This window comes from Chroicocephalus ridibundus, chromosome 20 (assembly GCF_963924245.1).
Source record: "Chroicocephalus ridibundus chromosome 20, bChrRid1.1, whole genome shotgun sequence".
Lineage (NCBI taxonomy): Eukaryota > Metazoa > Chordata > Aves > Charadriiformes > Laridae > Chroicocephalus > Chroicocephalus ridibundus.
The window spans coordinates 1,496,977-1,622,628 of record NC_086303.1 but is presented as its reverse complement, the minus strand read 5'-3'; the positions used below and the strand labels follow the sequence as shown (position 1 = coordinate 1,622,628).

Sequence of the window (125,652 nt, the reverse complement as noted above, 5' to 3'; positions counted from 1 at the left end):
CCTCATGTTTTAAGGCATAGTCATTACCTTCAGCTCCTAAATGGGCTGGTCTTCAGCCACTTAAAACATCTCTACCTTGGAGTGCTTCGTGTCACCTGAGCTGCATTGAGAGCCCTGGAAAGAGCCTAGTAGAGCAGAAGACAGGACCACCAGCAGCCATCGAATGTCTTTTGCTGTTCAGCGTCACCTCTAACATTGTGGTGCAGATGACGACTTTGGACATGAGTGTGCAGGCAGCCAGGGTGGCATCCACCCTAGGAGGAGAGACTTCCAACCGCATTGGTGGCCCTGGTCAGCCATCAAAGGAGCCAGGAGGATCAAGGCCTCTTTAGGAGGCCTTTTGTTGCAAAGCAGCCGCAAGGTCTGGTCTTTGGTTGGAAGGGGTAGGGTTGGGGGCTGCTGAGGGGCTGAAGCAGGAGTAGGAGCGCTGCTTGAGCACGAAACGGCAAGGGCAAGTGAGCTCTTGTAGAGCTTCTGGCTGACAAAGTAGCAACGGAGAAGTTCCTGTGAAGCAGAAGGACCAAGGTCTAGTTTGTACCCTCATGGCAAAAAGACCTGTTCAGTAAAAATGCGCCAACAATCTGCCCTTGTGGCCAAGAAGGCCAATGGCATGCTGGGGTCCATCAAGAAGAGCATGGTCAGCATATGGAGGGAGGTTCATCCTCCCCCTCTGCTCTGCTCTGCCCTGGGGAGGCCACAGCTGGAGCACTGGGGCCAGTTCTGGGCTCCCTGGTTCCAGAAGGCCAGGGAACTGCTGGAGAGGGGACAGCAAAGGGCCACCAAGATGCTGAGGGGACTGGAACATCTCATCTCTGATGAAGAAAGGCTGAGGGATTTGGGTCTCTTCAGTCTGGAAAAAAGGCAACTGAGGGGGGATCTTATCAACGCTGATAAATACTGAAAGGGGGGGTGTCAGGAGGATGGGGCCAGGCTCTTCTCAGTGGTGCCCAGGGACAGGACAGGGGGTAACGGGCACAAACTTGACCATGGGAAGTTCCATCTCAACATGAGGAGGGACTTCTCTCCTGTGAGGGTGGCAGAGCCCTGGCACAGGCTGCCCAGAGAGGTGGGGGAGTCCCCGTCTCTGGAGACATCCCAAACCCCCCTGGACGCGTTCCTGTGCCACCTGCTCTGGGTGACCCTGCTCTGGCAGGGGGTGGGACTGGGTGATCCCCAGAGGTCCCTTCCCACCCTACCGTTCTTTGGTTCTGTGAAAATGAATTACCGAAAAAGAATATTCCTCTCCATCTTTTCCTCTGCTGTGGGAAACCGGACCGTGGAAGCAGCAGTATTTCCCTGTGGAACTGGTCAGATTTTGAGCCACCAACATGCACCTGGATTTCTGCTGATACAGATCCCTGAGTCCTGGGGCACGGAGACGAGCGATGGCGTCTTTGTTGTGCACTCCTGGTGTGGGGCAGAGCCCCCCTAGCTGGGCAGTGCTAACAGCTGAGTCCGGCTCACGTTAACTGCATTTACCACAGGAGAGAGAGGGGCCTGATGCTGACTGATCTTGCCTGATATCTTTTTTTTTTTTCACCGCTCCTGCCCCTCCCTCGGCTCCCTCGCTCCTCTCCAACGTGCAAAAAGCCGCTCTGTGTGTCCAGGTGATATTTTTTCCTCATTCTTCCTTCTTTAGGAGGCTCATCTTTTTCAGTTTACATTATGGGGGCTGTGAGTTAACGCTTTGGGCGTCTTTTCTGATCTCATTTCCTTTGGTTTGTGGCACAGTCGATGCTGCGGTGAATCGTGCCAGAGGTAGGTGGCCAAATTAGGTCATCTGGTTGCCTGCGGTGACTTCTGCTTTGGTGGGGACCTTTCCCAACCAGATGCAGTGTTTTCAGAGCCGCTTTAGCCTTTTGACACCAGGGGGTTTGGTGACGCGGCTTCCTGCCTTGCTGTTGAAGAAACCTTCGTTGCCGATATCGTTCACTGGTTCAACCAACTTCACGGGCTGGTTCGAAGGGCTGCAGTCACTATCTGGGACCAGGAGCTGCTCTATAACCTCATCCTGGAGGAATTCTCCCTGGGAGGTGATGGGTGGGTCTCTGCCAGGAGTGACAGCTGAGGGCAGTTCCACCCCTCACCTCAATAAGGTCATCTCCAGGTGTTACGGTTTGAGAAACACACAACAATTTATTGTCGCTTAGACAATTGTTCTGTCACCCGATGGCCCCTCCCCAGCTGGGAAGGGGAATCAGGAAAAAACAAGGAAAGCTAAGGATAGAAATATAAACTGATTTAATAGGATAAGACTAGATAATTAACATTAATAGCACTAAAGAACCAATATTGATCCCCAAACTAATATGAAATATACCAGGATTATACTCAGCCTGTTCTCTCCGAGGAAGCCGTGCGCTCCCCACAGGGACGGCCGATACGGGACCCTGCGAGCGCTGCGGCTTTGGGAGGAAGGGAAGGACTCAAGGCTCCGGCACTGGGGCAAGAAGTACTCAGGATGGCAGCCATCAAGGCGGGGAGAGAGAGAGAGAGAGAGAGAGAACTCCTCAGCAAACTTTCTAATTTCCATTGAATGTGCCGTTCATGGTATGAAATAACCCCGTTGGCAGCTTGGGTCGAGTGCCCGGGTCTCGCTCCTCCTCGTCCCCACACCCGGTGAGCTCAAAAACACCGAGACCTGGAATCGCACATAGCCTAGCTGGCTATAGAGTAAATATTTTCATGAATTCAGACACTAGAGTCTTCTAAAAGTGCAGTTTTCCCAAGCGTTAAAAGACAAATTAGTCCTGTGTCACTCAAACCAAGTGACACCAAGGCATGGCGTCTGCTAGAGCAAACCCTGCCCGGGAAGTGCAGCTGCGACTGACTTTATTTGTCTTGCATTTTCAGTGCTGAAGCATTTGTGTTCCAACATCTTCACTTCAGCAAAGCAGTACGTGCAAACTGTTGTGGTTTTGGCCAAATCGGCCAACGGCCGGCGACAGATGCTCCCCCCCAGCCTCTCGTGCACGGAGAGGAGGAGGAGAGGTAAAGCGATTTAAGAGTTTAGAAGAAACTAAACTACTTTAATGAAATATTAATAATGAAAAAGGAAAATAATGAAATAGATACAATATATACAAAACCATATCAAGCTCCCAGGATGACGTCACCGGCAGGCACTGGGGGAGTCCCAGACTGGACTCAGTGGCGGGTGGGAACTGGGTTCCAGAGCTGGAGTCAGGAACACACGGATGGGGATCAAAGGCAGATGAACAGATGGGGTCCTCCTCGGACATCGTCCATTGAAGGAAGAGACCGACCCTTTAATCCCTCAGCTTTTACACCGAGCGTGGGGCAGATGGGATGGAACACCCCTGTTGGTCAGTTTGGGGTCACCTCTCCTGTCCGCTCCTCCCAAAGGTGGGACCCCTCTAGGCTTTTCCGCTTCCAACCCTCTAACGGGGCAAATAACGAAATTAGCTGACCTCGGTTGTTACAGCAATAAGTGTAAGCAAGAGCCTCTCTGCGTACCATCCCTTGGCACAAACCGTAGACATTGGTCGTATCACTCTGAACCAACCACTTTAGGCACGACACGCTGTTAATTTCAGAGAGTTAGAAGAGGCCTAGCTAAGAAATAAAAATACTGAACAGAAAGTTGGTTCCGTTTTACCTCAAACCAGGACACTGTCCTAGCTGGCTGAGGACTATGCAGCGAAGAACCATCAGGGAGATGTTTGATGCAAGCCTGGAGCTGACCCTGAACTTGGAGTCACCCGTCCCTGCTTCTTATGGATGATGCTTTTCGGAAGAAAGTTACTCACTCCAAGCCCAAAGCACTGCAGTTTCACAGCTTCAGCTGAGCCCGGCTGCACGTTAAGGGCCGGGTTCCTCGGTGTGCTGTGACCGTTTGAACCTTCGCGGGCTGGGGAGGGTGAAGAGCAACTGCCTGTTCCCCAGACAACACCGTTAAAGGAGAAGCCGCTGCCCGAGCACTCCCAGAGCGTTCATGGTGTTCCACACACACACTCACTCCTGGGCTCTTCCTCCTTCTTCAGGCTTGACCCTCCATTTTCCACAGCAGAGTCTCAGGTGTTGGTTTTCATAAAATAATTAATTTAATTGGAAGGTGCTGCAGCAAGAACAGCCCGGGCTGGGTCCCTCCAAAGACAGGGACCCTGAACAAAGAAATGCCTGGGCAACGACACCCTTGTGATCCACACACCTGCCCCTCACGTGCCCTCCACCCGCTGTCCACACGTCTTTTAGTCCAATTCTGATTTTTGGTCCGGCATCTTCTAACATCTAATTGGGTTCATTCTCTCTGTCCAGGCAGGCTCTTATCCTGTTGATTTGCAGTTTACGTCAAGGGTATCTCCTTGATACCTCCGTATCTTCTGGTTTTATGTGCACCCGCCTTTGTCAGCAGAACATGGGGAACCAAAAAGTCCTGGACTTGAGAGAAGGACTACCAAAACATCGGTGTGCGATCCAGCACTTTCCCACCCGAAAAGACCCAAGAACACTGTACCAGCTGCTAGGAGAAGTACGGAGAAGAGGAGCTTTCTCATGGCTTAAAGGTTTCAGCAAATCTCACGCTCTAACTAGAGCGAAGCAAGCAGCACAAATCACACCAAATTATAATCCAAAGTAATTTATTCTACTCAAAACTGACTTATTTATGCTAAACAATTAATATCCCTCACCAACACTGCCTTGTTTTGGATGGCTGTTTAGGGGAGGAATAGCTGGTTTCTAGACCGGTTGGGTTTTCTTGGAGAAATAAGCGATGGGTTCTCCAGCGTCTGCTGACGGGAGAAGTTCTGAGTATTAAACTTAGATATAGAAACTTCTGAGTTTTTATGCCTAAAAATTGTGGTGTCTGAGTTAAATCTAAATCCTTTCCCAGATCCAGACTCCAAGAATGTAGAAATCTGTATCCTAATGTCTTTAGTTAGATGACACTGACCAGCGATATATCACTTTCATAAATGAGACTTAGAATTCTTAGTAGTTTTTTTCTTGGATGTTTTACTGTGTTAATTAGGAGAAACAATAATTAACCTCCAATGTGTGGTAAACATTGGTGGGAGGCAGAGGCATCTGTGCTCTAAGGTAGAAAACACAGTTTTTATGCAAGATTTACTCCCCTTGTGATCTGAACTGTGCCATCAAAATTATAGCTTATCCCTCTCTTCTTTCTTACCCAACTGTTTTTCTTTAATCGTGAAACTTTCTCAACTCGGTCTCATTAGAAAATATTACTGTTTAAATTAATTGAGTTTTTAATGAGCTCTTCATCTGTTTTAAAACAACAAAACAACCGCTGGTTATAAACACGACGGTAATGAATCCTTAAACAGCCCATTGATGTTTCAAAATCTGGACGAGTTTTGCATTTTAATTCTTCGTGGTTGGGTTGTAATTGTGCAAAGAAAATGCCTTTAACAAAATAAGCAATATTAGCTAAGATTTGGTGCACCTCTAATAGACTGTCAAACATCATTAATTTGTTTCATGTCTAGAAACCAGAAGAGTGAAACGCAAAATTCTTGCGAACCCCCATGAAGCCCTATTTTAATTAAAATAAGGTTTTACTACGTCTAACACCAACTTTTCCTTTTTCCAGCTCTATAACTGGCAGCGGATTTAGACAGACTGATGGCTTTATATTGCAAATGTGCTTTACGTGGTTGAAAATACTGATTCTGTATGCATCACCATAGAGGTGGAAGCCAGCCTTTGAAGGACACGCGCACCCGCTAAAAATTGCATTGAGAACTATAAAACAGTTTATAATTCATGTAGCCTGGATTGAATAGGGAGCAGATGGTAAACTCTAATTCGGCATCATTTAGTGCTCTCACAAGTGTTACGAGACTCCACAAGTATTAGGGCATCGGTTATGTTAGTCAGCTAAATTTGCCATCTTGTGATATCTCAGCGGCACCACGTTTGACAAGAGCAAGTGTTGACAATGTCCGCATTGACCGGCAGAGGATGCATCTCTCTGGCTGCTTCTCCAACTGGAGCGTCAGACCAACAAGTCAAATAATCTTCCTGAAGAGAAGACTGGACTCGCATTTGATAAATAAACAGCTCGTCAGTTCTGCACACAAATATCTGCTTTCGTTAGGCACGGGTGAACTCCAAGTCAAACCCAAATGACGCTGTAGGAACAGGCAGGAAAAGGAGGCACCAGTTGAACTGGTGTCCCCCAAAGTCTGCATCAAAAGTGATGTTCGTGTGAAGTATATGGGTCTGGTTTGCAGTTTAGAGGAAGCTGAGTTATACCTCCCTCAACATGTATGAAATGAACATGAGGAAAAAGTTATGACTATGAAAAAACCTTAGAGAGATTTCAGTCTAGCTTCTTATAAATGAAAAAGTCAAAGATCTACCTCACCGTTAGCAGAGGCTGGGACACTTTGCCACTTCAAATGGAGCTTGAAAGGCTTGACAAGAATTGCCCTGATGCAGCCTGAATTTCCCAGAAGCCCAGCTGGCATCCTCGCATGATAAAAACTGTACAGAAAATACTGCTTGGAAATGGTGACCCTGCTGTGGCAAGAACTGCACCACAGAGAAATCAAGTGGCTCAGATCAGGTCCCACCTAATCGAACAGGGCGCAGGGAACCAAGGCTACTGGACTGATCGGTAAATTTTAAATCACTTGTCAGGGATGAGCTTCCTTTGCTTTTAAGAAATAAAAAATGGAGTTAGTCCTAATGATGCGTGTCACAGAATCACAGAACGGTAGAGTTGGAAGGGACCTCTGGAGATCATCTAGTCCAACCCCCTGCCAGAGCAGGGTCACCCAGAGCAGGTGGCACAGGAACGCGTCCAGGCGGGTTTGGGATGTCTCCAGAGACGGAGACTCCCCCATCTCTCTGGGCAGCCTGTGCCAGGGCTCTGCCACCCTCAGGGTAAAGAAGTTCCTCCTCATGTTGAGATGGAACTTCCCATGGGCAAGTTTGTGCCCGTTACCCCTTGTCCTGTCCCCGGGCACCACTGAGAAGAGCCTGGCCCCATCCTCCTGACACCCCCCCTTTCAGTATTTATCAGCGTTGATAAGTTCCCCCCTCGGTTGTCTTTTTTCCAGACTGAAGAGACCCAAATCCCTCAGCCTTTCTTCATCAGAGAGACGTTCCAGTCCCCTAATCATGTCTTGATATATTCTACATTAGAAGTCAACTTCTGTCTAAACGTGTGGTTTCAATGTACTGGTCAGAACATCACCAGTCTGGTGGGAAATAGTAAAAACTTATCCACAGAGCTTTTACCTGGCTGCCCTGGAACAGATAACGTCCAGAACAGGTCAGATGCACAATTCAGACATCACACCTTTTGGATATTCAGGCAGGGAGAAAGGGAAAGGAGGAGAAAAAGCTTTTGACCAGGTAGAGCGGTGACTTCTGGTGAACCCATTGGTGATGAGATGTTTGCCCAACTCTTGTTTGGGGACATGCTGGCATGTAGACATCGCTGCAAGTAGCTTCAGGTAAAGTCCTGCTGTTCGTATGGCATGGCAGGACAGGAAAAGCCATGAGCTTTGCCCCTTCTTTGGGTTAGAATACATCCATCCCAAGAAATATATTCAGATGTGGGAGTATTCCCATTTCAGCTTGAATGGATGAGAGAGGTTTGGGATCTATCTGGATTATTTTCATTAGGGTAGAAAATCAACGTTATGGGTTAGGTAAATTCCCAGGATAGCACCTGTATTAATTATATTCAGAGGGCTGGAGCCCCTCTGCTGTGGGGACAGGCTGAGAGAGCTGGGGGGGTTCAGCCTGGAGAGGTGGAGGCTCCGGGGAGACCTTCCAGCCCCTTCCAGTCCCTAAAGGGGCTCCAGGAAAGCTGGGGAGGGACTCTGGAGCAGGGAGGGGAGCCATGGGACGAGGGGGAATGGCTTCAAATGGAAAAAGGGGAGATTTAGATGAGATATTAGGAAGAAATTCTTTGCTGTGAGGGCGGTGAGCCCCTGGCCCAGGTTGCCCAGAGAAGCTGTGGCTGCCCCATCCCTGGAGGGGTTCAAGGCCAGGTTGGACGGGGCTTGGAGCAACCTGGGCTGGTGGGAGGTGTCCCTGCCCAGGGCAGGGGGTGGCACTGGGTGGCCTTTAAGGTCCCTTCCCACCGGAACCATTCTGTGATTCTACGATTCCAATTATAACTTAATACAGAATTGTGCACTGATGCCTGTTTCTCTAAACGCACCAACTTCCTCTTCAAATTTTACAAGCTGCCCCCCGGAAAGCTCTGTGTCCAAGACAACTGTTTTCATTTCACCCTTGGTTGCTTTTTTATCTGGCTTCCAGCCTCCAATGAATAGCATTGCTGATGAATTTGGAACTAGAAAATTTATTCTGTATAGATCGTCTCTTTGGTCTCCTGAAGTGATAGTTATTTCACTGTCCCCAAGCAGTGAATTAAATGTGTAATCAATATTTTAAAAAGCAAGTCCCCCATCCCCCCATCATAAAAGTTATTTCTTACTTTTTTTTCAGTTATACAATACCTTATACAATTTTAACAATCATAGTTTATGTCCTCAGGTCATCCCCAGAAAACAGGAAGACTCAAAATTAACTTTTGAAGTGAAAAATCAGCTGTAATGATATGGCTTCTGGAGCTTTAAAGAAAATGAGCTCAGTAAAGATTATAGGTCTCGTAGAAAAATTGAAAGAGATTCACAAGCACCAGCCGTGGTACAAGCAAATCCCGTTCGTGAGTTGCTGGTCAAGAAGTGCACGTAAGAGATGATACAGATCCCTTCTGGGCAGAAACGATGAGGTCTTTCTCCAGACAACCTCCTGGAGCAGTTCAGGGGTTAGATCGGCGCAGGTCCTTCTCAGAGAGGGGATACGGAGAGACCGTGACCGGTCGGGGTGCCTCTGCCTGGCTTCACCTGCCAGAGCTATTCCAGAAAGTGTCCCCATGCCACACCTCTCCACGTAAGCACGCCATTGGCTTCATGTATACAATCACAGCAGGTTCCAAAGTCAGTCTTATGTTATAAAGAAATAATAGTTTTTAAAGATTATAATTTCTCGGGTCTATCGGGAACCATACATTTCAGAAGGTGGTCTAAACCTCTGTGGCAATGTGCCTTGAGCTGTCCCAGACAAGAGGGAGGGAAGAGTGTTTATTTGTAATTTTAAAGAAAATATTACCACAGTTTATTTCACATTTTAGTGGGGGTCTGCTACAGGCCACCCAACCAGGGCGGATCAGGCCCTCTATAGACAGGAGCAGCCTCACGTTCACAAGCCCTGGTCCTCATGGGGGACTTCAACCACCCCAGTATCTGTTGGAGGGACAACACCGCAGGGTATTAGCAATCCAGGAGGTTCCTGGAATGTGTCGATGATAACTTCCTTCTCCAAGTGATGGAGGAGCCAATGAGAAGTGCTACGCTGGACCTTGTCCTTACCGACAAGGAGGGGCTGGTGGGGAATGTGAAGCTCAAGGGCAGCCTTGGCTGCAGTGAGATGGTGGAGTTCAAGATCCTTAGGGCAGTGAGGATGGTGCACAGTAAGCTCGCTACCCTGGACTTCAAGAGAGCAGATCCCTCTTCAGGGATCTGCTTGGCAGAGTACCATGGGATAAAGCCCTGGAGGGAAGAGGGGCCCAAGAAAGCTGGTTAATATTCAAGGACCACCTCCTTCAAGCTCAGGAGCGATGCATCGCAACGAAGAGGAAGTCAGGCAAAAACGCCAGGAGGCCTACATGGATGAACAAGGAGCTCCTGGAGAAACTAAAACTCAAAAAGGAAGCCTACAGAGGGTGGAAGCAAGGACAGATAGCTTAGGAGGAATACAGAGAAATTGTCTGAGCAGCCAGGGATCAGGTTAGGAAAGCTAAAGCCCTGATAGAATTGAATCTGGCCAGGGACATCAAAGGCAACACAAAAAACTGCTCTAGATACATCAGTGATAAAAGGGAAAATGTGGGCCCTCTCCAGAAGGAAACGGGAGACCTGGTTACCTGGGATATGGCCAAGGGTGAGGTACTCAATGACTTTTTTGCCTCAGTCTTCACCAGCAAGTTCTCTAGTCACAGTGCCCAAGTTGCAGAAGGCAAAGGCAGTGTCATGGTTTAACGCCAGCCAGCCACTAGGACCACGCAGCCGCTCGCTCACTCCCCCCCCGGTGGGACGGGGGAGAGAATCAGAGGAGTAAAAGTGAGAAAACTCACCGGTTGAGAAAAAGACAGTTTAATAAGTAAAGCAAAAGCCGCGCACGAAAGCAAAGCAAAACAAGGAATTCGTTCACCGCTTCCCATGGGCAGGCAGGTGTTCAGCCACGCCCGGGACAGCAGGGCTCCATCATGCATAATGGTTACTTGGGAAGACAAGTGCCATCACTCCGAACGTCCCCCCTTTCTTTCTTCTTCCCCCGGCTTTATACACTGAGCACGATGCTCCAGCGTGGGTCCACCACGGGCTGTGGTTTCTTCAGGAGACATCCACTTGCTCCCGCGTCAGGTCCTCCACCCCTACAGCCCTCCCACTACCACAATCTGGACGTGTACAGTAGTGCCAGGGGAAATTTTGCCTTCTGATTCACAAATCCGGACAGTTTTGACTCATTATATTGCTTGAGGAGGAGGGAATGAATGGGAGATTATGGCCATGGAGCAAAAGAGAGAATACAAGAAGGTCTTTCAGTCTGTTTCCAAAGAAGAACTTCAAAATCAGTAACAAGAATTTCTCAAGTAGTTTTTTTTAAATCTTCACTGATAATATGGTATCAAGTACCATGTTTGGCAACACTAATGATTATTAGCTTTTTGGCTGGGAGCAGGTGAAGCAGCTGAAGCATTGGGAAGATGGGATTTGGGTTGACGCGAAGCAGGTTGTATTCCATGCCACTGAGAGCTTCAGTCCATACCCAAAAGTTTTCTTAAAAGCTGACTAAATGCAAAAGCCTGGCTCTGAGGTCCTAAATTAGAGGTCAGCTTCTGTCTCACCCGAGGCTTCTGCTGACCGGTAACTCTAATGACCATTAACGTTAACACTGACTCAGTTAATCTTAAAGTGGGCGTCTAAAATAGATCAGCAAACTTGAAAACAGTCCATTTTTCTAGGCTGGCTAGACAGGACAATTAGCAGATATGGACATCTACACTGCAGGGATCTGGAGAGCGAGTGGATGAGTCGCTTCTGCTGTTTTTCATACCAGCCACACAAGCTGAGTCCCCGTCAAAGAGAGAGAACGAGCCTGTCAACACAGATGGAAGAAAATAACTTTAGCAAGCTGTCCCTCCATAAAACGGAGAGGAGTCCAACGTGTGCTCGAAGTTTAATGTAGCTTTGATAATCTACTGTTGGTAAAAGCAAAATTTTAACGATTATTTTTAAAGATTATTTTGAAAGTTTTCCCTTCCGCGAAATACACACACTGCAAACCTTGGAGTTGTATGAATTGATTTACATTGCCTTATAAAGTAATTTATAACCCTAGGGAGGTGAAGGGGAGACAGATGAGAGAGAAAAAAGCATCAGAGAGAGAGAAAAGTAAGTGCCGTGGGTAAGGTGAGGCGGAAAGGAGTGAAGGGATCTGTGTGTGGATGAAGGACTGAGCTAGTCCACTGTGCAATTGTATTTGGATGAGCTAAGTAGATAACCTGGTGCCTTGAGTTGGAGAAAATGAAGCAGGGGTGAAAAGGCAGATGACATTAGGAAGGTTGTGAGTGTCGGGGATGGATGTCAGTGGAAGGGTGAAGACTCACTAGAAGAAGGAGGCTCGAAAATTGGAGCAAGCAGAGGTCAGAGACGTGGCGGGCTGAAGAAGTCAGCTGAAGGGGATGCAGAGAAAGTACAGGTAGAGAAAAGCAACTGATGCCTTGTGGTCTTCGACGGGGATGGTAAACAGGGAAGAACTGGGGCGAGAAGGGAAGACTCTGGGTGTGATGTGGCGATTTGATGGGGAAAGAGAGAAGAGGGGACCACTGAGATCCAATGAAAATCAGAAAGTCACATTTGCCATGAGCGTGTATAATTCCTCCTTTGTGATGCTCTCACAGATTTTGATGATTTTCAGGCCAGGGATTTCCTGCGGATGTTGGAGTTTGTTTGCTCAGAGATGCCTAAGAGAGTCCAAGCGTTTGCCTAGTCTCCCCTCAAACCACTCCTGGAGGGAGGGACAGGTGGAGCTTATGACAAGGTCATGGGGAACAGGAGAGGTGCCTGAGGACTGGAGGAAGGCTGACATCACTCCAATCTTCAAAAAAGGCAAGAAGGAGGACCCAGGGAACTACAGGCCGGTTAGTCTCACCTCTGTCCCTGGGAAGGTAATGGAGCGACTCATTCTGGATGTCGTCTCCAAACACATAGAGGAACAGGAAGTTATTGGAAGTGGTCAGCATGGATTTACCAAGGGCAAATCATGCCTGACCAATCTGATAGCTTTCTATGATGTTATAACGGGTTGGCTGGATGAGGGGAGAGCCGTAGATGTCATCTACCTTGACCTTAGCAAGGCTTTTGACACTGTCTCCCATAACATCCTCTTTAGGAAGCTGAGGAAGTATGGGCTAGACAAGGTGACGGTGAGGTGGATCGAGAGCTGGCTGAGTGACAGGACTCAGAGGGTTGTGATCAGCGGCACAGAGTCCAGTTGGAGGCCTGTAACGAGTGGTGTCCCTCAGGGGTCAATACTTGGACCAATTTTGTTCAATATATTCATTAATGACCTAGATGAGGGGACAGAGTGTATCCTCAGCAAGTTTGCTGATGATACCAAGCTGGGAGGGGTGGCCGACACTCCAGAGGGCCGTGCTGCCATCCAGCGTGACCTGGACAGGCTGGAGAGCTGGGCAGAGAAGAACCTAATGAGGTTCAACAAAAGCAAGTGTAGGGTCCTGCACCTGGGAAGGAAGAATGCCAAACACCAGTATAGGTTAGGGGCGGACATGCTGGGAAGCCGCTCTGAGGAGAAGGACCCGGGGGTCCTGGTAGACAGCAAATTATCCATGAGCCAGCAGTGTGCCCTTGTCGCCAAGAAGGCCAATGGCATCCTGGGCTGCATAGGGAAGACTGTGGCCAGTAGGTCGAGGGAGGTCATTCTCCCCCTCTACTCTGCACTGGTGAGGCCACAACTGGAGTACTGTGTCCAGTTTTGGGCTCCCCAGTTCAAGAGGGACAGGGAACTACTGGAGCGAGTCCAGCGTAGGGCAACCAAGATGATTATGGGACTGGAGCACCTCCCTTACGAGGAAAGGCTGAAAGAGCTGGGACTCTTTAGCCTGGAGAAGAGAAGGTTGAGGGGGGACCTGATTAATGTTTACAAGTATCTAAAGGGTGGGTTGAAGGAGGACGGAGCCAGGCTCTTTTCAATGGTTCCCAGCGACAGGACAAGGGGCAATGGGCACAAGCTAGAACATAGGAAGTTCCGTTCAAATACACGGAAAAACGTCTTTACAGTGAGGGTGACAGAGCACTGGAACAGGCTGCCCAGGGAGGTTGTGGAGTCCCTTCTCTGGAGATTTTCAAGACCCGCCTGGATGCAGCCCTGAGGGATGTGCTTTAGGCAATCCTGCTCTAGCAGGGGAGTGGGACTAGATGATCTCTAGAGGTCCCTTCCAACTCTGAAGATTCCGTGATTCCGTGATTCCGTGATTCAATGGTAGAGGCAGAGCCGATTTAAGTGGGCAGTAACTGAGGACGCCTGTTAATGAGATGGCTTGGAAGAAGTAGGTTCAGTCGAATTAGAAGACATTAGTTCAAGGCAATTAAGGAACATCAGAGCTAGCAAGGAGATGTAAACACTGAGGAACAGGCAGAGTTGCTTCCAGAGCAGTAACTGGTACGAGATCCATACATGGCAAAGAGATTCCCGGCGAGGAAAGAGCGTGGGCAGTCAGTTGGGTGGAGATGACAGATGGAGCATGCGAAAAGGCAGAGGGAAGCCGGGCCATCAGAGCCACAGTGTCCTGTGCACAGTGCCACCCATGGCAGGATGCATAAGTGCCACCGAGTTGGTACCACTGCGAAAGCTTTGCTGCCACCTTTGTGTCCGCCGTGGCAAGATGAGCTGCGCGAGAAAGGCTGGAGAAAGCCAACCTGGATGCTGTCCCCGGGGGTGGCGATTTTGATGATCTTCCTTTAGCAAAGGAATCAAGGGGGAAAATACACTAAATCCTGGGCAACTCCGTTCTGCTTTCATGTGACTGTTCACTCATTCCTGCTCAGATTTTGGCTGACCCAGCTCATGCTAAGGCCTGATGTGTGCTGGGAGCACCCTTCGGTCAAAGCAAGAGAGCCACGTAGGCAGGCCAGGTGGCCAGAAAGAGCTAAAGGGCCACAATGCAGCCACGATCACCTGCAGACTGCCGTCTCCTGCAGCAGGCATCTTTTTTCTGGCAGCTTCATCGGAATCTGCTAACTTATGGAAGTGGAAATGGAAAAAAAAAATACCCCCGAGCCGGAAGGTATAAAACAGCAGCTTACCCAAAAAGCTTTTGAAGCAGCTCCAACACTGGCTGGACTGCTGAGGCATTCAGGCTTCCCCGTGTGATACAGGGGATGCCCACAGCATGATGGAGGAGGAAGGACGAGGACTCTCACCATTGGCTCGGTAACTAATTTATTTTTGGTTTTTGCTTCTAAGTGCATGACTTAAGAGTTACGGATTATAAATTATGAAACTTTATGACCCAAGTGGTGAATAAGTGAGTTCAGGTGATAGTCTGGGCAAAGGGGATTGAGCCGTATGTCGTGTGTTTGTTGTATTTCTCAATGAGCTCATGAAATAAAGTTTAAATCACAGTGTACATTGTCCTGTAAGTGTGAGAGATCCAAACGGGCCGTGACACTTCAGAAAACATGCCGAAGCCCAGCTCAATGCGGATGGTGAGACAGCAACAGCATTTGTGCCTACAGCATGAGAGTTAACGTTCAGCTCTGCTCAGCATTGTCCTGGTTTGAGCAACGCTGGACTAATTTGTCTTTTAATGCTTGGGAAAACTGCACTTTTAGAAGGCTCTAGTGTCTGACAATATTTACTTTACAGACAGCTTTAGGGTGCGGGTTTCAAGGTCTCAGTGTTTTTGAGCTCGCCAGGTGTGGGGACGAGGAGGAGCGAGACCCGGGCGCTTGACCCAAGCTGCCAACAGGATTATTTCATACCATGAACATCACATTCAGTATAAATTAAAAAGTGTGCTGAGGAGTTCTCTCTCTCTCTCTCTCTCTCTCCCCTGATGGCTGCCATCCTGAGCACTCCTCGCCCCGGTGTCGGAGCCCGGAGCCCTTCCCTTCTTCCCGAAGCCACAGCGCTCACAGGGTCCCGCATCGGCTGTCCCTGCGGGGAGCACACGGCTCCTGCTGATGGAATGGGCTGAGTACAGTCCTCGTGTATTTTATATTGGTATCAGGATCAATACTGGTTCTTTAGTGTTATTAATATTCATTATCTAGCCTGATTCTATTAAATCTGTTTATATTTCAACATTCGTGTTTCCTTTTTTTCCCCCAATTCCCCTTCCAGGGTGGGGAGGGGCCATCGGGTGATAGAATAATTGTTTAAATGACCATAAATTGCTGTGGGTTTCTCAATCCATATCAAGCATCTTCATTAACGATCTGGATGATGGGGCAGGGTGCACCTCAGCAAGTTTGCAGATGACAGAAAACTCCGAGGAGCCCGTGATACAGCAGAGGGTCAAGCTGCCATCCCGAGGGACCTCCACAGGCTGGAGAAATGAGCTGAGAGGAACCTCGTGAAGTTCAACAAGGAGAAGTGCAAAATCCCGAACCAGGGTAAAAAAAAATCTCCCCGCACCAGTAGTCGCTGGGGACCACCTGGCTGGAAAGCAGCCTGGCAAAAAAGGACCTGGGAAGCCTGGGGGACACCAGGTTGAACGTGAAGCCAGCAATGTGCCCTTGCTGCACAGACGGCGAGTGGTGTCCTGGGCTGCATTCGGTGAAGCGTTGCCAGCAGGTGGAGGGAGGTGATCCTGCCCCTCAGCTCAGCACTGGTGAGGCCACCCCTGGAGCGCTGGGTCCAGTTCTGGGCTGCCCAGTATAAGAGAGACACACTGGAGACAGCCCAACAAAAAGCCATGAAGATGATGAAGGGACTGGACTGGAGAATCTCTCACACGAGGAATGACTGAGAGAGCTGGGATTGCTTCGCCTGGAGAAGAGAAAGCCCAGGGGAATCTTATTAATTTATGTAAATACCTGGAGGAAGGGTGCAAAGGGGACAGAGACAGACTCTCGTCAGTGGTGCCCAGCGGCAACGGGCACAGGCTGAAACAAAGGAGGTTCCCTCTGAACGTTAAGAAACGGTTTTTCACTGTGAGGATGACAGAGCGCTGGCACAAGTTGCCCAGGGAGGTTGTGACGTCTCCGTTTTTCCAGATATTTAAAAAAACAACTGGTCAAAGGCTCTAGGCGGCCGTGGCTGAGCAGGGGGTTGGAGCAGATGACCTCCAGAGGTCCCTTCCCCCCTCAGCCATTCTGGTGTCATGGTGTGACCCGACAGCAGAGAGCGGCAGTGGTCTCACTGCTGGTTTTGGTGAGCAGAGCCAGGACAGCGATCCGGACGGTGAACATCTGCAGCGCAGGACGCCCAGGAAGGTGACACGGGTTGAGGACGAGTCCCATGGGGTGAAATCCAGCGCTGGCTGCCGGGGCTGAGGAGCGCCTCGGCCAAAGGAGTGAGGAGTGGTGGCTGGGGTCTGTGTGGGGACGGGGTCTCTGTGGGGACGAGGACGGGGTCTCTGAGGGAAGCGCCTGGCACAGCGTCGCCTCCTGCCAGGGCCGGGCCCCGGGGCTGCCCCGGGGCCTGTCGGCTCAGCCCCGCCCATGCCCAGGGTGACGGTGGGGGGAGGGCGGGCCCGGGGCTGCCGCCTTCTCCCCTCGGTGCCACCGCTGGTGACCAAACCGACCATTTCCAGCCCAAAAATCCCCCGAGCAGGAAGTACTCCCTCACCGCCCCAACTACTTCCGGCGCCGGCCGGAAGCGCCGCCGCTCCTCGTTTCGCCGTTCGCGGCCGCCCGGCGGCGCCCCGCTCCACTTCCTCCCTCCGCCGGAAGTAGGCGGGGCGGAAGTGGCCGCCGATTGGCTGGGCGGCAGGGCGGAGAGGTGGGGCGGCCGGAAGTGACGAGCACCGCGCCCCGCCGCGCCCCGCCCCGCCCCGCCCGCAGCGGCCGTTCTCTGCCGCCGGTGCGGGGCAGCCCGGCCTCTCCCACCGCCGCCGGCGCCGCGCCATGTCCATCCGCCCGCTGGGGGCCCCGCAGAGCCGAGAGGAGCGGCCGGGCAGCGCCACGCAGTTGTGAGTACCGGGCGGCGGGCGGCGCGGTGCGGAGCGGCGAGGGCCGGCCCGGCGCTCGCCCCCTCCCGGCCTCGGGCCGAGGTAGGCGAGCAGCGCCCTCCGCAGCCCCGGCACTGCTGTTCTCCGGGGCAGCTCGGCAGCCCAGCCAGGAGAGACCCGCCAGGTACGGTCCCGCCGCCCGCCCGGCGGGGTGCGAGGCGGCGGCCGCCATCCGGGGCGGGGGTGGCGCCGGTGTTGGGGGCGTTGGGTGGGGGGGAGCGGGCGGAGGGCGGGCCGCGGTTCCTCCGCCTCCCGCCCTTCACACCTCCGCCCCGGCACGCCATGCGCTCGCCAGGCTCGACGGCGCTCGTTCCTTCACCGTCTGGGGGTTGTGGTTTCGTCACGGCGCCGTTCGGGTGGCGCCAGGAAATGGGGAGAAGGAAGAAAGATGTGGGGCTGGATTGTTTGGACTCCGTGATCTTAAAGGTCCCTTCCAACTTAGACCGTTCCATCGTTCTAAAATACAGGGACCCAACTTTTTACAGCGGTAGAATGGCTTTACACCGACCTGTTAATCCAAACACAACAGCAAACCCGGTGTGAGCCAGGCGGTGCCAGCTCTGATCCCACCAAGGCAAATTTCTAGACTGCCCAAGGCTCCGTGTTTACATTCCTGCGTTAAACTGGCCAGAGCCCAGCAGGGGCCAACTGCTGCAGTTGTGGTTCGGCTCCGGATGCATTTTGCTCGTCTCTCGGGAGTTCGCTGATGGCTGCGGGATGTAGCTTTGGTGCTGTTGAGCTTCTCTGCAATTCTGCCAACGGTTTTGTGACTGAATGAGGTCATTGATTGCTAGACCTGTGGTTTTTAATAAAGCCCGGGGACCATTTCCCAGCAGCTAGCGTATCCTAGAATAATTATCTGTACTCCAAAGAATATTCTGTAATGGAATATTGAAAGTGTTTTCCATAGAAAATTATTGTCAAACAGAAATTGTTTTTTCTGCCATTGTTGAAAGCTTTTGGGATTATGATAAAACCCGAAGCCATTAGGAATGGCTTGGACCTAAGTTCTGGACAGGATTCCTAGCTTTGTATGCAAACTGCACATAAATTTCTAGATTTCCTTCAAGTAATAACAACGAAGAATATTCTGTTGCAATATTTAGCTAATGCATGGATGGGATACGGCTACATAAAATAAACATAGACTACAGTCAATTAATTTTGCTTTGTCCTTAGGTGCATGCTTCCAATTTATAATAAATGTTATTTTGCCGCTTTCTGGATTCAACTTAATCCATTAAAATAAATGAAGTCGGTTCTCTGAAGTTTGTAGTGGCTTGTAGTCCCTGTTTGATTTATTCATATTCATAGAAGATGAAAGTCATCTCTAAAGTAATAGCTGGGAGTAAAGACAGACTAAAACGCAATATAGCTTGCGTCTGCCGAAAAAGAATGTTTCTCCTGACATCTTTGAAGTATAATTGAAGTTTGAGCAAGTCTTTCTGCCTTTTTTATCTCCGCTGATACATTTTTTAGATGGCACGATCACGATTTCTGTTGCAATAATGTGTTGGGATGCCCTGATGGTTGCCATGGGTTTGGCGAATGGTTTTATTTACTGAAAGTATTCTGTGGATAAGTTTGTTAATGCAAAAATTAGGGACAAAAGATGAATTTTTAAATACTCGGTATCTTGTTATTTGGCGTTGCTGCTTAGTAAGAGTAATAACCAATAGGGGATGAGAACCTTAGACAATAACATTGCCGTGCCTGATTATATAAGTGAAGAGAACAGGAATTCGGCTTCAGCTGAGGGAAACGTAGGGTATTCTTTTTATTTCTCCAGCTTGATAGATATAAATAAATAAATAAACAAACAAATATTTTTCCTGTTTCTGTTAGATCTGCTTTCATAGCTTGCTTAATGCCGTTTCCACTGTTGACTGTGAAGCTTTCAATATTGCCATGCAGACTAATTACCTGCAGAAATAATGACCTTTTTTGGTGAAGAAAAATGTCATCTAGTTGACAGTTCCCTCTGTGAATGTCACAGAATTTTATTGTTTTTTAAAGAAAGCTGACTGCCTGAATTTGGTAGTTTCTATGCTGACATTAGACAAGATTTCTACCAATCCACCACTTTTTTTACTTTTTTTTTTTTTCCCCATGAGCTTATTGTCCTCAAGTTGTGTTCACGGGTCTCCCTTATAGTCAGGCCTTGGGCCACGCTAAAGTATCATAACAGAAGAATTATTTCTAAGTGTTAATATATGAGATTTGAGGAGGTTTATATTTGTGGGGTAGGGAAGTGAAGGAGGATGAAGAAGAGAAAGAAAACTCTACTGCAGTAATTATGGGAAAAATCCCCAAGTACAACTTGGCATGATTTACAGAATTCCTATTACTATTTCTTTTAGGAAAAGAAATTAATCTGTTCTTAAACTAAATTAATCTGACCCTTTTAAAGGGGGATACGGATGGTATCACTCGGCGTAAGGAATTCTTAAAACATATTCTTTAAAGAAATAATGGGCTGCAGAGTGAATTAAAATAGCTTCTAGCTCTCCTCTTCATCACTCAATAATGTATGAAAAAGGGGAAATTGCTTAGTTTTATTTTGGTAACATGAAATGTCAGTCCTGGTTATTTCTTTATATCACCTGGAAGAATCTTTAGTGATGTGAGATATATATGGTGAAGCATTTTCAACTTATATCTGAAATAGGAAAAACATCTAAAAACTTTGACAATGACATCTTTCCTTCCTCTTTCATCGACGTTTGGGTAAATATCTATGAATACAACTTCTCAATATCTTGTCTGGACATTTCCTTTCCTTCTTTCTTGTCTATCTTTTAGCTTTTTGTAATTCTGCAATCCTGTAAGTACCTGCTACTTGTATCAAGTAAAAGAATGTTATTTTCCAGAAAACTGTAATTTTGGAGTTTCTTGCTCTTTTTGCATGGAGCGTGAAGATAAAAAGCTGTGGTTGTCTTCTGCAATCATGAGAAGCAGAACGACCTGGAGTTCAGACAAAATGGATTTTTTTTTAAAGGAGGATTCTTCCTCAGCCTACTTAAACGATCCTGTTTGTAGCACAGTGTCAAAACCATTTTTTTTTAAGCCCATCGTAAGGGTGGTGAACAGTGACTCAAAGTGGAAACGAGAAGAGTGGAGGTGAGCACCGGAAACCACTGTTGCTGCTGAAGAAAATATTCATGCAAATGCATCTTCTCTCTGATCTCTCTCTTTCCCTCGGTTTTTCTTGCTTCCTCTCTCTCTGATCTGCTCCCCCTCCTCTTGCCCAAAAGTTAGCAGTATCCCCTTGCTTTGACAGGTGGAGGAGCGTTGCCTCTTTGGAGGTTTCTTCTGCCCTTTGATGCCTATTTGCAGTGCTAGTTAGTTTGAGCAGAGGTAAGTGCCCGTTTGCTCTGTAAAAGCTGTAGTGGTTCAGCAGTTCCGTGTCTGTGGAACTTGCTGAAAACTTCCTTCTGAATTTGCCTTCAGAATATTAGTTATTATCAATAGAAGAGAATAAAAGTTGAGACTGTATAGAATAGAAGTGGAGACCGTAGATCACGGGATGATTAAAGACGCATTGGGAGATTCAAAGCCCAGCACAGATTCAGGGGCTGTCCAGGAGTTCTGTGCTGCTCTTCCTCATTCTGCGTTATCAGTAGCGTTGGGAGGTTCAAAGGGGCTCCAAAAGCGAGTCTTTTCTGCTTTAATTAAGTTCAAACATACAAATATTTCTAGTTGCTCTTTGTTTAAGCAAAAATATTTCCGTAAGATCATTACCCTTCAGTGCTAGTCCTTCTCAAGTATAATTTCTGATTCCAAAACATCCAGCTCCATTTTACTACTAAAACCTCTGATGGCAGCTTCCACTAGGAACCACATGGTATATTGCTCATGTTTTAATTTTCAGTACGTTATTTTTAAAACAAAAGTGTTGCAGAATTTCCTGCCCACTGCACTGATAAATCCTGTAAATGTCTGCTTTTTCGCATGGTATGCCTAGAAATGAGGCATTGTACCAAAATATGGGATGTGGGAGTTAATTCTAAGATTACAGTGAGGGAAGTTCTGTGTGTCTAAAGCCCTTACGTTTTAGACAGCCGACATGGTCATTTATGTTGACCACCAAGGGGAACGTGACCCCTCAGACTCAGGAACTGTCCAACTCTGGGAGTGAAGAGCATCCTTGTGACTTCTCACTTGATGGGAAAAGGCAATGTCTTGACTGACTTCTTGAGCAGATACAACGGTGGAACGCATGAATGATATCTCCTAGCCACTCTGTTCCAAGCCTGAGTTGGAAGCCCAAACTGTAACTCACTGAGCCAGAAAAAAATGCCAGTGTTTCAAAACTACTTGACAATAAACAGAACACAGTACTGATGTCATCTGGACTGGGAAATACTCTCACGTCCGTGTTCTCAATGCATTTATTGATGTAGAAAGCCAATGGGACAAAGCTAGAATGCTCTTGGTGACTGAAAGTGCAGTTGGCAGCTTTGCCTTTTAATCACTCTGGATCTGATGTCGTGACCATGAAACCTACTTTCCGTTCACGTGGTCTCTTCTTTACTAGTGAGGGAAACTCTGTTTGGATCATATGTGTCTCGACATGCCATGTTGCTTCTGCGGTGCTTGGGGCATTAGATTGTTCTTCTGAGAGTCCAAGAGTTCTTTGGGGAAGATGCCTCCATTTGGGCAAACTCTTGAAGAGGGAAAGATTCTCTGTCTTGCAATGGACTTGAAAAATCTTGGCATTTGAAGCAGTCGCAACTAACTTTTGGTCTGACCAGGTTCTGTCTGTTTGTTTGCTGCTTTGAGTTCCTGTCTTCATCTGCAAAAAATCTGTATTTACTCTTCAGATTTCACTGGTGCTGTTTCCATGTATTCCTCCTCGTTTTTGAAGTCTTCTCCTTACTAGACTTAGACTTCTGTTCTCATAAATGTACGTACCTTTATAGCATTTGAGGTTGTTCTTTTTTTCCATCTCTTTGAAGATGGCCACCTTTGTAGTCTATATCTACCTAAAGAGTGAGCGGGCATGTGAGATGTAGGCATGAGAGGTGGTCACCCTGCATCCTCTTCCACAAAGTAAATGTATTCTGCATCTTAATTTCTTTTTTGTGCGCATGTGTCTGAAGTAATTTCTGCTTCCATCTTGCCACGCAACTAATCTACCTGCACTTCCCTGAAGCTTTCTTGAGATTCTTACTTTGTAGCACTAAGTAGGGTTATTAACAGTAACAGGGAGATGGGAAAGCAAAAAACATGCTTCTCCGTGAAACCTGGAGGTGATGCTTTTCTTTTTCAGAATGAAAGGGCCTGCGAGTAGAAGAGGAGGATAATGTAAGGTGTTTTCTAGGGTCTTTTAGCTTATTTTTATCTGAAAAGGATGCCATTTCTTGCTACTCTGTGGTGTAAAAGTTGGGCATTATTTTCAGATAGTCTGTGGTATTCTGAAACGCAAACCCACAACGTGCACTAAGTAGATCAGTGTGATTTTTGCCAGGGAAGTTCCTGAAGATTAGATCTGGCATTTTTCAGTAGTTAATCTGCTTCTAAGGTGTAGCAGTGCTGGGTATACAATTCACTGATGCACATTAATTAAAATATCTATGCTGTGTTCACTTATGCTATCTTTCGTTTTTCTTTTTCTTTTCTCTTTTCTTTGTTTTGTTAAGCATTGCAGGCTGTGTGTACCGCGTAGTTCAGACGACGGGACCAGATGGAAAAAACCTTCTGAAATTACTTCCAATTTCTAAATCTTCTGGAAGCTTTGTGCCAGTAGTTCAGTCTTCAGCCATGCCAAATAATTCTAAGGCGAATATTCCTAGTCCAGTCCATCTTACTTTTAAGACACAGCTTGCCAATACTACTGCACCTTCATCTGTTAAGATACCTGTTTTTCAGTCTCCTAATTCTGGAAAGATTATTCTTACAAGGACATTAGACAAACAGGAAAGCGTTAGGGCAGGGTCTGAAAAAGAAGGCTCGATTCCCAAATCAGCTGCTAACGTCCAGGGCAGTTGTGTTTCAGTTGATAGACTGTCTTTGCAGAACGTTGCTGTAACGAGTTCATCTAACCAGAGTAACACTGCATACATGTTGGTAAACACAACAAGTCTTCCAGTCGCTATGAAGTCTCCTATGCTGCCCTCTGACCACCACCTCCAGATACCAGCTGATGCGGAAGTGAAATCTGTCCCAGCTTCTTTTTTACCACCTGCAATACAGCAAAAAATACTTACGACTGCAGCAACAAATGTGTCCGCAGGAGCTGACAGTACGAAAATGCCAACTGTTATTTACGTGTCACCAGTGAACACAGTGAAAACAGTACTTCCCAAGTGTTTGCAACCCATTTGCCCAAAGCCTGCCACAGAAGTTTCAAAAACATTAATAATGACAGCTACACAAAAGGGAAATAGTTCTTCTCCTGAGACACCAACATCTGACGGTCAGCAGCACCAGCGAAGTCCAATGAAATGGATTGTGCAAGAAAGTCCACAGTCATCAGCACCTTGCATTATTCCTGTCAAGTCATCAAATAACGTGGCCTCCAAGATCTTGAAAACTTTCTCAGACATGAAGAATGTAGAAGTTAACTCCGCAAATATTTTACCGCTCTGTTCTAGTGGTCCTGGTGGAAGCCAAACAAAAATCACACCTTTTAAAGATAATGCTCTGGTCATGTACAATGGGAAAGTCTATTTGTTGACGAAAAGAGGCTCTGATGTTCTGACAGCCCAAGCTGACAAACAAGCATCTTCTTCTTCTGACGCTTCACTTAAAAAGGAGACATCCAAGCTAATTGATTCTACCGCGGTCAATAAAATAACCAATAAAGTAGTGAATCTGGTACTGTCAAAAAGCAAAGGAATGGTGCTGTCTCAGAAAGATCCAAAAACATGTACAAACGCAAAAACTTCTTCACCAACTGGCTTAAGAAATGACTTAAAATCTGCACCTGCAGCTCCGGTGACACCAAATGCTAATCAGCAGAATTCCACTGTAAACCAGAGAAAGAGTTTGCCCGTCACCGAGAGCATTTCAAGCGGAGTGACCCCTGTTACAGCAGTAGGGGCACAGGAAAATGTGTGCCAAAATGGCAAAGAAAAGATTCATTCCCCCAAAGCAGCAAGTGCTGTTTTACCTCAGTCTAAGCAAGAGTGTGCTTTCAGTGAAGACTGTCAAAAGGTAACTCTCTCCAATAAACATCCCTATCTCAGTCTCTGCTAAATTGTTATATGGTCCTGGTTCTATTCGAATAAAATGGCTGTTAATAAGTTCACAGATTTTTGTAACCGGGCATCCTGTCACTGGAAATGCTGGTCTAAAGGGCGGTTCTGTTCAATAAATGATTTTTTTTTTTTTCCCCCCAATAAGATCGCACTACGCAAGTCAGAAAACGCATAAAGAAAAGAAAAGGGCAGGGAAAAGATGTCTTTTTAGTTCCTCAGAAGATAAATTGTAGGTAACAACTGAAACGATAGGTAGGTTGTTCGTTGTTTGAGCTCTGGGAGCTGTCTGCTCTCTAGTGTCGATGCCATGTTCTCATGGCACAGCCCTTGACTGTGTTGTAGGTGTGGTGTGAGGTGGAGAAGTTTGTAGCTACCCAAGAGGAAGACAAGGTGGAAGAGCAGGGTTTGGCATCCGGAGACGAACCCTGGTGTTGCCCTGAGTCAGCTCCAGTCTCCGCTAGCTCAGCCAGGCAAAGGCAGGAGCTGTGTTTCTGACCTTGCATGCTGTGATGGGGAGGGATCCACCTCCTTTGACTCATGGTTTCATGTCAGGCAGAAGAAAATCCTGAGATCTTTAATGGCTTTCCCCGTTCATGCTGGACCTGCAGGTTCTTTTAAGGTTGTAGTGTTGAAAATACATAAAAAGTCCTTGACCTCAAATCCCACAAACTCTTTATCTGTGAAGGATTGTAGGTCAAGTTTTCAGTTGCTCAACAGGCCAGAATGAATTTGCCTCCAGATAAAAAAAATCATTCTGAAGCTAGTTTATACTTGCTTGTGTTGACAGAAAAGAAATGCCAGCTAAACATATTTGTGCAAATTTTAGACGTTTAATCATTGCAGCAGACTGTAGGGCCTGTTTTTTCATTATTCCTCACCTGAAAAATGGTTAAAATAGACCTTTTTTTTTTTTTTTTTTCCTTCAGTGCTGTGTGATGCCAGGTGTTAGCGTTCTCATTTGCTTTAACCTCTGTGAAAAATAGCATATCAAATGTTTGCCGCTTTTAGTCCATACATTTGCAAGGCCATGGTTTGCCAGATGTAGTGATGTGACATTGGACTTGAAGATCAGAAACAGCTCAGGTTACAGTGACGTTAGAGACGAGAGGTGGCTGATAGTGCTTTGTTACTGTTATCAACCACAATGCAAATACGAAATGCATTCAACAGTCCGAAAGTGACACTGTCAAGACACTGTCTGATCTTCAGTCATATTCCTTTGTTACTGTGAAGCTTTAGAGCGGGTGATTCCCTTGTTGCTTCTTTTTCTTCTGTGGTTTAGTAGTCGGACTGTGCATTTTCTGGATGTTCCACGACGTACTTGGGGTATTAAATAACTAACGAGAGTGTTAGACCTATGATAATATGTATATAATTTCTCAAAATTGGCTTACCAGTTAAGGTCTTAAATGTAACTCTTGCAGAATGGCAGACAAAACGAATGTTCAACTGTCTTTCTAGTAACTAATTTTTAGTTTATATGTGTGGGGAGGGACAGAGTGAGCGTGATTCATGGCTCTCTCACTGTTTCTATATTTCAGATCCAATATGAAAAGATGGATTCACCGGGAAAGGTTATTCAAATCAAACACCAAGAGAAGCCACATTGGAAAGAGTACTTGAAAATAAGGAAAAAATTTGGTCTCACTAAGGAGGAGAGAGTATACCTTAAGAAAATACCATTAAGGAGCTCCTATGAGAAACCAGAAGAAAGGGTTCGTTCCAGTAACAGGTTGACAAGGGCAAATTATTCTTGGAGTTCATCATCGTTAGATGTGAAAATAACGGATCAACATCAGGAATGTGTTGAAGAGGAAAAGGTATCTTGACATTTTTCAGTGCTAAAAAGTGTACTACAGCACATTCAGAAGCAGCGTGTGTATGGCCAATACAGAGCTGCATGTTTGTTTGGACCCTCCCACCTCTGGATTCATCAGGGCAAGTCAGTAATTGTTATGGTGCCCATGAGAATTGTTCCTAGAACTTGTTTGTGTGCCACAACAGAGTCGTGTGATTTCCGTACGACTTGAGTACCATCTAAGAATTTTTATCCTCGTTTTGGGTTCCACTGGAGGAAATTTGAAGAACAAATGCTTTGAAAAAGACCAGACCCTCTGGTGGTGGCTGAACAGTCAAAGGGATAGTCTTTATTGGAACAGAAACCACACCTCTGTATCCTGAGTTATATTTAGCCTTCTGCAAACAATTATGTTTATCCAGTAGTGAATGGATATAATCAGAATAATAGAAGAAGAATTTCTTGTGAGGCTTTACCCTTGAGTTTGAAATCAGTCAAGTGCCAGTCAAGGCGCTTCAGACACGTACATGACTAGGTGTGGCTGACTTCCAAAGAAAGGTATCCACTTAGTCATGTGTGGTTTTGTTAAAAGAAATTTACCTGTGTACGTGTCTAATCTCTAGACTTACAAATGTCTTTATAAGCTTAGTCGTTTGTCATTGGCTAGGAACTTGCTTGGGGGCTTCTGGAAAGGTTCCCTCAAGGTAAGGACTTCCATCTTCATGCGTTAAAATGATTTTGTCCATCCAAAGTAGTTCTCTTCAGCCATAATGTTCTAAATCTTTTGTGTGATTCTACCCAGTCAAAGGCTTTCTCAGGCTTTGTAAATTCTGTGTTAAGAGCCCGGCTTTGAGCAGATCTACTGGTGGCTCTTCGTAGAGTATATTAACATTTAAATAAGAAAGCAGCTGGGAGGAATGCAGTCTCATAGTGGACATCATTCCTAATGTTGGAGCGTTTTGGAAATGTAAGCATGAAGAATTCTTCCCTTTCGAATTTTCCCATCAAGTTAGAAAGTTTTTGTCTTACGCTCCAGTTAAAGAACTTAAGCAGCAACAGGTATGCACAGGAAAGGCAGAAGTGCACTTTTGACTAAGGAAGCAATTCCGCGTTCTGGAATTGTTAACTGGGAATCTTTGCTAGAAAAATATTGAACACGGAAGCATGTTTGCTCAAATTGCTAAAAGAATCATCTTCCATAGAGTAATTCTAAGAAGCTTGCAACAAATCGCTTGTAATTTGCGCTCAGTGAACTGTGATGTTACGATGTAGAACGATGCCCAGTTTAACCAAAGTATATTTTGTATGTGTCTTGACTGTACAGATAATTGTGGATCTGGAAGAGGATTTGACTAAGAAAAGAAAAATAAAATCTTCACCACTGTCAGATGGTGGAAAGAGAAGGAAAACGTCAGTCAGATCAACCACAAGTCCAAGTTCAGAAAATACCAGCTCAAGTTCCAGCGCGCCTAACAGAAGTGTTTCACCTCCACCAGTCTTACTGCAGCAAAGTCTTTCCACAGACTGCGTTACATCGTCTGTGCAGAGGGACTCCGAGCAAGACGCAGACTCTCAATATACTAACATTACAGACTCAAATATTCCAGTTTTAGTATCTTGTGAAGACGGTACTTCAGTTCTTGAAGGTTCTTTCAGAGATGATGTTTTCCCTTGGACTCCCCCAGACCTGGATGAAACAATACGGGATGAAAAAATAAAACGACTTAAACAGCTCTTAAGAGAACGAGAAGCAGCGCTTGAAGAGATGCGTAGAAAAATGCAGCAAAGCTGAAATACTGAAGCTGGTGATCGGGACCATGTTCCTCTTCCTTTCAGGGACTTCCAAGAAGAAATTCCTTGTTTAAATGAACGTGAATCTTTCTGGTAGATGAAGATCTTAATGAGATTTACAGTTTGTGTGTCTTTAGAAGAGAATAGGTTTCTTGTTAAATACGAGAAATAAAAGACTTGGACCATCACATTCTGCTTCTGGACATTGTATGTATCAAAGAACGCAGAAGATGGGCATCTTTATTAGTGTATTCTCTATATTTTGAATTGAGGGGTTTCTGTATTAGTCCTAGCAACTAAACTTTCCCGCTTTGGAATTCCGTGGCCTGTCTCTTAGAAACAGAATGTAAATTGCAAACCCCAATTGTAGGTATTTTTTTTGTTTTCCTAATGTTTTATAGTGCATGACAACTTTTGTGAATTCCTGAGAACTTTTTTTGTGTGTGAATTCCTGAGAATTGTCATAAAAGGTCAATGGTCAGTGTTTAATAAATGCTACTTAAGTGATCTGGGAGTTAGACGTTAGGCAGTAATAGTGCAGATATTTGTACAAAACCTCTTACGGATGTGAAGACGGAAGCAGTGGAAACCCCTGCTGACAGTTCTCTAGATACGTGTCTCTTACTGTTGTTGTGGTGAGCCTTTATAAGGCCTTTGCCAGCTGTGGAATGTTGAAGTTTGGTTGTGGGATTATTTTTGGAGAGGGGAGGTGTGGTGTTTTTTTTTAAACAGAAATATGTTGAATATTAACTTGTTGAAGCAAAAAAAAAAAGCCTATTTCTTTATCCAGGGGTGATATTGTTCATACTTCTTGATGAGTATCTTTTCCATTGATTTGTTCAGTCATTATTTGAATATGCCTCTTGCTACTTCCATTTGATGCTACCTTCGTTTTGCGTTGTAGGAGAGAATATGCGCTCAGACTGTCTTTGCCATTGCAATTTTTATAGCTCTTTGTAGTGTATTTTCGCAGCATATTCTGTCATGTGTTGTATGGACGCCTCTCACTACCCTCTGTTGTCCGTGTCATCGAATCCTGTAAGGCTCTTCTGGAGTTCTTCAGTCATTATTGTTACAGCCATGAATAACTGTTTTGCCAGCATAATTTGTCATTGTTTTTTTTCTTGTCCGCTTACGGTTATATTCAACATCTCTGATCCCTCTAGAACTCCATCGCTGATTCCTGTTCACGGGAGACTATTTGATACTATTCTTATTTTCTGTATTTTAATCAAATTTTCATCCGCAAGGTTTTTCTCTGTTATCATATGGATGCCTGGTTTATCTATAGGGTTTTGGGAATGGATGTTGTTTTGGAGAGCCTGGTAGACTGTATCAGTCCTGTGTTCCTTATTGATATGCATCTTGACAGCGTGAATAACTCAAGTGGATTAGAGAGGCAGGACAGCCTTATAAAAGCGAAGAAGAAGATGGTCACTTCTCTGAAGAGCTTGAGGTAGACCAGGTGTAGGAGAAGGTGATACAGCACACACGCAGTGGTGGGTGAAGAAGGAAGGTGTATAATGGAACTAAACTCTTTAATGATTGAGATTACCGTGTAAGAGGCAAGTGCCTGTGATGGCGCAAGCAAGCAAGGGTGATGTTACCATGGGCATCCGTGGGTTCACTGTGTATGGAGAGTGTTTTGGGGCAGAAATCCCATAGTTTAGCATAGGGAAACAGACATAACGAAGGGCTGATGCACAGCGGAGAGAAAGATGTGAATGAATTGGGCCTCGTGACCTATGTGAATGAATTGGGCCTCGTGACCTATGTTATCATGCAGCCCAAGCATCCCAGAGCGAGGAGCACATGCAAGACAGCCAAGCACCTCAGGAAAGGACGGTGCTGCTTGGACCAGTGGCCTGCATCCTGGAGCCTGACAGCGAGGCCGAGTTGCTCATGGAGCAGCTGTGCACAGATGTTGCGTGTGCTTCATTGTTAAATGTGAAAATCAAAGAGGATAATTTGTGGGAGATGGCTTTTTTGAGCCGCCAATGTACCGGTGTGGAAAATGTCCGTTTGCATCTCATCGGTGCTTGTCCCAGAAAGCGCGGAAGAAGCGTAAGTTTGGCCAAGCCTGCCTGTCAAATATAAGCAGTAGTGACGAGGCAATTGTTTTGTGTGGAAAGCGGGAATGTTCCCTGTACCACGTATGTGGGTGTGATGGGTTGACCCGGGCCAACTGCCAAGCGCCCACCCAGCTGCTCGCTCGCTCCCCTCTCCTGCAGGATGGGGAGCAAATGGAAGGCAGGTAAGATCTGTGAACTGAGATGAAGACAGTTTAACAGGTTAAGCAAAAGCGGCGTGCAGGCCAAGCGAAACAAGGAATTTAATTACTGCGTCCCATCAGCAGGCAGATGTTTAGCCATTTCCTGGGTCTCAGCGTGCATAATGTTTACTTGGGAAGACAAATACTGTAACCGTAAACGTCCTTCCACCCTCCTCCTTTCATTACGCTTTTATTTGCTGAGCATGACGTCATATGGTGTGGAATAGCCCTTAGATCAGTTTGGGGCCACTGTGCTGGCTACGTCTGTTCCCAACTTCTTGTCCCTGCCCAGTCTGCTTGCTGGGAGGGGTACGGAGTGAGAAAAAGAGAAAGCCTTGATGTCGTGCACGCGTTGTTCAGCAACAGCCAAAACACTGGTGTGCTGCCAGTGCTGTCCCCCTCACAAATCCAAACCACGGCACTGCGTGGGCTGCCGTGAAGAAGATTAACTCCATCCCAGACAGACCCAATATGATGGGACAGCAGTCAGGAGATAGAAGCAGCCTTGTGTCTTGTATCTGTTGCTGCAGTCATTTGTTGCGATACTCTTCCAACAGCCGCCACTTGCCAATCCTAACTGTCTTCTAACAAAAGTCTTTATTTTCCAACGATCTCCAAAGAAATGAACAAAGCTGAGTTCACTTACCCTCTCCTTCCGCTGGGAGGATTCCGGGTTTGACGTTCTACGACACACCACCTCCTTCCAGAACCTTTTACCCTAGCAAAGTGGTCCGTTAGCCTGAGTTTTCTCTAGAGACAACGATAAGATACTGAAAATTCAGAAGAGAATCCTCACTGCAAGGTTCTGAAGAAATGTGACCAGTAGGATTTGGTGGAAACAAGTGAATGGACAATTTCCTCGCAAGCTAGTAATGGAAAACACTTGGTGCAACTCAGAAAGACAAAGCCAAGCCATCTGTGGAAGAGCGTTATCTGTCTCCCTTGGAACAACACCAATGCAAAGTTGAAAGGATCACCGAGAGCCAGGAGGAGCCACTTGGTGCGCTGACGTAGGAAAGTTGTGCCAACAGCAGGAGCAAAGGGACTCCCAACGGCCGAGGACCTCGCAGGCTGCTGGAACTGCTCCTCATCCAGACACACTATCTGTAGCACAGATTCTGGGTTTCTGCACTGTTCATCCTTGAGCTCCTCCGATCTGTTAAGAATTCCTTTGTGACAGAAGAACAGTTACATGCCATGCTTGCTCTGTTAAGCACCTAGCAATGTGAAAACCGTGGATTTAGGCAATGAATTAAAACTATTACTTTCACGCGAAGATTTAGGAAGAGTCAGTGGAAATTTACTTTTAGAAGTTTCTGGGTCCAAAGAGCAAAGGTGGCAGTGAGTGCTGGGCAGAACAGATTGGGAGGCAAAGACAATACTGGGCCAGTTGCCAACATCAGCCTGAGCTGGTGACTTGGAGTATCTGGACAGAACTATCCATGTGCAAAGGTGTCACTTTTCAGCTAGAGGACAACCCACCGTGGCACCGGCATTTATGTACGAGGACACGAATCTTGACAGAGGTCTGTCCCGGCTGTTTAGCCTGAGAGGCCACCTGGAAGCTGGGCACCCTTAGAGTCCATCAGGTCCAGTCTCTTCCTGGCAAGCCAGCAGTCAGCTGCTGGGGCTGGAGGTGTGCAGAAATACTAGAAAATGAGTCAATCTGCAGATACTTGTCATCAGGAATGTGCAGATTCAGCTTTGGAACTGTTTTGGACAGCGCGGCGGTGACCCTGAATTTCCTACGGTTGTGTGATTGGAGCGGACAAATTGTGACCGATTTCCAATGGCTCCGTCGGCAGCGGGCGGCTGAGTTTGGCAAAGCCCTACCCGTCCTCCTCCTGTGGATGTGGGAGGCACAGAGCAGGTCCAGGGCAGTCCGAAGAGAGCTTCTGGCAAATGGGAAGGGAGATGGCACTGCTCTCAAAAACAAGATGTAAAAGCAGTAGTAGATGGTGCTGGATTAGTTGAAGATCCATCCAGCCCATCATCGTGTCTCCAGCAGAGACCAGCAGGGGGGAGGAAATCAGGATGGAGACCAATAGTGGATGCCTAGAAAAGAGTACAAACCCAATAATGATCAAACATGAGACTTCACTGGTATTTTTCATTTTCCAGCTACAATAACTCTGAAAAAGATATGGTATCTTTATGTTTAATACCCCTTGGGTTTTTTTCCTTTGTTATATTTTTCTGTTAACTTTTTGAGGTGAGTGTAACCGGTTCTCAAGTCACCATGTCCAAGCAAAAAAGGATTCTGTAGACTTTTTTCATCTTAATCTTCAGTCTTTCTTTTCCTAGACTGGGAAATTCTGTGTAGGCGTCCTCTGAACAGAAACTATCTCAAACTTTTGACCATTTTTCTTGCCATTCACCATAACTTTCTAGTTCTACCATAATCTTTTTCAGATGGATGCCCCAGAAGCACTATACTGATTAAAATGTCATTACATCGTGTTGATGGTTTTTGTTTTGCTGTCTGTGCCTCCCTAATAATTTCTTATATTCCAGGGCTTTTCACTATTGAGCTGATATTTTGGGGGACTGATCTACTAAATTTGCTGATCTCTTGGAACGTAGCAGCTTATTCAGGGCTCCTTAGTGTGCGTGGAAACACAAAGGCTTTCATTCATCTACTCTGAATTTCATAATTTGTTTTATTGCTCAGTTATTTGGTGTTCCAAGAACCTTCTGGAGCATTTTTCAATTTTCGTGAGAGCTGTGCCACTGGCAAACTGACACAGGTGGTGGAGGAGCCAACGAGGAGAGGTGCACTGCTGGACCTGGAGCTGACAAACAAAGGACTGGTTGGGGATACGAAGGCTGGCGGCAGTCTTGGCTGCAGTGACCATGAGATGGTGGAGTTCGGGATCCCGCGTGGAAGAAGCAGGGCAATAATTAGGATTACAGCCCCGGGCTTCAGGAGAGCTGCCTTTGGCCTCTTCAAAGACCTGCTTGGAGGAATCCCATGAGCTCAGGCTCTAGAAGGAAGGGGGGTGAAAGAGAGCTGGCTGGTATTCAAGCACTGCTTCCTCCAAGCTCAAGATCGGTGCATCCCTGTGAGTGAGAAATCAAGCAAAGGAGGCAGGAGACCTGCACGGATGAGCAAGGAGCTTCTGGAAAAACTCAAATGGAAGAAGGAAGTTTACAGGATGTGGAAAAAGGGACTGGCCACTTGGGAGGAGTATAGGAATGTTGTCAGAGTATGCAGCGATGCAACAAGGAAGGCTAAGGCCCTCTTAATATTAAACCTGGCAAGGGATGTCAAAGACAATAAGAAAGGCTTCTTCAAGTACATCAGCAGTAAAAGGAAGAGTAGGGAAAATGTGGGCCCGCTGCTGAATGAGGTGGGTGCCCTGGAGACGGAGGATACAGAGAAGGCGGAGTTACTGAATGCCTTCTTTGCTTCAGTCTTTACTGCTAAGGCCAGCCCTCAGGAACCCCAGAGCCTGGGGGTAAGAGAAAAAGTCTGGAGAAAGGAAGACTCTCCCTCGGTTGAAGAGAATCGGGTTCGAGCTCAGTTAGGCAAACTCGACACCCGCAAATCCATGGGCCCCGATGGGATGCCCTGACAAGCGCTGAGGGAGCTGGCAGATGCTGGCCTGCCTTCCACCACTCGGTGACTAAGGAACTGGCTGGATGGTCGCACTCAAGGAGTTGCAGTCAACAGCTCGATGTCCAAGCGGCTAGCAGTGACGAGTGGCATTCCTCAGGGGCCGGTACTGGGACCGGTGCTGTTTAACATCTGTGTTAGACACACGGACAGTTTGCTGATGACAAAATGACGAGGTCCCAGAACTGGACCCAGTGCTCCAGCTGTGGCCTCCCCAGGGCAGAGCAGAGGGGGAGAATGACCTCCCTCCACCTGCTGGCCACGTTCTTGATGGACCCCGGGATGCCATTGGCCTTCTTGGCCACCAGGGCACATCGCTGGCTCATGGGCACCCTGTTGTCCCCCAGGACTCCCAGGTCTCTTTGCACCGAGCTGCTCTCCAGCAGGTCACCCCCAACCTGTCCTGGTGCAGGGGGTTATTGCCCCCCAGGTGCAGCACCCAGAGGTCCCTTCCAACCCCGGCTGGTCTGTGACTCAGTGTAGATGATTGACCATAGATCCCTTTTTACAGGGACACCAATTCCTTTGGTAAATGGTACTGGATTTGAGGCAGGTCTTGTCTTGACTGACTCGGCAGAGGCTTTTCTTTGGTTGTAGAGAATCGTAATAGAAAAGAGAAGACCGGTCTGGAGAGACAGCGGGCAGCCATGGGAGCAGCAGAAGAAACAAGCGGCAGGAGCATGGCAGGGGTCGATGGCACTGAGATTACCAAGTCATGGAGATCCCAGCACATCTGTTTGCAGCTACTGAGGACTTCCAGCTCAGGAGACTAATGACAGCCTAAAGAAAAGGCAACAGCTTAAAATGAAAACTCAAGCCTTTCAGAGATGATGTTGGGAAGATAAGGTAGGAGTCACAAGACGCCCAGACGAGAAGGGACAGGGTCGTAATTCCAGATGCTTCACACAAGGAGGGAAGGATGGACAGACAAAAAGATCAACCTGTCAGCTCCTAAAGGGCATGAAAATGTACTTTCAAAGCCGATAGGTCGTTGTCGAAGTCAGAACCGCCCAGGAGATGTGAGGAGGATTTGGAAGCTGGTGTCACCCTCTGTGTCACAGCAAACAACACTGGACAAGCTGCCTGGATACCGATGTCCTGGCACCGAGCTACTGGCCAGACCGCGTGGACACCCACCTTGGTACCTGCCCGTGGCTGTAAGTGTGAGAGGGTGTTTTAATTTAAAATAAAATCACTTTCTCCAATAAGATCTACCATCGAAATTTCCTACATTGTTCTGCAACGTCACGTTTTCCCACCTGGCCTAGCATCGCTATTCCATTCAGCTGTTTTTTATTATAATTTCTAGCTATTTTATCAGTATGGACAAGAAAGCGCCGCTCTTCTGGCTCCATAGACAGCCCTGGGACCGCTTCAAAAAGTTGGTGGTGTATTTGCCACTCTCCTGTCCTCCAGTACCAGAGCGGTTCTCAATGAGAACTTCCTTCAGCGGTTTCATCTTTTGTTCCTTTAGGGTTCTTGTTTGAACGTGAGAGGATAATCCCGTTCATTCATAAACTCATTGCTGTTCACCAGTTTCTTTTAAAACTTCGTACCCACATCTGGGTTTCAGGCAGATCCATCAGTTCCTCGTGATGAAAGGGCAGGAGCTTTCTGGGCTCTTCTGTGGTGGTCACGGATGCCAATATCTTAATTTTTTCTGATAGACTTTTCTGTGAGGACTCATTTTATACTTTGATCTTAAAAACCTTCTGTCAAGCTTCCTCCCCGTGTTTGGAAAAAAAAACAAACGTGTTTGTTGTCTCTGAAGGCACCTGCTCATTTGGATGCAAGTTCAGTTTATCCCAAGGCTTTTTTTCCCCCGACATCTAATGGCTGCCTTCACCCAGTTCAGCCACGCTGGTTGTCCCCCTCCCTCCCCAAGTCTTCTTGGGCTTGGTGGCACACATGTGCTCTCCAGAGCCTCTGGTGACTTGCATACGTTTTGCCCTTTGGGCTAACCCTTTTAATTCTCTTTTTTTTTTTTTTTTAATTGATGATGGCCTCACTTACTCATCATTGTTCTTTAAATAAATAATAATAAAATAAAAAAACGCCAACAAACCCTGAAGACCTTGTTTCAATGCATAAAGGATGAGTCAGCTGGAAGTTTCCTCCCGTAACACTACGAGCTCCTAGGTTGTAGGAGCTCCCGCCCCATCTTCTCAACGCTTCCCTGAAGATAACGCTCAGGCTCCTTGCCGTGGTCTCTGTCGGGATTTTTTTTCTTTGTGTTTTTACCACACTTTTCTTGCACATTCTTCTCTCTCAGCAAAGCTGCCCCCCCCCCGCCCCGGTCCCCCACCCTTTTGGCTTGGGGTGGAAACAGATGCTTGTTTTTGTACTCCACCTCTCACACCTGACAGGTGGGGTTAAAGCTCAAGACAATCTGACAAACCTGGGCGGCCCAGGTGGTAGGACGAGGATTCACCAAGAATTTGAGTGGCCGCTGGATGTTGCCGTTTTAGCAGACTTTTCTCCATTTTTAATAGATGTCTTATGTTAGCATTCCCGTCGGTCTCAGCAAGAGGGCTGTGACTCCTTGGCGCGCTTCTTCTCCAGCGTTCGGCCGCTGACAGATGCCTCCATCCTGGCTGTCCTTGCAGCGAGGTGTGGGCTCCTTTCAGGAGTAACACTGCAGAGCCACCTTGCACGCCGGGCAGGTGAGAAAGTCAGCCCTGTTTTCAGTTATGGCCTCACGAGAAGATGCTGGTGTCATTTAGGTGGCAATTTCTCTAGCCCAAGCCTGTAAGTTTACTGCAGTCGGCCAGAGGTAGAAGAAGAAGGAGTTCACAGGAGCTGGCAAGGACAAGAGGTACGAATGTAGCCATGCCTTAACGAGGAAATGCTGATGACCTCAATGGGAGTTGACTGAAACATCTCAGTGTGGCAGGAGTGGGGCTCCTCCCCAAGGAAGGAAGAGCTGGGGGTCACTGGGGTGCAGGCAGTGTCCTCACCAGCCAGGGAGCTGGGCCAGGTGGGCAGCACAGGGTGGTGATTACCGGGTCCATGGACAGCCCCAGGCAAAGTGAGATGATGAATGAGGTTCTGGGTCTGTCCGAGGTGTTCAGTGAGGAGCAGCAGGAGACGGGACTGGAGACAGGTCTGATGGCACATTTGAGGTCCATGGAGGAGATCAGGTTGGAGGAAAGTTACCTGCTGTGTAGGTCTGAAGCCCACCCACAAAATGAAACCAGAGGCAGAACTAAAGGGACATCTGTCTACAACACAGCTCAGGCCAGGACTGGGTGCTGGAGCCTGGGCTCAAATGGAGCTCCTGGGCCATGGGCAGAAAGTGTGGGAGGAGGTCCCAGGTGAGGCTGGTGAGGGCAGTTAAGGTCTGTTAATGCCCTCAGGAACCTGGGAGTCTGGTAGCAGTGAGGGAAGCAGATCCTTGAGAATCTTGGGTTGGTCTGCCTGAGTCTTCCAGCTTTCCTCAGCCGGCATGGTCTGACTGTGCCCAGCTTCTGCAGGGCGCATGGCCATCAAAAGTCTTCAGTAGGAGAGGTAGGACCTGGCCCAGCCCTCAGGGGACTGAGCAGCCCCCTTGGTATCAGTCTTCTGTGTTGGTGGGACTGGAGGGGAGAAAGAGACAGAGGCAGCGATGCAGTGGGGGCATGTGTCTCTGGAGCAGCCCTTCAGGAGCACGGAGCTCTTCCTGGGGGCTGCTCATCCCTGTCCCTTTGGAACAAGGTGAGAGAGGAGGAGGAGGGTTTTCCTAGTATTGAGGAGGTTGTTAAACAGAGACGAGTTTGGTGCTCTGAGGTTGAACTTCTGTGGGTCTACAAATGGTCAGGAAACCCACCAAGTGGTGCCAAGCAGGTGAGGGAGCACTGGGGTGGTTTGGGGGGGTGGTTTGGGGGGGGGGTTTAACTGCAAACTCAGGTTGTTCTGGTTTAGGTAGAACTCAAAGTCTTCCCAGAGCTTGGAGTCTTGATTGCCCACAGTCTGTCTTGGTGGCTCGTCAGAGTGCTGCTGCTACGGAGAAATTTCATAGAATGGTTAGAGTTGGAAGGGATAGTGAAGCCCAGCCAGTGCCACCCCCTGCCCTGGGCAGGGACACCTCCCACCAGCCCAGGTTGCTCCAAGCCCCGTCCAACCTGGCCTTGAACCCCTCCAGGGATGGGGCAGCCACAGCTTCTCTGGGCAACCTGGGCCAGGGGCTCACCGCCCTCACAGCAGTGAATTTCTTCCCCATCTCTCGTCTCAGTCTCCCCTCTTTCCGTTTGAAGCCATTCCCCTCGTCCCATGGCTCCCCTCCCTGCTCCAGAGTCCCTCCCCAGCTTTCCTGGAGCCCTGGAAGGGGCTGGAAGGTCTCCCCGGAGCCTTCTCTTCTCCAGGCTGAACCCCCCCCAGCTCTCTCAGCCTGTCCCCACAGCAGAGGGGCTCCAGCCCTCCCAGCATCTTTCTGGAGCGGGAATTGCTCCCTGTCCGTTGCTTGTTGTCAGGGTCAACCTCTCTGTGCTTGACAGTGACCCACGAGAGGGAGAGGGGAAGGGAAGGTGACGCCAAGCGCCCAGGGGAAGGAGAGAAAAGCCCTGTGAGCAGGCAGGGTCCTGCAGGAGCCTTCCTGAGGCGCTGGGTGAATGAGGTTTGCGTTTCTCCCCTTTTGTAACCGGGCGAAGGGCTCTCTCCTCCCCGCCCTGCCCAGCGGGGGTCAGGGCTCCGCAAACCCGGGGCAGCGCGTCAACGATGCGACAATCTCCTGGTCAAGCCATTTGTCTGATGAGACTTAAATGAGGCGCAGAAAAGGGGTTTCTGTGAGCTGAAACCTCCTGTTCTGTAGGTTGTAGCCGTTAACCAGAAACTGGGGTCCGGGTGTTGCCTCATTAGAGAGCGTGTAGCCACGTGTGCCGTCTCCGGGGAGGCCCTGATCCCTAGGGATTTACCAGCAGCTAAAATAGAATACCTGGAAATCTTCTGCAAGCCGCAGAGCCCTTGGGGTCTCCGTGACTCCACGTTAATCGGATCTACGTGTCCTCTTCCTCCGCTGGCTTCGGTAGTTTGGCAGGTTTTTGGCTCCAGAGCTTGTTTTCACCACGTGAACTGTCTGAACTCAGGGCTGAACCAGGCCGCGAGGGCGAATAAAGCACGGCTGCGATGGAGACGTCCAACTTTCACCTGGGAGAAAGAAGCTGCTCAGGGCAGCTGCTGGGATTTCCAGGAGGCCTCCAGGTTCAATTCCTCTCCCTGTCCTTTACCTGCCCCTCCAGGGAAGGGAAGACGCCGGAATAAGCTGTTTTGGTGTGGGAGGAAACACACGCTGGAGCTTGTGTAGCCGTAGACTTGAGCAATAATTTGGGAAGGAAGCTGAGCTATTCGTGCTGAATGGGGCTCAAAGGCAGCTGGCGATGACGTATGCTGTAGCCTGTCTCTAATCAAATATTGAATTATTTTGGTAGAACCAGAGCAAATATGTATTTTTATGGCTTTTGGCTTGGTGTAGGCGGTGTGATTGTGTGGGGGAGGCTGGTCCCTACGACCACAGGAGGTGTAAACCCCCCTGGCGCGCAGCCGGGGTGTCGGTGCCCTGGGGAGCTCGGCCTCCGGAGCAGCCTGATGCGCGGCCAGGTCCGCTCCTGGGTTGAGCGACACAGGACTAATTTATCTTCTAATGCTTGGGAAAACTGCAGTTGTAGAAGACGCTAGTGTCTGACAATATTCGCTTTACAGCCACCTCTGGGGTGCAGGTTTCAAGGTCTCAGTGTTTTCAAGCCAGCCAGGTGCGGGGATGAGGAGGAGCGAGACCCGGGCACTCGACCCAAGCTGCCGACGGGGTTATGTCGTACCGTGAACATCACATTCAATGGAAACTAGAAAGTTTGCCGAGACGTGCTCTCTGTTCCTGTGGTGGCTGCCGTCCTGAGAACTCCTCACCCCAGTGCCGGAGCCCTGAGCCCTTCCCTTCCTCCCACAGCGCTCGCAGGGTCCCACGTTGGCTGTCCCTGCTGGGGGACAGGGCTGGGAGTGCACGGCTTCCGATGATAGAACGGGCTGAGTATAATCCTGGCATATTTTATATTGGCATTGGAATCAATATTGGTTCTTTAGTGTTATTAATGTTAATTATCTCATCTTATTCTATCAAATCTGTTCATATCTCAGCCCTTGGGTTTCCTTGGTTTTTCCGGTTCCCCTTCCCGGGTGGGGAGGGGTCATCGGGTGATACAATAATTGTCTAAACGATGATGAATTGTTGTGGGTTTCTCAAACCATGGCACCATACGGCAGCTCTGGGAAGTAGCAAGAGGAATGAGCTGCTGGCTCTCGGGTTGGGGCTGTCTGAGGGGAGCACTAGGGACATCAAGGCTACAAGGCTGTGCTGACGCTGTCGTGCAGCGTGTCCAGGTGGCCAAGGAGGCCACCAGCATCCTGGCCTGTATCAGCAATAGTGTGGCCAGCAGGACTGGGGCAGCGATCATCCCCCTGTCCTCAGCACTGGTGAGGCCCCACCTCGAGCTCTGTGTCCAGTTTTGGGCCCCTCACCCCAGGAAAGACATTGAGGGGCTGGAGCGTGTCCAGAGAAGGGCAAGGGAGCTGGTGAGGGGTCTGGAGCACAAGGAGAAGGGGCTGGAGAACTTCTGAGGAGCGGCTGAGGGAGCTGGGGGTGTTCAGCCCAGAGAAAAGGAGGCTGAGGGGAGACCTTCTCGCTCTCTACAGCTCCCTGAAAGGAGGGGGGAGCCAGGGCGGGTCGGGCTCTTCTCCCAAGGAACAGGCCATGGGACAAGAGGAAACGGCCTGAAGTTGCGCCAGGGGAGGTTTAGGACGGATATTAGGAAAAAATTCTTCACCCAAAGGGCTGTCAATCATCGGAACAGGCTGCCCAAGGACATGGTGGAATCGCCATCCCTGGAGGGACTGAAAAGCCGGGCAGACGCGGTGCTGAGGGACATGGGGTAGCGGTAACTTGGCAGTGCTGGGTTGATGGTTGGACTCAATGATCTTAAAGGTCTCTTCCAACCAAGACAACTCCATGATTCTCGGAGTCAGTGCTTCCCCCTTGAGGGTGCAGGACGCGGGCTGCATACTCTGGATCTTCCTAGACTTGCGCAATAAGGATACTCTGCACGCAGACTCTTGGATGAACCCGTCCATCAGCTCAACCAACTGCCAGGAAGAGGGAAATTCAGAGCGTTTTCCCTGTGGGCTGCTCAAAGGATGGGGTGGCTTTGGGGTCCCTCCCCTCTGGCATAGCTCAGGCCCAGCTGCCCCAAGGGGGAGCCGCGGGGGCGGGAGGATGAGGCTGGAGCCTGGCTCTGGGCTGGGGGCTCTGTGTGTCCGAAAGGACTTGGCCCGAGGAAGTCTGGAGAGAGGAGGGCAAGGGAACGAGGGAGGTAAATTGGGTGTGGTGGAAGTGATGAGCAGACACAACTCTTTAATAACCTTCATTTAGTCTTTCATGACATCGGCACGTGTAGAAATGTTACAGGCTTGTTCACAATACTGATAACATTTGCATTGCTGTGGGGGTTAATAGCAAAGCCCTTTATGTCAAGTACGATACAATCACTTCATCGATTTCTTTTTCATATAAAATAAATGCTAAGAGATATCAACTGTTATTGCTATTAAATTCCTGAGTTACGCTGAGAACGTGTTCTCTTCACCTTCATTAGATGCTCCCCGCTATCAGCAGCGTCTGCTCATCGGTCGCGAAGCTCTGCGGCGTGTTATAAAGGGTCTGGCCGTGCAAGCTGACGACTGCACGCAGGGAGATCTTCTGTGTAGGAAAAAAGGAAAGAAAACCCCGAGTTAATGGGCTCGGCGCCGCCTCAGTGCGGGCAGTTTGAGAAGTCGGATGAAAGACCAAAATGCCGATCGGCTCCAGAACTATAAGCCCGACCCCTAAGCTCTTCTCCTGGCCTGACTCCACCGTCTGCTTTGCAATGCGGCAGCAAACGGCCCCTGCCGCTGTGACGGGTCTCGCAAGCGAAGCTGGTTAAAGCCACTCGGATGCTGGAGTCCGTGTGTCACCGCGGTGGGGCAGATCCTCCCGAGGAGGAGAGGGCTCCTTAATGCTCATCATGCTGTGGGTCTTCCAGCCTTGATGGCTGGTGGCATAAGGCAGCCCACCTTGCACCGCGTCAGGCGATTAGGGCTTGGCAAAGCACTTAACATTAGCTTCATTTTTTTACCTGAAAGTCACGGATATAGGTGAGGAAAAAGCTGAGGAAGGAGAATGCTAACGACCACTCCGAGACGGTACTGACGATGTGAGCTGTGTAGCCCTGCATAAGAGGGGGGAAAAAAATCAGCGTGAGAAGCTCCTCTTGAACCTGCCGCGGTACAAAGATGGCTTGAACGTATGGCATCCCGCGCCCACAGCTATTCCCTTTGGAGAGCAAAATTTCTCAGGTATCGGGAGTCTCTAGGAATGAAGTGCTGAACTCGGGAGAAGAGTGAGAATGACCAGGACAACACCTGCCCCACACAACTGGGGTGACCCCCGCTGGGAATTTAAACTCCACCTGCAAAACCTGAAGGCTCACTGAAGAGCTTGGCATGACTAACAGCAAAACCCCTTTACAAAAGTAAGGTTCAAGGCCCTTCTTTGGATGTAAGCAGACTTTGGAGAGGCTCCTTAGGCGTTAAATAAAGGCGGAAAAAGCCCTCAAAACCAGCCGGCATAGTATTTCCTCCAGTAGGTGCCCACCCATCCTGGAGAGGCTGGGGAGGGCCGGGGAGCGAGGCAGAGCTGCTGAGACCTACACGCCCCGTGTCCCACTTGGGATCCCTCAGTGGCAGCTCTGTCACCGGTATCCTTTGGCCCTTCCCTCCTTCTGCCTCCACCAGACGCCCCCCTGGCAGCGGTCAGGCAGTGCCTCGCCGCACCCGGCCAGCGCGGGAGATCCACTACCCACAGTTATCGTGGAACAGCGCCCGGGAATCGCCGACCAGACGGGCTGGCGGTTTGATAACCCGCCGAGACAGTTCAATTACTGCCCGTGAGCGAGGTGAATTGAAAACAACGCTTGAAGCGGCAACTGGTTTGCTCAGAGCAGTACTTCAGCAAGTAGCCGCGTACTGGCTGAACTGGTAAAGCTCACCTGTCCCCTCCCGTCCCAGTACGCGTACACAACCGCAGTAAGCGCCCAGGTGCGTTTGTCACTGCAAACGACGTAGCTGGGTTTTGTTCTCTGTTTATTTTCTCCACTCAATCACTTACGTTTTCCTGAGGGTCCCAGTGCAGCTTCTGCACTAGATTCGTTCCATACAGGCCACTGTATAAGACAACCGAGGAAACAAACACTGGGAAGGAATACGTTAAGGAAGATTCGAGACCAAGAACGAGCAACTTGGCAATTTCAGCCTCAGCTCTGGGCTGCAAGGAGATGGCCGGGTGTTTGCCACAAGGTCTCCTCAGCAGAACGCGCAGTAATGGTGACGTGGGCCGCTTCACACCATTCCCTTCAGCTTGTCGGTTGTTCCAACCGACTAATTACTGTCACGTGAAACGGTTCACTTCAAACGAAATCAATTATCTTTATTCTCTGTATGCCGCATCTCGTTATACCTTCTTGATCAAACATACTGTCCTTAAGCACTTAAATGATGATCAGATGTCAATACTTATTTAGCATTTTCAGTGGTTTTTTTAGTGGTATTTCCCAGGCTAATAGTGTCTCGACCTCTTTCTCTGATTTCTTTTCAGCTTCTCAACCACCTTGAATTCTTGATGTGTGGGTTACAGGCTGGAATACCGTACTCATTTGCACCAGAGAGGGTTATTAGCTTTTCTGTTCCCCTCTTGGTTCACTGAAGGTTTGGTAAGCGCTTTGGTACAGCAGCCAAGGAAAACCCCCCGCGACAATGATTCCTCTTTTGATCAGAGCCCTGGGCTCCTTCTGGAGGGACTGAGATGCCACTTTTTCAACATCTGACCGAGGGAAGGCACGCTGCATCAGTGCTGCTGCTTTTATAAATGAAACCTGGAGCATTAAGGCATAGAAGAGCTGATTTTCACAGGATTAAGATATTAACTTCTTCAGTCATTAACGAGATTAAACATCAGGAGCCTCCTGATGTGAAAGATTAATTTTGCCAGTGAACAAGGCTGAACTTACTGGCACAAACATGTCTTTGAAAACCCAGACTTCCAACGCTTATTAAAAAATTGATGTGAGCGGTCCAGGGAGCTCTGGTTACTGATCTGAACGCAAGATACCCAATTCTCTGCTAATTAAAACTTTCAAACAGCTTCAGTAGCTGTTAGTTACCTGCCTGAGTTACTACCGCAATGGAAAGAATTTAATCATCGCGATACAAAAATAACTGTCTCCCATCCTCCCCTCGTTACAGAGCGGGTAATTAACTGCTTTGCCCTTCGTGTGTTGGGAATTCTGCTGTTTCACTCCACCAGAGGATTAGGAGCGTTTTTAGGTTTCCTTCTGCCCTCCAGTACCAGTTAGAGCCACTTCACCTATGGCCATAGACTTCTGCCTGTACCATCTTTCCCTGCTTACATTGAGCTGTTAATTTAGAAAATACTCTGACAATTTCCCTTTTCTTCACTTTCCATAGGCATGTATGTATAGATCATTACTTCTACAGCTGTCTTTACTTCCCTCTAATTTTGGTTAGACCACGCTGGTTTAAAAACCTCCATAGATTTTTGGGCTTGTGGCTTTTTTGGCAAAAGTAAAAGGCTCTTAACTTCCAGCAGCTCGTCTTGTTGCATTCTGGTCTTCCCCAACTGTATTTGGCTCCTAACTGTTCACAGCTGATAATCTTGTCCTTTGCTAGCACCAGAAATTTCTGCTAGGGACGGCAATTCTCCAAGTCTGAGACGACTTCCTTGCCCTGTGTCAAGCCTCCTCAGCAGGGAAGGGTCCTCCTGGCTTCTTTAGAGATAACCGGCCTGGTTCGCTTCTCGTCTGACCAGTACAGATTGTATAATCTCGCAGTAGCAGGAACGGGTGCTCAGCGAGATGCTGCATCCCTGGGAAACGGGGCGTATGGTTTAGTGTTGGTTTTGGCTGCCAGCCTGGAAATAAGTGGGGATTAAATCGGTGGCCTTGATTCAGCTGCAGAAGGGACAGCATTTAAGCAATGATTTTTGCGCTCATGTCTTTGGAATGTAAATTTGAAAGCTTTATAGTGTCGTAGCCCTGTTTGACAGAAAGCCGAGTCATAATTTTCAAAATACGACATTTAGGTCCATCGGGGTGAGCAGAGTAACTGCTGCCGTTCAGTTTCCTGATTGTTAAATGACTCTGGATGGGAAAAGGCCTCTCTTCCTGGATGGGTTTGCCCGTATTTCTCTAAAACCCACAGCTGGTTCCAGCACTCAGAATTCAAAGTCAAGGGAGATGATGGATTCCAGAGCTGAGGGAAGGGCGCAGGGAATGCCGGTCAGAAATGGCTTGTCTTTTAACCTGTAGGAAGGGCAGGGGAGGAGGTCAGAGGCCAAATGTCTCTTCTGACTCAACCTTGGCAATGTGCTCCAGAACTGTCTCTCTGACAAACACCAGCACTTTAGCCCTGCCCTGGGAGCCAGCTGGCACCGTGCAGCACTGCTGCGCGTTGTTAGGTTAGTAGTATTTTCTCTTCTAGAATCATAGAATTGCTGAGGTTGGAAGGGACCTTTAAGATCATCAAGTCCAACCTTTAACCTACCCTGACAAAAGCCGCTTCTAAACCATGTCCCTCAGTGCCCCATCTACCCTTTTTTTAAACAGCTCCAGGGATGGTGAATCCACCACCTCCCTGGGCAGCCTACTCCAATGTTTAATAACCCTTTCAGTGAAAAAATGTTTCCTAATATCCAATCTAAACCTCCCCTGACGTAACTTGAACCCGTTTCCTCTTGTCCTATCACTTGTCACCAGGGAGAAGAGGTCAGCCCCCATCTCTCTACAACCTCCTTTCAGGGAGTTGTAGAGGGTGATAAGGTCTCCCCTCAGCCTCCTCTTCTCCAGGCTAAACAAGCCCAGCTCCCTCAGTTGTTCTTCATAAGGTTTGTCCTCCAGACCCCTCACCAGCTTTGTAGCCCCTCTCTGGACACGCTCCAACACCTCAATGTCCCTCCTGTAGCGAGGGGCCCAAAACTGAACGCAGTACTCGAGGCGGGGCCTCACCAGTGCCGAGTACAGGGGGATGATCACTTCCCTAGTCCGGCTCACCACACTATTCCTGATACAGGCCAGGATGCTCTTGGCCTTCTTGGCCACCTGGGCACACTGCTGGCTCATATTCAGCCGGCTGTCCACCAACACCCCCAGGTTCTTTTCTGCCGGGCTGCTTTCGAGCCACTCTGCCCCAGTCCTGTAGCGCTGCATGGGGTTGTTGTGACCCAAGTGCAGGACCCGGCACTCGGCCTTGTTGAACCTCATACCATTGGTCTCAGCCCATCGGTCCAGCCTGTCCAGATCCCTCTGCAGAGCCAACCTACCCTCAAGCAGATCAACACGCCCGCCCAGCTTAGTGTCATCTGCGAACTTACTGAGGGTGCATTCGATCCCTTCATCCAGATCATTGATAAAGATATTAAAGGGAACCGGCCCCAGCACCAAGCCCTGGGGGACACCACTTGTGACCGGACACTAACTGGATTTAACTCCATTTACCACCACTCTCTGGGCACGGCCATCCAGCCAGTTTTTTACCCAGTGAAGAGTGCACCTGTCCAGGCCATGAGCAGCCGGTTTCTCCAGAAGAATGCTGTGGGGAACAGTGTCAAAAGCTTTGCAAAAATCCAAGTAGATAACATCCACAGCTTTTCCCTCATCCACTAAGTGGGTCACCTTATCGTAGAAGGATATTAGGTTTGATAGGCATGACCTGCCCTTCACAAACCCATGCTGACTGGGCCTGATCACCCTGTTCTCCTGCATGTGCTGTGTAATGGCACTGAGGAGGATCTGTTCCATGACCTTCCCAGACACCGAGGTCAGACTGACTGGCCTGTAGTTCCCCGGATCCTCCTTCCGGCCCTTATGCTACATTCTGTACTTCTCTTTTAGTTGTATCCAATTATAAAACTTGCTGCAGCAGTCCTCTCACCAGGGAACAGACACTTTTATTTCTTACCTGGCTTTTTTCCCCCCATTAAAACCACCCACCTCTTAAGTACGCTTCTCTTTCTCCCCATCCTGGGCTGCATCAGGAGAAGCGTGGCCAGCAGGTCGAGGGAGGTGATTCTCCCCCTCTACTCCACTCTCGTGAGACCCCACCTGGAGTACTGCCTCCAGTTCTGGAGCCCCTACCACAAGAGAGATATGGACTTGCTGGAACGTGTCCAGAGAAGGGCCACGAGGATGATCAGAGGGCTGGAACACCTCTCCTATGAGGACAGGCTGAGAGAGTTGGGGTTGTTCAGTCTGGAGAAAAGAAAGCTCCGAGGAGACCTTATAGTGGCCTACCAGCATCTTAAGGGGGCTACAAGCAAGCTGGGGAGGGACTTTTTAGGATGTCGGGTAATGGTAGGACTAGAGGGAATGGATTAAAACTAGAGATGGGACGATTCAGACGGGACGTTAGGAAGAAGTCCTTCACCATGAGGGTGGTGAGACACCGGAACAGGTTGCCCAGAGGGGTGGTGGAAGCCCCATCCCTGGAAGTTTTTAAGGCCAGGCTGGACGGGGCTCTGAGCAACCTGATCTAGTGGGAGGTGTCCCTGCCCAGGGCAGGGGGGCTGCAACTAGATGATCTTTAAGGTCCCTTCCAACCCTAACAATTCTACGATTGATTCTATCTTTAATAGTCTACAGTCAGGCTTCTTTGTGATAAACTCTTATTTTGCCATTTTCAGTCTCTGGTGTGCAGAAGGAAAGGAGAGGAGAAAGGGTAGTAACCATCCCTCTTGCCTTTTTTTATTATCCAGTGACTCACTTGTGGGCTTAACGTGATGGTTCCCTTTGGTTGCAAAGGTTGCAACACAGACTATGAATAAATAACACGGTACAAGCTGTACGTGTAAAGATGACAGACCTTCTGTGGCGCAGCCTTTCCCCTTGGCGGGTTAAATTAATGTAGATGCAAATACTGTCATTTGTGAAGGCTGCTCTGTCTTAACGGTGACGCTGCACAGCAAAAGGATACTGCTCACAATGCTCGAACAACACCACAGTAACACGGTCAGACGGATCCAAAAGATGTCTTTGCTGTGAACTTCTGGCTGCATCAGGTAGGAGAGGACGGTTTGAACCAGCATATAAATGGCCCCTACTCCGAATGTCAGGCAGGCTCCAACCACGTGGATGTAGTACAGAATACATTTCTAGGGAAAGAAAGCACCGCTTGTACAGAACCTGGTTTCGTTTTAAACCCCGAGACCCATTTTCTTCTGTAAACCTTTGGCACTCCATCCACTCAATCACCTTCTCACATCCCAAACTAAGCAGTTCTGGAACGTGCCAGTACTCGGGGGATTTTTCTTGGAAGCCCCATACAGAGTTGGCTGGAAGCCAGCACGTGCCAGCCCTCTTTATTTCTGCTTTTGTTAAGTTCTTGTGGCTAAGTTATAGGTCTCAGCTATATCTTAACTACAGGCATTTAAAAGAGCTGTTCTCTTTAGCCGTAAGGGACAGTAACACTGAAACTGGATGAAGGAATCCCCGTAGTTGGGCAGGGAATGAGAGTGACAGGCTATCTGGTCAGCATTTCTGTCCCAGGAATCTGTACCTCTATGAAACATAATGCAATACAGGATAAACACGACACAGTTCTAGACCTCAAAATGGGGTTAAAATAATGAGGTTTAGTTATTCTTCTGAATTACTCTAGTTTGAATAAACCTTGTGTGTCAAATTAGTACTTTTGAATACTCAAAGGGAACGAGGTTGAATCAAGCAGTAATACATCTTAACTTAAAAAACGATATAGGAGAATCAACTGTCAAATAGTAAAAATCATTAAAATTAGCAGTTATTCCAAGAAAAACAACCCAACTCAAAATCCACGCCCTGAAAAATCACCTTGCCTTCAGTCCTTTCCTCTTGTCCCTGGCTAAGCACAGTAGACAAAGACAGAAACTAAAAAGTGTTATCTTGCCAGTTGTGCAATGCAAGGCCTGGCAGCCTCCCCACTCTCCAATCACGCGGGTGATCTTTTATGCCCTAAAGCATGAGACTCTCTGTGTATTTTACTAACTATTAAGATCAGGAATCGGAGTCACCCTTTCCTCACAATCTCCATGTGCACAAATGAATTTTAAATGCTGCATCCACCGTGTAACAGAGGTGAGAATTTATATTTAAATAGTGAATAACCAAGTTGCAAAAGTGGGTGCTTCAAAATCGTGTGCTGTTCAGTGATGAGGTGTCATCAGAGAGAAATCTTTGCCTTATATGAGAGGAAATCAATAGCCACGGCTAGAATAAAGCAAAAGCACCGGCTGAACAGCACGAATTAAAGCTCCCGTGAGGATGAGTTATTGCTACTGCTTTGACTCCCAGCAGTCAGGGCTGTCTGGAGCTCTCCGTGTCATGGCTGTTCCCATATCCCCTTTGTTCATCTTTGCAGACTGTCACACTTCAGTTGTCTTCAGTAACTAGTGGATTCCAGGGGGCTTTAGCTCCTTTTGCCTCTGGGGGGGCCCTCAACCAGTCCTGAGCATCACTTGGATATGCAGGTACATGGCTTCCAATTTTTGTCTTGCTCAGGATGAAATGTTACACACAGTAGTTAACAAATCAACACGCACCTTCTGTATTTTGATTATATCGAAACCTGCAGAAAGCAGTCATACGCCCTCCTGACCAGTGGTGGAGGGAAATCACGGAGCTGAACACAGCCTGGAGGCTTTTGCTTGGTGGGGGTGATAGGGGAGGCTGTGACTCTGGGTATAGCTGGGGCTCTAGAAAAGAAAGTAAATAGATTGAGGCCTCCAAAACCAAACCCAAAATGCGTGTGCTGAGGCTTCTAAGAGAGGGGCTGCTGAAGCACTTCGGAGAGCTGCGCTAGGGGTGAAGAAGGGAAAAAGGTGGAGCTTTCCAGGAGCTTTTCCTCTTTGCTTTTCCCTGGCCCTAATCCAGCAGGAGACCAAGGTGACACTGCAGCCCCTAGTGGCTAAAGGCACCACTACAGATCCCCCCAAATCCATCAGGTAATTAATACGGTGAGGCTGGCAGTTGTGGGACTGCCTGGCATGTAACAGCCAACGATGGAGAACGTGGTCCTGCTTGATGGTGCGATATGTGAGAATATCAGATTTTGGAAAAACAAAGTACTGAGGAGGGAAAAAAAATAGACACCAGGAGGGAGAAGTTCAAAGGCTGTTTGACACTGCAGTATTTTCAAGAATTGGGTTATAGTGTGCTATAATATAGCAGGTTATAGTGTGCTGTAGTGTGCTATACTAGATATAATATAGGTATATTAGGGAACTATACCTAAGAACGTAGATTTTTTGAGATCTAGAGTTCTTGTGCGGTTGGGTGTTTTTGTTGGCTTTACTAGTTCTAACAATTTTTGACTAATTGACGCTTGATTCTTTTGAGTCAAAAGAAAGTACAGTTGTGGTCTTTCAACCTGGAGCTACAGCTTTCAGATCTATAAGGAGATCCAAGATGAATTTGCTTTCTGCAACCCCCCTATTTTATCAGATATCCCAGTAATCAAACAAACGCACAACTCGACAGCTTCAGAATGTTGCAAGCAAAGCACAAACCTGGAAATTTGCAATTATGCAAAGTCCAAAACAGCTCATCAATCCTAGTGTAAGGCCAATCTTATTAAGCTTGAGGATCTTGGATTTTTCTGGATTCAAAGCGTAAACTTGTTTATAACGGACATACATGGTAGCCATACCTGTTAATAAAGAACCCAAATGCAGTAAGATTTTCAGTTGACGACTCCCCTTTTTTAACTGGGAAGATGCTGAGTGACAGAGGCAACTAATTAAAACAAAAAAACTGTCTTATGGTACACTGAAACTGGAAAGCTGAGAATCTGGAAGTCAAAACTGAAATAATATAATGGTAAACAAGTCAACTTCCTAGATTTTTTTCAGATCTCTTTCATTTGAAAGACATACTTTCCCCCATAATTGTAGCACAAGTAAGGTGGCTGCCTTGAATTTGCATTTCTATTCCTTTTACTAGTCTGTTGGGTTTTTTAAATGCATTTTTGGCCTTCTGGAATCTGCAGCTGTCACGCTGGCTTTGTGGATAACATCCCTGACACATCCTTTCCTCTGAATTGCTTAAGAGAATTAAGATTGGTTGCTTAGAATTTAGTTTTTAACTGAGAATTATGGGCTGCTTAATGATCGGAATAAGGAAATGACATTCCTTAAAGCCGTGTGCATTCCAGAACTGCCCGCAGTTCCCAAGGACAGCTTTCTATACTCACCCAAGAAAGTCGAAATATTTAACATGATCCCAAACAAGCATCTTTCAGGTGGTATTGTCCCTGTATCACTGAAAGAGATAAATGGAGTGATACGTATCTATCTATACTAAAAACTGCAACACAACTTTACTTATTTCAGTCTACAAAGGAACCATAAGAAACAGATCTGTAAAAACCCTCCAGATATTTTCCATTGAAGTTTTCATCACTCAAACTATACTGCGCTAGTTTCTAGAGCTGTAGAAATAAGCATGGTGAAGACATGCTATCCCTGGAGCAAGGAATGAACGTACTTTGTATAACTATTCCTTTTAGACTGATCTTGAATATATAAAAGGTGAATAAAGACTACTAAAACTAGAAAAATTAAGAACCTGGAAAACCGAAAGACCAAAACTAAGGTCAAAGACAATTGTACAGCCTTGATGCAAGGCATTTGGGAACATAGATTATAGTACGGATTTACTGGTGCAACCAAATCCGGTAACAGCAACACGCTTTACTCTGAACAGAGGGTTGGAGATGCATCCCCTGCCTTCTTGTTCATCATCATTTTAAGGATACATTCACAGAGCCACAGCTTAAAGGTCAGACTTTTGCACAAAAATAAACAGCCTTAAATAGAGTTACACACAAATAACACACAAATAAACAGGGAGTAACTTTAGAACTGGAGCTGTTGGGTAAGAACTGCCGTTTAAAGTTTGGAGTTGGGGAGGAATTCACAGGAGAGGCCAATTCAATACCGCGGTACGGGCTGAACGTTACTGACCTGATGTAGGGCACCAAAGGGTCGACGTGGTGTAGGACGATTGCAGTAATGTATGAAAACACAAAAGATGCAGCTGACCAAACAACCAAAGCCACAGGCAAGACAGAGAGGCCTTGCTGAAACCACCACATTGCAGCGCTGACTTCTAACTCCAAACACTGTGAGGAATCAAATACAAAGGTTTACTACGATTTATCAAAGATTTTGCTTTTCTTGAGGCAAGCTGCTTCAAGTACAGCGATTTGATACTGCTCTCAGTTATGTCCTGCAAACCCAAAGTGAACATTTGACTTCACGGAACAGAAGCAATCATAAATAAGCAGAAATAACATCTGGAAATATTAATCCTGAAATTCTTAGAAGATTATGAGAAAAGAAACCAGCAGTGTCACTTTACTACATGTATTAGCATTTGTTGCTGCCAGAATAAGGTCAAATAGGTCACTGTGAATAATTGACTCTATTTTCTTCTTACCCTTGTGTCATAACACCATGTTAGAATTAGTGAGGCTGACAGAGAACGTGTCCCAGTAGTGACAGTTTAACTGATAGTGGCTGTTGTAGAGCCTCTAACTTCCATTAACAATCAACTGGGCAGACTTGGAGAAAATGACCTAAAATTACTTTAATATCTGCACTCATTTACTACCTGTCATGCTGTGTGACTCAACATCTGTTATAAGCATCACTTAAGCTCACAGATATCTATGAGCAAGAGCTGAGCGCTACCAGCCACAACCTTCAAACTCAAGGGCTACTTTGTCCTGGTGGCAGTGTAGCAGCTACCATGTTTTTACTGGTGGCAGGACAAGGTCCGTTTACAGTAGAGTGCAATGGCTAACTCTGTACTCCTGACAGCAAGCTCTGTAAATCCCAACCTGACAGCAAACCTGTGCCTCCACCTCCATCTCTCTAAGAGCAATAATGTGCAGCTGCGTCACCCTGGTGAGCTCACACAGAAAGAACTGTGGTTCCTCTCTCCTCTTGCTGTTAGAGGGAAGTAATTTTCTATCGATCGGCTTCAAATTCAAAGTTAGGCAGAGCTGACTTCAGAATCCCAGAATGGGTGAGGTGGGAAGGGATGGCTGGAGGTCATCTTGTCCAACTCCCTGCTCAAACAGGGCCCCCAGAGCCAGTTGTGCAGGACAGCTTTTGAATAACTCCAAGGATGGAGACACTACAACCTCTCTGGGCAACCTGTGCCAGTGCTCTGTCATCCTCACAGTGAAAAAGTGTTTCCTTATGTTCAGACAGAGCCTCCTGAGTTTCAGTGTGCGCCCGCTGCCTCTGGTCCTGGCACTGGCCACCACTGAAAAGAGCCTGGCTCCGTCCTCTTTGCAGCCTCCCTTCAGGTATTTGTACATATTGACGAGATCCCACCTGAGCCTTCTCTTCTCTAGGCTATACTTGGCCTGTGTTTTATGCCATTTTACTGAGGGCATTCCCTTACATTTACACTGTTGAGTACAGAAAGTGTTTAGGCATAGCTGAAACTGGAGACTCTAAATGGAATATGAAACAGGAAAAAGGTGAAAAGCAAATAATGACAAGTATGGATCCAAGGGCATCCAGGCAAAGATCAAACAGTGTGTGAGAAAAACAAAATAATGTTGAGATCAAATAGAATGCAGCACTGAGAGGTTTTAGGAGGTGGGCACTGCCTAGAGTGTGAGAGACTGAAAGAAAGGACAAAGAGAAAAGGAAGAAAGAGATAGGAAGCACCAAGACTAGAAAATCTCATGGGAGGAAGAAAGAAGTGAAACAAAAGTGAGTGAATCTTGCAACAGATCAGGGCTGATCAACTCCTTTGCATCTCACTGAGGAGACCTGACGTGGAGTTACTGCACTCGGCAGGTATTTGGTCCCAGGCAGATCTTTGTCATTCCACGGCATAGCTTTTTGCTGAACTTTGGCAGCCGCATGTCTAGGACAGCTTGTGGAAAGCCATGCTGATGGATTCGTCATGTAATGCGTAACAACGCATAATGAGAATTGCTCATTTACCAGAAGCTGGTCACTGTCTTGTGTTTGTGCTGCTTTTAAGCCTAGAATATTAGCGGTTCAAACAAGAACAAATGAGCTCTGGCACGCTCCCAGGAGGTAACGAAAGCCAAATGTGATAACCCTTGAAAAGAATGTACAATTACATCCTTGTAAAATGAAAGGTTCAGCTGCTTGCAGGGAAGATGTTAAGTAGCAGATAAAGGTGTCTAACAGGAGATGTAGTGAATAAGAACAGAGTGATAGAATTAAAGGCGCTTGCTTTCTTACCCTTAAGCTTTCATTTTTAAGGTAGGTACAACATTTGCCCTCTAATGTTGACTTTCATTTTAAGACTGTAATGCAGTAAAAACAGTCATGAATATAACTTCACAATCCCATCTCTTGTATGAGTAAACTGGGAATTTGTATGAAAGAGAAATGTGTATTTTGCATGGCGTTCTCTGTTACAGATGCTACGTGCCTGGGCATGTAATTCAAAACTTCAAGCAGTGAGTCTGATGTTTAGATTTTACTTTTCCTTTAGCATTTAAATGTTATTAGTGCCTCAACCTTATTTCTGAGCTAATAGATTTTTGCCTGAAAACAAACAAACAAACAATGTGCCACATACCTGAGAACAAGGGCATCAGAAGAAATGACACATCAAGGGGAATCCAAAGTCATCTTTCTGGTGAAGTTCCACATTTCGCTTCATTTTTTTTCTAAATTTTTGAGATGTAAAGGAAAATAATCAAGACGTGAGGTAGAGGTACTTCTATAACTTTTACTCTATGGTATTTATTCTCCTTCTTAGCATCTTCTATTAGTCATTGCTGCTGACTGAAACACTGGATTAGACAGACTGTTGGACGGACACAAGGTGGTTTTCCTATGTTCCAAGTGGTTTAAGGAGTGAAGCATGCGTATGGTGGGATGGTAGAAATGCAGAAAAACAGCTGTTTAGGACTTTCTGATTTGTAGGACTTGTCGACACAAAGATTTGACTTGAAAAGAGAAGTTTTCAAGAGAAAAAATGAACGCAACTGTTTGAATGCAACTAAAGCCAGTGCCTATGATCACTGCTTTCATGTAAGGAAGAGGACAGAACGTTGAGTCTTCCCGTTTCATTCCGGGTGAGCATCCCAATGTCATGCTGGTGCTGCGCTAAATATGTGGCAGGACAGGTGCTTAAGCAACCTGAATTTAACCAGACATCCCACAGCTCCTGTCCTCTCCTCCCGTGAGCAGCTGCCATTTTCACACACGGGAGAAGTCATCAGAGAGGAGACACTGTGCTGCGTTCCCGTTAGCTGGAGATATTCATAAGCTTGAGATGTCTGCAACGTCTTGGTGCTGGTCAGACGCAGCTCTGGGGTGGTGCAGTGCGACTGAAGCTATGTGGGGGTAAGGCTCACAGACAGCGCTGTGACTCCACCCATTGGGAGTATTTGCGTACCTATGCAGATTAATTTAGCTGGACTAAGGCGAGGTTAGTAAAGCAGAACAGCTATTCCAAATTTCCCCCCTGGATATTGCTCTTATTACAAAGTAAATGTGTCTACGCAGGCACCCTGTCAGCAACGTCTGCTGCAGAGAAGCCCTCGGTCAGTCAAGACTCTGCAACCTATGCTGTCACTCAGCCCGAAGCTAAGGCCTGGACACAAATTATGCTCGTTTTCATGTGGTCAGACATAAAGAGCAGTGTGGTAGCTTCAGTTGCAACCTGAGAGCTTTGGTGAGGCACAACTTCTTACTGTGGATATAGCTGCAGGCTGGTACATCCCAACGGCACGGGGATTAGAGCTGGTTTGGGCTCTACCAGAAAACTGCTACTCCGATCCTCTTACTTTCATAGACATAAACCTGTGACAAACTCTCCTTACGCTTAAAAATGTTTTGTAATTTTTTCCCCCTTAAATTCTTTCTTAGTTCTGTCAAGACCTTCCCTGAACTCTTATCACCTCCCTTCACCTTCCTCCCTGTTTAATGTTTTTCAGTGACACCAAGTCTTTTTTCACCCTATTGTGTAGACAGACTGCATATACCAAACACGGGCTTTGTTGCGTGCAAAGCGCTGTGCACATTTATGGCACCGTCTGCTCGAGGCCGTCCAAACTTCGCACGGCTGCAGAGACACCGTGTCAGTGCCAACTCATGGCGCTCTGAACCTGGAGCGTTTGGGCAAGCACAGACGCGTAACGAGGCATCTCAAATCACTGGGAGGCAGGATGGAATTGCCTCGCAATTTGCCAGCTGGAAGGTCTTGAAATAAATCATTATTAACACCTCATCCTGTCCTATTGTTTTTAACAGTATGAAAGAAAACACACTCCACCTCCTTGTTTTTTCACAAGGTCCTTTGCCAACTGATTACACAATGGCTCTTTTCAACGTAACTACGATTTGCTTAAACATTTATCCTGATCTGTAGGCACTTCCACATCCTAAGGGGGGGTTTACGACCCAGACTGAGTATCACAGATCTTTCCTGCAATAGACATTATCAAATCATCAACAAGAGCAAGTCAAGGAAGGGTTTCAAAAACAACGGAAATTTTAAACACCTCTGAGGTTTTTCTTCAAATGCAGGAAGCGTGCAGCAGCATTCTGCACATACGTGAGCATGCGGAATAGAAACTACAAATGAAACTGAAAGGTGGCCAAGACCACTAACGGCAGAAAGTTAACGTTATCTAGAATAATAATGCTGAGAAGATGGTAAAAAGTACGTGTGGAAAAGGGAAATTTCTAAATTAACACTGATACCCTCATTGTCAATCTCCCTCTCCGAGCAGGACAGGCAGAGATAAAGCCAAACCATGAGATACTCCTTTTTCTCTCCAGCAAACTACTCCAACAGACGCTGTGTTGAAGAACGACGCAGCAATTTGCTGTGTGCATTCCTGAGTAAATGCGAAGGTCGGATGGGGATGAGTCAGAAAGGGACTGAACACGTTCATTTACGCAACTTATTGTCAGGGTCAAACTGATAACAACGGTTAAAGGTTGCTAATCCTCAAAGGACTAGAAGTAACAAAGTAGGAAATGTGTCACCTTTGTTGTTCCCACTGCAGGGTAATGACGGATGACTCATTTTGAGTGTTTTCTCCGTACAAACGCCAAAAAAGTTGCTATTAAATCTTTTGGATATGGGGGTCAGTTGAAGAGAGGATCTTTATGCCCCTGCTAAGCCCCCATTACCCAGCCGAGGAAGCAACGGAATGGCACGGCGCCAAACCAAACAGAGCCAGGCACAAGATACCATGACATTAGGATGTACCAATGCCTGTTTTAGAAACCTGGCATACCACGATACCGGCCTGTCGCTACAGCTGACCTGGGGAGCTCGGTGTCCGGGATGAACGCACGCTACCTGTCAGTCCAACCTGTCTAACCAGAGAAAAGCAGCTAAAAATACGTGAGTACTCGAAGCAGAGCACGGGAGACAGTCTCCCACGTTACGGCTGGGGAATCGAAGTTGCTGCAAGGTCACAGAGAGGGACTGGAGGTGCACAGAGTGTCGGGGACAGCTCTGGGTGGTCAGAGAGAGGGAAAAGGGAGAGGGGACAGCAGGGAGGGAAGGTTCAGGATGGGCAGGAAGGAAGGGGGTGAGACGGAGGGGGGAAAGGGGAGGCCTGGGGGCAGGGAGTTGAGAGGACTAAGGGACCCCATGGGGTCCCCGGGGCAGGCGGGGTGACTGGGAGCGATGGGGGTCACAGGGGATGGTGGTCGGGGGTCACCGGGGCAGCAGGGAAAGCGATGGGGAGTCACTAGGGCTGATGGGAGGTGACCGAGGTTGCGGGGGATTTGTCAGGGGAAGGAGGGAGGGAGGGGGGACACCTGAGGTAAAGGGGGTCTCTAGGGGCGTTGGGGGTTTCCAGCGAGGCCGGCGGGGGGGCGGCGAGGAGGGCTGACGCGGGGTCGGGACGGAGGGGGCCGGGAATGGCACCGGAGGGTCGCTGAGGGGGTGACAACGACACCGGAGAGTCGCTGAGGGGGTGACGGGCAGTGACAGGGACATCGGAAAGTCGCTGGAGTGACGGGGACACCGGAGGGTCGCCGAGGGGAGAACCGGGGAGGCGAAGAGACACCGGAGGATCGCTGTGGGGGGTGACAGGGACACCGGAGGGTCGCTGAGGAGGTGACAGGGGGTGACGGGGAGGGTCGGGCCCCAGGATGGGGAGGAGAGGCCGCGCTCGGTGAGTCCCCGCTGCCCCCCCCCCAATTTACCTCAACCGCTCCCGCGCCGTCCCCGCGGCGGCCTCGCCCCGCCCCTCTCCGCCCCGCCCCGCCCCGCCCCCGGCGCGCGCCGCTGCCCCCGCCCACCTCCTTTCCGGCCGTCGCAAAAGGGGCGTAAAAGCGCCGCCCGGTGCGGGGAGACTGAGGTAAATGCCGGGTTTTTTCCTCGGCGTCGGGCGGGAGGTGAGGGGATGGGGGACTATTCTCTGGGCTCTGCGCGCTCCCCCTGGGCGGGACGGGGTTCCCGAAGGAGCGGGGCGCCGTGTGGGCGAGGGGGGAAGGTCCTTGAGGTCGGGCCTGGGCCTGTGGTGCGGGCCGGGCCGGGGGCTGGGGTACCCTCGCCCGGCCTGGGTGCGGGTGGGTCCTGGCCGCCCCCGAGCCTGCCGCCTGCGGGCTGGGGGCGAAGCGGTTGGCTGGGCCGAGGGGTGCCCTTGTGTTCCCTCCCCTCCCTCGGGTGTTTGCCGGCGAGCAGCCAGGCCCGGGTGAAAGTCCTGCGGAAGCCGGGCAGTGTGGGGTTGTTTGTTTTGGAGGACAGTCTTTGGTTGTTTTCTCTCCTTGGGGAGAGCAACCCTTAGGAAGAGGGGAAAAGCGTATAGTTTTCTGCTTTGGAGCTAATTTTTCTGGTCATCCTGGACAACACCCACAGGGACCTCCTGGGTGACTAAGTCTAATTTTCTGATAAACGAATGGATGCAGGTCTTCCTGCTCCTAAACTTATCAAGTTCCTGCATGAGCGAGGCCCTGTTTGCCGCCCCTCTCCTCACCTCTCACTGTCTGGGCTTTCTGAGGCTGGCTTTTCACTATCAGAAATTGCCTTAATTAAGCTGTGGAGGGTGGAAATGAGAGCACTTGTTCTTATGCCAGTATTGACCTTTGATTTACATGGTTCATTTTCCCTACCTGGTATGTGCCTTGCTGATGGCTTTGGTGATAGCTGTCATCTTCCCCTCTCCAGCTTCATTCTAGACTTAACAGCTAGTTGATGGTTTGTTTTTTTGTTTCTGGTTGGCTCTGTCAAGATAAGTAGCAAGCTTCTCTTTTTGATCTCCTTTCTCTATTGCTTCTCCTGCAGTTCATGTGGAGAATTGTGTTTCTAGTCACCTGCCTTCAAGGGAGACAGAACATTGCGAGGGTCCTTGTTTGCACTGGAGCTGTTGTTCCTGACCCTGTGTTTTCTTTCCGCAGCTGCCTCGTGCTGCTGTGTGCAGGCTGTCTGTGACCAGTTAAAGGTCTCTAGCTCCTGCATGGTTTTTGCATATCTTAAAAGCTGACTAGACAACGAGCTTTTAGATGAGCTGGGTTAAATTTGGAGAAGAAAAAAGCCACAGCAAAACTGAAATAAGGAACAACGATCTGAAAAAAAGCTTATAACTGCTTTTAGGTGGTTGTTCAGCTTCACCAAAGAGGCAAATCTGCTTCAAACAAGTTAAACTAAAAACACTATGCATACAGAGAAATCTTTAGTGCCGTCAATTGATAAGCTAAAGTGGTGTATGTCTGTGACATACAGCTAGCTCTCCTGTGAGAGCTGGGAGGGGACTGACTGTGCCTTAGTCTGTAACATAAGTCAGTGGTGTGGTTTAAGTTTCTACTGCTGATGAAATTTAGGTGCTGGCGGCAGGATATTTGCTTCACTAGGCAGCAAAGAAAGTAAACAAGTGCAACTTACTGTTTTATAACTGCATTGAGAGCACTTGTTTGTTTTTTTGGTTGTTTTTTTTTCCCCTCAGCAATTCTCCAAATCCCTTTCTTTTGTAAGGGAGAGCTCTTATAAAATGTTGGTTTGCTGGTGGCAGATGAAAGGCTCCTTAGAGCAGCACCTAGAAACTTCTGGTATCTTAAAATCTCATTTGTGCGCTTCACCTTCATTATGTTGCAACCCTTTATGTTGCAGGATCTTATGATTCTCCGTAACAGCTGCTACCTGCCAAATAAAAATTCCGAGGCCGCCCAATCCATGAGTGGGCATCGAAACATAAAGAGGCGATGTGGGGAGTCGCACCTGGAGTCCCCTGCGGGCTGCGGTCATGGTCCTGCTGCTGGATGCGTGTTAAGCAAACTAGTTCAGTTGCCTACACCTCCCCTGTCAAAGCATCAGCTGAAACGGTTAGAAGAACACAAATATCAGAGTGCCGGACGATCCCTGCTTGAACCCCTAATGCAAGGTTACTGGGAATGGTTAGTTGGAAGAGTTCCAGCCTGGATTGCCCCAAATCTGATCACCATCATTGGACTGTTAATAAATATATTTACAACTCTGCTATTAGTATATTACTGCCCAACAGCTACAGAACAGGTAAGTTATGGAGCTCGGACAATCTTTGTTCGTAGTTACTGTCATCTAGTAGCAGCTGGCACTGTTTTCTGGTGGGTCCTCGTCTTTGTGGAGAACTGTTTCTTGTTGATCAGCCCGCAGGTCTCATACATTTAAGCTAATCTCTATAAATGTGTGTGCCTCTGCATGAGTGCTTGCATGCCAAAAGAGCATGGCATGTGTGGATTCTGGGGTTAGCACACTGCTGGCTGAGTGAAACAGTGGTTCCTCTGGCCAATGTGCATGGTATGAAATGGGGTTTAGAACCAAAATAGCTGTTGCAGTCACAGCTGTGAAGGACCTGCTGCATGAAAGCTGCAGCCCCACAAGGCTTGAGCTCGTGTGCAGACAATTAAGAAATAGATTTGTAGCTGTCTTCCTTGCATGGCATGTGGGATTTTTGCCTGTTTACTTTCTCTGCTTGTGACTGGGTTAGTCACCTTCAGGCTTCTGATCTAGAGTTACCACACAACAAGAAGTGCAAGGTGACTCGATTGGCAGCAAGCTGAGCCTGCCTGCGAGCCCAGCTAGAGTTGCAACACAGTGAGGAACCTGAGCTCAGAGACAGGACCGAGCTCCAAAGTGGTGCAGCTTGGGAGATCGAGGCCGGCTGCTTCCTCTGTGGCTGGGGTGACTAAACCCCGCTTACTAAAATAAAGAAACACCTTTCTTCATCCCGCCGGGGCCTTGGCAGTTCATGTTACCAGGCAGCTCAGATCAGGACCCTGGGTACAGCGTGTTAGGAGCTGTGGGAACACGACGTTGTCTTCTTGAGCAGCATGCTGCCTGAGTAGCCCATCCTGAGAGAAGGCTGGATAAAAGTCAGTAGTTTTTTCTGTGTTTTTTTTTTTCTCAACACGCTAAAAGCTGCTGACCTGTCCTCAGGAGAACCGTCTTAACTTCCTGTAATTCCTGGTTTCAGGGGTACAAAAGTCTGTACAAGGCATTTCAAGTTACTAGTTTCAAAGACTTTTCTTTCTTACTAGAATTACCTCATAAGGCACTTAAACTTTCATTTTTGTGCACTGGAAAAGTTTTGTCACTTGAATGTTGACTCTTGAAAGCTGAAAAAGCTTCTAAGTACTGAAAAAGGGAATAATTTGGTACAGGAAATGTATTACATGTCAAACAAGTTCTAGCTTTTAAAAATATCTAAACTCCTTTGTAAGCAAGCCTCCCAAGTTAGGTTGGGAAAACACTTTGTAGTCAAGCAGCATGCAGGTTGTTTCCACCCAGACTCTAAAAACCCCATGTCGGTTGGCACGTTGAACACTCTGCGTCCCTGTTCCAGAGATGACATAGTAAAGGGATGTTTGCCTCTTCTGGAAACCTGTTGAAATAGATAGCTTCACGTTTACTTACAGAATTTGGCAGGTGTAAGATAAAAAGCGGATATTAAGTTTGAGCAGTGAATACTTGGAGCAGCTCCTTCCTTTTTCAGACAATGGCATTGTTGTATGGCTTGGCTGTAACTTGCTGCTTACACTCGTAGCAGTATTACGTGGGGGCTGAGGCTCTGAAATCCAGTTCAATAGGGAGCTTTCAACATGTCTCTATTCCAGCAACTTAGCAGCTAGTGAACTCAGCAGGCCGCTGAACCAGAGCATAATTTAAAATTTAGCGTACAGCTGTATTTTGGTTAGTAATTAAACTTCTGAAGTATGCACTAAGCTACACTCGGAGCATCAGAAAGTCATAGCGTTAGCTGTAGCCTGCTGTATTAAAACACTGGTTTGTGTTTAACAGTTTGAGGGTTACTTTGTGCAAATGAATGAGATTGTCTTCTCACTTCAGCTGGAAAATAACTTTCTGCTGAGGTAGGTTTCAGCCTGATCTGATTTGCCATATGGCACCGCAGCCCTGCGTGCTGGCACGCCAGGGAGGATGCCATCTTGGCAGTGGAGCTGTAAGCCTGTGCTTTTTAAGTGTCAAGTAGCTGTCTGGGAAGAAAATGGGGCTTTGAAATTCCAGAAACAGAATTTTTTTTTTTTCCGAAAGCAGTATTGCTTTCAGATGTAAATCGTCTTTTCCTTGTAGCTCAGTCTTAGTTCTGCTTTTCTCAAAACCGACTTGTCTCTTCTTGGTGATGAAAGGTGTAGCCAAGGGAATGTGGCTATCACTTGCAGCCTCACTGGTAGCCAAAAAGAAAATGAGATACAAATAGTTCTGTTGCGTGCTTAGCTGGGAGGACCCCAGCTAGCAAAGTGCTGAACAATGGAATGGTACCCGAATTTTTGTTTAAAAAACCAAAAAGGTTTGGAGAGGAGGGCGAGCTGTGAAATTTTATGCAGATACAAGTAATATCTAAGTGGAAACACCTACACTGGTAATGGAAGTAGTGGTTAAGAAAGAAGAGGAGCCGGCAGTCTGATTATTTTGTTTTTAAGTTTATAGAGGGAAAATTGCATGACACTGGAAGATAACTTAAACCTTGTGTATAAAAAGTCTATCCATAAAAAATAGAAATATCATCATAGGATGGAATTCCGTGGCATCAAAGCCTTGTCTAAATGTGATGCTCTGCTTTTGGGTGACATGTTTTCCCCCTTAACTCTCGTCTTTTGCCGGTTTGTATAGACACATTGCTAAAAGCAGAGCATGCTGCCAGCTTTCGAGGCAGGAAGAACTGTTTTAGTAAAATGCAGTAGCAGGAACAATGGAAGCTGTAGAAAGAATATATTTAAGTTGATGTGCTACGAATGAATCATGGTTGCGTAGCTCAGAAGAAGCTGGACTTTAGAGATTTACGAGAGGCAAGTCAGCTTGCTTAGCTGTATTTGGACTTTATTGGCGTGGTCTGTAAAATACAGCTGCTCATAAATGCCCACTTTTATAAAGTGTCAAATATGAAGATTGCAAAATATCCAATAATACCTGTTTTATGGCTGTGTAAACTGAGACAGACTAATGGCAGCCCTCTGGCTTTTGTGGCAATAATGGTTTATGCTTCAAATACTAAAAAAAGCTTGAACTGTAGTGTTTGGTCTAGCAGGGATTTGGTGTCATTTGTATTTCTGTAGAAATAAATTGCTATACAGGATATGAATATTAAGTGTTGTTAACCTGGATTTGGCAAGGCTGCTGTTACCTAGTAATAGAAAAACCAGTTGGTGATGGAGGTGCTGTACTGCAGAGCCCTGAAGCTTTACAGATCTCTGAAAATAAAATAGTTTGAACTCAGACTCTGAAAGTTTGAGTGCTTTGCAGTGACATAGTTCTCGAGCAGCACGGCAGGCTGGTCATACCCTGTACTTGGCAGTGGTTTAGTACGTGACACCTCCTTGAAGTCTTGTGAAGATGAGCTCAGTGTTTGTGACACAGTTGCAGATTTTGGGGTCTAAGAAAGTGTTTCAGTTTCTAAGTCACTTGGACAACTTACAAATACCCCTACAGGAAAGAGAAGCCAGACAAGAACTTAATTGTGCACCATGTTGCAGATGTAGTACTATAATTTTTTTCAGATGTACAGCGGAGCTTCCTGCTTTAGAAAATATGCTGTAGCTATTAATCTAAGCTAATAACACTCGTCACTGTTCTATTTACATTTCACATGTCATAACCCCCTCTGCCTGTCCCTGCAAGGACCAGCTACTGAAAGGTCCCTGCATGGCACGAGGAAGTGCGTGCAAATGAAAAACTACCATGTGAAAGTGTAAGATAGTTCAACTTAAGGCTTTTCTTCTTTTAAGGTTTAAAAAAAGCTTTTATTCTCATTGACTGTTTCTTTCTTAGGCACCTCCCTGGGCATACATTGCTTGTGCATGTGGCCTTTTCATCTACCAGTCTCTGGATGCCATAGACGGAAAACAAGCAAGAAGGACAAATAGCAGTACTCCGTTAGGAGAACTTTTTGATCATGGCTGTGATTCGCTTTCCACAGGTATCGTCATTTTTAATTGAAGTATGAGGATTAAATAACTCTATCTCAGGGGTCAAATCTGAAATACAGAAAATTGCTTCTTTACTGAAGAAGAGGACAGCTAATATTGGTGAATGTATCACTTTTCAGTCAACTTCTTTCCGTAGACAGTACCCTTGATCAACTGAATGTCCTCTCTTGTATTACACTGAAAAACATTAAGCATGTGACTAATTCCGTCTGAGCCAGAAGTTGTCTGTTTATGCCTTATCAGAGTCTTGCTTCTACAAAAATTCCTGTAAGAAGTTGTCAAAATGCTCTTCTGTATTATTTTAGAATGATGCTAGATAGAGCGCTTGCAAGACAGGTATGAAGCCTGAACCATGGGACGGTAGAAGTCTGAGTTTAAGATTAGAATCAGCAAGATCAGTTCCTTTCTAGGGAGGTAGAGCTCATCGAGCCAGCTGGAAGCTTAACGCCATTGCAAAAGCACGATTGGATGCTTTTGGTTACTTTAATTCAAAAGCTCTTATGCTTTAAATATTTATGAATACTTTATCAAAGTCATGTATTTAAAGGGGGGGAAGTATAGATACCTTGAGTTTTGAATGACAGAACTTGGATTTTCTTAATGACTTAATAAAGATTCAGAAAGTGAGGAAAAATATGTCCAGCAAACTTTGGATGTGTGAGAAAACCCCAAAACTCTGGCCGGAGGCTCCAATTGCATAAATCACTCAAGGGCCTTCATGTCTAATCCCATTAAGTTAAATGAAAATGACTAAACCCCTCAATACCGGGGACTTCTGATAACTGATACAAACTTAAATATATGCTTTACAGTCTGTACTTTTTTAAAAAGGAAGTGTTAATGTCTTATGTCTGTGAAATAAACCACATCAGGATACCTTCACGCTGTCTCTCCTTCTCTGGGTCCTTTTGTTAGATTTGTTTCTGATAGGGTTCTTTACACGCATCACACTTTATCTTTTTACTATGTGACTGATTTTCTCCTGCAGTCTTTGTGGTTTTGGGAACTTGTATTGCTGTGCAGCTGGGAACGAACCCTGACTGGATGTTCTTTTGTTGTTTTGCTGGAACATTCATGTTTTACTGCGCACATTGGCAGACGTACGTCTCTGGAACGTTGCGCTTTGGCATGTAAGTACCTTGGCTGAAAATAAAACTGAAAGTTAGGCTGCTTTCCTGTCTAGTTGCACTTTATGTGATTGTAGTTCGGGTCTTTAGAGCAGTAGTAAACCGTTTATATTCATGTATATATACACATTTAGAGCTTGTGGCAGCTACTACCTGTTGAATCCACAATTAATACTGAAAGTTACTTTGCTTGTTGTAGGAGTAATAAAATATCCTTTTGTCATATTAGTTAATTAGGAGCTTCTGCGGTGATTTCCTGTATTTGTGTTTAAAGTACTTGGTGTTTCATCCCCAAGAACGGTCAGCTTTTGTCAGATGGTGGCAGTCTGGCTTTGGTATTCATTTACCTGCCTACCTCTTGATATGGTTTGACTTGTGATGATGGATAGTTAATCTTCATTATTAACCATAATTCTTAAAATATAGTGTATTAATTGACATTGTGCCTACAATTTAAAGTTCTGAATCTCTTTTAGTTAGTGTAGACCGTGGTTCTGTCAATAATGGGACCAAAATGGCAATACCAACAAAGTCGAAAGCTTAAATGCCGTTTACTGCGGGGTGAGGGTACGTGGGGAAACAGAACACAAGGACTCGGTGGGCTGTGGGATTCACTAGCTTTAATGTGGAAATGTACGTTTGTTCTATGTTTGATTCATAGATCTAACATGTATTTTGAGTAAATATGCCGCGGAATGATTTTGCACCTGGAAACCTCTGAAATCTGTCCTTAATTTGTACGGGATTTGGAAACCGTGCTAAAACATGCACCATTTATTCAGTCTACTGTTATTGATCTATAGATACCCAGATACTGCCAAAACAGTACAATTTTGAACCTCTTATCTATAATGGCTCTTATTGACAGAATACTAATGCAGATTCTCTTGAGAAACTTTTGTGTTTCTGCTCAAAAATAAAAGAGGGCAGAGAAATGTCCAATATCTATTGGAGGAAGAAAAGAAAAAAAAAAAATCTAGACCCCTATTGTAATCCTGACTACACCAAAGCAGGCAGAGTAGTTTCAGTCAATTCTGGTACTTAAACCTTTAAAGTAAGATGTCTGCCTCAAATCCTGTAATGTTTTAGGCTTCTCACTTTCATGCTGTACCGAAGGTCTCAATACTGAATGTCTCTAGCTCCCTTTGAACTTTACGGGGTCCTGGTAACTGAGGTTTTTCTGTTACCAATCAAAGAACACAAAAACCCCCAACCTTGGCATGTGCTTGACTTTACAGATGCAAATATTAAAACCACCCGGTTTGCTTTTGTGGTGAATGCTCCTGGTATTGTCTGGAACTCTTGCTTTTTGCTTTTGTTGAGGAGTCTTTATATTTTGGAGACAGCATTTTGTAGAAGATCCTATTGTTCTGCATGGCCCTGTACTATGAGAATTTGATGATCCATCGATATGTAGCTAATGTAGAGGAGGCAATAAGCACACAAATGTATGTGTATCATTATTTCAGATAATGGACAGCACTCTATAGTGAACACATTTGTTTCTTCATTTGCCCTGTGTCATAAGGTTAATAGACTGGCATAAGCTGACGTTCATTTCTATGGGAAAAACTCAGATTATTTATCCAGTTAATTGATTCTCACTGCTTGATAGTATTTTTTTTTCCTGAAGCTTTCATTTCACCAATCATAAAACTGAAAAAAAGTCTGTATTTTATCTGCCCTCTCAGATTCACGGGAGTGCACAGGCTTAGATATTCTTACTCCTGAATAAGTGGAATCAGAGACAGCTATTGAAAGGAGCCAAAAAGGTCTTAATGCACAGGAGCTTTTTCCTGTCTGTGTATCCTACGTAGTAACTCTGTCGAAAACACAGAGGGGGCTGTGAAAAGTAGTGGCGTTTAGGAAACATGTCAGCATTTCTGAATTGCCTTCCATTCCAAAGAGCCAGGAAAGAGCACACAGTTGGTTATCACTTACTGTCTTTCTGTGGTGAGACTATGTTCAAGAAATCGTATTTCATTACAGACATCAGCTCAATAAGCAAACTGGAAATGGCTCAGAAGAGGAGCAGACTGCTAAAGGGCGAGATTAATATTTTACTCCTTACACACAGCTCAAACTTGAACAGTGAAATGCATTATCAACTTGGCTTGCTGAAAAAGTCCATTGTCTTAAAAAAAAAAGATAAATTAGCGTGTCAAATTAAGTGTATGCTTGCAGAACAGAATGTCTGATTGGTATGTGCTGTTACTGTACCAGCCTTGATATCCCACCGAGGCTGTGCAGAGTGCACTTTGAGTCAGACTCGATCTGTAGAGCGGGAGTGTTCACCCTGAGGGAGGAGGAAATGGAATCGCTTCTGCTAAATTCCTGTGGAATATTGCAGGTGGAGTAGGAAAGGTATTACTTTAATTGTGCCCAATTACTGAATACATCAGCTGTGCTGGTTTTTTCTTCCCACTGGCAACTGCGGGGAGCTGCCCTGCACTGCTCTAGCGTTGCAGGATAATCAGTTGAGATGGTCAGGCCCTGTGATCTCTCTCCATCTTTAAATGCTCATAGAATTTTATTAGATCTTGGCAGCTGATGCTGACTTCTCAAAAAGCAACTTGAGTTGCTTGAATAGCTCAAAAAAAATAGCTAGAGGTCAGTATTGCCTAAAAATTCCCCATGAGGAAGCAGGAAGTGTCTCAAAGCAAGTTGGGCTGGCTGCAGCAGAAGTCACTGTAAGTAACATCAAGAGTCAAAGGCAGCGGGGAACAGCACGGATAGTCTCCTATGCACGAGTTTTGTTCAAGAACAAATACCCGACCTGGGAATGGGCTTGTGAAAGAGCAGGAATATACTGCACATCTGAAGAAATAAAATGGTGATTCTGAATTGCAGCAAAAAATTCAATATTAAAGCAGTCCAAACGCTTTGTTCTCCTGTTCTGGTTTTCAGCACAGTAACTGGTTTATCTGGATTGCGGACTGGCTGTGCTGCAATACAGAATGAGCTTTGTTTTGGGCTTAGTCTTGTGTGGGTGCAGCTGTGCCATAACTGGGGCATCTCTGGTTTGGAAAAAGTGCATTTTCTGCTGCTTATCACAAAAATCAAACTGGGAAGCCTCAATGGACTTCTGCATCTCCATGTGGAAACGATCTAGTACTTCAGGAACACAGTGCAGAAACTGGAACCATTAGGGAACATGGTGCACAAACCCTGAAGGCAATCTGCCTGCCATTAGCTGGAGCCCAGTTGGAATTATTAGCTCTGGGGTTCTTCCAGATCTAAACTTACTCCACTTGGATTCAATACTGCCCCTGCTCGCTGTTGTGGCTTCTAGGAGCCCATAAGATGCCTGTATTGGTGCAGGTTCAGTGCTGGATCTGACCTTAGAAGGTCAGCGCACAGACAGTTGGACTCGGCGGGAGCTGCCTCACATCCAGGATGGTTGGAAGCGGAGCTGGAGCTATTAGTCTCTGTCAGATCGGAGCTGGGTTCTGCATTGCAACCTGACTGTTGTCTTAAGAGATGTGAGACACGGCACTGCACAGGTAAAGACATCGTACGCTTGGCTGTGCTGGACTCGGGGAGGTGCTGAGTCCTATTTTAAAAACCCAGTGGGCGCTCCTCGAGGGTCCACCCGGAGATGTGCGCCATGGTCTCCAGCATTTCTCCTGCAAGTTATTGCATTATCTGGTTTATCCCAACCTGTCTTAATTGAAATACGGAAAGTTGGCAATAGTAGAAATTACAAGGGTGGGTGGGTGTGGGTGTGTGTGTATATATATATATACACACACACACAATGAGATGGAAATTAGTTTCTAAGGATGCTTCATAAGGCATATTGGTAAACAGTGAGAGGAAGTTTTCCGTTCTTACCAGCTTTCATATAACTGAAAAGTTAAAAAAGTTACTTCACTGTTTGGATAAGAGTCCTTAGAGAAAGCAAAAGCTTTCAGGCTGTCTAACAAAACAGCTGTTATTGAGGAATGTTGGAGAATTTGGGAGAACATTCTCGTTCAGTGACACTGTGGCAGTTGTCCATAAGCAAGGGCCCGCTTGCTAATGGGTTGGTTTAGGAAGGGAAGGTTAATTTGGTGAACCTTCGGAGCCTGCTTGCCAGTACTACCACTGGGGTATAAAGGGGAGATTAATAAATGAGGCCAGCAGCTGAAATGAAGCCTTCCTCTTTAGCGGTGAGGGAGTCAGCGTGTTGTCTTGGACAGACAATTCACACCAAATACCAAAACACAGAGATGGAAACCTTCCAAGTCAAAGTTTAGCACATTGAGTTCTTGCTCTTGGGAACAGCTTCAGGATTAGGGTAGGAGATAAGCAGTAATCTCCACGATTATAGGGCTTAAAACTTTCAATTTTATGAGGTTTTTCCAGCTCTTCTTCAAGAACTTTAACACCTTAGTTATTTGCAGAGGAAGGTCTGAAGCTCAGTAGAGTCTCTCTTGCTGTCAGAGGGGAATTAGTTTCCCTTCGCTTGCAAGAAGTATATGGTGAAGTATCGCTGTGGTGGGTGTTAAGTTTGCTGCTTGCAGCCTGCCGCCTTCTGCGTGCTTCAGCCACTCATTGCCGCCCCTCAGCGTTTCTCCACCGCTTGGTGTGTGTCATAGAAATATGTGCAAGTGCCTTGCTATAGCAATAATACCTACAGCCGAAATTGCCGAGGGCTGACGTAAATGATCAGGGGTTTTTCCACATCGTGATCCTCTTCCTCCTCCTTTCCCTCTCACAAGTCCCTTAACAGCGTTTTAAAGCAGGACCCAAGCAGTCACATGCAGAGATGCTGCTGCTGATTTTTCTGCCTTTATCATTGAAAGATGTTCTTGCTGCGGTGTGAAATGGTGAGCTTCACCGTGATGCCACAGGCTTCACCCCGTTATCAGATCTGCACAACTTTTAATCTATGTTAATGAGCAGCAAAAGGAAAAATTTAGGTATCATCTTGAATGTATTACAACAAGGAAAGGAAGAAAGCTTATGGCTCACTTTTAATATTATTTTAACCTCAAGATGAATTTCCTGTAGGTGGAAATAGTTTTAATTTGCTTACGCTTTTCTTTTTCTGTGCGGTTATTCATGCTATTGGTATTTCATTACGTCCAAGTGAAAATGCTGGATTGGAATGAGTTAAGATTAAACTCCGTAATAACCTTTAAAACGAAGCATTTGGACTTTTAGCATGTGACTCTCAAGCCTTTTTCTCTTGTGTTGTGATGATGAACATTCTTTCCTTGCTGCAGTGGCTCCCCTAAGAAAACAATGCTTTGTCTCATGCTCGGATTCGTAGTTCATTGCCCAGCCTGAGTAATCCCCCTTGCACGCTTGGTGGATGGGGATGAGACAGATGGAAGAATCATCATTTCTCAGACCCGAGTGCTGCTGCGCAGAGTTATTAAACAGCAGACGTATCCCCTTGAGTTTCCCAGCCGCGTAACTTCTGTGCTCTGATGAGGCAAGAGTGTTTTTCTTGTCTTGCTGTGTTTTGCTGCACAGGACTGTTGCCAGGAGTCCTGCGCTGGGGAGGAGGATGGTACATCTCCCCCCCCACCCACCCCCCCTTAGTTTCACACACTATTAAAAAGAAGCTGTATTAGATCAGCTGTATCGGTAGTGATGGACTTGATTTCAGAGCAATCCCCAGTGTAAGTATCTGTTTCCTGTTGTTCTTGGTTGGTTCACTTTCTCAGGAAATCTCTCAATTTTGAATTCAGTCCTTTCGGCTCGCCGTTCTGGACGAGGAAAGAACTGACTGCAGCTGTCTCTAAACTCTGGATCTTGGCCCTTGTAGAGTCTTAACGGCTTGTTTAATCAAACTGGACCTTTTAAAAACTGCACATGGAATGTGCTTAATAAATTAGCCCTGTGAAGAGTATATTCGGGATGCATGACTGATCAATTGCGTGTTAATTGGCTCAAGACTGTTACCAGCTTGATAAGGGACCCCAGCGGAGCAGATGGCATACAAAATAAGACTTGTCGCTGACAACATCTAAGAGTTAAGCACATGCCAAGGTCGATGGCCCCCTCTTAAGCTTTCCCGGACAATGTTTAAAAAATGACTCCACGTCTCAATTACAAATATCACTAGGAGTAACATAGGGGGGGAAAAAAAGAAAAGAAACTGCAGCTGTGCAAAAGTACCAAAGCTGTGTTGTTTGTATGTGTGACTTTCTCTTCCTCTATTCCCTAAAACACCAGATGTTACCTTTTCCAACTCTAGCCTGTATTATGTGCTGTGATAATTAAACCGAGAATGCTTATCAGACTGAAACTCACTGTCCCCTCTCACCAGCATGGGACTGCACCGCGTTACTGCGCTTCTGAGGCTCTGCCGGTGCGAGCACGATGAACTTGGTGTCTCTGATGGACCTTTTTAATCGATTGACGTGTTGCTGGATGGCAGTCTGTGTCCTCCTATTCCAGGCACGCTTTGATAAGCACTGCAATAAACAGGATCTCGGCTACGGCTGAAACTGTTATTGCTCAAATCTTTTTTCTTAACTAGATGGCTTAATGTAATTTTAGTCTGATCGTATTTTAAAATATTTTATATAATTTTTATTTATATGTAACTAAAATACTAAAATATTTTAGTTATAAAACGCTATAAATCTGCATTTTACCATAAGGAATACGTGTGGTATTTGTGGTTCTGTTGGCTACAGCATATTTTTTTTTTCATCCCTCTTTCAGGGATGAAAAATAAACGTATAGAGACCGGAGTTTGGTTGCCACTGAATAGGGTTCCAGAGCTCACTTGACTTGTTTTAGCATTACTTGCCAACGAGCGGCGCGAGCAGGAGGTGCAAATCCCTGCTGTCCCTTAGAGGTGGCAAACGGAAGGTGCCATCTGCGCTTCTGCTCCACAAAAAAATAGGCAGTAGCAGCTTTAGGTGAAGAATTCATAGATGGAGTGTCATTTGGAGATATGAGTATGGGGTAGGGAGATGAGAGGTCCTGAATTGTGTTTAATTATGAATCTTCCTGGGACTGGGAGCAAGGAATCTCATTTGGTTTCCTCATGCACACATCGATGCTTGTGTTTCCCACGCCTTGGAGTGGAACGGTAAATTGCAGAAGCTCTGAATGGAGTTTAAAATACCATGTGGGTTGCGATATTTTTGTTAATTCACTAATACTCATGTTTTGTGGTCATTAATTCCTTTCCTCTAACCTTTAAATGATCTCAACGCTGCACAGTAGTTGTCTGGAGCTTGTGACTGAAGATGTGCTTTAATGGCTCCACTTAACTGAAAGTGCTCAGGAAAATGTTTTGAAATGTTTCTTTCCCTCGCACGTAGATTTGATGTTACGGAGTCTATGCTCTGTACGATAGCAATCCAGCTTCTCACAGGAACTCTGGGGCCCTGGTTCTGGAACTATACGGTAAAGCCAACGTTAATGCTCCCTGGCAGCAATGGCATGGGCTAAGCAGAGACAGCACCTTTGTCATGCACACAGTAACTCGTATCCAAAAAGCATCTTCCTAAGGGTGTTTCACAAGTGCTTTAATACGTGGGGGGAAAAGATGTTTGCGAAGTCTGAATGAGCAGTAAAAATCCGAGCTAACTGGAACTCAATTCTTTTTTTTGAAAGCATCATGTTTTACTTGAAAACAAAGCAAAAAAAAAAAAAAAACCTGCCTGTTAAAGAGAAAAAATTGCTTTAAACATTTCTTTTTATTTTGTCAGAGTTCTGGCTTCACCTAAAAGAAAACCAGGCTTGTGCAGGCAGCTCTGTGAGTGTGGGTGTAGGGTAATTTTGTTGGAACTGCTTCTTGAAACGGTAGAATTTTTGTTGCTGTTTAAATACCTTTCCACCAGAAAAAAAGAATCGCTGGGCTAGTTCAGGGCACTGTATGCTGTGCAATAGCTTAAAAACTCAGCAGTTACTGGTTAAAAATGCCCACTTTGAACAATACCACTTCATCCGTGCAGTCCAGTCGCTTAACTGTGCGTGTAGCTTCGTTGTTAAGTAACTTCATTTCCTGATTGTCTTTTATTTTCAAAATGCTTTTCCTTATGTCTGTGCTAAATATATCCTTTTCCACTCTGGTTTACTACTCTTTGACTTTCTCTTCCTTATTTCAGCTTTTTTAGTAGAGTGCAGATGGGGCGGGGGGGGGGGTGGTGTGTTTCCCTCCCAATAAAATGGGATCATTAACAGTGAGTAAGTTGGGTTCCTCAAAATTTCTCATCGTTTCTAGATTATTCACCAGGAGTTTCTGTTGAAATATTGAGGATATAGGAATAGCTTTCTAGGATAGCCTTCTTAGAACTGCGTCAGATTTTAAATAGAACTGAGATCATTTTTTTTTTTTGGTGGTTTGTTGACATAGTCTTTGTTAAACTTGCATTGATGCAAATTACGCCGTTCTTTTTGGTTGTCTTTTTTTTTTTTTTCTTCATGTAATAGTTCAGCACAATCTCTGCTTTCATGAGGCTATTAGCGAGAGTCCTTAATTACCAGCCCTACTTCAGGTCCAACAATATCAGCAATCTGCTCGATCACGGTGCACGTCATCTCCACCGGCTGCCTCTGACCCTTGGGCGTGCTCTGAGGTAGTCAGATGACATCATTGTTAAATACTTTGTTGACAGTCTATGAAAGGCTGGAAATACTAATTGTCAGGAAATGGTAATGTAGCAAGCGATAACTTGAAAGAAGGAAAAAGCTTAATCAAGATTTTAGGCCATTGTGAGAACAGCGTTATGACTCTGCCCAAGAAGTCACTTGGGGCGAAAAAAATAATGATGATAAAAAAAAAAAAACCAAAAAAACCCCCAAAACCAACAAAAACGCCAACTTAGTACTGAATCATTTGGAACCTTCCCAAGTCGCCTGTTGGCATGATAGTTACGTGAGAGGTTCAGATTCTGTAATGAAAGGGGATTGTTTAAAATAGGTGAGGCCGAATTGCCCCCGCATGGGGGGAGAGGGAGGAGTGGTGCCTCTCTGCAGAGGTGACCTGGAGGTGTCGCTCTGGAGCCCCCCCCATGGTCTCTGCCCGGGGACAGGATGCCTCCGCCATCCCAGAAGAAACGTGTTTTACAAACACTAACAGAATGCCCCGGTATCGCAAAGCCAAGTGCTTGCTTGTGACAAGTCCCCTCACGCGCGCTAATTTTCACCAGTTTTTAGGCATCCTGAATTACAGAATAGACTTAATGACCTTAAAATTCTTGGATGTGTGGTTTCGGATGCCTTCTGGCGTCTTTATTTTTAGGTTTAACTAATAAGTAAAGATGCTGCTGCTTTGAAGCTGCCCACCCAGAACACACAAAGCGTCACGTTTATATTATTCAGTTTGAGATCGGGTGCTCTAGGTTTTTATTTCAGTATCGCACCATCTCTGAGCTGGTTAAGCTACGGGAAATAAGTGTTCGCGCTGCTCTTTTTCATCTGATAGCTGGGCTCATGTGACAAACATCCGTAGTGGGAAAGTATAATAATTTGGCCCTGTCTTGAAAATACTACATCATCTGGCAAAATATGAAGTGAAGAACTTGCAATTCTTGCAAGAGAGATAAACCTTGTGCTTACCCGTGCTGGGTAGTAAGGCTTTTTATTCATCGGAGGGGGAATTCTTAAAAATGTTTCTGAAGTTTGCCTTTAGCCTATGGAGAAATTATTTAAAAGATCACGAAGGCTTTAAACAATGGGGGGGGGAAAAAAAAAAGACTTTTGGGGGGAATGGAAATAAAATGTTAGAGTAATACTGTTCCTAATAATCTTCTATTATGTCAGGATACATAAGTTTGAAAACTAGCGAGCAATCTGCATTCGAGTTTGGCACGAGAAGGAAGGACAAATTAAAGAGTAAAACGTGTTGCCGGGCGTGCAATAAAATCCAAAAAAAAGCTCTTTGAAGCTCTACAGGCGTTCTGCTGCCTTGTGAATTTAGGCAGACAGGGAGCTAGGGATGAAGCGTGCATTTAAAATCTCAAATGTTTATGCTTCCCTGGCTTTATCCGAATTAAAACATTTAGATATTCTTGTTTACAGCCTTTAGTTCCCAGAGGTGGCTGGCGCAGCGCTGACATTGTTCGACCTAGTCCCCGCTTGCCGTCTTCAGCTCTGCAGAGCTGCTCTTTGTTATTCTTTCCTAACATCAGTTTGCTGCAGAATCAGTATTTTTCAGGGTCATTTTGAATGTTTTTCCCAGCCTTGCAATGAGATGTTCTGTCTTGGCATTTTTAGTTTGTTACACTATTGAGTCTAGGTTCTTTGGCGCTTTGTCTTCAGTGTCTGATCTTTGTTCCTTGGTTCTTTGCCCGGATCTTCCCAGTGATCTTAAAAACTCAATTCAGGGCCTTCTGTTTATTTTCTAGAAGATGAAAAAGCCCCTGGTTTATTTGAAGAAGTGATCTTTGGAGCTGGACTGCCACGTGTCTGTTGAGGAACTGTTACACTAACTTCACGTCCATCTATTGTAGTGTGGGCACGTCTTGGGGGAACCGGTTTGTTTCATTTTCTTCATTTCATAGGTCTTAGGGAGCCGCCACATTGTGCACCGCGTCTCTGCATCATCCTAGCAACATAAACTGTTTGGGCAATGCTGATGTGACTCAATTTGCCAGGAAGCATCAGGCAGAAAAACTGTCAGGTTAGGGGAAGTGTGGCTCAAGCGATTGCCGAAAATATCCCAGTTCAGAGGCTGTAAGAAACCCCCTCACTGCAGAGCTGCAGAATTCACGCTCTTCCCATTTGTGGTTTTTTTTTTTTCCCTTAGGATGTCCACTGTAGGGTTTACATGAGTAAATAAATACAAACCCAAGGAGAAAATAGAATCGGGCTTTGAACTGGCTGATTCCCTCCTTGCTTTGAAATGTGTTTGCTTTCCTACAGCTCTGCCTGTGGTACCAACCAGGCTACTGGTGGCGTGCAGCGGTTAAATGGGGGGGCTGCAGCACCAAAGGCCTTTCCCCACTTTTGAGTTCCCAATGCCGTGAGCTTTTTTTCCCCCCTCACGGTGCCTGTCTTGTTCCATTGAAGCTAAAAATACTTTTCTATTATTAGTTGATAAATGATCCGCCGCTCCAGTTTGCGTTTTGTACAGTCCTTGCCGTAGGAAGAGGCACTCCAGTGTGCAATGGAACTTTATGTGGAAAAAAAAAGACAGTATTATTCATGTAATACTTAAGCAGGGATGTTATCACCTTGCTTTGCAAATAACTTCCCTAGCCGGTAAAGAAAGCTATATTTATTTTTCCTCAAAATGGCAGCGTGGGGGGTACAGGAGGGCTTTGGTCAGCCTGCACCCAAGCTCAGCAGGCAGCTCTCTGCGCAGCCCCGCTCCTGTCTGCTCCTTTTACTGGGTACCTTTCCAGTTCTGCCAGAGTTTAAAAAAAGAAAGATGGTGACTGAGGGAATTTATGGATCTTTTTATTACTCGCACGTTGTATCTTGAGGCAATTCATAACTGCAAGTTAATCATTAAAGTGCAGGAATGAATGTCTTCTAGACTGCCGGACCTGCTGCCATTTTCCAGGTGGTGCTGTGTGTTACCTTTGCTCAGTGTCTTTCTTGACAAAACCATTGTGGCTTTGTTTTCTAATTGCATTATTTCACTTTTTTTTCTTTACCGTGTTACATTTTAAGGGCTGTTTAGGACTTTTAGGAATGTTGGTAGCAGTCCACTTGTCTCACATTTGGAAACCTTAGCTCCTACCTATTTATTCCTCCTTTTACTCCCTTGTTGTCCAAGTCTGTAGCTGCCCAGTCACTTTGACTCAGCACGGGTTTGTTTAGCTGCCGAGAGAGGGCTTGCAGCCTTTCCACTGCCCTCCTCTGAGCTGGCGTGGCTCAGGAGGCCACACAATATGGATAAGGAAAGCTGATATCCTAGAGTCTGAGACAGGAACCATTCTTTGTCTTTTTCACAGAATCCCAGCATGGTGGGGGAAGGGACCTCTGGGGATCACCCAGTCCCACCCCCTGCCAGAGCAGGGTCACCCAGAGCAGGTTGGATGGAATCACGTCCAGGTGGGTTTGGAATGTCTCCAGAGACGGAGACTCCCCCACCTCTCTGGGCAGCCTGTGCCAGGGCTCTGCCACCCTCAGGGTAAAGAAGTTCCTCCTCATGTTGAGATGGAACTTCCCATGGGCAAGTTTGTGCCCGTTACCCCTTGTCCTGTCCCCGGGCACCACTGAGAAGAGCCTGGCCCCATCCTCTTGCCCCCGGCCCGTTGGCTATTGCTGAGATCCCCTCTCAGCCTGCTCTTCTCCAGTGAACAGCCCCAGGGCTCTCAGCCTTTCCCCAGCACAGAGATGCTCCATCCCCTCAGCATCTCCGTAGCCTCCCCTGGACTCTCTCCAGCAGCTCCCCGTCCTTCTGGAACTGGGGAGCCCAAACTGGATCCAGGGCTGTAACTTTCGGTTGGGTCATTTTAGCTAAGCCAATTTTGGGGTCCAGTTGATGGCACGTGACTGTAGTGAGAAGGAGAAGGTGGGACTAAGCAGGGAGAAAGTGGTTGGTCATTAGAGTTGCTGGGATGACGGCTCCTTTTAGCAGCAGCGTAGTTTTAGTCCAGTTCATGCTGTAACTGCACAGTCACTTTAAAGTCAAGTTAAACGACCAGAGGAACAGTGTGCCTCTTCTGCCTTTCACCCAGCTTCTGTTTCCAAATGTTGTTCCCTTTTGTGGTCTCGCTTCGGGAGCTGCCTGTCTGGATCCCTGTATTTTAGATTTCTGAGTAGTGGCCATTTGACATCCTGCAAAAGAAAAATTGGCTGGATAATTCCAGCATCAGGCATGTACTTTACTGGTGTCGAGCGTATTTAAGTCATCTAATGGTAGTTTTGATGAGCAAAGGATGCTCCCAGTCCCTTTTCATCCTTGATATTAAGAACTTATGCTTTATTTAGGTGTTTAGTTTCTCCTCGTTTGGTCTTACGTCTTTGTCTTCTGTCTTAAAGGAGCCCTTTGGGGTTAAAAAAATAAATCTTCTCTTTACGTAGAATTGAAGTTAAGACTCATATTTGTTCTGCAGTATGAGATGCTCACAGTAAGTGAGGGAGGAGTTTTTAAGCAAATATACTTGCAGTTCATTGCTGGACCCTTTCCAGCTGCCTGATGCCATTTTTCTTTGCGTTGGGGAGGGCAGAGCTTCGAGGCGATGGCGCAAAGGTTGTGCCATGGCTGTGTAGAGAAGATAATGCCGTCTCCCTAACCTGAACCCAGGCACTGCTTCCGTGGATTTAGTTGGGCTCCCAGCTCTGTGTAAGAGTTTGCCTCTCAGAATTCCTTGTCTTTTATGATCTGAAAATTCTTCTGAAGTATGTGCCCATACTTTATTTTGCATTCAGATTACTGCTGCCGAAAGAAACCTGTTTTACTGTCCAAGGAAAGCTATAAACTTGAGTTACCTCCGTTAGTTATTTAGTAGGTAATAGTTATTAATCATTACCTACACTGGTCACTGTTTCTGTGAGCTTTCTCAGTTGCTTTATATTCTTTGAGTTCGTTGTCAGAAGTAGCGAAATAGGCTAAACCATACTCCTGTTTAACCTGAGTGTGCTCGCGGAGCTGCTCCAGCCCTTCCTCAGGTGGACACACAGGAAAACACATTTCCACGCTGACTCCAAAAGCCGGGGGAAGCAATTTGCATTTAATCAGGTGTTTTGTATATCTCTTTTCTCGCATGGCTGAGTATTTTTACTTTTTCTTGCAAGGCAGCTCAATGGCTTAATTTGTTTGTATGAGGACTGAAAATATGGATTTTTTTTTTTTTAGAATGTTCTTTCCTCTTTGTGGAAATTAATTTTTTTCCCCAAGCCAGCTGTGATTGCCTTACAGGGTTGTCATTGAACAAATCGGAATACAGGAGGACCCCTGAGGCTATTTCCTCTGTCTCTCGTGTCTCCATGCTTGGTATAGTGAAAAGACAATTTACAAAGCAGAGATACCTAAAGGAAATGATCGTATTGGAATCTTCTCTAGATTTCCTCTGACAGCTTTGGCTAAACTTTCCCATTAAATGCTAAGAGTCTGGCTCGTTCCTGGGTATTGCTGCTCTTCCATCTTCTTCATCCTTTACGTTCCCCTCTGCTGCCTCGTGGCTGATTTACTTTAGGGCTTTGGGAGGGAGCAGCAGTAGATAGTGAGGGCTTGGGTGCCCCGTGTCCTGTTTGCTGGCTGCCGGCACTGCCGCTGCGTGCCGATCCTGCTGTTTGTTCCGTAGGTGTGTGTCCTGCTCTCAGGGAGTTGTTCAGAAATTCCCTTGGCCAACGGCAGGGTGAAGTTGCGCAGTGGGAGATGGATGCAGGGTCTCTACAGCCTGTCGAAAGAGATTGTACGGATTTAGAGAACCCGCAGTAAGAGAAGAGCTTGCATTGAATGCCACGTACCGTCACCCTTTTGCTTTCTTATGCTCTGGGGGACGTTCTCCGTGGAATTAGATGCAGCCTCACAATTATCCCTTGTGCTTATTGATCTGCTGCTGAAACAAAGCCATGTTTTGGCCAGACTGGAGATTCTCACATGAGAGGATCCACTCCAAAACCAGTACAGAGGCTGGAAGGAAAATGAGGTAGCACACTGATCTGATATTAAACTTAATTATTTTAATTACTGTAGCTCATTGATGGCAGGCAGGCAAAACCCACCCCTGAGCCATTATTCCCTGATGCCTACGCAGTTGGTAATATCAACGGTGTTTCTGTAACAGCAAAGCGTGGATTTGCAAGAAGCAATTTTGACTCTTTTAGGTAGAACTGTAGTATTAGAGAGAAGGAATATGCCATAAATATTATAAACTGACTCAAAGGATTATTTTTGATCCAGTACGAGATGGTATTTGATGGCTTCATATCATGCACCAGCAAGTCCATCCTCTTTATATTTCACTTGTATTTTCCTCGACTTCTGTTTCCGGATTTGATTCGTATAGCTGCTTTTCCCTCTTGCTAGCTCCAAGGCTTTTGCGTGCCCTTTCAAACAAAGCCGTAAACGTGGTCTTTTCTAGAAGCTTTTCCCTCTTACCCTGCTACAAAACAGACTGGCTCCGCTACAACCAGAAGCGGTTGCTCTTCTTGCTGCGCGCTGGAGACCGAGTTGGGTAATCTTTGGCACCGCGGCTGACTGTACCCTTTGCATTTGCATAAACTCCTCAGGGATTCGTGTTTCTTTTTAAAGTTTGATGCTATTCAGAGAGAATACTCATATTAAAAAAAAAAAAAAAAAAAAGTAGGGGTTATAATAGGGATTAAAAATATCTTTCCTGAATTTTATCATCTGAAATAAATTTTTATTATTTTTTTTTTTGGTGGGCAAGGTTAAAACTGAATATTTCTGCAACTGGCAGAGGTCGGTTAAAAGAAGAGTTCCAACCGTTCCTTTTGACAAAGTGGATTTTTATTGCACTGTGAAATGAAATAAAAAGTATAGCGCAGCATGGCTCTTAGTTTTCTCAATAAAACTAAAATATATATTCGCTTTCTAAATTATTTATAAATTGAGCTGCTTCTATTTTCCTCGATATTTTGGAGTTTTTTATACTGTGCATGATAGAGGAGAGCTGCTGAGCTTGCGAATAACGGACTTGAAATTGCTTTGAATAATTTTGCTTTTTTTTGGCTTTTTGTACCTAATCAGAATTGATGTGACTGAAGTACAAATCTTCATAATAATCATGCATTTACTGGCAGTCATTGGAGGACCACCTTTTTGGCAATCTCTGGTAATTTTGAGCATGTTCTTATTTTATCCTTTTTTTTTTTTTAATCATCTTGTAGACACCTGGAAGAACTCCCTGCGTGTAGCAGCACAGTTTAATTTGCAAGGGGAAGAGTCCGCATTTCCTCACCAATGGAAATACATATTCTTGCATATAGGTCACCTGGCAATAACTGTGCGTTCCGGTTTTACCGGAGTTATTAAAACAAAGCTATTATTTTTGTATCTTGTGTTTGCAGGTAGAAAGCTACCAAACGCTGCACAAAGTTAAATGTACCTTCCGTGAAGTCCAGCTTCCTTTGAGAGGGAGCTGCCCCAAACTTGAATGAATTCCATGCCAGGAGCTCTAGAGCAGCAGCGGAGGAATGCTAAGTGCTAGATGGGATTGAGGATATGGGGGAAACTTTTGGAGAGCAGTTGGTGACCAGCAGTAGATAATTTGCCCTGAATGTGGCTCTTATCTTTAGGGGGCGGGGGGGGGGGGGGAGGGTGGAAATTGTCACTTTTTTTTTCTTTTTTAAAATTAAGATCATCCTAATTAAGCAAGCTGACTGCCATGGGCTGGCTGCATATAGATCCTGCAGATGTTACCTAGGCTAAGCTGGCAGTTTATGGCAGCTGTCATAAATTGACTTTATATTTGCATTACCGAAGCCACGTTGGGCTATCAAAATAGCTTTGTCCAGAGGAAAGCGTATACATGTGTACAGAAATAAAAACAAATTGCCAGAAATAACATCTGAAGCATCGATATCCTGGAGGGTTTTTCCTTCCCGAGTATTGATCTTGTTTGTGGACTTGATAAACCCAATTCTTAAGGTGGATAAAGAAATCTTGATTTGCAATAAAACCAAGAGATGGTCAAAAATTACTGAAACAACTTGATGATTTTCTAATCTGCTTCATGTAATTAGAGAAATGAACTCTCTAACGCTGCGGAGAATATCTAGAAAAAGGAGCTAACCTTGGCTACCCCAATTCTGCTACACCTGCTTTCAGGCTTTAAAACCCCAGCATCCCCCCCCCCGATTAATGATGTAAACTGCAAAGTAAATACCATGGAAAGAGAATGAGTGGGGACAGAACTAATTCTAAAAAAAAAAAAAAAAAAAGAGGTTACAAGTCAGTGTACTGGTGCCAAACTTTTCCAGAGAGATGAGCGTGGCACCATCCCTGTGCAGCTGCTGTTCGGCGTTACAAACAGGGATTTCCCGGTTCGTGTTCTCGGTTTCCTTTTTCTCTTTTTGAAAAAGGGGGAGAAAATGCTGCCACAGCAACCTCCGGCACAATTCAGTGCGAGGTCATGCTTATGCGAGCTTAGAAATTGTTCCCTTGTGGTATTAAATAACTCAAATAACCCTTTTAAATAACCTATTAAATAACCCTTTTCAGCGAAACCTTGAAATCTGTTAAAAGCCCCGTGTTGCAGCAGCGTCTGGCTAAGTCAGCTCCCAAAAGATTAAACTATTTTGAAGTCCGGTGTTGGACTAATGGTGGCATTTCTCCGGAGAACAAAACTCCATCAGGTTTCCCGTGACAATTAAGGATTTTCCTTTTTCTCATTCAACTTGTGAGATTTTGTGTTTGTTTCGAGGGAAATGTTATTTACTACTTGCAGAGCAAAACATATCGCACAACCCCTCCTTTCCACCCCTCAGTCCTTCAGTTGTTGTATGTGACAGCAACATTGGTGGTTTGGTTTTTTTGGTTTGTTTCTATGGGGGGGGGGGGGAATAATGGAATAAAATGTGGTTGTACACTCAAACGTTCCACTTTCTGATGCTAACGTGCAAAAAGCAAAACAATCTGAATGGGCTAAATGCAGAATTGTGTATTTTGTTCAATTGTTGCTTTCATTAGCTTTCTTTTTTTCCCGGGAAACGGTGTGTGCCTGTAGTGGCTTCCTTCTTTCTGGCAGCGTAGATTCTCTTTAAAGCGTGTTAAAATGCCGTTCCGCGAGGCTCCTGGAGCGCGGTAATTTCTGGTGGATGGTGAGTACGACTGCAGCTGCGATCTGCCTTTGGAAAATGTGAGTAAAGTGAGCAAGCGTAGGTACAGCTTGTTTGATGCGGTGATTACGCAGAGGGGTTGGTTTGGTTTTTTTTCAGTTTGAAGTGAGAAAAGCGCTGTGATTGCTTGAGTTTTATTCCGCACCGTAATCTTTGAAGAGCATAAACACTTCATGAATGTAGAGCAAGCTGGGTTTTGGCCTGCTGTGAGTTGTTGTTCTTCTTGCAGATGTGGATGAAGTGTCCGTGCCTACAGCAGGGCTCCAGCACTGGGAGAAGGGCTGGGACTTGCCCAGCTGACGGTGGTCTGTGGGACTAGGAGCCGGCCAGGAGGAGTTGCCAGGAGTGCCCGTGGCAACCTGTGGATGCGTAGTCTCTTCTAAGCTCTTCACTGCTGCTTCCCTGAGCCCTTAGCTCTGCTCTTCTCCTGACTGCTTCCTAATTATTTATTTAGAAAAAAAAAAAATCCCAATTCATGGGCTCATGGAACAGTTCAGGTTGGAAGGGACCTTAAAGATCATCCGGTTCCAACCCCCTGCTCTGGGCAGGGACACCTCCCACCAGCCCAGGTTGCTCCAAGCCCCGTCCAACCTGGCCTTGAACCCCTCCAGGGATGGGGCAGCCACAGCTTCTCTGGGCAACGTGGGCCAGGGGCTCACCACCCTCACAGCAATGAATTTCTTCCTGATATCCAGTCTAAATCTCCCCTCTTTCAGTGTAAAACCCTTCCCCCTCATCCCATGGCTCCCCTCCCTGATCCCGAGTCCCTCCCCAGCTTTCCTGGAGCCCCTTGAGGGACTGGAAGGGGCTGGAAGGTCTCCCCGGAGCCTTCTCTTCTCCAGGCTGAACCCCCCCAGCTCTCTCAGCCTGTCCCCACAGCAGAGGGGCTCCAGCCCTCGGATCATCTTCGTGGCCCTCGTGCTGCACAAAACTCTGATGGCATCTAGTCTGGAGGCCTGATATGAATTTTCTAGCAAATAATTCCAGGCTTGCTTTAATCCAGGCTCTGGCAAGAACTCGTTAATCCATTCTTTGCCTGCTGCCGCTTGCTTTCATTAATGTGCATGTTTTTTTCCAGACAAAATTTGGAATGCTCCCTTTACCAGGAAGTACCTGTATTGAGAAGCTTTCTGTGCAGTTTAGCCTTTCTCTTGTAATCAACCTCAAAGGGTTTAATAGAAAACATCATTTACCTGCAGCAGATCTGGCTTGTGATACATGTCTGCGTTACTGACGTAGTCTTGTGAAGTTCTGCGTGCATCTGACTTCTGGTGAAAGCCGGGCAATTCCTGGCAGGGTCAGAGTAATTGCATGGACCGTAGTGATAGATGGAATACCGGATGAAGCAGTCTTGTAGCTTGCCTTGTAGTATCCTCTTATTAAAAAGTCTGGGGCCGCAATGCCATTTTGTAGGAAGATTTCTGAGCACAGCTCCCTCTCTCCCTCTACTCAGCTTTTTTTTTTTTTTTTTTTTTTATTCCCCCCGTCTCCATGCTATTTGCTGGCCTTTGCTGCTTCCAGCTTTTGGCCTCGCTGCTTCCATTTCGTATGTGAAGCAATTTAGCCGGTGCTGCCTTTTTATGCCTCTCCTTTGACTTTCCTCTGTCAAATTTCTGTATGTAGCGTTGTTTCCCATTAATAATTTCTGCCTGTTAAGTGCAGTCTGATACCTACCACTGGTGCAGCTCTCAGTGGAAGCAAAAAGGAGAGTGTTGTTAAGGATGTTACAACAGCACGGTCTCATCCTTTTGCCTTTCCATCTTTCTCAGATGTGTTAGGAGCAGTTGGGAGTTCCTGGGTGTGTGTTTTTTTTTTTTTTCCTGCAACCTCCCCTTGGTTTTGGGAAATGTCAGGCTTAATGTCTTTTGACTCCCGTATGAAGCTCGACATTATTTTCTTTTTCCTGTAGAAGAGCAAATTCACCCCATTCTTTAAATACCAAGGTATCATTTTCGAAGCAGAGGGCAGCACAGGTACCTTCCTTTATCAGACTGAGGAGGGACCTTCAGAAGTCCTGTATGAGGACGTAAGCCCTGTATATAGGACACAAGTCCTAATGACATTAGTGAATGATCACAGTTAGCGCTCCACTCTCTGGCAACGTGTGCCTTTTGTTTACTTGTCGTTATTCTTTCTTTACTATCCGAAAACGTTTTGGGTTGTTTTTTTTTTTTTGACTTTACAGTGCAGCCTGAGCAAGGGAGAAATATGTCGGAGTGTCACGAAACCGTGCCGGCCGGCCGGCAGCTGCAGGGCAGCAAGCTGGAGAGGTGATCTGGGCGCTCCTCAGGCCGCCCAAGAGCAAGGCTTGAAGAGTTAAAGCTGGCTCTGCCTCTTAATTGTGCCCTCAAAAGATCGAGAGATGAAGTTATTGAACTCGATAGAAAGCTAATGATCTTTACCTGCTGAAAGCTATGCTGAGAGTGTAATTGAAGAAAAATAGAAACAACTTGACCTCATTTGGGTTTCTCTCTGCAGCTGGACTCCTTGCTGGTGGGGAGCCAAGTGTGTTTATTCAGCCAAGTGCTGTGACTTCAGTTCCTGCGTTAAGAGCCCGTGAAGATTTTTAGTAGTTGTATGGATAAGGTCTTGGAAGTTTTGGGTAGTTCTCTCTTAAACGCTTGCTACCATAACGTATTTCCTGTGGCTTATTTTGAACTTTCTTCTTCATTTCTAGTTTCTTCTGTTCTGCTTGAAACCCTGCTGTTACAGAATGAAGCCTTTCTTTCAAAGCTGCCTGTACTTTTTCACTTCTTTAGCAACCCCATTGCTTGCTCTCCTGGGCTCGGTGGCTCGGAGATGACTTGTCTGATCTCTGTTTGCTTCCCTTGGCTTGCCCATAAGGTGGTGCCCGCTTTCTTCAGGGGCTTTGTTTAATCCTCTCCAATGGCTCTTGCGTTGCCCAGTTTGATCTTGGGCTGCAGCTGTGAGTTTTACGGCCAGCTTCAGAGACTTCTCTTCCGCGTGATAGCTGGGTGGTTCAGCTAGCAAGCTCTTGGTTTCTGTCCACGTTCTGCTTTTCACTGCGCTTTTCAGGGAACTGAAGATAAGCCGAACTTCATCGGAAGCTTGATGGAAGGATTATTGGGAAAAATACATATTTCTCTATGCCTTGTAGAAATTTAAATCTCTGTGCAGCAGAGAAAGAAAAGCAAATGTGGCGTTGGAAAGTGGAGTGTTTGAGTGCACCAGAAGTATTTAAGCCCAATTTCGGTTTGCCTGTGCGTGTTTTAACTTCTTGTCTCTCTTCCATGAAGATTCCAATACTGAATATTCAGGTGAAAATATTCCCGGCGCTCTGTACTGTCGCAGGAACCATTTTCTCCTGTACAAACTACTTTGGTGTAATCTTCACAGGGGGAGTCGGCAAAAACGGATCCACTATAGCAGTAAGTACCTTGTTCTGCTGGTTACTCTTCAGCACTCTGTGGCTTTTCAGCCATGCGTTCAGTTTTTGTTTCACATAATACCTCCTACGTGTGAAATGTTTTCCTTTCGGTTCCTTGCTGGCTGGGGCAAAACAAGTCAATATTGTGTGCGGAAGAATATTAGCTTTACGAGTCAAGAGTTTTAAAATTTTTGAGTGATTAAAAATGCTCGTGGTACTTTGATATTTGCTTTTGAATTAAGCGTGTAAAACAGGTTATGCAGATACACGCCCCGCCAAGGAGTTCATAGAAAAGGCCAGTGCAAAAATTCATTCCGATGGAAGTTCAAGAAGATTGGTTATGGCTTTAATCCTTCTGAGAGACCTGAACTGTTCTTACTACCAGTGGAAAAGTAGAGGTGGGGGTATCTGCACAAGGACCTTCTGTTTCAGAGGAGCTGATGATTGATTCTGGAGCCCCGGGAGTTTTCCAAAAACCAGTTCTCTACTGGCCTAATAATTATTTGCTACTTAAAATGTTGGTTTAGTTGCTTTCTAGCTGGCACAGAAAAAGCGATAGGTAAAGCTTGTCACCCCTGCCTGTGTGACAGGCATCAAACCGTGCGCTTCTTGCTGCCTAAAACCTTATTTTCTCCCCCAGCACAAGACAGGTTCAACCACATTCTCAGCTCGTGCTCGCTCGAGTTTCACCGCACTTTGTTCCTGTTAGTACCAGTGTTCAGAAAGATGTGTTTGTAATGTGATTTTAGTTAGAAACCATGCGTTGCATACCGGGCGAGTGTTTGGCTGCTTGAGGTTTCTTTGCGACGTGCACGTGTTGTTAACCTGATGCTTTAACCTTATCTCGCTGTAGGGAACGAGCGTCCTTTCACCTTTTCTTCATATTGGGTCAGTGATCGCGTTAGCTGCAATGATCTACAAGAAATCTGCCGTGCAGCTCTTCGAGAGGCACCCCTGCTTATACATACTTACTTTTGGTTTTGTGTCGGCGAAGATAACAAATAAACTAGTGGTAAGTGTCCCAGAACCTTTAAGTTTCTCGTTATTGTAGTAAAATTTTTTTTCTAGATGTTCAAGTTTTTCTGGTGAGTCCATGGACTCTCTTGCCGCCTGTTTGTGTACTGAAGTGATAGTTGTGCTTTACTCTCAGTAGCTTGGAGGTGCAGGGGAGCCTTGCTGCTGCGAAAAGAGGAGAGGTGAACCTCAAGCTAATGCCGTGGCTACTCAGTCAGTGCCAGTAGAGCTGACAGTTGCCCGGGTTCTGTTTCTTCTCCTTCCCCGGCTGGTTATTCACACTTTCACAAGTGTGTTTGCACACGTGTGATGAGCTGGGCTGGAACAGAGGCGGCAGAAAATCCCCCCAGGATGCAGAGGGGAGGGAAGTTTGGGAAAGGAGAGAAGGTGACAGAGCTGCTGAGGTTTGGAACGGCTGCTCAGGGTTTAACTTAAACAATTGGAGAGAAATAGTGGTTAAAATTAAACAGGTTTGTACCGGGGAACAGATGGCAACGCTGTGGGGAGAGGAGCCCCTGTTGGACAGAGTGAATGAGGGATTAAAGAACCGCTGCCCCACGCCGTCTGGGTTCTGCAGGCCTATGTTGCGTTGCCACCTGAACTGGATCGGCGTTGGACGTAAACTTCTCTTCCATTGCGAGTTATTTCTTACCAAGACCAGGTCACTCCGCGGCGAAAGCGGGGATGTGGTGTAGGACAACCTCTGTGCCCAGCGGGGCGGGGGGGTGGGAAGGTCACACTTGGACACAAAAAGACTTGATCACCAAATTGGTAACCCGAGGGAGGCGGTGATCGTTATGGGATGGGAGCTGGTAAGTGGAGTGAGATGAACACTAATGTCTCTCTGATTTTTTTGGAGTTGTAGCAGCTGTGAGTTTTTGTTTCCACGCTCAACTAAACTTTAAAATTTACCAGTCGACTTCCATTTTACTGTGTTGTTTGTGGCAGGAGGAAAAAGTTTGTGGGCTGGCAAATGCGTTAGGTGTTTTTCCTGTAGCTGTGTTCTTTGTTCTAAGGAGAGACTTCTCTGCAAACCTTGCACCTGCTGTAGCTCTAGACTTTCATGGCTGAAACAGTATTGCTGCTGCCACTTAATATATTAGGCCACTGATACGCGCTGATTTTACGGTAATGTGGCTCGAACTGTAACTTTTTTGGCTTTGTCTATTCTGAAATCACTCTACCTTGGCTGGGTGTATGTTTATTTCTTAAACTTCCTTTTTTATTTTTTTTTTTAACGTAGGTTGCACACATGACCAAAAGCGAAATGCACCTGCACGACACAGCGTTCATAGGCCCAGCGCTATTGTTTCTGGACCAGTATTTTAACAGCTTTATTGATGAGTACATTGTACTCTGGATCGCCCTGGTAAGTGTGGGCTCGCTCTGCCGGTCGGTAATCGTCGCGGGCATTGCCGTGCTCTTCCACAAATGCTGGTTTGTGCGGGTTGAGCCCAGCTGACTCACCCAGAGGGTGATGGATGGGACTGGGAACCTACTTTGCTGACTGGAATTTTAAATAGAGGTTATGCAAACAGAGGTAACCACGGTTTGCTCGGCGCATAGTTTGAACAGCTTTAAAGCAATGTAGCGAATGTTCAAAGCTTAGAGTAGAATATTTTGAAGGTTTGTGTTGAAGCCTTGTTAGCAAGGGAATATATTATGCGCGGTGCAAGTGGAGTATGGCTGTGCTTGAAGCTCTTGAAAGCACGTACGGCTGTCATTACTAGCAGCGCCTATTAGGGAAAAATATCTTAAGCTAAGCTCATCTGTGCTCATCAAGCACTCGAGTGTTATCTACCAAAACGCAGTGTTAACCTTTTAGTAAAATGGATATTTTTCTGTGTGGTTATCACCGTTCAGAGTTAATGGGGCATTTCACAGTGTCTGTATCGTTCCTGTAACTGTTTTCCTTTCTGTGAGTCTAGAATTAAGAGCCTGTATTCTTACAAAGCTGGAAGAAAGGCCAGCGTGTCTAGAAACTGCCTTTCTTCTCGGAGTGATTATTCCTGCAGAGTTCGAGATTTAATTCTTGAAAAGAAGATGCCAGTGCTCTTATTCTGAAGGACACAGGTGGTGTTACAGTCTTGTGTTATATTCTGTGAAAACATAGATCTAAACGTGTGTCTCTTTTTTTTTTTTTTTTTTTTTTTTTTTTCCCCCTTGGCAGATCTTTTCTCTCTTTGATTTGCTTCGATACTGTGTCAGTGTGTGCAACCAGATCGCTGCCCATCTGCACATCCACGTATTCCGAATCAAGTCCTCCTCCACGCATTCTAATCACCATTAGTAAAACGGGGAGTCACCGTAAGGAGAAATGAGAAAGAGTTGGTTTTTCTACACGAACAGATGTGAAGATATGTAGGAGACTAAGGCAAAAAGCAGATAAGAACAACGTAATTTATAATAATCAATGTTGTATAACTCTTATTCTTTGTTATCAGTAACACTCCTTAACTAGTCTCCTGCCTGAGAGAGTGAGTTCCAAGTACACCCTAGTCAACTCTACATGTAGTCATCTCTGTCGGTTCAAAGCCCGGGAAAGCATGCAGGGAGTAATGCTCTGTCTTTGTAATTACCTTGATTACAAAATAATCTATATATGGTGAATGGATCCCCAACAACTGAAGTTTCTAATGTAGTATAATTACAGCTGCAATACGACTTGCTTTTAATTTTAATATTTCATCATCTCTTAGTGAAATACTTGTTTAGTGTCCACTTGAAATTTATTTACTAAAGACCTGAGCTGGTAAAAACAGAGATATCGCACTAGCTTGTGTAGCTGAAGCAGCTGTCAAGGTTTGAGTCCAGACCGATGTGGTTCTTTTGCTTATGCATTGCTGATAAAGCGGTTTCTTGCTAAAGACTAATGCGTTGAACAGGGTTCTGCAAGCGGAAGGGATGGCCGGCATGCAAAATAGTGTGGTATCTTTGTCAATTAATTTTATTTTTTTAAATAAACATTATCTAAAAAGACAACTTATTTCTCAGTTTTCTTCAGTGGAAAGACTATGAAGAGAAAATTTTACTGTTTACTTTTTTATGTATGAAACTTAAGCAAAATTTTCTTTCTGCTCTTAATAAAGAAGAATTCTGAGAGCAACAGTTGTCTTCAGATGTGTGTGTTGCTCTGCCCTGCTTAGCCCTGGGAAGTACAATGCTGCCTGCTATTTAGAAAGCAGTTTTCTAATGCCTTTGTGTGTGTCGTGGTGTAATTCCAGGATCTCTCTGCTAGATCGTGCAGTAAGTTGGGGGCGTGCTGGTGTTTTAATACCATTTTAAATGTGGTGAACTGCACCGGGGAGGCTGAGTTAGATTTAACGGAGGGTTTAATCGCAGGGTAGTGAAGTGCTGCAATGTGTGCCGCTCACCCTGGCACTGAGGGAACTTCAGGCCCTGAGGAAAGTGCCCAGGCTTGCTGTGCGGAGCAAAGGGAGCTTCTGCAGAGCGGGATCTGCCCTGGCCATGGAGGAGCCACATGGGAGACAGTTGGTGGGGAACGGTAGGAACATGGTGGCTGAAATCCTTCCCCTCTGACCATGGAGCATCTCACTCAAGACGGTAGGAAAATGCCTCTGTACTGAGCCATAGCAGTACCTGTAGATGGCTGCATGTGTCCCTTCTTTGAAGGAATTAAGCAGAGCTAACTTTAAAAACATCAAAACAGAAAAAAACCCTGACAACAATAAATCAAAACCCCCCTTGGTCACGGGAAGCGGTGAGATGTATTTCCTGTGATACCCTAGCGATTAGAAAACATGCTCAGGAAGTGGAGAGAAAATTCAGTTCCTTCAGTGACTGGAGAGGTTTTAAACCCCTTCTGGGGTACAGACCTGCCTGGGACTGTGCCGGTGTCAGGCTGTCGGGGACAGGGAGGTCCATCTCCCCAAGACGTGGGGCTGCCTGGGCCGGAGAGAACAGAGGAGGAGTGTGGCTCTGGTCTAGTTGTTGAAGAGTTTTGTCTCTGTGAGGATGTTTGCGATGTCGCAGGAAGTGGAACTGAGATGTTGCCTGCTCCAGCTGAGTGTTTGGTGTGTGGACGTGCTCTGTCTTGTGTTTTCTCGGTTTGGAAGGATTTTGGTTCCTTCACGTGGGGCGATGCTGTTCCAACAAGTTGAACTGGAGGTAACACGTGAGGACTGGGGCGCTGGGGAAAGGAGGAACTTCTTCAGGACGAGGAGGAAAGTTCTGTAGGCTTTGCCCTTCAACTCCCAGGCATTTGCATGCTTATGAGCAGCTATTTTATGGCAAGCGCAGCTGAGGGACCTGGCCCTGCGGGGTTGTGTTGGGGGATCCCGAAGAGTCCCTGCCAGGCTGAAGCTGGAGGCAGAGTTTGGCTCCTGCATCCTGACCATGTACCTGGGGCACAGCTTTTGGTGTCCTGGAAACGTGCTGGTCCAAGTGCGTTGGGAGCATCTCCAGTGTGTAAGGTGGCAGCTATGTCTAGTATCACAGTTTTAGATACAACTGGAATTTAGATGGTTGGGTGAAGGTTTGATCTGGGTAGTCCAGCCTCTGCTGCTGCCCTTCAAGCAGTGAGCAAGGCAAAAGACTGGAAGGATTTGAAAGTGCTGAGGGCCGGTCGCCTTTCTGACAAACCATGCGTGTATCAGCATGAAGTGGGTGCCAAACTCAGTCACTTGGAAAGTCCCTCCCTGGAGTGCAGGTGGTTTTCTAGAGATGCAAACAGGGAGAATCACGCTTTCCCTCTCCAGGGTTTAAGATCATAGAATCATAGAGTGGGAAGGGACCTCTGGAGATCACCCCGTCCCACCCCCTGCCAGAGCAGGGTCACCCAGAGCAGGTGGCAGAGGAACGCATCCGGGGGGGTTGGGATGTCTCCAGAGACGGAGACTCCCCCACCTCTCGGGGCAGCCTGTGCCAGGGCTCTGCCACCCTCACAGCAAAGAAGTTCCTCCTCATGTTGAGATGGAACTTCCCGTGTTCCAGTTTGTGCCCATTGCCCCTTGTCCTGTCCCCGGGCACCACTGAGAAGAGCCTGGCCCCATCCTCCTGACACCCCCCCCTTTCAGTATTTCCATAGAATCAGAGAATTGTTAGGGTTGGAAGAGACCTTAAAGGTCGTCTAGTTGCAGCCCCCCTGCCCTGGGCAGGGACCCCTCCCACTAGATCAGGTTGCTCAGAGCCCCGTCCAGCCTGGCCTTAAAAACTTCCAGGGACGGGGCTTCCACCACCCCTCTGGGCAACCTGTTCCGGTGTCTCACCACCCTCATGGTGAAGGACTTCTTCCTAACGTCCCGTCTGAATCGTCCCATCTCTAGTTTTAATCCATTCCCTCTAGTCCTACCATTACCCAACATCCTAAAAAGTCCCTCCCCAGCTTGCTTGTAGCCCCCTTAAGATACTGGTAGGCCACTATAAGGTCTCCTCGGAGCCGCCTTTTCTCCAGACTGAACAACCCCAACTCTCTCAGCCTGTCCTCATAGGAGAGGTGCTCCAGCCCTCTGATCATCCTCGTGGCCCTTCTCTGGACACGTTCCAGCACGTCCATATCTCTCTTGTAGGAGGGGCTCCAGAATTGGAGGCAGTATTCCAGGTGGGGTCTCACGAGAGTGGAGTAGAGGGGGAGAATCACCTCCCTCAACCTGCTGGCCACGCTTCTCCTGATGCAGCCCAGGATACGATTGGCTTTCTGGATGGCTAGTGCACACTGACGTCTCATGTTGAGCCTCTCGTCCACCAGCACCCCCAAGTCCTTTTCTTCAGGGCTGCTCTCAAGCCAGTCACTGCCCAGCCTGTATCGGTGCTTGGGATTGCCCCGACCCAGATGGAGGACCTTGCACTTGGTCTTGTTGAACTTCATGAGGTTGGCATGGGCCCACCTCTCCAGCCTGTCAAGGTCCCTCTGGATGGCATCCCTTCCCTCCAGCGTGTCAGCCGCCCCACACAGCTTGGTGTCGTCAGCAAACTTGCTGAGGGTGCGCTCTACGCCACTGTCCATGTTGCTGACAAAGATGTTAAACAAGACCGGTCCCAGTACTGATCCTTGAGGAACTCTACTTGTCACTGGCCTCTGCTTGGACATGGCCCCATTAACAGCCACTCTTTGGGTGTGACCATCAAGCCAGTTTTTTATCCACTGAATTGTCAGTCTATCAAAGCCGTAGTTTATCAGCTTGGAGACCAGGATGTCATGCGGGACAGTGTCAAAGGCTTTGCTCAGGTCCAGGTAAATGATGTCAGTTGCTCTCCCCTTGTCTATTGATGTTGTGACCTTCTCATAGAAGGCCACCAGGTTTGTCAGGCATGATTTGCCCTTGGTGAAGCCGTGTTGATTGTATCCAGTCACCTCATTGTTATTCTTCTGCATCAGCAGCGCCTCCAGAGAGACCTGGACAGGCTGGAGAGTTGGGCAAAGAGGAACCTTATGAAATTCAAGAAGGGCAAGTGTAGGGTGCTGCACCTGGGGAGGAATAACCCCCTGCACCAGGACAGGTTTGGGGAGACCTGCTGGAGAGCAGCTCGGTGGAGAGAGACCTGGGAGTCCGGGGGGACAACAGGGTGCCCATGAGCCAGCAATGTGCTCTGGTGGCCAAGAAGGCCAATGGCAACCTGGGGGGCATCAAGAAGCGTGTGGCCAGCAGGTGGAGGGAGGTTCATCCTCCCCCTCGGCTCTGCCCTGGGGAGGCCACAGGTGGAGCACTGGGGCCAGTTCTGGGCTCCTTGGTTCCAGAAGGCCAGGGAACTGCTGGAGAGGGGACAGCAAAGGGCTACCAAGATGCTGAGGGGACTGGAACATCTCTCTGATGAAGAAAGGCTGAGGGATTTGGGTCTCTTCAGTCTGGAAAAAAGACGACCTTATCAATGCTTATAAATAGCACCAGCAACCCAGGATGTTCCTGGAATGCACAGATGACAACTTCCTCCTCCAAATGGTAGAGGAACCAACAAGAAAAGGTGCTATGCTGGACCTTGTTCTCACCAACAGGGAAGGGCTGGTGACCAACACGAGGCTCAGGAATAGCCTTGGCTGCAGTGACCACGAAGCGATAGAATTTTAAGATCCTCAGGGCAACTAGGAGGATGGATTCCAAGCTTACGACCCTGGACTTCAGGCACGCAGACTTTGATCGCTTCAGGGATCTGCTGGCCAAAGTGCCGTGGGACAAAGCTCTAGAGGCAAGGGGGGCCCAGGACAGCTGGTCAGTATTCAAGGATCACCTTCTCCGTGTCCAGGAGCAAAGTATACCAACAAAGAGGAAGGCAGGAAAGAACGCTAGGAGACCTGCCTGGATGAACAAGGAGCTCCTGGACACACTGTCATGCAAAAAGAAACTTTAGGAGGAGTGGAAGAAAGGACAGCTGGAATGGGGGGCATATAAGGAAGCTGTCTGAAGAGCAGAGACATGTAACGTGTTGCTATGGATATAGGTGTTGTATAAATGCCTGTAATAAATAATGGAATAAATGAACTTCACCCCTGGCACGTGCACGTTACAGTACTGTCTCGTTTGTGATCACGGGTTCCTTAGCTTGTAGAGCTAAGGCTGCTCGAGGAGCTGAGAAGCGGAGCAGGAGTTTTACTGGCTCCGCTTGATCTCGTGACGTGCTTTTTCACTTTCTGTGGCGTTCACGAGACGGTTGGAAGGAAGAGCTTCTGCAGCAGCAGCCTGTTGAGCTTCCGGGAACACCTGTGTCTGAATGTATTCCCGTCAAAACAAATACAACCGGTGCCCTGTTAAGTAAGTTTTCCCGTATAACCGAAAAATTCCATTTGGTGTTGGAGTGTTGCCTCTTCTAAGAACTGGTGAAGGAGTTCCCTTGCTCTAGCAAGGAGATTAACACAGGAAAAAGACAGGTCAAGGTACCCCGGGGCCTGTTGATCTTCTGTTTATCAGCCGAGTGTCAGTTTTGTTTCACACTAGTATTTTTCTGTTATTTGCTCCCTACCCTGCGTGCACCAGGTACGTCCAGTGCTGCTCTGCCCCATCCTCGAGCTTGGAATGGAGTTGCAGAGAACTTTCATCGTTTCCAGAGAGGAGGAGGTGAAGGCTGCAGCAATTTTCAGAGGTTATAGCCAGGTGGGAAGTGATCTGAGGTAGGAGCTGTGTCTATTATCGTAGCGGAGCAATCAGAAAGCACTCAGCAATGACGGCTGCGTTGACTCTGGTAGGTTAAATATGCCCAGGACTGTTTGCTGGCACCGAGGCCAGCTCGCAGAGGGTGACACATGCCATAACGTGAAATTTATCTTCCGAGCAGGGCAGCCATGTAGCAGGAGTTGAACCGCAAATCAGGAGCGATTCCTGAGCTGACTCCCAAACCATGCCCGGGAGTTGTTTGCACGAGCGTGAGTTGGCTAATGCTCTGCTGGGAACTATGTTAACAATTTAGCAGAATAAACGAGCACTTTCCAGTTCAGGGAAAACATTTCTTGGCACCGTTTTATTGACTGCTGGAGACCGTAGATCAAGAGTTAGACGAATCTTGAGCAGGAAGAAGGATTTAAAAATACGCTGGGAGTTTTGCTGATGCGCCGCAATGTGACCTGAGCCCAGCTGGATGCGTCCGCGCTCCTGGCGACCCCCGGCGTCTCCAGCAGCACACACAGTGTCCCCACCCACGAGCAGGTGGTTTGAGAGAGGCAGGCCGAGTTCAAAGGGATAAAAAGGGTATTTCATTCAGCATCTGCCCCTTCAGCACAGTGTCTTCTTTCTTCAACCGTCTTGATCGATCGTAGGGATGCACATAACGTCGTGCAATAGGCAGCCTGGCCGCTCTCCGGGTGTTAAAGGGAGAGCGTTAAAGCTCTTGCCAGATTGCGCCAGTCAGGTGAGTGGGCAAAGGTGATAACATCAAGCTGTTTTTCAATGCCCAGGCCAGCCCAGCACAAGAAACCCATAAAACTTGCTGATCAGGAACGACATGGGTCACGCAGGCTTAGGAAACAAGAACAGAGCTGTCGGGAAGAGTGAAGAGCATACTGGAAGAGAAAAGGTGTGAGAGGGGCGTGGGGGGAGATTTGGGGCAGATCATTCCCCTGGGCTTGTTTTCTTCCTTTCCGGTGTCTTCAGCCACCACCTGTAGCTCTGAGGCTGCTGCTGGATGGTGGGGAGAGAAGTTCGTGCCAGAAAAGTGCCTGGTTGTCCCCGTTCCTGCTGTCCCCTTTTGTCCTCCTCAACTGAGGAGCTGAGCTGAGAGCTGATGTGCTTCCCAAAGGATGCTTTTCCGGGCTGGTCGCTGGGAGTGGATCTAGGTCTTTTTTTCCATAACAATGCTAGAAGGAAAAGTGCTTTAAGTAACTAAAGATCATATTTCAACCTATTCTTCCTTCAGCAGTTCACACGAGGTAGCACCAACCCTTCCAACTGGCTGTAGTTAACCCCTGCTGACATCTGTAGCACTGGCTACATTCGAACAATTGAATTATTTTTTTTAAATGTAAGGATCAGTTTTTGTGTATCTCTTTTCTTTTCAGCAGCTAAGGAATAACCTTCTATTACGTTTTTCTCTGGCAAGAATTAAGCAACCACACGATCCAGTCCCACATGTGATGTCTAATTCTTCTTCTAAAGAGTTACTGCCGAAGCAAGGACCACTTCCCGTTTTTCTCAATTCCTTTACACTTCGCAACCAAAAAAGGTCGGCATCTTCTCAAAGCGGTAACGAACAAGGAGGAGAAGGTGGAGGAGGCAAGTGATCTTTTCAAAAAGGGACAATTCCTGATAGGAGCCCTTGATTTTCCACACACACCATTTTATGCTGCCGGGGTGAGCTTTTTTTTAAATGAAGAGAACACAGAAAAAGACCACTAACCTTTGATTTCCTGTAGGTAACCTGTCACGTTCTCTCTACCCATGAGGGGCGACTCGTGGAGCCGGAGAAGATATCTGCAGTGCCAAAAATCCCCCCCCTCCCGCCCTTTTTTTTTTTTTTTTTTTTTTTCCTTGTGCCCACCCTGCGAACGCACGGAGGGGCTGAACAAAAATCGACCAGATTTCTTTCGGCAGGGCTGGAGAGTTTTGTCGCTCGTCGGTCTGTACCCCCTGTCCAAGCGGGTTCCTGTCGCTTATCTTTGTGCGTGGCTGCACAAAGAGTTACTTTTGACGATAAAATGCCCTTTACATGGATCTTGGTTTTGTTTGCCGTGCGGCGGCTCTGAAAGCGCGAGCTGCCTGGCAGGCGGCCTGCTTCTTTTTTAGTGGTTGTGTAAAATCTCGCACCGTGGCATTCAGCGCCACGGCAAAAGTGGCGTTAAGCTATATTTTTGAGAACATCTGCACGCGTTGCACGCGTCTAGTGGGCTCTGGGGCTGGGGGTGGGGGGGGATGTGGCTACAACATCCCGGCGAGGAGGATGAAGCTCTGCCTTCGACCCCGGCCCTTGCTGGGAGAAGTACCTGGCCCTGGTTTGCCTGGGAAGGACCCAGCGGGACCCGCCGGCGCCAGCTCTCCCTGCCGCAATATTCATTCCCTGGATGAGTGCGTCGGGGAAAGGGGGAGAACCGTAATTTTAGCGGGCACGGCGTTTCGGAGTTTCAATGAACTGCGGGGTTTTAAAAGAAGTTGGCATCAGAACCAGAAACCGGGGGGATGTCGACATGTTTTACTACTGGATTTAACAAATACTTCCTCCCTCCCCGGAGCTGTTGATCAGCCGTTTCCCCCCTACTACAAAACACGGCCCTGTGGCCTTCACAGTTTGCTTACAGCACAAATAAATAACCTGTTGGAAAATAATATTTTTGTTTTGGTTTGTTGGGTTTTTTTTCTTCAAAGAGCTAAACGGGGCTCTAAATAGTACCAACGAAGCGGACAGCTGCTATAGAGGAAACCGCTGAAATCCACCGCAACTGTTCCTGCCGGTATTTAACAAAGAGCGTATCTTGATAGAAAATAAAGAGAAAGAGTCGTTAATAATAGAAACCTCGGAAACTTACTCAGTAGGCTGTTACTTACTTGCAAAACCTAGCTTTGTTTTAATTAGAAATAACACTATTTCCTACTCATCTCTTCCCCCCCGCCCCTTTCTAACAATTACTCTACACCCTTTGCTGTCCTGTGCCAGCTCCCTGCCTGCCGTCCCTCGCTGCCTGAGGTCCTGCTGGGGACAAGGACCCGGCACGGCACCGGGAGCCGCCGCTTGTCCCTCTGCTAGCAAGACGGGAAAAGAAATCACAGCCCGCTCACTAGCTCTGTGCAAAGGAGTTTTCCAGTGCAATGACGCCCTGAGGAAAAGAAGAAGGGGTAGAAGCTGGCGTTTGGTGCTGCCCCCGCATCCCATGAGTCTCAGAGGGGCAGAAACCGTCAGGAAGATCCAGCAGAGTCCGGCCGGCTCTGCCCTCGGACGGGGCACGCGTCGGGTCTGCGCAGCGCGGTGCTGCTGGCGGGGACCGGCCGGGTCCCAGCCCGGCTCCCCTCGTCCCAGGCTGGGCTTCAGGAGTCCCTTCGGTGCTTCTTCTGTTCGTGGTACTCCGCTATTTTCTGCTGGAAATAGGCTGTGGGGGAGAAAAAGTCGTTAGTGAAACGCAAGCGTTCGGGCCGGGGAGGAGACAGGGCTGCCAAACCGCGCTGGGTGATGGCCCACGGCACCCAGCTGAGAGCGGGGTTGTTGCAATCCTTCTCACCCACCCAAAATGGGCTTTATTATGCTGGGCTAGACTAAGTTTTTGACCCACTCCTGTTCAGTTTTCGTGTTTCCTCCCCAACCAGCAAGGAAGAGAGAAAGCGGGAGACCCTGAGAACACGAACAGCCAAAAAGGTGAGGTAGGCTGGGAATATAAAGAGAAAAAAGCTGGGGTTGTGCCATCCTTCTCTCCCAACCCCAGGCAGACCCAGGTCCGTGCCTGTCATATGAAGTCTGACCCAAAAGGGCAGAGGAAGCAGCTACCGAGGGGCTGCCCCGGCTGGGCTGGAGGTGGGCTGGAGACGGACCCACCATGGGCATGTCTCTGGCCACCAGCAGGTGTTTTGGGTGGTTTCCTCAACCTCCGTCACCCCTGTTTGTCCTCGTCCCGGGCTGGGAGGAGGCTCAGCTCTGCCCGGTGCCCCGTAAATCCCCTGGAAGGGGAAAGGACACAACCCTGTCGCCGTGGATCCGCGCCGGAGCCGGTGGCAGAGATGAGTCAGGGCTCGCAGGCAGCGCAGCCAGGAGCCAGCTCCCAGCCAGCTCCCAAGCCAAATATTTGTGCTGCTCCTGGCATGTTTGCCTAAACACTGAGCTCTCGGTAAGCCTGCCCCATCCCCAGTCAAGCGACAAGATCTAAAATGAACCCAGGGATTTTTTCTGATTGTTTGGCTGGGACAGAGAAATGCGGCTGTTGAGAGCGAACGGGTGCTACTCGCTGCCCCGAGCATCCTCGGCCTCGAGCTGCATCCCTCCCCGGGCACGGGGCATCTCTTTCCCTTAACAAAATCCCAGAATCCCAGACTGGCCGGGGTGGGAAGGGACCTCTGGGGATCACCCAGTCCCACCCCCTGCCAGAGCAGGGTCACCCAGAGCAGGTGGCACAGGAACGCGTCCAGGCGGGTTTGGGATGTCTCCAGAGACGGAGACTCCCCCACCTCTCTGGGCAGGAAAGAAGTTCCTCCTCATGTTGAGATGGAACTTCCCGTGTTCCAGTTTGTGCCCGTTGCCCCTTGTCCTGTCCCTGGGCACCACTGAGAAGAGCCTGGCCCCATCCTCTTGCCCCCGGCCCGTTGGCTATTGCTGAGATCCCCTCTCAGCCTGCTCTTCTCCAGTGAACAGCCCCAGGGCTCTCAGCCTTTCCCCAGCACAGAGATGCTCCATCCCCTCAGCATCTCCGTAGCCTCCCCTGGACACTCTCCAGCAGCTCCCCGTCCTTCTGGAACTGGGGAGCCCAAACAGCCCAGGACGTTGCAGAGCTCACCCGACCCGAGAGGGAAGGAGAAATGGGGCCGTTTACCTTCCTGTGGGATCCTGCTCTTTTCTGCTTCCTCAATAAATAGGGAGAACATGTTTGTCTTCACAAACTTCTTCACAAACTTGCGGTTGGTCTTGGAGGCGACGGCTTTGCAGAAGGCTCGCTCCTGGAAGGTGCCCGAGCCGTTTTTACTCCATTTGATGTGTGAGGAGTAGTGGCCAACCATTCGGACAAAGAACTGCACGAAGGCTTCGGAGACGAGCGCGTTCACCTGCTCGGATGCTGGAAGAGGACACGGAGATGAGAGGTGGGGATGGGACCTCTGAGCATGGAAAGGATGGACCTAGTTTAACTGGTCTCTGCATCCCGAGAAATTATTTCCTTAAAACCTCCCTCTGCCAGTAAAAAAAGACCAGGCTAATTTTGCTGAAGGAGCACTATCTTTTCCCATCTTTGTGGGCAAAACCTAATTTTTTTCAGCAGAATTAATTGTTCCCGCTCTCCCGTTTTGCAAGACAAGAGAAAGGCCAAGGGATTTCTCTCCTGTGGCTGCATTTTGTTGCAAATTGGGGCAGAAACATCCCAGGCCGGGTCTCTTTAGGGAAACCATTTCGCGGAGGAGACTGGCCATCTGCGAAAGGCAGCTGGCGTCTGTTTTACCGTATATAAAAGAGTTGTCCTTACTGTGTACGTTGTTGTTGTTGTTGTGCCTGTTCAAGGACGTCAGGATCTCGTTCTGCAGCTTGATGGGCAAGATCTCCTCCTCATCGCCCACCTGGAAGGCAACGGGGCTGTGACGCGCCCGGCTGCGGTGGGAACCCGGCTCAGATTTAATTATGATTTAATTATCATTGCAGGACGCTGCAGTGATGCTGGGAGGGGGATGCCCCGGCTGCTCCAGCTCACGACAAGACACAGGCGGTGGCCGGAGACATCCCTTCGCGGGACATTTCCCCCTGGATGGGTGACACCGAGATGTCTCTGACCCCGAAACGTGACAGCTGCCAAGTAGCTGGCACCGAGGGGGAAGGGAACCCTTCTTGGGGCTGCCCAGGCCAGGCGACCGCCCCCCGTCCCCCTCCTCCCCCCCCCAGCCCGGCATGGGGGCACCTACCGCCCGGAGGATCTTCCCTTCGCAGAGGTCAACGATCAGAGCCTGAAAGAGAGCAGAGAACCACCAAGGTTTAGCCCCACCAAGGCATCTGGGCTTCCTCCCACCCGCGCTGGGGTCAGACCCTTGTGTCTGCAGCCCACGAGGGCGGCAGGAGAGGGATCGGTCCCTCTGTGCTGGAGGGACCCGGCCAGGGGGACCAGGGCATCCCCCCCAGGGACCGTGTTCGCCCCGGGCTCGGTGGCTGTCCCCACGCAGCTTTTCTCCGCTTCTGCGAGGTTGGGATGATGCCAACAGGCAGCCTGGCCAACAGCAGCCCCCTGAGCCCCCAGGGTCAGGGCTGCGGGTCCTGGGGTGGCCGGCAGCACCCAGGGGGACACGGAGGTTTTGTCCCAGCTGCCAAGAGGTGGGGACATGCAAGAAGCCCCAACCTCCAGCCTCCCTGGATGGGAAAAGGGCACAACCAGAGCCTTCAGCCCCGCAGTGACCCAAATCCAGGTCACGGACTAACCGATGGCTCCATCCAGATGCTTTTCCCCCGCCCGGCTGAAATACCTCCTCCATCGGCTGGTCCAGGACCCGCTCCAGGTGCCGCATCTGGATGCCGACCATGAAGGGCGTGGGGCAGCAGACGGTGTCGAGCAGGCACTCGGGGACCACGGGGATGTAGGTGTGAGCCCAGGTGAAGGGGTAGAGGAGAGCAGCCACCGCGTGGATGCACTGCGACAGGACGCTGCGGGACGAGGAGCCACCGTGGTGGCATCGCATGAGGATTTCGCCACTTGGAGGGAACATCCCACCCCGAGCTCAGCTGCATCCTGCGCTCCTTCAAGGGTTTTTGGGTTTGTTTTTTTTTGTTGGTTTTATTTTAAAATAAACAGATCAGGACTCACCTCAGCTCCTCCGCCAGGAAAATGAGCCGTCGCTCCAAGACGGCGGAGGCGAAGATGTGCAGGATGAGGTGGGGGCTGAGCCGCTGGAGCAGCGCCTGGAACTCCACGTGCTCCAGGTGGGCGTCCACGGGCCGCGTGAGCTCGATGAGCTGCGGAGGGAGAGCCACCAAACCCCGACTGAGGAGGTGGAACCCTCCCCCTGCGCCACCCTGACCCTCCCGAGAAGGTGATTTGGGCGCAGTTAACAACCCAGAGTTTGCAGCATCTACATCACGTCCCTCTCTGCAAGGGACAAAACCTCTTTTTTTCCCGCCTGGAGATTTGGGCTGTGCAGCGCTGAGGATGCAGGGGAAGCCAGCGGCGATGTGTGCTGTGGGGTTTATTTACTGGGGCACTGGATTTTTAACCAAAACGTCTCTTTTCTCCAGCATGCACAAGGGGACGTGCCCCCGGTCAGTGGCTGACAGCTCATCTGTGAGCAGCAGCAGAGAACGTCGCCCAGGAAAAGGAGGAGGGATGAGGGCATGATTTTTTGCTATAAAAACCACAAAAACTTCCTCAAAAGCCTCTCTGGGAGAGCCAGCTCCCCTCATCCTCGCGAGGGTGGCCCAAAAGTGAATTTATCTAATGGATATTTGCAGGTGGTCTGGTTATTCTGCTGGCTTTGCCCTAGACAAGGGTCTCCCAAACCCGGTGGACACCCCTGCCCTGCCGCAGGCAGCCCCGAGACGGCGACCGCTGAAGGGCTGAGAGGATTGTGCAGCTCCTGACACAGCCCTGGCCCCTCTCCCCAGCTTCAGAGCGGGGAAAAACCCCCTCTTCCATGTGCCTTTCCAGCAAAACAGCATCTTCCCAGCCAACAGCACAGGGCTTGGCTGGGCCCCGCAGCCCCTTTCCAGCACAAATCCTGCACCGTCCCCAGCTCCCCAGCTCATGGAGCGCCCAGGATTTATTTTCCCCCCCTTTTCCTTGTTTTCTCACTCATCTCCTCGACTTGCTCCAGCCCCTGCCCGGAGCCCCAAAGCGCGGCTCTTTCGAAGAACCCTTCTCGCCCCGTCACCCCCAGCCGCGCTCCCCGCAGCCTGGCCGGCGGCCAGAGCATTGAGCAACCTGCAGAGAGCCCTTGCACAAGCCTTCCTGGATGAAGAAATCTCTTGCAATTTGATAGCCAGCTGCCACATTGCACTAGCGAGGAGGGATCTTGCTCTCGGACCCACCCTGGCAGGACGAATTTTCAGGATGTTCAGCACGGAGGTTATTTTGCCCGCTGCGAGGGCAGATCCTCCCCCTTTTTCCACCCCGGCTTGGCCACAAGAGAAAGAAAAAGCAGAAGAAAAGGCGCTGCCTGTGCGAGCCCGGGCCGTGTGTGGGCGAGAAGAGCCCCGCGGGCACCGTGCCCGTATCAGATCTCTGTTTCACAGGTAAAGGCTGGGTTTGCCACACGCCTGCGCCGCGCCGGCTGCCGGCTCGTGATGCTCGGGAGGCCGGGAGCTGAGCTGAGCACGGCAGTGGGGAGGGGACACCGTGACACCCCGCAATGGCCCCGGCACCACCGCGCATCCGCCGACGGCCCCGCGTGCCGCACCCGGAGGTGCAAACGCCGGCGGGGGAGCCGGGTGCGGGCAGCCCCGATCCACAGCCCCGCTCAGACGTAAAGGCTGTGCAAGCACCGACGTGTCAAGAACCGGCGTCCGGGGAGGGTTTTGTGCTGGCAGCTCCAGCTCGAGGCTGATGGAGCTGCCAAAATGCTTCTTGGATGCAAAGGTGGGGCAGCATCACCTGTGGATGGGCTCCATCCTCCTCCTCACTGCTTGCTGCTCTCCTCCTGGACCAGGAAGGAGGTGGCACCCATATTCCCAGGGCACGAGGCCCCCGGCAGCCCAACCCACCACCCACTGCTCCAGAGAGCACCCATGGGTGCTGCAGGTGTGGAGGATGCTCCCAGAGATTGCCGGGGCTCCCCATGTCACAGCAGTCCAGAGGGTGCCACTGAGTCCCCGAGACCCTCACCAACCTCCGTGCCCGACTCGGGGATGAAGCTTTTAATGGTGACGGTTTTCCCCGGCGCTGGGAAGGGCGATTCCCGAAGGCCTTGCATGAAGGGGTAAATCACCGCCATGGAGATCTGGCGCCTCTTCTCCACCTCGTCCAGGATCTGGGGGAGAAAAAAAAAGTGAGCTGTGAAACCCCGGCAGGCAACAGGGTGGCTGCCTGGGCCACCATCGTGCCAGACGGGGCCACCACATCCCTACCTTGGAGAAGAGCCCGAAGCAGCCCAGGCAGCTGATGATGCAGAAGACCTCGGGGAGGCGGACACCACGGCCGGATGGCTGGAAGAGGATGGGAAAAGGCTTTGAGCATCTCCCTGCCCCACTGCACCGGCTCTGCGCTCTCCCTAGAGATGCCCCCTGGCCCCACTTGCCCTCCCAAGGTGCCCAATCACCCACTGGGGGGTTTGCAGAGCTGGGGCTCAGGCCAAGGGTGCAGTTGATGCTGTAAAAGCAGAGGGTACCTGTAGAAGGCAATTCGGATGACAAAGCTGTTAATCATTTTGGTGCAAAGCCCTCTGGCATATTCCCAAACTTTCCTCCACCCCAGACACACGTCCTTCAAGTCCTCCTCCCTCACCAGCCTTGGGGCTAATGCTGCCTCCTACTGAAACAGGGACCGGCGGGACGAGTGCCCAGGCTGTTTTTCCCTTTCCGACTGGATTATCCTGGGTCCGTTTGCTCTCTGCACTTTCAGTCCTCCAGACGCCCAGTGCCAACAGCCAAGGCTCAGCCCTGGATGCAGAAGCGGGCAGGTTCCCCAGGGAACAACAAGGTGGTGGGATCCAGCAAGTCACCGAGCTGTGGCATATGGCCCTGTGGCTTTATGTCCCTATTTAATGAGCCTGTGCGTAAGCTGGCAGCCAAGGAAGCCCTCCCCCGCACCTCGCAGCCCCTGAGCTGGCCAAGTCCATGATCTGAGAAAGGCGCCTACTGCTCAGAAGCAGTTTTGAGGGATGGGGCTGAGGGCACCCGGCTCCTTGGCACCTGGATGGGCACACACACACATCCCCGTCCTGATCCCGAGTGGGATTTGCAGCCGTCCTGACCACTGCGGCCAAGGGAAAGGAGCCAGGGAAGCTGCGGAGATCAGCGGGAAGGCAGTGACCACTGGTATGGGGAATGGCAGGTCCCAACCTTCCCATCTCCCGGGTGCATTTCAGGCCAGCCCTGGGCTACAGCAAACACTGCTTTTTTTTTTTTTTTTTTTTTCACAGAATCCCAGACTGGCCGGGGTGGGAAGGGACCTCTGGGGATCACCCAGTCCCACCCCCTGCCAGAGCAGGGTCACCCAGAGCAGGTGGCACAGGAACGCGTCCAGGCGGGTTTGGGATGTCTCCAGAGATGGAGACTCCCCCACCTCTCTGGGCAGCCTGTGCCAGGGCTCTGCCACCCTCACAGCAAAGAAGTTCCTCCTCATGTTGAGATGGAACTTCCCATGGTCAAGTTTGTGCCCGTTGCCCCTTGTCCTGTCCATGGGCACCACTGAGAAGAGCCTGGCCCCATCCTCCTGACACCCCCCCTTTCAGTATTTATCAGCATTGATGAGATCCCCCCGCCCTTTCCTCCACCCAGCGTCCAGCTGATGTCCCAGCAGAAGAAAGCTCCAAAGAAATCCCTTTGGGCACCCCTTTGCTGCTTGTCATCACCTTTGCCAAGGCAAGTGGCTTCCTAAGGCATGTCCCCAAGAGCTGTACTTTGGGCATGGCAAAAGGCATCGTGTCCCACCACGGGGATGGGGTGGCAGGGCCACCACCGACCCAGCGATGGGTGTAGGGGCGGTGAGATGCTCACCAGCAGCCGCCTGCAGTAGCCGATCTTTCTGCTGCCGTCCACGTTCGTCAGGACGAAAGAAAAGGTTTCACTGCAAGGAGAGACAACGCGCGGGGATGGGACGGCTCTTCCAGCCCGCAGCCCTCAGGGGTATGGCAGCACAGGGTGGGAAACCACGGCCAAGAGCCCGTGGTGGGGCAGGTACCTGGTGAACTCAGTGACGGGGGCCCAGTTGTTGCCGTCAGGGAAGCAGAAGAGGGGGATGGCTTTCAAGAGACGTTCCTCCTCCTCCTTCTGGCCCTTCAGCAAGTTCTCGCGCTGGAACGCAGTGATGCCAAGAGTCAAGGTGATGGAGGGTGCCCATACCCCCAGGGGATGGGGTGGGATAGGGTGGGATGGGATGTGTCCCAGAGCAACCCCCGGCTCAGACCAAAGCAGAAGGTGCCCGCACATCCCTGGACAAGCGTCTTCCAAAAATCCCATTTTTGAGTCTTTTACCCCACGAATAGTGAGGCAAACCAGAGGCACTGGGGGGGCCCCACTGTGAACAGGGGGTCTCCTCCTCTGCCACTTCCCCCAGGTGTGATTTCCCCTTTTGGGACAGGAGACCAGGGACCACCTTGAGATTTTCCTTCTGGGATTCATGGCCCAGAGCTCGGACCACAGGGAGGGACGGATGGTCCCAGCAACCCCAACCCACAGCAGGCAAAGCTCTGGGGTTTGGGTCTGCGCCTCCAGGGCACGGGGTCTTCTTCTGTTCTCCTCCCCCAGTGATGGGGAAGGAGCAACATCCCCTTTTCCTCTAAATTCAGAAAACTCATCTTCCCGAAATCGCAGGACTAAATACCTTTGGGAACTGGTAGGTTATCTTGGGTTCGTAACGTCCATCTGACATCTTCTTCAGCGACACCACCACAAGGTACTCGAAGAAAAACTGCCCAGCGGAATAGAGGACGGAGCTCCGCTCTCCTGATTTCCCCTGCGGCACCCGCGAGGGGTTGTTTTCCTTCTTTCCTTCCTCCTCTTTTCCTTCTGTAGCCAAAAATAAAACAAACCAAAAACCAGCAGAGTGAAATGAAAGGCCGGGAGGTGTCCTGATGGCAGGAGAGGGGGTGCAGAGCTACACATGAACCGGCCAAAGCCGTTGGAAGGAACCGGGACCCGGTGCACGGGGTGTTTGCTCCCCGGGAGTGAACAGCCGGGGACATGCCAGTGCAGGACATGGGAAGGGAAATGGCTTTTATGAGTCTTTTGGAGAAAATCAAAGTGTCGTCAGACACTCCCAGCCCTCCTTCGCCCCATCCCAGGGCGGGCAGAGGGACAGCCAGAGCAAAGCTGGCACGTGGGATGGTGGAGGACAGATGGTCTCTGCAGAAAGCGTCTGCGGGAAGGTGTGGGAATGCTTTTATAGCAGTTAATTTTATTCCCCTAGGGGAAAAAACCATCAAACAAACAGCGCAGACCTTGTTTGAGCACCTCCAAAGGCTCCAACAAGATGAATCCCAAGGTCTCCCTGCCAGATGTCCCCAGTCCTGGGAACTGCTGGTTGCAAATGGGTTACTCGAGGGCTATCCCTAAACCACAGCTCCCAAAGCAAAGCAGTTCCCTGAGATTACACCCCATTTCTTGTTCAGCCGGTTGGGGAGGGCGGCTGGTGAGCATCAGCCATCACAACCCGAAAAACTAGAAATAAGAGTGAAAAGAGCCCGAGCCAATGTCTCCAAGGGCTTTGGGATGATCATGGTGGGGCAGCGAGATCCGAGGGCTGCGAAGGAGAGGAGGTAAATGCCGGCGAGAGGCCATAGCCAGGCCATGCCACAGCTCTTCCCTCTCCCAGCAGCCGCTTGCGACTCTAAATCCCCGGTTCCTGGCACTGAAACTGCCCCGGGCTTGGTCTTGGCTCTGATTGCGGCGAGGAGCTGGAACAGAAATGCTTGAGCAGCTCCTAGGAATACCAGGCAGGAAAATAAACGCGTGGCTGGATGAAAAAAAATGACTCTTGCAATTTTTCCCCGCATCCCGGAGCTTGGCCCTGGGCTCTGTGTGTTGTGCCGCCGCTCGGCAGGGCAAGGCATGGTCATGGCCGGCTGCTCCCATCGTCCTGCTCCCCCGTGCATGACGTCCTCCTCCAGAAGCAGTGCTGGTGGACACCCCACCCCGTGTATCGCCTCGGCTCCTTTGATCTCGAAACACCTTTCCAGCCTTCGCTCCAGGTCACTGGGAGCTGATAGGAGCAGAAAGCTCATCCGAGGAGGTGACACTCACAGCCCCATCATGAAATGTCCCTTCCCAGAAATGCCTTTCCCACCTTGGGGAGGGGAGATGTGCGAAGCCGCCCCCGCGTGCACCCCGAGGCCGCTCCACCTCCACAGGCAAAGTCCTTCCTCTTGGCAAGGTGAAATTCATCCCGACGAGGTCCTTGCGCAGCAGGGGAAAGCCCAGGAGCATCCCGGGGGCGAGACCTGGCTGCAGGCACCTCTGGTTTGTCCTCAGCAGGGTCACCCAGGTGACAGCCCAGCAAAGTGCTCCGGAACAGGGAAAAAAGCTCAACAAGATGCGCTTTGCTTCTTCTGCTCCTCCTTGGGATGCTCCAGCAATGGCTTCAGCGGTCAAATGTCACCTACGGGGCTGGGGCAGGGGGTTGTTGCTGGGGGGACCCCGGGGAACTGGGCTGTGCGGCGGGGACGGCTGCTGGCATCCCCTATCCTAGGTTGTTTTTCCATCACAGATTGCCAGGCTAAGGGGAAAGTCCAGTTAAATCCTGCCTATCCAGTCCCATCCCGCATTTCGGAGAACACAAGCCGCGCTCTCAAGCAAGGGCTGGATTTGCATCACGTCCATGGTGTTCTCAAACAGCCCAGTAGGACTCACCGCTCCGGGGAGACTGGCCGTACTGGGCTGTGGGTCTGCGGCTCGCAGACGGGCCCCGCACCTGCCCAAAGCGTGGCCCGGCGTGGTGAGCCCTGCCGAAAACGCGGCGTCACCTGGCAGCGCTCCCCGGTGCCGGTCGCAAAGCCCACGCTGGCAGAGCCTAAATCCCTCCGGGACCGTAATGCTCCATCCCTGGGCTGGAAGACGAGTTCCGGGGACGTACGGGGCCATGCGCTGTTGCGCAGCGTTTGGATGGGTTTAATGTGGCATCAGAGGTCCCAGGAGCCCCCAAAACCATCAGGATTCGCAGTCCCAGGGACACAAACCCCTGTCACAAGAGCTTTGGCCAACAACTCCCAGACCCCAAGCGGGGAAGCCTTGGGGACCACCCCCAGCCCCCAGCAGCGGGAGCATCCCCTGTGAGGAGGGGACCGAGCCAGGCGGCCTGGGGGGCTCACCCAGCTCCTGGATGGAAAGTGGCTGCCGGTGCTGTGGAGTTTCACCCCCGCCTCCGCCGGGCACAGCAAGGGCAAAGGCTGCCGTGCTGCGCCCGGCCCACGCGGAAACGGCACCGGGGCCGCCGGCGTTAAAAGAAAAAAGACTTTTTGCTGCACAACCAACTTCCTCGACCAGAGCGGCGTTTTCTTATCAGCCGAGGGCTGCGCTCAGCCCCACGTTGTGATGTGGCACAACCTGTTTCTTTCCTCCCGGAAAACTCCCGGGCTGCAGCGTGCTGAAATCTCCCTGCCCAGGACGACGGTTTGCGGGGGAGCTCGGCTTCCCACACCGTGCTGCCGCCCGCCTGCCCCAGCAGAGAGGAACGGGCTTTCGCTTTATCAAAGCTTTTTTGCTGAGCTCGGAAAAACAGATATCGCACCGAGCGCAAGAGCCAGCCAGCACTACACAGAGCCGAGGGGGGGATCTGGCAGTGAGCCCCCCCCGCCAAATCTACAGGTTGCCCCAACCTGCTCTGCCGTGGCTTGAGATCGGGCAGGCAAGAAAACCCCCGATGATCCACCCTGTATCTCGGAAAAGCTCACAAATCCCAAAAGGCCAATTTCTGCATCGTCCTCTAAAGGCTCCGCGACACCGACTTGCCTGGGGGGCACCGTGCCCCGCATCGCGGGCCAGTCCTGGCACGTCCTGGCTCGTGCAAGGGCTCGTGTGGCCGCTTTGCCCGCGATACCACGCTCCGGCGTGCCCTGCGACGCTGCGCACGGTGGGAAAATGGCTTTTGGGGATGTGGTAATAGGAAGCCTGTGGGGTTGCCCCCGGGATGGGGTAAACCCCCAGGGGATTGGGAAACCCACCCGGGGGATGGGGGTCTGGGGACTCATTTGGGACCGGGATGGCTCCCAGGGCATGGGGTGCAGCTCCCGGGCTGGGGTAAGCCCCTGAGGATGGAGCAAGCCCCGGGAGATGGAGCAATCCCCGGGGACAGATGGCCCGAGCTCCGCAGGGTGAGCGCGTACGGGCAGGGCTAGAGGGGACCGAGCCGGTGCCGGTGCCCGTCCCCGTCCCGTCCGTCCCACCGGCGTGGCCGCGTTGCGCTGCCCGGGAAAGTTCTCGCTCCGCCGGCAGCCGTCAAGTCCGGCAGCCGCGGCCCCCGGGGCTGGCACCGGCATCGGTCCCGGCACCGCCACCGATATCGGCACCGCCACCGGTCCCGGCACCGGCATCGGTCCCGGCACCGCCGCCAGCACCGCCACCGGTCCTGGCACCGCCACCGGCAGCCCCCGGCGCGGGGCTGCGCTCCCCGGTGTCCCTTCCCGACCCTCACCTCTGCGGCCGTAGCGCCGCAGGCTCCGTCGGAAGAAGTTGCCGATGGAAGCCATGGTGGCCCCGGCGCGGAGCGGCCCCGGTGCGGTCCCGGTACGGCGCGGCGCGACGGGGAGGACTCAGCTTCCGCCCGCCGCGCTTTCGCTTTCCCGGGGGAGGAGGGACGGGACGGGACGGGACGGGACGGGGCGGAGAGGAGAGGAGAGGGAGAGGGAGAAGAAGAGGAGAGGAGAGGAGAGGAGAGGAGAGGAGAGGAGAGGAGAGGAGAGGAGAGGAGAGGAGAGGAGAGGAGAGGAGAGGGAGAGGGAGACGGAGAGGGAGAGGAGAGGAGAGGAGAGGAGAGGAGAGGAGAGGAGAGGAGAGGAGAGGAGAGGGAGAGGGAGACGGAGAGGAGAGGAGAGGAGAGGAGAGGAGAGGAGAGGAGAGGAGAGGAGAGGAGAGGAGAGGAGAGGAGAGGAGAGGAGAGGAGAGGAGAGGAGAGGGAGAGGGAGACGGAGAGGAGAGGAGAGGAGAGGAGAGGAGAGGAGAGGAGAGGAGAGGAGAGGAGAGGAGAGGAGAGGAGAGGAGAGGAGAGGAGAGGGAGAGGGAGACGGAGAGGAGAGGAGAGGAGAGGAGAGGGAGAGGAGAGGAGAGGAGAGGAGAGGAGAGGAGAGGAGAGGAGAGGAGAGGAGAGGGAGAGGGAGACGGAGAGGAGAGGAGAGGAGAGGAGAGGGAGAGGGAGACGGAGAGGAGAGGAGAGGAGAGGAGAGGAGAGGAGAGGAGAGGGAAAGGAGAGGGGGAGCGGGGTTGCGGGGGGGGGGGCGCGGACCGCATCTGGCACCGGCCGGGTACCCGGGAGCGGGGACACCTGGGCGCGGGTGTCCCGGAGCGCCGGCCACGGGGAACCGGACGAACCGGGCACGGGGGGGTCCCGAGAGCATCGGGAAGTGGGGAGCCGGGAGCTCCTGGTTGCAGAAAAGCCGGGAGCAGCGAGCACGGGGATAGCGGGAGCGCCGGGCACCTAGAACGGTCCCGGGGGCACCGGGGATGGGGGAGCCGGAGCATCCCTGGTACCAGGAGGAGCTGGGCTTGGGGGATGGGGGAGCTGGGAGCATCCCTGGTACCGGGAGGAGCTGGTCTTGGCGGACCAGGGAGCACCGGGCACGGGGGAGCCAGGAGCAGCAGGCACGGGGGTCCCCAGAAAGACCTGGATATGGGGGTCCTGGGAGCACCAGGCACGGTGGGGGCTGAGCAACCCCGCACATGGGGCCGGACGTCCCGGTGGGGAGCCGGGGACAGCCCGGGTAGGGGACGGGGCACGACTGGGCGCGGGGTGGGAAACGGGGCAGGGGCCCCGAGGACAACGGGTGGCTTCATCCTACAGCACAGGGGACAAAGCGCCCAGCCCCAGCCCTCCAGCATCCCCCCTCCGAGCCCAGCCCCAGCCTCCCTGCTGCCTCCAGGCCCTTTTCTCCCCGGGAGCCCGCTGGTGCCGGGGACGGTGCCCAGCGCAGCCGCTGCGGGACTGGGGGTGACATGGAACCGTGCCCTCCAGAGGGTTTTGGGGTCTCCTGCTCTAAAATGCGATGGGGAGCCAGCCGAGCCACCCCGATGGTGCCACCGTGGGCCATCGGCTGCGAGCTTGTCCCGGCTCTGCTGGGGAATGCCAGGCTGGGTTGTGCTCTTCCTTGGGCTGGCGTTTCTCCATCAGGCGAGAGATTTATTCCCCCTCCCGGAGTGACTCAGAGGCGCCTCGGCCAACTCTCGGGCTCGAGGCCGGTTGCCATCCGTCTTCGTTACAGGAAGGGAGAGCAGTTCATTAGAGCTGTGATACGGCGGCCGCCCCACCACCGGCACACAGCCGGGACGCCTGCGGAGCTGCTGGGCTTTGCTGGGCGGTTTGACCGCTCCAGACCCACCAACGAGGGAAGGCTCGTTAAAACCAGTGATAACTTTAAAAAAAATTCCCCTTTTCCCATCCTTAGCCTGCCCACACCCCTAATATTTCCTCTGCCGCTTTTATACAGTGCTTATTAAACACACAGACTGGGCTTTGGGCACAGCTATGGGTTATGAGGACTTTGGGTGCGATGAGCTGTGCACAGTTCTCAGCCCTAGTGCCCGAGCGTGGCTGTTTGCAGCTGTGGACCAGATTTCCTACACCAAATATCCTCCTTTCTTATTTTGCAACGCTTCCCATCCCCTTTCTTTCCCTGAGCGTGGGCTGGAGCTCCAGGCTGGGTTTGCAGCCAGGAGAAACGGCCTTCGCCAGCTCGCAGAGGTGGTGGATGCTTTCGAAACACATCCCTGCCCGGGCGCGTGCCTCGGACCCGGCCGGGATGCTCCCGCCTCATTGGGGTTATCAGGGAATTGCTGGTCCAGGGGATGGTCTCCGGCTGATCTTGAGTGGGTGAAAGAACACGTCTGCTTCCCGGAGGAGAGCGCAGCGTGTTTGTTTGTGCACAGGGCTTGTTCCCAGGAGAAATTTCCTCTTGGCACGAAGGGAAACTAAAAATTTAGGGGTTTTCCCCTCTTGAGTTTGGAGGAAAATCCCTGCTTTCCTGGAAACCGGAGCCACCTTGGGAAAACAGCTGCTGTCTTCAGCCAAAAGAAATCCTCAAATTCTTTGTTTCTTTTCCCATATACACGAATCTTTTCGACTTTCTCCCTTTAAGGTAAGTCTCTGACTGCGATCCTGCCTCGATGCTGCCCTGTCTCCGCTCCGACGGCTTCTGTGCGGGGAAGAAAAGAGCCGTGTTCCCAGCCACGAACCCTCCCCGCTCCCCAGGGAACACTGTCCCTTTGTGCCCGTCGCACAATCCAGCGAACCTTGCGCTGCTGAAAGAGGTTGGACTTTTGAATATTCCCACTGAAAGCTCCTTTCTGCGGGAAGCCAGCCGCCCCCGGGGACAACAAACGGGCACATTGTGGGGTCCTCGGGGCTGCTGGCCACCGCGGATGCCACGCTTGCCGTGACGCTGCTCTGTCGCCGCTGCCAAAGTCGTTTCGCTTCCCTGAACTGAGCAGAGTTCCTGAACCCGGGGAGTTTTGTGTTTGTTTTTTTTTCTTTTTTCTTTTTCCCTCCCCGCAGCCGATGAATACACGCTGGAATTTGGCTTTCTGCAGTGGCGGCGTGTCCAGACTGCAAATATCCCGTGGCCGGGGGACACCGTTGTGAGGATCCCATGGGGCCGCATCGCACGGGGACAGGGATGTCCTCACCCCTGGGACCCTGCTTGCACCGCGGCCTCCTCCTCCTCCTCTTGAGGAAGGCTCAGCTTGCTGTCCCTTGCCTCCTCCCGGTGCATCGTCACCCCTTCCCCGTCCCCTCGCTGGGTGCTGTGTTTCGGGAGGGTGTCAGGGTGCCCGAGCGGCTCGAGCGTGTGGCGTGTGAGTGGTTTTTATTTTGCCCATCGCAGCCAGGTTGGGATCGGGGCTTGGAGACAGAGGCGCGGGTTTGCCTGCAGCATCCCTGGGGGGAAGGTCCCCGAGGGCAGCCCGAGCCCGGTGGTGGTGGTGGGTGGCCCCCCCTGGGCTTGGGGACCCCAGGACCCACGTTTCCAGCCTTTCCCATGCCAGGGAGTTTCTCCCACTGGATGGCAGCATTAGAGCAAAGAAACCTCTCGGGGAGACCTTGCGGGAGAGGGGACCTTGCTCCCGAGAGGCTTTTCTCTCCGGTTATCCGGCTCCGGGGAGGTTTGCGCTCAGGCTGAGGACGACGTGCGGATTCAACTCACTTGTGTTTGCACCATTGCTGCCGCTGACACTTCGCTCGCTGCCCCGTTCGGTGCCTGGTGATCACTCCCAGCTCCCCAGAACATGGTGCCATGTAACATCCTCTGCCTGCCCCCCTTCCCCCTGATGCTTGTGGGTGCAGGGGGACCCGCTGGGACAGGGGGGCTGAGAGCCAGCTGGGACACTCCAGCCCAGCACCAGGAGCAAAGCAACCCCGGACTGGGTGAGGAGAAGAGATGGCAACTCTCACGGAGCAGCAAAATCACAGCGTCTTGGCAAGGTGCATCCCCTGTCCCCCAAAGCCAGCCCTGCTCTAATCGCTGGGGTGCAGAGAGCCCAAGTCCAAGTCGCAGATCCCAAAGATTGCACATTTTTGCATGAAAAAAAGCTTTCGGGACCATTTCTTGCACAGTGGTTGCAGAGGGGGCTGCAAGACTCCTAGGGATAAGAAAACAAAGCTGATCTGGCCGCTTTTCCTTCCACCCAATGGCTTTAATCCCAAGCATTTCAATCCACCTTTAGGATTTCTCGGAGGTGGTGTTCGGCAGATGGGCTGGGGCAGCGCTGGGTGGGCAGGGAGGACAGGTGCTGGGCTGCAGCCCACTTCCAAATATCTTGCAGGGAAACTGCTCCTTTGCGAGGCTGTTTAATGGTCAGGAGGCGCAAAGACGTCTCAGTTTACAGGCTCCCGGCCGGGCTGGCATCGGTGTTTACAAGCGGGCATCCATAGATGGAAAGGGTCGAGCCGCAGAGACGAGCCTCAGGTGTATCACGGGATCTTCCCAAGTCCCTCCCGTACGGAGCCGGTGACTTGTCCTGGGTTAAAATGCCAGCTCTGGGCCGCTTTGGCCTTGGGACCCTGTTTCAAGGGTTAACCGCCTGCAGCGGGCAAAGCCTATGGCTGATTTCCCACCTGGATGCACCTGGGTTTGGCTCCCCGGTGCTTGCTGCCCCATTTTCTGCTGGGTTCAAAGAGCTTGTCCCTCCTCTTCCCCCTCCACGGGTGCAGAATTAGCCCCCAACTGAGCTTGGGAAACTCATGGCACATCTGGAGGCAGGTGGTGGCACCAGGGTCTGACCTCCTGGGTGGCTTTTGCAAAGTCCTGGGTATCCCCAGCCCAAAGCATTGGGGTTCAGTGACCTGCTGGTGCCGGGGGTGCGCTGGGGACGCAGGGGACCGGGGTGGGTGCTGGGGGTCATGGTGGCTCACCCCAGGGAGATGGGACAATGCTGGAGAGGGCCAGGGCAGGCGGTGGGGAGCCGAATTGCTACTTGATAAAAATATGGAGGAAATTGGGGATTTTCTGAGCTGGGCTGAGCAGGTTGGGCAGGGGAGGGCAGGGAAATCAGGGGGTCTGTCCCGCTCCTTGGCAGCACGGGGTGGGCACCCAGGTGAGAGTGGGGGTCCTGCAGCCCCACACCCGGTGCTGACCCCCAGACCTTGCCCCATCTCCTCCACAGAACAAGAAGCATCTGCAGCTCGGTGCGATCCCTGGGGGCTGGGGGGAGCACTGGGGTGGTGAGAGCCCCCCAGTTACTCTCTCAGGGCTGCAAACCACGACCCCAAACCGAGCTAAAGCCCAAGGAGCTCTGTAAGATTTGCTAATCTCGAAATATTGTTGGCATTCAGAACGGTGATTTACTGCGTGTTTTGCCACAGCGAGTACTTTCCGAAAGGCCATGCTAAGTTTACACCGGAGCTGCCGGGATCAGATAACCCGTCGCTGGCGGCTCCCTGCGTCCTCCCCCCGTCCCTCCCAGTGCCGTGCCGGGGTGCAAAAGGACATCGGCTTCTCCTGCACCCCACGAGGAAGAGGTGACCACAGTCACGAGCAGTGGAAAAAAGGGACAACCGAGGGCAGGTTCCCTCGTCCAGGTGGTGGGGCGGGATGTGGGTCACGGACTGGCATGCGGGAAGATGGGAACTTACAGACTTTGATTTGCGAGTCACACTGCCAAGGACAGAAAATAACCAGCCCCGGTGCCCGGCCTGGCCGTGTCCACCTCCCCAGGGGCTTTGCAGGTTGTGAAATTAAATCAGCTTCTCACCTTCAGTGGCACCCAGGGCTGGGTGAGAGCCCTGCACGTCCCTTAGCATTCCTGCAGCCTTTTACCACCCCACGGGATCCCCGAGGGCTTTACAGGTGCCAGGCAGGAATGACGCCGCCGTCCGCCATCACCCGGTGGGATCCCGGGGCATTTCCAGCCTGCGGAAAGGGTGGGCTCCCTCCATGGAGCAGGTGGTGGGGATGGTCCCTCCATCCATCTCGCCGTTTCCTAGGGAAGTCCTCCTCCTTCCGAAGGGCCAGCACTTGGGAGGCATGGCACCCCCCATCACTCTCCCTTGTCCCCAGATCCCTTGGGATCTCTGCCACCCCCAGGAGATGGGAACATCTGGATGGGATGGGTGGCAAAAGCCACTTCCAGCCTCAGCCCTGGCCCTCACTGGTCCTTGGCCAAGGCAGGTTGGAGGTGGTGGCCTTTCCCTGCAAAAATACAAGTGTCCTTCCTGCGTTGACGTACACATCGACAAGGAGGAGCACCGTGGAGCATCCTCTTCCATGGCTGTTCCCTTGCAGGTTATTGGGTCAAAAGACAAATCCTATTTGCTCTCTGAAGCCCAAGTCCTGGCCCAGCTGCTCTGGAGAAGCTTCGGGGTGATGCTTCCTCCAGGGCTGTCCCACTGTGCCACATGGGGACAGCAGGGATGGGGCAGGGCAGGGACAAGCGGCTGGGTGCCCCGACCATGGCAGCAGGCACCCTGTGGCAGGTCGAGCCTGGGCCTCCAAAGCAGGGTTGGGTCACATCTGGCTGTGGGGACACCAGGGACACTAAAAACCAGGCCTGAAGGGAACAGCGTCTTCCCAAAGTCTGGCGTAATATCTGGAGGGTTTCAGATGGACCCAGGGTGAGGACAGCCTGATTAAATGTCCCCATGATGCTCCCTGGTGGCAGCAGGGAAGGGTGCAGCTGGGCCACGGTTGGAGAACCCCAAACTGGTTTGTCTTCCCAGTTTACTGGGGCCTGGATGGAGTTACTGGGGTTTGGGGAATGTCCAATCCCTCTCACAGCCCCTCTGATCCAACAAACTCTCCAGGGAGGCTCCCGAACAAAGGTGCTTGGGTTAGAGAAGGACATAGGGTGGCTCTGGGAAGTGCTGCCCCATTAAGGGAGCAGATCCCATTTGCTTCAGAGCATCCTGGGAAGGGAGAGCCCTCTGCAAACCCTTCGGACTTGGCAGGGTACAGGCAGCCCTTGTGGTGCCAGCCACCCACCACGCTGACCTTGGCAACCTCCTTGCGTTATTGGCTGCCCCGTCTGAAATATGGCTGGTCCCAGTGCCACCAGGGCTGGGACAGGTCTGGCTACAGGACAGGTCTGGCTGCGGGACATCATGCTTGTGCCCACCTGCTGTGATGTTTTCAGCCACACAAGCTGTACGCTCCAAGGTGGAGCACAACAGTGTCCTGCAGGGCCCCTACATGAGGTGGGGAGGAGGTTGGAGGGTGCAGGTAGGAGGAGAGGATGGGGAGAGCAGAGGGAAAGGAGAGGGTGCAAGTGAAAGCAATTAAATCAAGGAAAGGAGGGGTGTGGATGTGAGAAAACAAGGGAGGAGCTGGAGGAGGGGGGGAAGTGGAGATACCAGCCCCCAGTGCTGGCCCTGCAGGAGGGGCTGGAGGCTGCCAAGGGGCAATGGCTTTGAGGACAGCTAAGGTGGCCTTAGTCTTTGATGGAGGTAAGGGGACCCGAGGGGATGCTCAAAGTCAGGTGAGACCGGGAACACGTGTTTGGGGTGTAACCAGCCAATGTCACAGTGTGCCCTGGCAGGGTTTCCAGCGCCTTGAGGTCCTTACATCAGGGCGAGACACCTTCCAGGGGACCAGCGGTCACTGGGCTAACTGGGACACTGGGTGCTGCCTGGGACCGTGGGCATGGAGAGGAGCAAAGAAGGGCTCTGGGTAGCGGTGCTCGCCCCTGTGCAGAGAAGAGCAAACCCCTGAGTTTCCTGCTGATATTAATGATAAAGAAACTTGCCCTTGGTACTGGTGGAGCCCGGGGCTGAGCTGGTTCCTCCCCCTTCTCTGGCAGACCCTCCCAGCTCCCTGCTCACTGGCCCAAGGGTTGCCACAGCTTGGGGACAGTCAGGCATGTGGCTGCGTCCCGGGGGTGCAACCCCTGTGTGTAAATGTCCCAAACAGGGACACATGCAAAGGTGGCTTGCAAGGTTTCGGGGCTTTCTGAGCTCCTGGCTTTTAATGCAGAAGGGAAAACCCAAGCTGCTTGTTTGCAGCCTTTCCCTGCCCCAGTGCGGGACCAGGCAGGGCAGGTGGTGACAGAGCCTTATTGGCGTCCCCAGCTGCTGTCCCCAAACCTTGGTAGAGGTGACCCCCGGCAGGCTGCGGACGGCGGGGCTGGCACGGGCTCAGCCCCTGCGGGCTGTCTGCCTGCCCATCTGAGGAAAACTCCTGCTGGCAGCCCCAAAGGTAGAGCAGGATTGGAAAAAAAAACCGCCAAAGGCAGAGCAATGCCCCAGGGCTTGGCATCCCTTCTGGGCGCTGGAGACGTGGGAGGTGACTGATGCAGTGCCAAGGTGTGCGAGGGCTTCTGCCGGCCCGTCACGTCCCGGCCCAGGGTAAAGCTGCTGGAGGTCACTTCTCCTGCCCCCCGCAGCTGCCGACTCGGCCGGTGCTGCCCACCTCGCACCACGGCTGTGGTACACGACGGCCCATGTTGTGGTTTGGGATGGGGTTGCCGATGCCAACCCAACGGATGCTCTCCCCCCAGCTCTCACTCCAAGGAGAGGAGGAGGAGGGTTAAAGAGATTTACGAGTTTAGAAGGAAGTAAACTGCTTTAATGAAATGCTAATAATAAAATAAATAGGAAATAATGAAATAGATACAGTATATACAAAACTGTATCAAGCTCCCAGGGAGATGTCACTGGCAGGCACTGGGGGAGTCCCAGACTGGACTCAGCGACGGATGGGAACTGGATTCCAGAGCTGGAGTCAGGAACACACGGATGGGGATCAAAGGCAGATGAACAGACGGGGTCCTCCTCGGACGTCAGCCGTTGAAGGAAGAGACTGACCCTTTGATCCCTCAGCTTTTACGCTGATCGTGGGGCAGATGGGATGGAATACCCCTGTTGGTCAGTTTGGGGTCACCTCTCCTGTCCGCAACTCCCCACAGGTGCGACCCCTCTACGCTTTTCCGCTTCCGACCCTCTAATGGGGCAAATAACGAAATTAGCTGACCTTGGTCATTATAGCAGTAAGTATAAGCAAGAGCCTCTCTGCGTACCATCCCTTGCCATTAACTATAAATATTGGTCTTATCGCTCTGAGAACAAACAGTTTTCTGCACAACACGCTTTTAATTTCAGAGAGTTAGAAGAGGCCTAGCTAAGAAGTAAAATTACTGAACAGAAAGTTGGTTCTGTTTTACCTCAAACCAGGACACCCACGGTCAGTGCTGCGGGGACCACTTTGGCTGGGGGCAGCGAGTGATGCCACTCCACAACGAACGGTTTTCCCCCTGCAGTGCTGTCCCAGGCTGGAGGGGACACGGAGCTGGCACAGAGCTCCCTGTCTCAGCTCCCAGCGAGGCACTGGGCAAAACTGGGGCATCCCTGTGTGGGTTTCTCTGTTTTTCTCCCTTTCAGATTGGAGGAGAATTATCCCATCGCAGCCTGAAATAACACCCCAAAGAGGCCGTTGGTGATGGGTGTTTGCATCCACGAGCCCTGCCCGCATCCGACAGCTCCTGGTTGCAGGTTGCAGCTCCAGGCACCCGCTGTGCTGCTCCGTGAGCCGATACCAGGGGACCTTGTGGTGGGTGAACCCATTGTTCGCCCTCGCCCTGACTGATTTTAGAATCAGAGAATCATTTAGGTTGGAAAAGACCCTTAACATCATTGAGTCCAACCATTAACTGCCAAGTCCACCACTAAACCATGTCCCTCAGTGCCACATCTCCATGTCTTTTAAATACCTCCAGGGATGGTGCCCCAACCACTTCCCTGGGCAGCCTGTTCCAATGCTTTACAACTCTTTATGGCAAAGAAAAGGTCACTGATGATTTGGTGAATCAAACTGTGGTGATGCTGCATGTTGGTGGTGTGAGCTGATGTGCCACCATGCAACAGGGATAACTGTGGAGCGTGCGGCTGGGCTGCGTGAACCCTGCTTCTGTGCACAGCAAGGGATGCTCAACGGGACCTCAGAGATACCCTGAATCACACTGACGATATCTCTTTATTGCCTGTCTGTGTTTTCTAGACTAGACAAGGACATTTTTAAAGCAATTCTAGCTTAAAACTCCCGCCCCAGGGTGACACTGCAACAGTCACTGCCCCACGGTGACACTGCAACAGTCACTACCCCAGGGGGGCTTTGGGAGAGGGGTTGAGCCCGTGTCCCAGCTCGACCCCGGGAGCCCCTGCCTGCAGTCATTGCTTCGGGGTGAAGTAAGCATCTGCTTGCGTGCGACACACAGCATGGAAAGCTTGCCTACGTCCCAGCCCACCTGCCGCCTGCCCTGGCTGCTTGACTCAGCGCGCTGCGAATATCATGGTGACACGGAGGCTGGAAATGCTGCTGGGAGCCGGGGAGATGTGACACAGCAGGCAGGACACTGAGCTGCCCCGAGCCTTGGCCCTGCTGGTGTCTGTGGTCGGTGTTTTCCATATGACCTTCCTGGTTTTCTGGAGGTCTGACTTAAACCCCCCCGGAGAGGGGACAGGCAAGGGCAGGAGGGAGGGAAGCAGCCGAAAGGAGGGGGCGGCCCCACACGGGGACCATCTCCGGCTGCATCTGTGACTGGTAGCAATATCCTCCCCCGAAGGGTTTTGGGCACCTCCTTTCTGATGAAGTCCAGGGGGTTGGCCATTTTCGCAGCCATTTGTGGTGTCTCCTGAGGACTTGTAGTCCACACAATGGGCACAGGGCTGGATGAGGCCGCCGAGCGGTGCGCACAGCTCCTGCTCTCTCCTGTTGCGTGGCTTTGAATAAATCCCACTGTGGATGGCAATGGGGACTCTGTCAGTCCTGGGTGTCCCCTTCTCCACCCTGATACAGGCTATGGGTGACATCTCTTTGTTGGCACCCATGATACCATCCCTTGGAACCTGGCTCTGTCCCCTGCTCCGATGAAGTGCGTTGCTTGTGCCAAGGACCTCATGATACCACATTCAGAACCAGTGGTGGCCCAGGCAGCAGCGTGTGACATCCACTCTGCTGCTTTCAGGGTGGTGGGGGAGACCTACCTTGGCTTTCCAGAGATGTTCACGAGGACAGGGGCAAACGGGAATAAGCGTGGAGGATGTTACAGCTTCAAGGAGCCCTTCCCATCCAGATGGCATGGACCTGTCATTTATTCTGGGCTTTTGGCATCTCCGCTTTGCTTTACGATATACAAGTTGGAAGATCTCGCCACCTCCTGTCTAATCCCAGAGCCCTGTTTAGGGGATGGTCCTAATCTCTGAAAGCCTCCAGGATTTGCCCCAGCTGTCAGAGACATCTTCTGTCTTTCCCGCACGGACACTTCAGCTGTTATCATGGGGAATGGTGCTGACGAGGCTTTCCCCCATCCCACCTGGCAGGTCCTTGGTGCTGCGATTTCCTAAACTGGCAAATCTGGGTGAACGGGTCAACCCAATGCTTTTGGGGTACAGCCAGATTTATGTCTTTGCAACAGGGTCCCGTCAATAAATCCAGCTGAAAGATGATCATGCTGCATCTTTCAGGGGGTTTGAATTACAATGGCAGGAGGAGGATCTGATCCTTTAAGGAAGAAACCGTATTCTCGTTATTTAGACCTATATGTCACCTGGAAGATAAGGAAGGCAATGAACGTATCAAAGGCGCAGTGGGCTGGAAATGCGGGTCAAAACCAGTTTATAAAAAGTACCTCCTTCCTGTAGAGCAGAGATCTTTTCTCACTGGAAAACACGAATACTCTGTATTTCATCTAAATCCTGAAATATTTGGAGTTTCAGGCAAAAGGGTGCTGATATTTAAATTATCACTAAAATTTTAATATTCAATCCTCCCAGTTGCCTGCAGGAACAGCCAGCGCAGCCCACTTGATGTGGTCTTCATTTTCATGCCGAGGTGGAGGAATCTCATTGGTGGGCATTTCCTTTTGTTTCTGACACCAGACTCATTTTGGCTCCCTCACCCCAAAGTTGTGGGGCTTTTGCTGAGACACCCCGCTCCCGTCCTTCTTGGCGAAATGACTCCATCGGAGCAGTTTCTCCCTCCACGTTGTGCATCCACAAGTGAAGCCGTGGCGGTGGGTAAGGAAACCTTCGGCGCCCCAAAATCTGGTCCCCGCGGGAAATCCTTTGACTTTGACATGGGCAACCTGCCACAATGCCTTTGTCACCTACAGCAGGCAGTGTAGTGTTTCCACGCTTGAGTTTGCTCAGCATACGGCGGTCTTACGGGCAATGTGTGAATAAACAAGATGCCGATATACTACAGTAACGTAGCCCAGATAAGTCTGGATGATAAACCATGTTGATTCACTTGCTCTTAACCTATGAGTCATCTTGTGAGTCAACAGAGAAAACAGCATCTAAGCGTCATCCAGCAGGTTGAAAAACTCAAGTTTTTTTCAAATCAAGAACTTCAAGCGAAATAATTGCATTGATGTTCTTTTCCTGGGGAAAGTGTTTAATTTTCAACCACACTCACCAACATTGAAATAGGAGAAAAATCTGAGTGCTCATTTCCTTATGAACTAGAGTTTCGTATTGATTTTATTTTTTTCCTGAGCTTTTAAAATTGCTTTTCTTGACCCATAGTCAAAAGAAACCTGCTTTTTTTGAAGCATTTTGGTTCAGATTAGACATCATGCTCACCTTTGTAAAAGACACACGGAAGACTTCTGAGCAGAGCTGATGGATAGGGGAATCTGGAGGTGGCCACCTGTGAGCTGATGGAAAAAGTTCTCAAGACATAGACCAGGTGAATGCTGAGGCACCAAGGATCATCCAAGACAAGATGAAATCCCTGTGGGTCAAGGGATGGAGAAACCAGAGCTTCTCCAATGCTCCCCTCTGGGTACCAGACCCACCAGGGAGCCAAAGGCAGCTGGAGAAGGACAGGTGGAGGGTCTCCTCTAGCCCTACATCGCTGTGCAGGGGAGCAAGGCTGTCATCTTCTCTTTTGCCAGAACAGCTGCAGAAAATTTTTTGGTTCATGACCCACGTGGCAAACTTGAGCCATTCCAAGCTGCTCTAGGGAGCAGGAGGGACTGCCAGTACCCATCCATGGTCTGCAGGCAGCAAAAATGTCCGGGAGCTCCACGTCACCCTCTCCTGCCTTGGGGACTTCATCCCTCAGGCATCCTAAAGGTATTTAGGGGAAGGAGGAGCCTTTTTTAATCATATTCCTCCTCAACAGCTAAAGTAATCGAGGAACATTTGGGTTATCACATAGTTTTGGAGGAAACATGCCCTCACTGAGATACTAATACCATCTCTTGGCGTCCTCCTGCCAAAAGCTGTTGCTGAAATAACCAGGGAAGAAAAATATTCCTCCCTGGAGCAATCCAGGGAGCCTCTGGGCAGGGTCAGAACCCATGGGGGACCAGTTTTGCACTTGTGTTACCTGATCCCCATGGCACTTGCAAGGCTGGTGGCTATGATGAGCTTTCTTCTCAGCTCACAGGAGGAGCAGGGCTAGCAGAAAGTGTGCGGTCTCCTTTGTATCCTTTCTGGGGATTGGCAGCCATTTCCTCTGCGTCCCCCCATGTCTCGCTGTCTTTCTGTGTAGAGGACCATGGGCAGGTGTCCTTGGGGCCATGCCTCCATGCAACCACCAGTGTTTGCCTGCTGCTATCTTGCAGCCAGGACCTGGCCAAGCCCAGCAATCCTGTGACACTCTGATGGATCAAAGAGCCAGCATTGCTGCCCTGGCCCCCTCTTCCCACCCAGTCCATCTGGGGTGCATCCTTCAGAGCCCTGTGGTTCTGTTTTGGGATATCACCATCCCTTTAAAGACCAGCCTGGCCAATGGGGTTTTGCTCTTTCTTCTCTCCCTCGCCTTCCTGGGTGACCACAGGGTGACCACCTGGAAAACCACCCCCTTGTTAGCAAAGCTTAGATCATCTGGCCCTGTCAGGGCACATAGCTTCATGCTCTGGCTGTCTCAGAGATGCCTCTTGGCCCTGATGTTCGTGTTTGGAGGTGTTTCCTGGGGACCACGAAACCGTGAGCCTCTGGACCAACGCCCAGGAGAGCCGGGCTTGCTTGGCTCCTCCAAAGCAGCATCCCTGGAGACTGGCAAGTAGCTGGGGAACAGCAGCAAGCACTCTGTCAACCCAAATTTGAAGAAGGTTAAGGAATTAGACCATAGGTTATGGAGACATTTTTAGTAGCATCTCATGCATAGCATGGCAAGAGAAGGGAACAAGGACAGGCGGGGGGTGAGCGGGATAATATCCTATAGGACTAATGGGGCTTTCCTGGGCCAGCGGGGGGCTTTGGGATGAATTGGAGTTTGGGGAATAACAGAAGGGTGGCTGGTCACGGGTCCTGGGGTGACCAGACTCCATGGACAAGGTCCTGGTCATATGGGCAGGGCAGAGACTAGAGGACACGGCTTAGAGCTGGTCAGTGATTAATCTTCTCCAGGTGGATGGAATGTGGGTCAGGGGTATGGGCAGCTGGTTGATCCAGATGATCCCAAGATTTGCTTTCCAACCTCAGTGATTCGGGGATTGAGGCGAAGGCTCGGAGAGGGCATGGAGGAGCAGAGGGGTCTGGAGTCACAGTAGCGACTATGGGAGGACATGGTGGGGAGCAGGTGGGTTGGGGGGGTCAATGCAGGATTAACAGGGAGGATTGGGATGGGGGGGCATCTGGTGTTAATGCAGGGGCTGGAGGAAGGCATGGGGGGTGCCAAGTCAATGGGAAGGCAAGGGGGAGGACTTGGAGGGACAGGGGGTGGCTGAGGAGGTGGCAGTGAAGGGGTTGGAAAGCCCTC

At 49.3% G+C, this 125,652-nt stretch overlaps 4 protein-coding genes across 8 annotated transcripts; 2 read left to right on the top strand and 2 right to left on the bottom strand.

Moving 5' to 3' along the window:
• Positions 1-17,079: 17,079 nt before the first annotated feature.
• LRIF1 (ligand dependent nuclear receptor interacting factor 1) lies at positions 17,080-29,803 on the top strand. The gene is made up of 4 exons (XM_063356413.1): positions 17,080-17,230; positions 22,912-24,427; positions 26,013-26,291; positions 27,594-29,803. Exons 1-4 carry the CDS (start codon positions 17,166-17,168, stop codon positions 28,059-28,061), a joined length of 2,328 nt encoding a protein of 775 aa, XP_063212483.1. The 5' UTR covers positions 17,080-17,165; the 3' UTR covers positions 28,062-29,803.
• An 11,519-nt stretch (positions 29,804-41,322) lies between these two features.
• Positions 41,323-58,281, bottom strand: DRAM2 (DNA damage regulated autophagy modulator 2). The gene is made up of 9 exons (XM_063356445.1): positions 58,226-58,281; positions 54,627-54,717; positions 52,013-52,170; positions 51,241-51,308; positions 50,558-50,697; positions 47,989-48,166; positions 43,115-43,197; positions 42,084-42,176; positions 41,323-41,668 (listed from the first exon to the last, which is right to left on the bottom strand). Exons 3-9 carry the CDS (start codon positions 52,141-52,143, stop codon positions 41,561-41,563), a joined length of 801 nt encoding a protein of 266 aa, XP_063212515.1. The 5' UTR covers positions 52,144-52,170; positions 54,627-54,717; positions 58,226-58,281; the 3' UTR covers positions 41,323-41,560.
• Positions 57,001-90,724, top strand: CEPT1 (choline/ethanolamine phosphotransferase 1). 5 transcript variants are annotated; one of them, XM_063356443.1, is made up of 9 exons: positions 57,001-57,413; positions 60,129-60,530; positions 64,281-64,428; positions 65,427-65,568; positions 81,131-81,215; positions 86,478-86,609; positions 87,462-87,620; positions 88,866-88,991; positions 89,793-90,724. In XM_063356443.1, exons 2-9 carry the CDS (start codon positions 60,135-60,137, stop codon positions 89,910-89,912), a joined length of 1,308 nt encoding a protein of 435 aa, XP_063212513.1. In that variant the 5' UTR covers positions 57,001-57,413; positions 60,129-60,134; the 3' UTR covers positions 89,913-90,724. The 5 variants fall into 5 exon arrangements, with proteins under 5 accessions (XP_063212513.1, XP_063212514.1, XP_063212512.1 ...); XM_063356444.1 differs by lacking the exon at positions 57,001-57,413 and adding an exon at positions 58,113-58,136; XM_063356442.1 differs by lacking the exon at positions 57,001-57,413 and adding an exon at positions 58,314-58,380 and having other exon boundaries at positions 89,793-90,723.
• Positions 90,725-98,091: 7,367 nt separating this feature from the next.
• On the bottom strand, positions 98,092-111,092 carry DENND2D (DENN domain containing 2D). The gene is made up of 12 exons (XM_063356439.1): positions 110,946-111,092; positions 107,142-107,326; positions 106,500-106,612; positions 106,316-106,385; positions 104,726-104,803; positions 104,488-104,628; positions 102,474-102,622; positions 102,136-102,313; positions 101,584-101,625; positions 101,154-101,244; positions 100,512-100,751; positions 98,092-99,083 (listed from the first exon to the last, which is right to left on the bottom strand). The coding sequence occupies exons 1-12, from the start codon at positions 110,998-111,000 to the stop codon at positions 99,022-99,024; spliced, it is 1,404 nt and encodes a 467-aa protein (XP_063212509.1). The 5' UTR covers positions 111,001-111,092; the 3' UTR covers positions 98,092-99,021.
• Positions 111,093-125,652: the final 14,560 nt, after the last annotated feature.

What these genes read in the sequence shown, in the direction of transcription:
- DRAM2 (XM_063356445.1), bottom strand. Translation starts at nt 52,143, where the DNA reads ATGTGGTGGTTTCAGCAAGGCCTCTCTGTCTTGCCTGTGGCTTTGGTT. An exon ending in GCATAATTGCAAATTTCCAG is followed by an intron (nt 48,167 to 50,557) that starts GTTTGTGCTTTG and finishes TTCTTTCCCTAG; the next exon opens with AAATGTATTCTGTACTACAT. An exon ending in CCTATATCCGTGACTTTCAG is followed by an intron (nt 41,669 to 42,083) that starts GTAAAAAAATGA and finishes TTTCCTACACAG; the next exon opens with AAGATCTCCCTGCGTGCAGT.
- CEPT1 (XM_063356443.1), top strand. Translation starts at nt 60,135, where the DNA reads ATGATTCTCCGTAACAGCTGCTACCTGCCAAATAAAAATTCCGAGGCC. An exon ending in AGATAACAAATAAACTAGTG is followed by an intron (nt 87,621 to 88,865) that starts GTAAGTGTCCCA and finishes TTTTTAACGTAG; the next exon opens with GTTGCACACATGACCAAAAG. An exon ending in TTGTACTCTGGATCGCCCTG is followed by an intron (nt 88,992 to 89,792) that starts GTAAGTGTGGGC and finishes CCCCCTTGGCAG; the next exon opens with ATCTTTTCTCTCTTTGATTT.
- LRIF1 (XM_063356413.1), top strand. Translation starts at nt 17,166, where the DNA reads ATGTCCATCCGCCCGCTGGGGGCCCCGCAGAGCCGAGAGGAGCGGCCG. An exon ending in CCGGGCAGCGCCACGCAGTT is followed by an intron (nt 17,231 to 22,911) that starts GTGAGTACCGGG and finishes TGTTTTGTTAAG; the next exon opens with CATTGCAGGCTGTGTGTACC. An exon ending in AATGTGTTGAAGAGGAAAAG is followed by an intron (nt 26,292 to 27,593) that starts GTATCTTGACAT and finishes TTGACTGTACAG; the next exon opens with ATAATTGTGGATCTGGAAGA.
- DENND2D (XM_063356439.1), bottom strand. Translation starts at nt 111,000, where the DNA reads ATGGCTTCCATCGGCAACTTCTTCCGACGGAGCCTGCGGCGCTACGGC. An exon ending in AAGGGAAGATCCTCCGGGCG is followed by an intron (nt 101,245 to 101,583) that starts GTAGGTGCCCCC and finishes GTTGCCTTCCAG; the next exon opens with GTGGGCGATGAGGAGGAGAT. An exon ending in GAGCAGGATCCCACAGGAAG is followed by an intron (nt 99,084 to 100,511) that starts GTAAACGGCCCC and finishes TCTCCCCCACAG; the next exon opens with CCTATTTCCAGCAGAAAATA.